The 105008-nt window shown below is 40.9% G+C and overlaps 3 protein-coding genes, 2 long non-coding RNA genes and 1 pseudogene across 8 annotated transcripts; 3 read left to right on the top strand and 3 right to left on the bottom strand.

Annotated features, from left to right (window-relative positions):
• Window positions 1–1070: 1070 nt before the first annotated feature.
• Window positions 1071–24404, top strand: tex2l (testis expressed 2, like). Its single transcript, XM_085284002.1, has 12 exons — window positions 1071–1199; window positions 9365–10797; window positions 13837–14037; window positions 14217–14544; window positions 16285–16520; window positions 16598–16747; window positions 16848–16947; window positions 17509–17644; window positions 21464–21601; window positions 21947–22156; window positions 23682–23802; window positions 23887–24404. Exons 2-12 carry the CDS (start codon window positions 9406–9408, stop codon window positions 24043–24045), a joined length of 3171 nt encoding a protein of 1056 aa, XP_085140128.1. The 5' UTR covers window positions 1071–1199; window positions 9365–9405; the 3' UTR covers window positions 24046–24404.
• A 2277-nt stretch (window positions 24405–26681) lies between these two features.
• LOC146568155 (uncharacterized) lies at window positions 26682–32071 on the bottom strand (annotated as a pseudogene). The gene is made up of 3 exons (XR_014893580.1): window positions 31897–32071; window positions 28797–29376; window positions 26682–27984 (listed from the first exon to the last, which is right to left on the bottom strand). The product of XR_014893580.1 is annotated as an uncharacterized LOC146568155 (transcript).
• LOC146568156 (uncharacterized) lies at window positions 30825–46202 on the top strand. The gene is made up of 3 exons (XR_014893581.1): window positions 30825–30886; window positions 44986–45138; window positions 45298–46202. It is a non-coding gene; the product is annotated as an uncharacterized LOC146568156 (long non-coding RNA).
• Window positions 46203–46854: 652 nt separating this feature from the next.
• Window positions 46855–50384, top strand: LOC146568157 (uncharacterized). 3 transcript variants are annotated; one of them, XM_085283365.1, is made up of 3 exons: window positions 46866–46988; window positions 47210–47290; window positions 48409–50384. In XM_085283365.1, the coding sequence occupies exon 3, from the start codon at window positions 48433–48435 to the stop codon at window positions 50182–50184; it is 1752 nt and encodes a 583-aa protein (XP_085139491.1). In that variant the 5' UTR covers window positions 46866–46988; window positions 47210–47290; window positions 48409–48432; the 3' UTR covers window positions 50185–50384. The 3 variants fall into 3 exon arrangements, with proteins under 3 accessions (XP_085139490.1, XP_085139491.1, XP_085139492.1); XM_085283364.1 differs by lacking the exon at window positions 47210–47290 and having other exon boundaries at window positions 46855–46988; XM_085283366.1 differs by lacking the exons at window positions 46866–46988; window positions 47210–47290 and adding an exon at window positions 47080–47172.
• A 1144-nt stretch (window positions 50385–51528) lies between these two features.
• On the bottom strand, window positions 51529–56081 carry LOC146568158 (uncharacterized). The gene is made up of 3 exons (XR_014893510.1): window positions 55948–56081; window positions 53518–54527; window positions 51529–52842 (listed from the first exon to the last, which is right to left on the bottom strand). It is a non-coding gene; the product is annotated as an uncharacterized LOC146568158 (long non-coding RNA).
• Window positions 56082–72169: 16088 nt separating this feature from the next.
• Window positions 72170–75642, bottom strand: noxo1b (NADPH oxidase organizer 1b). Its single transcript, XM_085284006.1, has 8 exons — window positions 75491–75642; window positions 75307–75387; window positions 75074–75146; window positions 74622–74805; window positions 74323–74537; window positions 74116–74226; window positions 73708–73825; window positions 72170–73560 (listed from the first exon to the last, which is right to left on the bottom strand). The coding sequence occupies exons 1-8, from the start codon at window positions 75563–75565 to the stop codon at window positions 72882–72884; spliced, it is 1536 nt and encodes a 511-aa protein (XP_085140132.1). The 5' UTR covers window positions 75566–75642; the 3' UTR covers window positions 72170–72881.
• Window positions 75643–105008: the final 29366 nt, after the last annotated feature.

Genomic DNA, 105008 nt, shown 5'->3' on the forward strand with positions numbered 1-105008 from the left:
GAGCATTTAAACTAATGAGAATAAAATACGTCACTTGGGTTACCGTGGCGGCGAGCTCATCGTGGCCTGTGCAACCAAATGTTATGAAAAGCACGTTTATATATTCTTGTGTTGCTCGGCAGAGATATATGCTATGAGATACGACTTTTCTTTACTTTTTCCTGTGAATACTGCCTACATGAACTATTTCCATTATGCAGCTGCTGTGGTGGAGATTGCATAACTCCACCACAGCGATTGTCTTTTTAAGGGACTCAGTTCTTTATCTGAGATTCAATATCTGAAGGTTAATATGATAATGTGATGAAAAGAAGCTCTGCACCAGAAAGCTTAAAAGAGTGTTCTTCCAACAAGTTAAACAAAACGTGTAACGCCATAATACCAACAGAGCAGAGTTAAAGTAAAACAGAACCATGAAAATGACCAAACTGTACACAGGCTGTAGCTCTTCACTGAGTCTCCTCCTCCAGGCAGTGATGGATGGGGGTTACTGTCTCTTACCCCAGCTGCAGCCTGCAGGCCAGTCTGCCCCATTCCTCACGTTGTCATTTCTAGGGCTCATATTGTGTTTTATGTAGGCCAAACTGCACAGAAGAAGGGAGCCGTATTTATTCTTTCCTTTTTAGCATCGCATAAAAGTCTTCTCTGGCATTTCACTCAAGCTAAACATACTCTTTTTAAAAATCGCACATTCCAGTATCAGTGTGTTCTGCTGATTATGGTACTTTTGATCGATAAGACGAGTAACGGAATTTAATGCAGTAGGCTGTGTAACGGTATTCAACCCTCAGGGTGTACTTCAGCTGTCACCCTGTGGTGTGTAGGATACAATTAGACGATTACTAGACACACACTGTGCCAGCGTGCGTGTGTGCGTGGGTGAGTTTGTGCGAGTGTCTGTTAGGACCGCAGAACTCTGTGGTTAATCTGGATTACCATGCCGCGCGGCCACGCTTTTCATAATCAGGCTGTTGAGCTGTGATTCTCAGCAGCGCGTGACACATCTGGAAACGGGCGGAGGGAAGGTGTGCGCGCGTGCGAAGACGGGAGAAAGAGAATTGGGGGGGGCAGGCAGACGAACAGAAGAGCGACACTTTCGCATTTCGCAGTCCTCTCGCGCACAAATGGAGAGGAACCCGGAGGAAGACAAAACTAACGAACCGGTTTAACTATTTTCCGCACACATACAATTTCCCGGGGTAAGTAAACGCCCCCTAAACACATTTTTATCTTCCTTTTATTTTATTTTATTTTATTTTCCAAACATCATAAGCGGAGGAGACGTGTCTGCTCTTTTAGCTAATTGTGCGCACTCGCCATCGTCTCTTTAACTTCCACCTCTCCCGCCGTGATTTCCTTTCACGCTCGTCTTGTGCATGCAGGGAGGGATGCAAAAGTGAAGATTTTACTGCTACACGGTCTGTATGCGCTGTTCCAAAGCTGCACTCTGTGCTTTAATAGTTTATATGAGACAACTGTTCTTGGATTTGGCTGTAAAGTCAGCCAATAATATTTTATATTTTCTTTCATACCTATCACATATGTTGGTGCAAAAAGGATTGTTCTTATTATTGATTGAATGATTGATGTATCGTTTATTACATTTATTGTTTGAACGTCGTGGGAGGAGCCCTGAGTGTCATTTTCAAACTCATAACTTTATTATTAGTGAGGTTGAAGTTGCTTTTAAACTGCTGCAAGAAGTCAGTTGTTACTTGTAATATTTAATCTAACAGGGACTGACATTCTTCGACTTTTCATGTGAAAAGAAAAAAAATCGCAGGGTATCTTTATATTGTTTGTGGTCTCCACCGGCCTCCATCTCAGGTTCATGTAAGAGCAGAATCTCCCATAAGTCCTCAGTCTGGATATGATTCCTGCAATTTTTTATTTGTCAATCATCTGGCTTTCACTTTAAGCCCAGGAAGATGACTCATAGCTAAGGGACTCTAAAGTATTGCACTGGTACTAATAACTACAATCAACATTGGGTCAGCTGAGATGAGCTAGCTTGGAAACACACTCCAGCAAATGTTGGTCTAGCCCATAATCCGGCTCTGTGATTTGTCAGATTTCACAGTAAAGCCCTGCATTAATGTTAATCTGAGATTGTTACTGTTTGTGTCTGATTGGCGCGCCACACAAACACACAAACCTCTACACTCACATACAGAGAAAGTGAGTGAAAGACACCCTGTCATTTGAATGCTTGGATTGCATGTTAAGATCTGTTATGGCCTAATTGTTTGACAAGTGAGCTTGTGGTTGAGCTTTTCATGTTGCCGGTTAAGAAACTGAAATGAGTTTCTGGAATTACAAATACAAATGAAAGGCTTTAGGAGTAGTAATGTTGAGACACCAAATTATTACTTTTTTCTTGCCCTTGTTTCACACAGTTTTCAATGCCCAACGGGGCTGCCACTGTCAGGGTTTCTGGGTTGTTGACCAGTATTTTCAGTTCATGTTCACTGTTTATCCTCTGTACGTTCCACTTCCTGTTTTGTGTTACGTTACTCTGTGTGCATTATGTTCTAGTTCTCTGTCAGTGCGCCCCAGGGTGGCTGTGGCTACAATGTAGCTTACCATCACCAGTGTGTGAATGTGTGTGTGAATGGGTGGATGACTGGTTGTGTAAAGCGCTTTGGGGTCCTTAGGGACTAGTAAAGCGCTATATAAATACAGGCCATTTACCATCACCTATCAGTCATTGTTCAGCCGGTGTATTTAAGTCCTCAGTTCTCTCCTGGTCGGCGTCGCGTCATTAATGTTGTCACTGCTGTCTATGCCCCATGTTTGCCTTCCAAGTTCAGATCAGTCAGCCGTTCATTCAGTTATTCAGTCAGTCAGCCATCTCCTGTTTTCGTCATTCGTCCCTCACAATAAACACCCTGCATCTTCACCGTGAGTCCTGCGTTTGAGTCCTTTTCTCCACATCCACTCAGCAACCCCTGACAGCCGCAGATGAATACTCCAAATGCACAGTTAACTAAGTGGACAAAAAGGACAAAGTCAGGGGAATCCCCAGAGATCACACAAACACATCATATAGGGATCTTGATATTTGTGTAAATGTTTCTGAAACATTAGACTTTGTGTCTAATTTTCTTCTCAAAAACACATCAGGGATCAAGTTCTGAGCCACACTTGTTATTTATCAGTTGGTCTGCATTTTGGTACAGAAGGAATAACCTCAGAAACTGTTTTTTTGCAAGTTAGCATGTAAACATACAGTAAGATAGTAGTGTAAGTTAAACAAACATGTAGTTAGTTGTACATGTGGATCATAAGCCATATAAAACATGGACATAGGTACTGTGATGTCGCCCATTGGTTTCTGAAGCCCTGTTTTAAAGTCGCAGTCATGCCCAGCACACTGGTGACAGTGAGCACGCATGCAGATGGGTCAAGGATTTCTTAACAAATGGACCACAGAGTTGGGAGTTCCCCACTCTGACACTCTTCCGGGGCTGTGTGCTAAGCCCACTTTGCTACTCCCTGTACACCTACTACTGCACATCCACCCCAGCACCAACTTAGTCATCAAGACTGGACATGGTACCAATGTCATTGGATTAATATATAATGATAACAATTCTGCCAACAGGAATGAACTCTGCAAACTATCAGAGTGGGGCTTCATCAATAACCTGGCATTCAATACCTCCAAAGCAAAAGAACTGATCACTAGCTTCAGGTGACAGAAATAGGAACCTATACAGAACTATTTCTGTATAGACAATCATTCTGTACAATACAATAATTATAGTTCTGTTCTGGTCTGTTTACAACTGTTTATTAATACTTACAATTGTATATCTACAATCTGTATAGTCTCATATTTTTAACCATATTTATATCCTGTTCATAGCCTGTACATAGCTTGTACACTGACTGCAGCCTATAGATACTTATAGTTATAGCATATTCATAACATAGCTTCACACCACGTACATTGTAACATACCTATAATAGATCCATATCTTGTAATATACCTATATTATTACTAAAGCGCTTTCTGGATGGATGCAAACTGCATTTCATTGCCTTGTACTTATGACATGTGCAATGACAATAAAGTTGAATTCTATTCTGTTCTATTCTAGGAACCTGTTCCATTAAACATAGGTGGAGAAACTGTTTGGAGACTATTCAACTTTAATTTTTTTAGCACACATGTTCCAGAACCTCACATGAATTATAAACACAACCAGTCTGGTGAAGAAGGCGCAGAAGTGGCACTAATTGAGACACTGAGGAAAGCTAATCTGTCAAAACAGTTGTTAGCATCAGCGCAGCAGGCATACAAACAAAAAGGCTTTTGAGAGAGTTAATAAATCTATGATCATAATATCTATGAAGTGCCTTGAGGCGACTTTTGTTGTGATTTGGCATTATATAAATAAAATTGAATTGAATTGAAATTGAATAAATCAGCACAGATGGCCATCAACACTCAGCTATTTTCAGTTGAGCATATGTACATTAGGTCAAAGACATCATCAACGATGCTTCTCATTTTCTTACATGGTTGCCCTCTGGAAGGCATTACACATCCTCCCTCTAGACTGAAGAAAAGCTTTTATCCAAACGCCCAAATATATCTTTTATACAAATGTCATAAAAAGACATTTGGCTCATTTTGGCTCTAAATTTTGTTATACGGGGCTCTAGAGTGCAACCAATTTGGTCGCAAATGTGACCAAATTTTTCAATGATGCGACTAAAAAACAATCTTAGGTCGCACCGGTGCGACCAACTGTTCGAGTAACAAAAAAAAAGTCTCTGCAATTCTGAAAGTCTCTGTGTGGTCAACAGCAGACACACATTATGCCCCTATCGTGGTCTAAACCAATCAGAGATAGTCAGGGGCGGGACCTCTCTGATTGGCCGTGGTCCAGTTGAAAGTGCAGGTGGATTTAGAGAGGTGAGCTTGAATAAAGCGATATCGATTCATTAAATCCTGAATCGACTTTTAAATATAAATGTATTTTGCCAGGAACCCCAGAATCTCAGGTTAAAGCTCACAAAACTATTTCAACAACCACCAAACAGTAAATGAGAGCAGGTACACGGATTCCGCACAAAGACACACAGAGCGGACCCGACGCATCAAAATCAGCTTTCTCTTTCTCAGCTTTCTCACCTGACGGCACGTAGACTGACACGCCGTTGGGGCTGAAAGCCGACAGCTCACTGATTCTGATGCGTCGGGTCTGCGCTGTCTTTACGCCTTTTTTGCGCTAGATTCTGAGCTGCAGGTTTTGTGTCTCTCCAACCGAAATTCACTGCCTGAAAAGAAACTATTGATTCTATTGAAAAGAACGATTGATAACTTTTTTGTTAAGTTAAGGCCTGATCTGTCTGAAATTCATAGGCAGTGCTCTGACACAGAGCCATCAATCTTTGAATGCTGAAAAAGCACAGTGTATCCAGAAAACACATTATATGTCGTGGTAAATGCGCTGCCCAAGTGTCCCCTCTCCCCACGGCCTTTCAGCAGCAGGTAGCAGCAAACAGGTCGTCAGGAGAGGCCGATGTGATGATTAAATTTAACATTGTCTAAAATATTGCCAAAGAGTGCCAAAGCACTTTAAGCACAAGCACAAGATTGTTAGTTAATCATTTACACCTAACATTTGTGCTGGTGCGCCTAAGAAAAAAAGTTAGGTGCACCAGTGCAACCGTGGCAAAAAGTTAGTCTAGAGCCCAGTTATATATCAATACAGTGACAAATTGGAGCATGTAACTTCTTCCAAAATGAGTTACTGAAAAAAATGACTGACCAACTGAATGTCTTTAGAGGTCAAGACAGAAAGTTGTTTTCTATAAATAGCCCTGGAAGTCTTTTTGCAACCACAGCTAGGGCTGTGCGATATGACCAAAATCTCATATCCCGATATAAAACATCTATCGTCCCGATAACGATATAAATCACAAAAAATTTTATATTTTCTGTAAATTCTGTGAATCTCGGGTAATTGAAGTGTTTCCAGCTGGGCGTCGTGTACCTGGAGTCGAGTGTTTTAACCGATGTATGAAACTATACATCTTTAGACATAAGTTGTAACGGCCGCTGTTTTCTTTGAGTATTTATTACACGCCGTGCTGCGGGGAAAAGCCTGTTCTAACGTTTGAGTCTTAAGGTTTATTTTTTAGCACCTGGCGGCTCTTTTTTTGCTTCTCATCCATCAATACGCTGCATCCTCTTTCAAGTGATTCCGTTTATTTTGAAAAGTCTCAACAGGATCTTGAGCTTTATTGTGAAAGGTTTATGTGGAAAATAAACAAGCGGACATGCGATGGTTTTACTGTCGTTGTTGCTAACGACAACCCATTAAAAACAGGCGCTTGTCCGCCCGTAGTGTGGTTATATTAAATATAAGAGAAAGAGAGAACTTTAAGAAATTAATATAGCCGCTACAGTGACCATCAAAACGATGAAAAAATATTGCCGTAAACAGTTTATTTTGCGACACCATGAAACAAACGATAGCGCAAAATGAAATGACGTTTTTATATCGTCATCCGATATATATCGTTATATCGAACAGCCTTAACCACAGCTATCGCCATCTGGGGTCCTTCATTTAGAATCCTTTTTTTACGACACTGGCTTCATTTTTCTGACTTGAAAGCTATATCAATTTTTTTTTTTTTTTTTTTTTTTTTTTTTATTAATATTTTTGGATGGACAGAAACATTAATAAATAAATATACAACTGCAATAATCATACTGTCAGTTCTCTGTCCATTTCTAAACAAACAAACAAACTAAGACAAGCAAACAAACAACACACTAACAAACAAAAAAAAAAAAAAAAAAAAAAAAAAAAAAAAAAATTACATAAATAAATAAATAAATAAAATAAATAAAACCCAGGAGAAACAAAATAATACACCGCCTCCTGGAAAACATCAGCAAAAACAAAAACGAATAAGGGTAAAACCCCCTGGTGCAAAAAAAAAAAAAAAAAAAAAAAAAAAAAAAAAAAAGACAACAACCAAAATACCAATGACACATGAAATATCCCTCTAAGAGACCATTTATCATAATGTCTAAGAGACATTGTCAATGTACCGCAAAAAGGGACCCCAGACCTGCTCAAAAATATCTTCTCTTCCCTTCATTCTATACATAACCCGTTCATATGATGCCATCCTAGACATTTGTTCGGTCCATTCCTTGAAAGAACAGGGGCTGGATGACTTCCAATGCCTAAGAATTACCCTGCAACCAGTTATAAAAGCCAGACGCATCCACAATCTCTGTTTTTTTGAGAGAATGTTATCGTCAGGTAGTAGGCCCAGGACGCATATAGCTGGAGATTTAGAAAGATTAAGTTTAAAAATATCATTCACCAAGTTGATGATCCCATCCCACAAATAATCATTTTTCCAACATGTATACAACATGTATACAACAAAAAAGCTATATCAATTTTTAACCTGTCCATGCTTGTGCTGAAAGCTGAGAGAAATTTAACTTCTGAAGCACCAGCACTGACATCAGCCAGTCAAGTCACATTCATTTCATTCGCTAACTGTCATGCTCCAGCATGGCAGTCAGCGAATGAAATCACGTTATGCAAACGTCCTTAGAGAACGGCGTGGACATTGTGTAAGATGTACTTCAAAATGTAGGAAACTGATCACTCTGTGAATAAGCAGCCTGTTGTATATGCACCAAGTTAGCAATAGCCAGCTCGCTAATGGGCTAATGCTCGGCTAATGCTACCTTCCAAGCGAAGCTTGGTTATCTTGGCTTGTAATGACTGGTTCTAGTTCTTATGAGGTTCCCACCAGCAGACATGTCCCCCCAAGTGACAGGAACAACTATAGACAATCACTGAAGCAACACTTCCACATGAATCCTGTATAATTAAGGTGTTTAACAGCAATTTCTGTACAGTTTTATTTTCTCTCTGTCTTATTTGAGACATATAGAAGACCTGCACATGTTTTAGCCTAAAGCCCTCTCCACTGTGGATTTTGTGTTATGCTATTTGACCAATACAATAATCTTATATGCGTTTATGCATAAAGCCGACTTATAGCTGCCGTGATTGTTATAAAAACATCTGGATTAGAACTACAGCAGCATCTGGAGTCCACAGCAGTTTCCTAACTCACATGATGATAAGACAACAGTCAGCTTGGACAAAACATTATTAGCTTAACAGTTGTTTAATGTGTGAGTGCATTTAGCACCTTGCAGCTTCTGGTCCCTCTTTCCATCCCGTTAAAGGTTGTGAGGAAGGAGTAAAGCCGCCTCAACACATCTGTGTGTGTTAGTTTATCTCCCCTCCGTCCATTTTGGGCAAGAGCAGATTAGTCAGAATCCACCAGCTGCTGGGGAAGTGGGTGAAACTGTGCCACACAGTGCCCTAATACAGTTACGTAAATCTGAACAGTAAGAGGTAGGGTTCAACTTGCAGGGCACTTGACCTCAAGAGACTGCAAATAAAAGGGCTCCCACTGGGCCTTTATGCTGGTTTCCAACTTGTGTTTTGGGACACAGAACTGCTTTTTTCATTCACTAAATCAGAGCTGATCTAATGCGTCTCTCCAATGTTGGTTTTTACTTGTATCATTTTACAAGTTTGTTGGTGGTGGCCGTGTTATGTGAAAAAGCGCAATGCTGTTGCGACACACAAAGGCCATATGCGGGGATGGAGGTGGGGGGTGAACGACAGAAAACATCCCCCCTCACTATTCATCTCAGGGTTGCATAAGTAACTTTCAAAGCAGCTTGAGAAGACATCACAGGGAGCGTTGTGGCTCAGTTTCAGTGGCTGACAGTAGGCTCTTTGGAGGGTGACGCTGGAGAGAGATTACATTCTGAATACTGCTTCACAGAATGAGTGGAGCTTTTTTATGTTTGTTTCTGCTTTAAAGGGATCTTACCATATTTAAATTACCCCTTTTTTTACTATCATGCACAGATTTTTCTGTTTCCATAAATGCATTCATATCAGGGCCAAAAAGCATATAGATCCAAGCCTGAGTTGCCCTAGTTTGTGCAACATTTGGGGAAGAAAGTCTGTCTTGTCTATTTTTGCATGCTTCTAAAAAACCTTCAGTATGTGGAGCGACAGCTATGGGAGACATGCTTACTTGGCTGTGATTCAGGCTCACTGGTCTTCAGATTAATGTAGGTTTCCACAGCTCTTCAGAGCTCAACTAAGCGGCATTCACACATTAATGCGCAGTTGGCATCAGTAAGCAGTTTCTTTGGAAATTACGCACTAGCACAGAAAAGATGCCCTTCCTCATTCTCTACAGCTCAGACCCTGACTGCTTTCATTTGTTCTGCCCTTGAGGCTTAGTGATGTAGCTGACCGTGTCTTTTTTTATTCTTTTTCAGTGACACATAAGTGCCTCGGCCTGGAAATGTAAAGTCAAGAAATGGCAGAAGGTGGTAAAAATGGAGAGAGAGGAAGCGAGGACAAAGGTGGAGCAGGTGGCAGATCTCCCGAGGAACCCCACGGTCTCTCCTCAGTGGGTGCCACCTCCCTCGGGACAAAGAGGCATCTCCCCCGAGGGATTGTGATCCAGCTAACAGGGACTGAAGGAGAGTGGGACAGCCTGGATGAGAGTGAGTTCATCTTCTCCCTTGAGCATGATGAGGACTACCCTGCTATATCGCTCTCAAAGGAGAAACATTTTTCTGTCGAGGATGACAGAGGGGTGAAGTCCGAAGAGTTCCATGTCCCTCTGTCTCCCTCAACGCCAGGTTCCCTGGGGAACTGTTCTGGTTCTCTGGGCCCAAGCTTCCTCTTGCCTGGCCCGCCCTCACCCACCCACCGACCCTTAGCGAGCCTGGGCAAGTCTCTGTCCACAGAGCTGGATCTGAAAGAGAGCTCCACCCTCAAACCCAGACCTTTTCTCAGCCTCGTCAAGTCAATCTCCACAGAGCTTTCCCGCTCAGAGCCCGAGGTGTCGCAGTCCAAATCAGACTCCCGACTTAACCTCCACCTGTGGAAGCAGCTGACACAACCGAAAACCCGCAGCAATGGGGACTCTCGGACTGCTCCCCCATCTCCTAGTTCGCTTTCCCCAAGCGGAGACAGCCTGAAAGGTGGTTTCTTCAAAATGGAACTGGAGGACACCAAGAGGAAGCTCACTGAGGTTGTGCACGAACCTTTGAGCAGCATGTTCAGTAAGATCAGGAGGGAAGAAAGCTCAGGCAGCCCCAAACACCAGTGTAAGAACCAGGGAACTCACCAGATCAGCTCCAGAGGTTTGGGGCGGGAAAGTAGCACAGACACTGTTCTGTCCGAGTCTCCTGTGAGAAGCGCCAGGAAAACAGATGCTGATGTTTTTTCTGTCTTTGAGTGGCCTTCTGTAAGACATCTCGGGAGAACTCAGCACTGCCCCTGCCCGGTGCATCACCACGTGCAGCAACACAGGGATGAGGAGCTGGAAATATGTACAGATGGTGATATGATGCAAGTGTTTGCCATCGAAACTCATAAGCAGGCGAGGAGGTTGCCTGGTTCTCAGGCTCTAACAGCACCCACGACATCTCCCGTTCCACAGCCCCCTCACCCTCTGCCACGAATGAATTTATTTTGTGTGGCAGTGCTTTCATACGGCTACTTTATCCTACCTCTCAGTCCATACTTCTCTGGCCTGGCTCTGGGATTAGCACTGGGCTTCTTGCTAGGGCTTTGGCTCATTCGGATGGGTTCCTCCAGGTCTAGCAACTCAGTCCATACCTATAGACTGCCACAGACGCTGTTGGGAGAAGGGATTCTGACAGGTGGCATTGTAAGCACTGAGCCTGACACACTCAAGGTAAATGGATGAGTCATCAACGATGAAAATGTCACTTTTATTTTCAGACACCTCTGTTCAGCTCCAGTACTCACACATTTTTAGTTTGTCATAAAAATGCCTGGGAATCAAGTGCGTTATGGCACTTGAAGGTGCCATAACGCACTTGAAGGTGCCATAATGCTCAACAGATACAGAATTGAATTTCTTTGTTTTCCTCATTCTCCAACTCACAGGGAACGGGGTTAAAAATGAGACTAGACCCGACAGCCAGTTGAAGTGTTAGAAAAAGGCTGGCAAAAGGGAGAACTAAGTAGTCCTGGATGAAAATTTTGAGGATTTATTTTACATTTTTGTTCATCAATCAGTGATCTTTACATATACCCCACATTGCACCTGTTTATAGTCTTTATACTATGAGCTCAACTGGCTCTATTTTGATTCAGAGGCTGTTAAGCTGAACAATTTTCCACCAAATGTTTGAAAACTGGCAAAAGCAAATGTATATATACTGTACATTGGCTTTTCCATTTTCTGCACTTATTAGCAAGAAAGTTCTTGGATTGAAGCTCTTAGTCATCTGCGGCCTTTCTGTCTGTCCCACCTTCCCTGGTATGGGTTATTTTTCAGGCTCAGATATGCATGTTACATCGACTGGAGATTTTAACTCTCTGAATTATAAGTTACTGTAGGTAATAACTCTAGTTCTGACTCTCAACTTAACCTAACTCTGTTTTTGAGATAGTCAAACGTTTTTTTTAAAAGGGAAGTAGTTTTTAATTTGTGTCAGGATGGTCATTTTCTTTGTTTGTTCCTTAACTGTCAAGACACAGATTTTTTTTAAAAGCAACCCAAAAACTATTCTAATTACATAGGTAGAGTTAAGGTTAGGGTTCGGTACTGCTGCTGAAAACTTTGATCTCAGAGGTTTAAATTGGCCATAGGTGTGAATGTGAGAGTTTGTGGGGCTACGTCTATACTAGCCCGGATAAATTTGAAAACGGCGTATACGTCTAAAAACGCTCTGCGTCCACACTATCGTTTTCATTCATTTTCACAGAGTTGTGTGTCCACATTGAAACGGCCGAAAACGCTTACGTTCCAGTACTGCGCATGCGTGAAATGCCAGACGATTCGACCTGCGTCATTTCTGTCTGCCATTTATTTACTTTTTGGCTCTTTGAAACTTTGCGGCAAAATGTCGAGGAAAAGTTTTTTAAATGGACTCACAATGAGGTGGAGTTGTTGCTGCGAGTAACCAAAGTACAAAGTTGCAAAAGTGAGTGAGAATTAAAGAATTTGAAGAAAAGCTATGTGGAGCATGTTCAGACTGATATTAATCTTTAATAGGGCTGTCAAAATTGAGAGCAAACAAAACAACTGCTGTCTAATGCCCTCCGCTATCTTAGTTTAATTGGTCACATGACTGCATCACATGACTAAAATGTCTAATTTACGAAAAGACTCCGAGTTCGCTGTCCACACTGCGACGCAAAAACTGAGTTTTCAAATGGATCCGCTTTGGAGAGTGTTTTCAAAATACTCTGTTTTCCTTGACCAAAAACGCCGTCTCAGGCCAAAACGGAGAGAAAAAGATGCGGTTTAAAACGAAAATGTATTAGTGTGGACGTGAGTCTCTGTGTGTCAACACTGTGATGGAGTGGCAATCTCTCTTGGGTGTAAAGTCATTTCTATCCAGCTTTGACAGGTTTTGTCTGCCTGTGACCTTGAATTTGATAAGTGTTCAAAAGAATGAATTGAACAAATACTGTTGTATAAATATTATGTGGAGATGGGATCAAGAGTTACTGCAAAATAGGGCATTAATAGTCTCAGAACAAATTCTGATTTTTGACCCCCCTGTGCACAGAGAGCTGAAACAGGTTCATATTGTAGTGCACAAAGTTTTTTCATGTTGGCATGTTCCTACTCTGTAAACAAACTTCAGTTTTGTCTAAAATGTTCACATGAAGCAGATGGATGGAAACATGTACCTCAGTATGGTCACAGTGGGATTATGGCTATTTCAAAATGTTTACCTCTTATACGAATGAAAATTTACTAATTTCTGAATTCACTTTAAAAAGCTTGTTAAAAAGTTCCTCCAAGTAAACTTCAGCACCCAGAGTATGCCAAGTAGTTGTTATTAGTCTTCACTGCTGCTCACTTGGTCCAAAATAACAATGTCATGCTGGCGAGTCGCTTCAGCAGGTCTGACTGTTTTGTTCTCAGATTAAAGCTTCTGAATGTGACGTGCTACTACCGTACACGAGGATCCTGGAACACAATTAAAACCGTCAATAATGAAAAGTGCTGGAGCCGCAGTGATAATTGCTGTTCTGCTCCTGGCTTAGCTTGACACGGGGCAACCAGGGAGGACTACACCACCCAGACACTGTCAGCTCCAGAGGCAATTAGTGGGAAATACAGACTGGAATAAGCTGTAATTTGTCAGGAAGCTCGGCAGACTAGGGATGGAGAAGAGTGGAAAACAATGTTTGCTGTCTCGCTATTGAGCTACTTCCCTTTTTTGGCCATTAGCAGTTGGGTATCAGTTTGAAAGCAATTAAAACGTGAAAGCTGGGGAGGTTTGTGAGGCAGTCTCAGAGGTCATAGGGTGACTCTGCTTTAAATTATTAAATTACTGTGTGTAATGTACCAGTTAGTTGACTGGAACTTTAAAGTGGAGTGCACAAACAGTTAATGAGGTACTTTTGTTTGTTGCCTTAAATTGAATCTGTAAGTCTGCACTTCAATCGCACATTGAGTATTTGTAAAGGTGAAATAAGATAAAGCATATCTTTAAAAATCAAGAGAGTTGAATATAATTTGCCTAGTTTGGTCCCGAGACATCAGCTCTCACTGAAACCTTCACTGACAAATAAAGCGTTTAAAATGCACCTTTACTTTTCGCTCTCCACATCACATCTCAGTCTGATTACAAAGATCAGGATTTTCACGGCTGGAACAATTTGAGATGAAGTGTTTACTTCTCACTTGAATGTGCATAAAAACCCCTAGTGTTGATTTTAAATCACCTCTTACTTTCTTTCTTTTCAGGGCTGGATGAATGAGATATTTGATTACGACCCAGAAACCAGCCATCTAGGTCTGACTCACTCTGTGTTTGCCACCCTGGAGGGATCGTGTCTCCGTCTGGAAACGCCACGATCGAACATCAGCCGCAGGGCCACGTATGACGAGAGATTCCACGAGCCCACCTTTGTCAAGTCACGCTGCTATCAGCTGGCAAATAGCAAAGTATGAGAACTCGCTAAGTAATAGTGTTAAGTGAAAGGTTTTACTGTATCTGAGGCCCCACTGGCTGAAATGAAATATTTGATTTTGAAATTAACTCTCAAGATTAAAATAAACTGTTTACGTTCCCCGTTTAACAGTTTTGCTTCAACGCCATTGAACTCTGCTTGCTTTTCCCAAAGGTATTCCTGCTGCCATCTGTGTTGGCGCAGAAGAGGATGTGGAACCCAAAGTATCCCATCTGCATCCAGCTAACCAGGGGGGCAAAATCTCAGGAGGATGAGGGGGGAAGGCGGGAGGAGAGGCGAGGATCGGAGTCCGGAGCCGAATCAGCCAGTCCAAAACCAAGATCCTCCAAATATGACCATGAGCTTCCCACCGTTCTTTACCTCTTCGGCCGTACGGGAAGAGAGAAAGAAGAGTGGTTCCATCATTTCCTGTTTGCATCCATGGACACAGAAAGGGAAAAGGAGAGAAACAGACAGAGCAAATATGTCTCCTGCACAAAGGGTATGACACATTGTTAATGCATTAGGAATCTGTAATATATGAGTGGAATATGGATTACGTGCTCTGGCAATCCATTTCAAGCGAACATGCAATAAAAAACAGAGACCAGCCTTGTTTTGGGGAAACTTGAAACGGTTTTACTACAAATATTCTTAAATCAAATCTGTTATTTCATCATGCTTCTGTTACACTTCCCTCTTCCACTGGCAGCTTTATTCATCCGAAATCCGCGGCACTAAAAGTATCTGTCATGCTGCGCTCTTGGGAAAGGCTGGTTTTTAATCTAAACGGTCATTTTAGTAAATTCAAATAGAGTAATAGTTGAAATAATTATGCATGATTATTCCTGTGTCTGAGGAGCTGAGAATACTATTAGCGCTGTCTCTCCTGTACTGTTCTAGTAAAAACCTGAAGCTAGGAGATGACTAGCATAGCTTAGCATAAATGCACTGTCGTACAGGGGCAACACTGCCCCTAGCTTTGTCGTAGTGGTCTCACCTACTATATACTCGGGAATCACAGAATACAAGAACATATCGGAAAAGTGTTCATCAATACTCCCACACCACAGGATGATTCAGGGTTCAAACCACAGACTGTATATCAAAGATGGACAGACACTATTTTTTGTGAACTCCAGTTTTGAAAGCGCAACTTGAGTAGTTTGGCTATTTTTTTGGTTTAGGGGGGAAGGGTGGACCCGACTAAGAAATTGTTGATACTACACCCAAAATGATGTTTTATTCTAAATGAGAACATTATTGATATACTGACTTCAAACTAGTGATTGAAGTCATGGATAAAGCAGTAGCGCTGCTGTCTTATATGTACAGTCGCCCCCTTTTGGTCATTAAAAAGATTGTAGGTATGAGGTATTTCCACTTTAGCTTCACTTTCACATCCTGAAAACTATGTCTGTCCGTTACATACTGTAGATATGATTAGAAACTAATGGTCAGCCAGGTTCCAGTGGAGTTTACATGGTCAACAGATTGTTCCTCAAAAACTGAAGATATATGCTTGCAAAGAATTTTCTTTCAGATACCATCATCTACAAGTCTGTCCATCAAAAACAGACTTCCAGCTGCCCTGTTCATGTGGAAAATATATTAGAGGATTAATGAGGAACTGCAACATAAGCGATGATATGATCACTATAAAAAAAAGCTTTCAGAAATTAAAACCCATAGTACAATATTTCTCACTCAAGATTTCCAAGGTGGATGTTGTGAAACTAGCCAAAGTAGCTTGCAAGTTATCCCTTGCTGAAAATGAGACAACTTGCAAGTTGCAAATAGCCCTTCTCCGCTAGTACCTAATCAGCTCGACATAACTTGGTTCTGGTCATTTTCCATTATAATCCAGAACCAGAACTTAATGTGCATGGGGTTGTTATAGCAACACGGCCGAGAGTATCACACGTATGTATAGTTGCATATATATGTACATATATTTAGTTTGTGATATTACTCTGCTCTTTTTTTGAAGTTTGTGTCCCAGTGACAGGTCGGCCACGCATTGACTGGGTAGAATTAGCCATTTAAATCCGTGTCTGTGTTGTTTATGTTTTTTGAATACAGTTTTCAAGAAATAAATCACTTTATTTTATATTTTAATTAGAGAGAAGATTTATGATTGGGCATGAGATTTTCTGGTTTTAAAGTGGGTCGCTTTGCTCTGAAAAATTATCAGAGTTACTTTTTGTCAGAACTATGATTAAATGATCCTGTGTTCTCCCAGGTGACCAAACACAGCGCACCAGTGTACAGGTTAATGTCCCGAGCAGCAGAGGCTCCAGCAGAGTGGGCAGCAGTGACGAGGACGCCCCATCCACACCCCCATTCCCCATTATCTCCGGAGCGCCCTCCAGTAGCACCAGGGGCCTTTCTGTGCTCGACTACCCCAGTTATATGGCCCGTCTCCTGGTTACAGAGGAGCTGACCCCACTCTGTAGTCCTGGAGCCAGCAGCACAGATGTAAGCTTTACCATTACAAACTATACAGCCTTTAATTTGATCTAAACTTGTGTTTTCCTTGTCTTTATTTTTTTAAGTGTACCTGTGATCTAGCAGAGTACCCAGGGAAAAGCCAAACTGCCTGGGCTAACGCTCTACTCGGTCGGATCTTCTGGGATTTCCTGCGAGAGAAGCGCTGGGCCGACGCCGTCTCCCACAAGATTCAGAAGAAACTCAGCAAAATTAGAGTGAGAGCAGTAGTGAAAGCTGCCGAGTCAGAAAGGTTAACCATAATTACACCACAGTTTTGCCCCCGTGTGATTTTAAATCATGCAATATTCTCTACAGCTGCCTTACTTTATGAATGAACTGACTCTGACTGAGCTGGATATGGGCAGCTCAATGCCGCAAATCACCGCTACCTCCAGACCAGAGGTTAACCCCAGAGGTGAGTGCAGAGAGGAGATTAAACACCGCAAAACATAAGGGCAACACAAAATGCAAAGAGATTTACACAAATACACAAACACAGCAAGCGATGACCTCAGCATCAGATCAGACACGGTTATCCTGTCGTAATCTTGTGGGGCAGGGCAACCATTACTCTGCAATTTGGGGCATATTTGCATGTGTGTGTGTGTTTTGAAATCAGGCCGTTTGGCTGCTCCTAACGATGAGGGAAATTTAAGCTTATCAGCATGAATGTAGCTGTGTGACATCATGACTTTCCCCTTTTTCGATTTCTCCGCCTCCTTCGCCGTTACGCAACCGTGTGTCAACAACTTTTGCTGTTTTCTGTCCTCCCCCACTTTTCCCCCCCACTCACCTCCTAAAGAGAATTAATAGTCTCTCGTAATTTACTATGAATTTAATTCCAAGCCTCGATAATCTCAATGAAAGCTGTTTAATCTGCCTACTAAGCAGCGTGTGTCCAGATTAGGCTGTCTCTAGCAGCATTTGTCTTAATTTTGGAGGTCTAGTTTTGACCTGTTTGGGGTGCCCTCTGCAGGCCTGTGGGTGGAGCTTCAGCTGGTTTACACTGGTAACCTGCAGATGACCCTGCAGACCAAGTTCAACCTGTCCAAGCTGGGTAAAGATGGCGGTCAGGAGACAGTGCACTGTATGACGGAAACCGGTAGCCCACGGTCAGTGCTGCACACATGTCCATTCGCACAGTGACACGTGACGCATCCCTGTAATCTTATAGAGTTACCTATCTATAGATATATTCTTACATATCACACACTTTCTTAAACAAGATGCTGTTTAAAATGTAATAGCCAGTGATGTCTGTGGATAATCTCCTTAATTAGCTACCTTACTGACTTTGTTTTCATATTCCAGTAACCCCCACAGAGCAGTGTATTAATTGCATCCTCATCTCTAATGCACTAATCACCGCGGGGGTGAAATTCACAAAGACAGATACATCCTGACTTACCTACTGAGCTGCCTCCTATTTTTAAATTCTGTCATGTATTATTATTTTAAAAAAAGCTAATAGTGTTTTTATCATCTGTAATGCATATTTCATCATGTTGCCTTGCCCAAGTAGCACGAGCAATGTAAAAAATAACAGTAAACATGGGTTTTTCATTCTAATCCTTTCTATTGCACGCACGCACACACCTACACATCTCTCTCCCTTGATCCCTTCTGCTTTCTGATCTACAGAGCCGCACATTATAATGATTAGACCTTCTTGTCATAAACCCACAGGGATTAAAGTCCAGGCAAAGCTTCACATTAGCCGTCTTTGTGCTGCATCTAAAGCTAAAAGTCAAGATAGCAAAGCTGCAGATATGTTCACTAATAGCAGATGCAAAATTGGCTCCTGCACATGTATGTCCCCAGTTCTGGAAAAGTTGGAACGCTGTGTGAAGTGTACATAGAAACAGAATGATTCGCAAATCTCAGAAAGCGACATTTTAATCAGAATAGAACAGGATATTTTAAGAAACATATTTGCTCTTTTTTCATTTGTTGGCATGAACACACCTCACAAACAGGGGTGGGGGCAACGAAACGAAGTGGTACTAAAAAGAAATAGCTGGAGGAACATTTTGCAACAAATTAGAGTAACTGGCAACAGGTCAGTAACACGATTAGATAGAAAACGAACATCTTAAAGATGCACAGATCCTCAAAAGTAAAGATAGGCAGAGGTTCGCCAGTCTGGAAAAAAATGTGTGTACAAATTATCAAAACAATGTTCCTCAACACAAAATTGCAAGGACTGACTATCGCATCCTGTACAGTACATAATATCATGAAAGGATTCAGTTTGCATGTATTGGATGCTGTGATCTTTGTCCCTCAGGCAGCATTGCATTAAAAACAGTCACGATTCACTTCATGGGATCAGAAACACTCCCAGAAATCACTGTTTGTGAACACAGTTCACCATATCAACCACAAATGTAGGTTAAAGCTCTGTCGTGCAGTAAATATGTCATATATGAACATGATCCAGAAACATTGCTATATAGTCTGGACCAAAGTCATTTTAACACTTACATCACCACGGACTGCCATTTGGCTTTTTCTACCTTTAAAACCCGGAGAGCAGCCAAATGGCTTTTAGCTAAGCTTTAGCTTCAGCCAAGTGGAAGCTAAATTGGCTAGTCATTCATATGTATATTAGGTTGTTAGCTGGGAATTCTGGAGGGAGGGGAGTGGGGGTGTGTGGATGAGGGGGTGGGGGAGCTGCTAAAAGCTGTGAACTTCCTTTTGTGTTTCATCTTGATGCATTCTCAATCATCCAGGGAAATAAATCTCCAAAAGTCACCAACTTGGAGTGTTTCAGTTTGCCGTCTTAGGGAGAAATCAACACACATGGGTGTAGGTCCTTTGTTGCTGAGATTTATTGATAAAAACAGTACAAAAAACCAACCATTTGTACACATATTTACAAATAATAATAAAAAGTGAGTGAGTACATTTCAACATTATACCAGTGGTCTGATTGATGCCACAATGGAGCAAATCGAGCAAAGACTGATAAGTTCGCTGCAATTTCCAGTGTGTGGGGATCATTGGTCACCAACTGCATCACGTGCTACAACCCTGGTCTACATATCACCGTTGATGAACAGCTTTTCCCATCAAAGACTCGGTGCTGTTTCCTGCAGTATATTGCAAGTAAACCTGACAAGTTTGGGATCAAGTTTTGGGTGGCTTGCGACCTAAAATCCAAGTACATTTGCAATGTCTTCCCATATCTTGGCAAGGACCCCAATCGTCCCACTGGGGAGAGACTTTCTGAAAATGTAGTAATGAGGCTGATGGAACCATTCCTAGACAAGGGCAGAAATGTTACCACGGACAATTTTTTCACATCGCTTTCACTTGCGCAAAAACTTCTTAGACTGAAAACCACCATCCTCGGCACAGTCAACAAGATTCGCAGGGAAATTCCTCAATCCACTAGTGGATTGGCTAGTCATTCATATGTAAATGTGGTGGAGCTTGCAAGAGAGTTGGCTCACTCTCATGTAGCTGAGAAGAAGGCAAGAAAAGAACAGTTGCTTCACACCTAGTCCTGGAAAAAGAGCCATGTGTCAGGTCAAACACAAATGCAAGAACAATCATGCCACTGTGCGATGTGTTCACTGCTACAGATACACATGTGGTAAATGCAGACTACAGATACCATGGCAGTGCCAGGATTGTGAGTGATTGCTGAAAATGTTGAAATGTACTCACTCACTTTTTATTATTATTTGTAAATATGTGTACAAATGGTTGGTTTTTTGTACTGTTTTTATCAATAAATCTCAGCAACAAAGGACCTACACCCATGTGTGTTGATTTCTCCCTAAGATGGCAAACTGAAACACTCCAAGTTGGTGACTTTTGGAGATTTATTTCCCTGGATGATTGAGAATGCATCAAGATGAAACACAAAAGGAAGTTCACAGCTTTTAGCAGCTCCCCCACCCCCTCATCCACACACCCCCACTCCCCTCCCTCCAGAATTCCCAGCTAACAACCTAATTTACATATGAATGACTAGCCAATTTAGCTTCCACTTGGCTGAAGCTAAAGCCTAGCTAAAAGCCTACCAGCCATTTGGCTGGTGGTGGGTTTTAAAGGTAGAAAGGTAGAAGCTCCTAGTTTAATTGGATCGAGGCAAACTGAAAAACTGTTCTGTGGTCAGATTAATCAACATTTTAAATTATTTTAATAACAATAATGGATTGCATTTATATATCGCTTTCTAGGCACCCAAAGCGTTTTACAATTCCACTATTCATTCACTCACACACTGGTGCAGGCAAACCACAGTTGTAGTCACAGCTGCCCTGGACACAACGACCAGGACAGAGAGAGCTGGGGGATCGAACCTTCCGGGTACAGATGAGCTTCCCAACCCCCTGAACTATGGTCACCCTATGTTTTGTTGGGAAACATGGATGTCACATAGTCTGGACTAAAGAGGAGAGGGAGGATCCAGCTTGATATCCGTGCTCTGTTCAAAAGCCTGCATCCTTGCATATTTCATATTTCTGCAAGACAAATGCTAAACCGCATATTGCATGGCTTCATGGTAGAATAAAAACCTCCTCATTTCCCAGATGTTTATGGGCTGTTGTTAAAAAAAAAGAAAGCGGTGATGCTACATAGTGGTAAACATGGTCTTTTTTCTCATTTTTTGAGATGTTTTACTGCCATCAAATTCAAAATGAGCCAATAAAATGCGATGTTTTCTCAGTTCAAAAAGTTTGTTCTCTGTTTTGCTTTGATTAAATTCAGGTCTATGAGATCACATCATTTAATTCTATCGTCCCATTGTCCCAAGCATTTAATTCTAAATCTAATGTCTCAATGTTTTAACACTTGAGATTGTATCCATGGTGATATAAGTGAGTGTTTCAAGCACTGAATTGCCTCAGAAATGTTTTTTGAATACTTGTATTATGCCTGTGTCAGTACCTAACTTGCCTGCCTGTTTATCCTCCCAGCTGCAGGCCGATCCTCAGTGTGTTGGCCGACAGTGATGAGGAGTCCTCCAGCGCTGGTTCATCTGACGAGGAGGAGCCGCTTCTCTCTGAGCCTCAGGGTCCGGTGGGGGAGAAGGGATGCCCACCAGCTACAGAAGGGTACATTTTGAATGATTCATGTCATCCATTCATGGAAAATATATCCTACTTTTGCATCATGCTTAGTAAGAGCTAAAAAAAAAGTTGCAGCAATGACATTATATTACTTTTGTGGAATGATCAGCAATAACGGCTTCTAAAAGGAACGTTTCAGTAAGAAGTGTGAAAGAAAGTGTTACTTCCACCCTGCTATCTTGCAAATGCTCTTTTTTTAAACCGTGCTGACATCACACCCCAGATGGCTGCTGCTCTCATTAACATTTCGAGGCTCTCGTCTCCTCAAAATTCTGACTCGGAGGATCACACAAACGCTGTCGTTTCGTCTCCTCTAATCCTCTCTAACAGGACAGGGGGTGGCAAGACTGGAAGGAAGATTTTGAGATTTGTGGACAAAATCGCCAAATCCAAGTACTTCCAGAAGGCAACAGAAAACGAGTTCATTAAGAAGAAGTTCGAGGAGATGTCCAACACGCCCCTGCTGCTCACTGTCGAGGTTCAAGAATTGTCAGGGACTCTGGTTGTCAACATCCCGCCGCCCCCTACAGACAGGATATGGTACGAAAAGACACGCCGCTGCCTTAGAGCTGGAACGAGGCACAAGCAGCCCTTCAGTGTTGATCCAGATTATTTCTTTCTGCATATAAACATGTAGACTAATTCAGAAGCCCTTCAAAACCATGTTGGATCAAAGTGTTCAGGCCCAGTAAGAAGATCAGTCGCTATAGCTTATTCAATAACCACATTAAAGATTAAAGAGGATTGAGCAATTCAGATAAACATGTATGTGCTGATAGGGCTTTGGAGGCTTTGGACCATTATGAGTGCACGTGTTTAAATAGCGAAAAACATACAATTGCGTATGCATGTGTTGTGATTAATAGTTTGAAAACAGTTTAAAGCATCCAAATATTAACAATGAATCAAGCGAACATGAAACGGCATCAAAGGCGTAATTACACTCACTGGTCACTTCATTTATTATACCTTGATCTTCACACCAGCTCACCAAAATTGGACAACAGAAAACTGGAAAACACAGCCAGGTGTGATGTGTCCTGATTTCTGCTGCAACATTTAGACGGTAGAGTGAAAACTTTGTGTAAACAGCATCATAGCATGGATCCATCCTGCCTTATATCAACAGTTCAGGTGCTGCTGCTGGTGTAATACTGAGGCAGAGATTATTTGGCACACTTTGGGCTCCTTAGTATCAAGTGAGCATTGTTTAAATGACAAAACATTGTTGCTGTTCATGTCCATCGCTTTGTGACCACAGTGTAGTCGTCTTCTGGCGATTGCGTCCATGTCACAAAGCAACTTTGGCAAATCTGCATTAACTATGTGATGCTATCGTGTCAAAATGGATACAAATCTCAGAGAAACATTTCCAACACCTTGCTGAATCTGTGTGTCATGAAGAAGCAAGGCAGTTTAAGGTGTAATAAAATGACCAGTGACTGTTAACCCTTTTTTGATATAAAAAAAAATAAAGCTAATGGAAGTGCCACCAATCGCTACTTGGGTTTGTCTTTAAAAAAAAATGGTGACACCTTCTAGAGTAAGATTTTCTATATTTTGCATCTTTAAAAATTGACAGAATGAAGAGGTGACAAACAAGTTGAGCTTAAGATTGATAAGCTTTAGATTGGAACTAATGCAAAAGTTAAGAAAAACATAAAATGCGGAGAAAAAAAATATGGAGAACATGAACAAAACATCTGATTTTACTTCAGGACGTCCTGATTAATTGATTTTCTTAAGATATAACACAGTATAAGTTTACATATATTCAAGGAAAAAAACACTGTGAGATTTAAAAGACGTGGTTATGCTGCATGCCATAAGTGCACTTAACAAATTCTCAAAAACAAATCAGCTGTGTGATCTGTTTCTGACTCTCTGTGGAGTGACTCACTTTTCACTGCTTGCCAAAGGAACATTTGTTTATTCGCCCGATAAATCTGTTCGAGCACTGAGGCTGTTTTGAAGCGCTCCAACAACGTGAGATCGAAATAGACCTGAAACATTCTCATACTTGTTATCATCTTGATGCATTTGAATATTTGAATGTCATCCGCAGGTACAGTTTCTGTGTACCACCAAAGCTGGATCTGCATGTCCGTCCTAAACTGGGGGAAAGGGAGGTGACTTTCTGCCATGTGACTGAGTGGATTGAAAGGAAACTGCAGGACGAGTTCCAGGTAGTCAAAAATCATTCGAATTCTGTGCTGCCATCAAATGTTTCTGATGCGTTTTCCTAGCTCACTCCTGCTTTTCTTCTTCAGAAAGTTTTAGTACTGCCAAACATGGATGACATCTACTTACCGCTGATGCAGTCCGGCGTGGACAGCACTCAAGCCTCAGAGTCCCAACAATCCCAAAGCTCCTCCACAGAATCCATAGAAAGGATCCCACCTGAGATCGCCGGGGCAGAATCAGACTAGTGCCACAGTGATAATAAAATAATGGAAAGCCGACCCTGTGAAGTGGATACATAACATGAAGCTAGTAGCTCTTAGGCAGACTCACTAACCTTAGTGTTTATGTCTGAACCAGGAGTTTCTATAAATTGCGTTTCACACTGTACGTGTTAAGATAACCGACCATGACTTAGAGATCTGCTTGTATCATCTAAAGGAGAATAACTGTCACAATGAATGCTATGGAGCAACTTGCAACTGTTTACATGTGAATGATCCATAGAAGATATATTTATTTATTTATTTAATTATCTGATGTTTACAATGTCCCTTTGGATAATAAGATGATGGTCATTATTAAATAAAGTTGGAAAATACTGAAAGCATCTCATCTTACTACAATACACAAAATGTGTGTGTGTGTGTGTAATGAACCATAGGAACATCAACAGTCCCTAGCATTAGGGGTGGTTAGTTATAAATAATAGAAATGTGTTAATTTATAACCAACCATTTTTTGTTGAATTCAGTCGTTTGCTGCTTAAAGGAAGCTGACATTTTTTCTAGTGATATATGATTTAACAGACGGTCCTTCTCCTGTACAGCGAAACGTCGCTCTGCACTGAAAAAAAGGGATTGGCCAACTCTTGGATTTACGTAAGCATCTTGCGTGTATTTAACATAAGTGCCTCATGCTTTAAAGTTAAGTGTAACTATATAGTGTAGAAACTACATGATATGCAGAGAGGCTAGATTAAATTGTTCATATCATGTTCGAGTGAAGTAAGTCAATAATTTACTGCGACACCGCACGGGATTTCAGTCTCGCACGCTTTGGATCGTGGTTTCAGGAAGGCATCCATCTCAGTCAAATCGAGCAACCGCCTCTAAGTAAATTGGGTGGTTATTGCATTAAAAAAGTCTAACTTGTAATTTAAACACAATAATTTCATGTTTCTATGAATGTAATTAAATCATGAAGAATCTGTACGAAATTCAACAACTTAATTTGTTCTTGTTGAGATGACATGATACAATCTAGTAAGAGTGGTTAGTTGCTGAACTCATGAAATTCACAAGATCGCACGAGATGTCAAACTGCAGGAAAATCACTGGAGTTATAAGAGGCAGACAACTACACACACACGACATGTATGCTATTGCTATTTATTGTGGTTTAACCTGTCAAGGGCAAAAATGTACAAAAGAATTCTGCATCAAGCCTTGAAATCATAGCTTTCGTTAAGTCTGGATTGGTGGCATGGTAAGAAGGTCCTGGGTTCAAATCCACAATCTGGCTAGTTTGCACTGGGTTCTCTCTGGGTATTCTGGTTTCTTCCCACAGTTAAAAGTCAAGCAGTTGTTAGAGTTAGGTTAATTGGTGATTCTAAATTACCTGTGAATGTAAGTGCAAATGGTGGTTTGTGATAGACTTGTGAGTTGTCCTGCCTTGTAACCTATCACTTCAGGGTTATTTCCCTGCACCAGAATAAGGTTAGGAGGATGGTAGCTATTGTAGATCCATTCAATTGTTATGGTAACCAGACTCTAGACTTTGAACATTATGTAGTATTTAAGTGACCAAGTAGTGCTGGGGTAAAAGTTATTGAATAGTGTTGAAATAAAATGACAAAATTGTGAAGGTGTTTCGAAAAAATGCGTCTCAACTGTTCCGATACTCCTGACACATATGGGATCACTACAGGTTTTCGCTTGGGCAGCGGTTGTCCTTCTCTCCTGGATCGGCTGGAGCTTTCTTTAGGTGCCTTTCCATGCATCAAGACATGTGGATAATACAAGTAAGGTCAGGCATCTACCTACTGACTTATTTCTATTTATCCATCTGAGGCGACACGAGCGCTCACAATTGATTCTGTCTGTCTGTCCTGGTCGTTGTGTCCTTGGGCAAGACATTTTACCCTACCGCCTACTGGTGTTGGCCAGAGGGGCCGATGGCGCGATATGGCAGCCGCGCTTCTGTCAGTCTGCCCCAGGGCAGCTGTGGCTACAACCGTAGCTGCCTCCACCAGTGTGTGAATGCGAGAGTGAATGAATAGTGGCATTGTAAAGCGCTTTGGGTGCCTTGAAAAGCGCTATATAAATCCAATCCATTATTATTATTATTATTAGACAATCCCCACACTCTTATTTTGAAAGTACTAACCAGCACTTAGTACTTTCAGGTTTCCTGACCAGGTGTGTTAGCTGGCTCGGTTGCTACCGTAGCAGTCTTTGACGACAGCTTTGACAATGCATTTCTCTTAAAATCTGCTCTCATGCATGAAATGGAGAAAAAGTGGGCGTTGCATCCGTATGCTTGTTATGCTCTTCCATGTCTGTGAGTCTGAATATTTTTTGAAGTCTTTTGTGACACAAAAACCATCTCCAGCATGTCTAACATGTGTCCATTCTCTGGTGACTCACTTCTCTATATCAAATAAGTACGAAACGTCATCCTTGCACAGTTTCTGTAACCATCATCTCAGACTGAGGCTTCCACAAAATTTACTTAAAAACCAAACAAACTTTAAATGTTCCTAAAAGCTTTCCGTGTTTGGAACGATTAGCAGAGGAAGAGCTTGACGTACCCAGGAGGTAAACTGGACCTGAGATCTCCCAGTTCGTTCTCCTTCCACAGTTATCTTCTGTTGTCCCCTTTTGTGGACAACAGAAGATTGAAAATGTTGCCTGATCTGATGGGTCTCAATCTCTGTAACATTCAGATTTTAGCTTCAGAATTTGTCTTAAAAAACACAAAAGCATGGATCCATCCTGCCTTGTATCAGGAAACGCTGATAAACTCTGAGCAAATGAAACCACAACTATAAAAGATTATTTTCCCTAAAAAAAAAATAAAAATAAAAAAATCAGAAGTTTTAACACCTACAGCAAGTTTGATAAAAAGAAATACAAGATTTTAAAGATCTTATTTTTCTTAAATTTAAGATCAGAGTTTGTAATAAGCTGCAGGAACCCTGCTCAGTGTGAGGGAAGGAAAGCCAAGTGTCCTCCGATAAACCTCCATCTGGGTCACTGAAAACAGTTAATCTGACTCTGACTGTAAACATGTTTCCATTCATCCCTCGAGTCTTTACTCTGAAATACAGGAAATGACATCATGGCTCAAGCTGTCATTAAACCATTTCTTTATTTAACATTTTCATTTTTTATTTAACCGTTGCAAAGTTTCATAACACAGACAGCCTGAACAAAGAACACCTACAGAACACATGGATCAAAATGCATTCAATAAAAACTTGATTACATAACAAGCTTTCTTCTTCCAACAAAAAAAAAAAAGCTAACCACTCGATAAGAGCACTAAAGTAGAAGAGTTTAGAAAGCTTAAGATGTAACTGCAGGAACATTTATATTTACAGCAGCCTCATCAGTTCTTTACGTGAGGTTCCAGCTGAACTCTGTGGAGCCTGATCTCAACACTTTTAAGTCTGACCCTGACACCAGATTCACCGTGATCACGCTGATGTTTGCACAGAACAGATAGTGAAGTGAACGTTTTTGCACATTTGTAGCAGTGAAACAGTTTATCTGCAGTGTGGGATCGTTTGTGTTCGGAGTATGAACTGAGATTCCTGAAAGTCTTGTCACACCGGTCACAGCTGTGTGAGTGTGACCGTGTGTGCACTTGTATGGTTTCTCTCCTGTGTGGACTCGTTTGTGTTTTAAGCTCACCTGCAGTGGTGAACGATGACCCACACTGATCACAGAGGTGCTTTTTAACCCCACTGTGAATGACTTCATGGTGTTTTAACTCATGTGATCTGGGGAAGCTTCTCCTACATTCTTTGCAGTATTTCAGTTTGTCTCCAGTGTGTCTACGTTGATGTATTTTTAGGCTCTTTGCATGACTGAAAGATTTTCCACAAAGGTCACAACAAAAGTTTTCCCACCACCACAGCGATGACAGGGTTGAGAACTGGACCCATCTGCACCGCTCTGCTTCTAAACAAAGACACAAAGACAGTGGAAGTCAGTCCTTCAACATTTGTATCGTGAACGTCGCCTGAAATAAAAAGCATCTCTGCCAACATCCAATTACTTTTTACTCCAATTACTTTCTCAGTTCACAGGGATACGATAACTACAATACTACCACCATAATACTACAGTAATATTTATTTAATGTTACACCATGCTAATATTTTCAGGGTACCAACACAGTGCTAAACTACTAATGTAACACTCCAATAATATTAATTTAATACTGCATTAGAAACACTGCAACTGTGCAGTTACAGTACTCAGCTGATTGGGACACAAGAAAAAACACTACTACCCCCATGACACTGCAATGATAATATTAAATGAGTATTTTAACACTGATGTCTAAAAGTACTTGAGCTACAAGGAAGCAGTGATACTACAGCTAAAGTACTACAACGCCAATATGTAACGATACAACTTTGTTAACATAAGAGAAGATTACTGAATGGTTTGGTTTTGTACTTATTTTGTGTTTTATTGTATTCCACGTACACCTGACAGAGGAATGAGCCGCTGTAAACCAAAGGTCATTTATGCTGAAATAACAACAAAACCATGATATACCACGAAACTCCCTGAGGATTACATTACAGCAATTTTAGTTTTTCATGACTGTGTAAGCAAAAACCATAAATGAAATTAAAATCTGAATAATCACTCAGAGCTGCTTTTCCGTCCAGTAGAATTTCCAACATGTTAACACAATTTAATGAGCTGAGTTTTCCCAAACAGTCAGGCTAAAATTATAAGATAAAAATAAACATACATACGTCACAGTAACTGCACTTGTAGAGTCTCTTTCTGGTGTGGATCTGTTGGTGTCGTCTCAGGTAACGTGGAGCTTTAAAAGTCCTCTCACACAGGTCACATTTATAAGGTTTCTCCTCAGCATGGGTAAACATGTGGCTTTGTAACTGTACATCTGTTATAAACTGTTTGCCACACTGATCACACCAGTACACAACATGTCTGGTGTGAATGCGTAGGTGTCTATTTCGGCTGTCTCGCCAAGTTTTTCCACAAATGTCACAGCTATATGTCTTAGTTCCAGAGTTGCCTCTGTAAGCTGCAACTGCGATCAAAAGCTCTGTCACACTGATCACAGCTGTACGCTTTCACTCCACTGTGGACGAGTTGGTGTTTTCTTAGGCAACTATCCCAGGGAAAAGACTTTCCACACAAGTCACAGCTGAACGGTCTCTCTCCAGTGTGGATGACTTGATGCATTGTTAGTGAAGCTTTGTGAGAAAAATCCTTCCCACACTCGTCACAGCTGTAGTTTTTCTCTCTCTTTCTTCTGTGAGGTTTGTCGGCCTCCTGAGAGCGCTGACTTCTCGGTCCATGTTGGTCCTGCAGCGACAGAGATACAAACACAGGAAATGAGTGAAATGCAGTCGCTGAACAAACTGAACCTTCAAAGTCCCTCCATTAACACTAATTTTAAACCTGAAGGTGGAGTGTGGCACCAAACACCTAAAGGTCTCTTATCACCACCTACTGGTAACAGTAACACATTACATCCAACCTGGTGTTAAAAATAATGAATGACTGTTCAAACACACTAAAATCATGCCCATCCACCCTGCTTTACACAAATATTAATGCTAGCATGCTAACACACTCAGAATAGTAATACATGTTTACCAGGTCTATACTTTCTTATATTTCTTTCCCCTGTTTCATATCATATATTTCTATAATTTGCTAGTTTATTCAATGATAATAAATCCAGTGTAATAGTTGCAAGCTTGGTTCAGTGAAGAGTCTGTTTGTAAACTAAGGTTGTTGTTTTTTAACATTTACTCCCTACATTAAAAATAATAATCTGTACTTTATACTCCTTACATTTCCAAACAGATGTGTTACTTTTGGTTTAAGGCCTTTGAGAGGAGTTAGTTCATCACAGCTTAAACAGTAACACATGAACGGCAATCCAGATGGTGTATTAATCACCAGAGTGTGACACATGAAAATGAAAGAAAGAAAACTGTGGGCCATAGTCAGGGGTCAAAGTGGGCCAGTGTTTTTTATTTTGGCACAACACTGGAATGACTGCAGCGCTCATACGTTGCTGTCACAGTACTTCAGCATCTAGCCACACACAAGATGAGCGAGCATAAATGGAGTAATAGTTTTTAAGTGGCAGCTAATTTCAAATGCAGCATTTTTATCAGCTCAACAAAAATTTGAAACGCACCAAATGTTTGCATGCAGTTTGTCTAACAGTGTTTTGCTAGCTAAAGGTCCAGCTGCTGTATTTCACAGGGAGAAAAGGTAGCTTCAAACAAAAGGACCAGTCAAAACAAATCGAGGACCTTATTCCTAAACGAGGGGTTTACAGATTTTATTGATATCAGTGATGGCCAAATGAAGCTTTCTAAAACACTGAAGCTTGTATTATAAGCAATGTAAGCCCAACAAGGGACAATGGTTGGAAATTAGCAACAGCTATAAACTCATGTGCAGTACATCAGTTTTATGTTTCATACTTGGACTGTGTTAAACTGCACTGTTCCTTTTAAATAAAGAATTATTATTATTATTATTATTATTATTGTCGCGCTGACCTAGTAGGTGTGGCTGTTACTCTTCTCTTCCTCCTCCTGCCCACTACCTGCTCTGTGCTGCTGCTTGCACGTGGCCGCTGATTAGACCTTGTGCAATCTACAGCTAAGCGCGGCCTGGTGCGCGCCGCTCCGCCAGGTGAGCTGAATTAGAGCAATCAAGGGCGGGCGTGCCTAGTAGACCTTAAAATGCATGCAGCAGTCATTTGACCTGGGTGTGACATACTGAGAGGACAGCAAACGAAGCACAATCCACTTTCCACTGTGAGGAAGGCTTTGAGCTAGACGGGCTATCGGTAAGCTCTTGGACTCATATTTGCTGCTTATATGTTGGGGAACTATGGAAGCTCAATTGTGGAAATGTATTTATGCTTTGGGAAATAGTTACTGCATTTAAGTTTAAAAAAAATTATATTGATATTAAAATGAATGTTTAAGTTTGAATAAATTGTTTATGTAGGTAGTGTTTCCCACATTTATGTTAATTAATACTAAAAATAGTTACCCCCCAAATCCTTGGTTAAATCTTAAAACTTGTGTAAATATGTTTGGTTTAATTTAAGGAAAATAATTCTTTGTAAAAGAAAATCCTTGGTTAAAGTCTCTATTTAAAATATTTGCAAACTCTAAAATGTATACTTTAAAAATGTAATTGTTATAAAAGTGTAAAAAATGCAAGGTAGACACATTTTGTATACTTTGTGTACTTAAGAACCACAGTTTATTTCATCTTCATTTTTTTGTAATTACTCAGCTCTGTGATTTAAAAACCAATGAATGTAAAACTAACTTAAACTGGGTTAAATGATAGTTTAGACAAAAGTATTTAGCTTTAGCTATGTTAAGTGGCTTTACTGAAGTGTATATATTTTTGTTATTTCATTTGTCTTCTGTATAATGCATTTAATTTATCTGAATGATTAATGAAATGTTCTTTATTTTTTGTGTTGAAAGGTTTTTCACTTATCTACATATCTATCCATCTACCTATCAGCTATCTAACTAGCTGGTCAAAATGAATTGAGCAAAATTCAAAGTCTGGTCTTTTTCAAGTGTGGGCACCTCAGAGACAGAACACTTGACAATTATTCCATCCATCCATTTTCATCCGCTTTGTCCGGGGCCGGGTCGCGGGGGCAGCAGCCTAAGCAAAGAGGCCCAGACCTTGACCTCTAACTTGACAATTATTGTTATTGAAAAAGGGTTCATTACTCAAAGCCTTTCAACACAGTCGTATGTGGGTGTATGTGTACATGTATGTATTAATTGAAATCCATTTGGTGAAACGGTAGCATGTTTTCCTCACCTTCTGTGTTGAGCTCATCGTTTTCTCTGTAGTAGCTGAGCTGAGTGCAAACGGCTGAAAATGTTCCTCTGCTGCTCCGTCAGACTTCTCTCCTCCTGCTGATCAGCTGGGACACAAAACAGATTTTTGTTAGGCTCCACACTGCACTGAACAGTCAAAGTGTCTCATATGTTCTTCTGACCTACTGCTGCACACTCTGGTTTAACTGCTGTACTGTGGAGGACATAGGAAACTGTAGTGGGTGGTGAGGGTGCCAGAGCGGGCAATTGGCACTTCACTAACCCCCCCCCCCCCCGAGACATTTATACTGGCAGACTTCAGCGGAAAGCCAGTATCATCAAGGACCCCTCACACCCTGGACACTCACATTTCCCCCTCCCTCTGGTCCACCAGGTCAAAGATAATCAGACTCAATAGGAGCTGCTACCCACAGGCTGTCAAACATGCCCTACCTCCACCCTGAATGAAGGTTAGCTGTGCTGTTAACACTCATGGACACTTGCACTGTACTTATAAACTGTACTCATTACAGTATCAAATCAAAATTTATTTATAAGCACATTTAAAAACAACACAGGTTGAGCCAAAGTGCTGCACATAGTAGAGATAAAATGGTAAACATGCATAGTAATTATTATAACAGACTAGTCTGTCGTGATGCGGATGCTGCACCGGTCCATCATGGTGAAGAGGGAGCTGAGTGTAAAAGCGAAGCTCTCAATTTATTGGTCGATCTACGTCCCTACCCTCCCCTATGGCCACGAGCTGTGGGTAGTGACCGAAAGAACGAGATCGCGGATACAAGCGGCAGAAATGAGCTTCCTCCGAAAGGTGGCTGGCCTCTCCCTTAAAGATAGGGCGAGAAGCTCAGCCATCCGGGAAGGGCTCAGAGTAGAGCCGCTGCTCCTCTACATCGAAAGGAGCCAGCTGAGGTGGTTTGGGCATCTGACAAGGATGCCTCCTGGGTGAGGTGTTCTGGGACTGTCCCACCGGGAGGAGACCCCAGGACACGCTGGAGAGATTATATCTCTCGGCTGGCCTGGGAACGCCTTGGTATTCCCCCGGATAAGCTGGAGGAGGTGGCTGGGGAGAGGGAGGTCTGGGCTTCTCTGCATAGGCTGCTGCCCCCGCGACCCGGACCTGGGTAAAGTGGAAGAAGATGGATGGACTAGTCTAGAGAGTGCAAATGTGTTTTCAAGCAGGTTTTAAAAATGTCAATTGTTGGCGAAGACCTAATGTGAAGGGGCAGAGTGTTCCAGAGTTTGGGTGCAGCGATCACAAAAGCTCGGTCACCTCTGTTTTCCCATCTAGTTCTGGGGATAGTCAGAAGAAACTAATCTGCAGATCTAAGGGCTCTAGTTGGATTTTTTTTTTTTTTTTTTTTTTTTGTCAATAGAGCTGGGCGATATAACGATATGTATCGTGATATAACTTTTACTCGATAGAGAAATTAAGCTATTGCGATAGACCTCGCTGCTCTTGTCCTCTGGGGGGGGGGGGGGGGGAAAAAAAAAAAAAAAAAAAAAAAAGGTCAGCCAATCCAAACTAAGTAGCGCAGAGCCGAACCAATCACAGCCGCAGCGTCACGTCGCGTGACTTGTTACGTACAGCACAAGTGCCAAGTCGCACGTGTTTGTTTGGGAAGCAGCCAGCGGGTAATGGAGGAAATGAGTGTGCCGACTAGAAAAATCAACCGAGCGTGACCGAAGAGAAAACAGATGATGGTTCCAATGCCGGAGAGATTGTTGAACGGAAGAGCCATAGAAGTTCCGTAGTGTGAAGGTATTTCGGCTATTTCAAGTCTGACAAAAAACAGAGCAGCGTGCACTGTAAATTGTGCCGAAAGCAAGTCTGGAAATACAATAAACTGGTGCATGCGTCACACTGTGCGCCACGTTATTGTTTCAGTGAAATGAATTTCTACAATACTGTTAATTGTACTCTCTGCGGTGTTTAAATGCTTACATATACACACAGTTACTGTCCGTCCACACATACGACTCTGTTCTGCTTCTATGCCCCAGCTTTGTTTACTTTTTCCCACCGAGGCTTCTAGACTTCTGATTGGCCAACATTTCTGCACGGTTAGGAATCTAGCGCCACCTGCTGCTTTGGCATGTTCATAGCAGCGTTTTCCTTCATTTCTGCCTTTATGTGTGGACGGGATTATTTTTTTTTAAAAACGAAAACGGAAAATCTCAGTTTTCAAAAATACCAGTGTACGTGTGGACGTAGCCTCAGTCTCTGACTGGAAGCGCTAATTCGTCATTCGGCTTTTGTCAGACTAAAGTAACTGTTACAACTGTTTGAAAAGCTCAGCTATACAACAAGGAGAGATTGAGAATTTCCTTTTAGTTCTCAGTTTATTTGATATTGACAAAAGTTAGTCAGTTTTGTCTGTTCTTCTGTAAAACAAACTAAGATTTATTTTTAGAATTAATATTTTGTTTCCAAGTGGAATTGACAATTTAGTCTGTTTCGTTTGTTCTATTTTGAAACTTAAACGCTTTAGTGGCTGCCTTTTGTGTAGTTTGCAATATTTGCCTTTATTTATCTGAAAAAGTCTCATGTTCCTTAAGTACATCTACCCTGTTGAACTTATTATGGGAAATAAATATTTAAATAAAAACAAGCTGCTGATTATTTCACATTTTACTTGTGAGCAACAGCACATTTAAATCTTACAAATATAGTTATTTGGCTTATGGTTTTTTTTCATTTCAGGCGATAACGATATATCGTGATATGAACAAATCTCATATCGCCCAGCTCTATTTGTCAAACAGTCTGCAGGCTCAAGCACACAATGAATTCAAACAGAAGTAAAAAAAAAAACAAAAAAACAAAACTGGACACTGAAAAATGTAACAAAGTGATGTGGGAGGGGACAAAGGGAAGCATCAATGAAAGAGCAGAGATTGCAAAATAAATCAGGAAAGGACTTCAGGCTTACTGAGACTAAGGCCTCTGTTACAAATCGGTCTCATACAAAAACATGTTGTACAGGTACAGTATGGTAAGCGCTCTTAGTAATTCATAAGCCAGCTCTACCTGAACCCCTTCAATATTTAAAAGTTTGTGGGTTTTTTTTTTTTTTTTTTTTTTTTTATTGCAGTCAAAGCACATACAGAATGTAAACTGAGCGTGGAGACCTTTTGTTAGTAACAAATGAGGCCAAAAGAAAAGTAGAGACGAGTTTATCCACTGATCCACATCACTTTACCCGGATGTTTTCTTTCAAGCTGGATGATGACTCCTCTCTCCCTCACTCCAGTTCCAGCTTCGCAGACCAGTTGCCCTCTGAGGTCACAGTGATCATCGGAGGCAGGAGACGGGAAATTCAGATCGGTTTCTTCCATCTTTTATCTCCATGTTTAGAAAAAACATTCCTAAAATACCCAAGCAAATAAATATTATTAAAGATTTACACACTTTCTGTAGGTAGGATTTCATTTTCAGCCAGCACCCCTGTTAAATTTGACTGGCGTCTGTCTCATTTATATCCAAGAAGCAACACTTTGAAGCACTCAGATCATGTTTTCTTTGATCACTTGTAGCTCAATGGAGAAACATTTTTGCATTTATGATCAGGTTCCCCAGTTTGATATTATACCATTCACAGCAGAGGTGTGGACTCGAGTCACATGACTTGGACTCGAGTCGGACTCGAGTCATAAATTTTATGACTTTAGACTTGACTTGAAAAAATGTTCTAAGACTTGTGACTTGACTTGGACTTTTACACCAATGACTTGGGACTTGAATTGGACTTGAACCGGTTTACTTGAAAAGACTTGATATTTCACCCCAAATATAAAATTTAACATACATATTATATAGAGATTGAAAATGTGACGTCATTCAGGGGTAAAACCGCAAAGGATTCTGGGAACTCGTGGCAAGAGGTACTAGCGCACGCAGGCTTTCAATTGAAATCAGTTACACAGCGATAAAAAGACACACAAAAACGCCAAGAAGCTGTTGTATTATTAACTGCAATAGCCGGTCGCATGACAGCCACGGGAAGCCGACGGGTAAAGAGATCGGTTGTTATCGGATTACGTCGTTGAAGAGAAATTGTTCGAGCCATGTTTCCGAAGTAACAAAGACGCGAGGGATGGCCTGGATTGCAGCCATTCAAAGACCAAATATAACGTCCCAGAACACTCCAGCTCACAGGTTAGTCTGCTCCAAGCATTTTCACAAAGGTCAGTCTTCTGTTGTAGTTAATGCGTCATTTTCATAACATAATTGGTGATATAGGTTACAAGCAAGTCTGGCGCTGAACAGAAATGGTCGCGCTATGCTCCTTTGTTTATTGTGCATAAATAGTGAATTGTCCTGACACAATATTGCGTTTCGCTTCTGTTATTATGGTACATTGACAAAAACATATACCGTATTTCCCGGACTACAAAGCGCACCTGAATATTAGCCGCACAAGCTAAAATCAGGGGAAAATCCTGTTTTGTACATACATTAGCCGCACATGACCAAAAGCCGCAGGTGTTTCAATATTGACTTATATGTAAGAGAATATGCACAAAGCAAATTGTCAGGAAAGAGATGGCTGTTTGGAGACACACCCCTTTTATTAATATTTTGAAAAACAAGTTATGAGTACATATTTGCATAACCTTTTAGGTATATGTACAAGTAGCAGTAATTACAAGTAGGAAACGTGCTGTGCTGTGGGGCACCACAGGGGACTGTCCTCTCCCCCTTCCTCTTCACCCTCTACACCACAGACTTCAGCCACTGCACAGAGACCTGCCATCTTCAGAAGTTTTCTGATGACTCTGCGGTGGTTGGATGCATCAGCAGGGATGATGAGACAGAGTACCGGGCTGTGGTCGACTCCTTTGTCACGTGGTGTGAGCAGAATCATCTGCAGCTCAACGTGGCAAAGACCAAGGAACTGATCGTGGACTTCAGGAAGACCAGGAAACACTTGACCCCTGTTTCAATCCAGGGGGTCAGTGTTGACATTGTGGAGGACTATAAATACCTTGGAGTACACATTGACAATAAACTGGACTGGGCTAAAAACACCACAGCACTTTACAGGAAGGGCCAGAGTCGTCTCTATTTTTTGAGGCGACTGAGGTCCTTCAACATCTGCCAGAAAATGCTGAGGATTTTCTATGAGTCTGTTGTGGCCAGTGCGATCCTCTATGCTGTTGCATGCTGGGGGAGCAGGCTGAGGGTCGCAGATGCCAACAGACTTAATAAACTAATCCGTAAGGCCAGCAATGTTGTGGGGATGGAGCTGGACTCCCTCAAGGTGGTGTCGGAGAGGCGGATGCTGTCCAAGATAAAGACAATGTTGGATAACACCTCCCACCCACTCCATGACATGCTGGTCAGTCACAGGAGCACGTTCAGTGAGAGACTGAGATTACCGAAAAGCACCACTGAACGACACAGGAAATCATTCCTGCCTGTGGCCATCTCCCTGTACAACGCATCCACTTAACACACTGTTTGCTGCTACAACTACACATGTTTCTTTTCCAACTATTTATTTATGAGTGACTTATGTATGTATGTATGTTTATATATGTATATATTGTACTATTCTTAGTTAGTGTATTGTCTGTCTTGTCTTAATGTTGGTTTAAAATGGAGCACTGTAACAAAAAATAATTTCCCCCAGGGATCAATAAAGTATTCTGATTCTGAAATGAGTAACAAATGTAGTACATAACAATAACCTACAGCACACCAGAAAAATAGATTCAGACTACCTTTTAGGCTCAGGTGCAGTGACACGGCTTTAACAAGAAGAAAAGTCAGTCATTCACCACCATCTTCCTGCCCACTAAAACCACCAAAGTCCTCTTCTCCAGTGTTGGATACGAACAGGCTCAGGGTGGCTTCATCATCCACTCTCAGCTTCTTTCCTTCGTTGTCACTTTCAAAACCAAAGAAATCCTCGTTGTCAGTGTCAGAGTCAAACACCCTCAGAAGGGCCGTGGCAGTGTCCTCTCCATCATGCAGCATTCAGCCCTTCGAAATCCGTTGGTGATCATTGATGTTTTCACACTTTTCCACGCTGTCAGATTCCACCGGTGGAGTTGAGCATAACTTGCTTTTCGCAAGTTTATCGCCGCACATCATCCACGACTCCCGCTGAACGTGTAGCGCTACTTTGAAGTTTGTTTTTCGCGCTACTTGTACGGCACTATGTTGTCTGGCGGATGGACACGTGACCAACACACCACTCTTGAACCCCGATACTGTGTGTCTGATCACATGCCCTTCCGCCAGGCAACGTAGTGCCGTACAACAGCGGAACAAACAAAACAAATCGTCTTACGATATGACAAAAATCATGGATAATCCATAGAAAAGCTGCACCTGACTAAAAGCCGCAGGGTTCAAAGCTTGTGGAAAAAGTAGCGGCTTATAGCCCGACAATTACGGTACTTTTATTCACAGGATAAAACAGGGTTTTTTTTTGTATCACTAATTGCCCAGTACGATTACAGCATACAATATTATTGTCACTGCTACATTTCTGTAACGCGTACCAGAAATTATTTCCACTACTAATTAATTACCCTTAAGCTCAAAGGTCCTATTAATAAACTGTTAACGAATGTGTATTTATGAAGACGATTTGTGAGACTGGAAAACTTATGATAGGTACGATGGTCTTTACTTTCTACACGGTGCATTTCAAGGTCCTGCACCCATCCGGCGGTAAACTGTACCTGGGCTTGTTGCAGTGACCTGAAGTTACTAAACTTCATGAGTGTATGCACTCACTCCAAGAACCGTATGATTATAAATATGCATATAAATATGCTACGATGAGATAGCTGACTTCATCTAACTAGCAAATGTTGTCCAGGCTACGTTGTTGATGCAGTTTTTTTAATATGTATGATATTTTTGTCATGCGATTTTAAAGCCGGTCCTACAACCGCATCCAAGAATAACATGCAGCTTATCTCAGAACTGTCGGTGAAAATTATTCTTGGAGCTAGGTTTAATTGAGCTGCATTTTAAAGAGGTGCAATTTCACAATTTGTGTATATTTTCTAAGTTCACTATTTTGTCATGTGTTGAGAAAAACACAGATTTAAAAATTACATGGTCTAATATTTACATTTAGCATATAACTGCAACATGCTTTTTTCGTGGTTGGTGTTTTTTTTTTTTTTTTGTTTTTTTTTTTTTTTTTTTTGTTTTTTTATAAAAAGACTCGAAAGGACTTGAAATTCAAAATTTCCGACTTGTGACTTTACTTGGACTTTTACACCAATGACTTGAGACTCGACTCTGACTTGCCTGACATTACTTGAGAATAAAGACTTGAGACTTGAGAATAAAGACTTGAGACTTGAGAATAAAGACTTGAGACTTGCAAAACAATGACTTGGTCCCACCTCTGGTTCACGGTAATACCGGTATAATGTTAGGCAACGATAGGAAAACGAAATATTGTGATAGAATATGAGTAAAACGCGCATGCGCAGTGCCTTTGTTTTCATACGCACATGGCCGATTGTTGAGTGAAACAGATGAACCATGATTGGTTTGTAAAAATGGTGCAACTTCAGTGATGTGGAACTGGTTTGGTGTTTGTCCGTCAGATACACGACAAAGCGCTTTTTTTTTTTTTTTTTTTTTTTTTTTTTTTTTTGCAGAACATGCAAGCAGCCGTCGTTATTGTTGGATTTGTCGGATTAAGATGCTCTTAAATCTGGGAGTAATCTGGGTCCTAAACTCCGTAATCTTCAGGTCAAACGAACACTGCAGCATCACTGAGAGTTAAACTGTCTAAATTCTTTCATCTTTAATAAAATGATCAGCATTGCTGCTTTACCAGGTGTAACTGTGAAGTTTAACTTCCAGGCATCCATGAAAACAAAATTTATTACATTTAACGGAGTTAGAAGTTAGCAGGAAGCTAGCGGAAGTTAGCTCGCTAGTTTTGCTAGTTACCTAAGCATGATATTGCATGTTCTGACTGAGAGATTTCTGAAAAAATTAAAACGTACAGCTCTGCTATCACTTCCAACATAAATGAAGACAGGAAACTAAACAGCAGTGACGTTTGTAGGGTTACTAACGTTGGGCTAGCTGGTATATAATGATGTGCTACGTGATCGCTAGCGACTCAGCTATGTTAGCATAACATAAACAGTGAAGCTGGAGGACGAACACTAACACTTTTCCACTTATAAAAGTTAACGTTAAGGTTCCTGATAGTTAGAGACAAATGCAATCGCATGGCAGGATGCTGTAAATGGACCAAACTTCAGTCAGGAGAACAACTGAGATAATCCATCCACAATACAAGGTTAGTCATTAATACAACATGGGAATAGAGCAGCTGCCAGAGAATTCAACATTAATGCATCAATGCTACAGAAGTGGAGGAAGCAAGAAGAATGAGTTTAATAAAGTTTGATTTATCTCAAATCAAATCACTTTTATTGTCGCATCACATGTGCAGGTACATTGGTACAGTACTTGTGAGTGAAATTCTTGTGTGCGAGCTTCACAAGCAACAGAGTTGTGCAAAATACAAGAATGGCTACATCTGAAACTAATAAATATATGTACAATATATAATAGTATATGCATTTCTGGATGTGTATATTAAATATTTTTCTGTGTGTGTGTGTGTGTGTGTGTGTGTGTGTGTGTGTGTATACACATATTTTACAAATTAGAGTAAACAATAAATATATAAAAATATACAGAGTTGAGACATGTGCAAAACAGTGGCATTACTGTACAGTATGGAGTGCATAATGTTAAAGTTCCAGTAGTGAAGCTGAGGTGTCTATGACGTGTTCAGCAGTCTGATGGCCTGGTGGAAGAAGCTGTCTCTCAGTCTGCTGGTACGGGACCGGATGCTGCAGAACCTCCTTCCTGATGGAAGCAGTCTGAGCAGTTTATGGCTGGGGTGACTGGAGTCCTTGATGATCCTCCCCGCTTTCCTCAGGCACCGCTTCCTGTAGATGTCTTGGAGGGAGGGAAGCTCACCTCCAATTATCCGTTCAGAGCACCGCACTACTCGCTGGAGAGCTTTGCAGTTGTAGGCGGTGCTGTTGCCATACCAGGTGGTGATGCATCCAGTGAGGATGCTCTCAATGGCACAGTGATAGAAGGTCCTGAGGATGCGGGGGCTCATGCCGAATCTTTTCAGTCTCCTGAGAAAGAAGAGGCGCTGCTGCGCCTTCTTCACTGTTTTGTTTGTGTGTACTGACCACGTAAGATCCTCAGCCAGATGTACACCAAGGAATCGGAAGCTGCTCACTCTCTCCACAGCAGCGCCGTTGATGGTGATGGGGGTGTGTACTTCTCTGCACCTCCGGAAGTCCACAATCAACTCCTTTGTCTTTGTGACGTTGAGGGTGAGATGGTTGTCTTGACACCAGTGGGTCAGGGCGCTGACCTCCTCCCTGTAGGCCGTCTCATCACCATTGGTGATAAGACCCACCACTGTAGTGTCGTCCGCAAACTTCACAATGATGTTGGAGTTGTTAGTGGCTGTGCAGTCGTAGGTGTCGAGTGAGTACAGGAGAGGGCTCAGTACACACCCCTGTGGAGCACCAGTGTTCAGTGTGATGGGGGATGAGGTGATGCTGCCCAGTCTGACCACTTGGCGTCTGTCAGACAGGAAGCTAAGGATCCAGCTGCAGAGGGAGCTGCTCAGTCCTAGATCCTGCAGTTTCCTGTCCAGCTTCGAGGGAACGATGGTATTGAATGCTGAGCTGTAATCTACAAACAGCATTCTTACATACGTGTCTCTCTTCTCCAGGTGTGACAGGGCAGTATGTAGTGTCAGGGCTATGGCATCATCAGTTATTATCTGACTGCTTTGTTTCGCTTAATGTGCCTTATAATCCCGTGCACCTTATGGTCCGAAAAATGCGTACTGCACACTGCAGTTTAATGTTGCAAAGCACCTCTTTTTAACTTCAGTGGATATTATACATGGTTATGCTCAGGATATGTCAGCCCATTTCTACTGGAAATGCCTTTTGGTTAAACTTTCAGCAAGGAATTTGCATTTGCACTGTTACATTTTTTTGTGAGGGAGCTGCTGGTGAAGATCTCTGTTAAAAACCCAAAGGACAGCATTACATTTTTTAATATTAAAAGTAACTCTGGACTTCTGTGGAGTGTGCAGCTGATCTCATTACTGTCTAAAAATGGAGAACAAAACCTAAGAAGTGCTGAATTATTCAAACAATGCAGAGTATTAGAGTAACAGGTGTGTAGCATGCTAACTAGCTAGCAGCAAGCCTCTAACACAGTGTGTATGCTAGCAGCTAATCTAGCAAACAAATTAACAGTGATTTTAGGTGTTGTAGAAGATAAGATGATAAGCTGTGTGTCTTTTTTTTTTTTTTTTTTCTATAATGATGTGGTTGTATTAACCTTAACTGACCGAGTAGTCAGTCGAGGTAAACCCATTAACAGATAAACTGGATCAGTCTGCCTACCTAAAAAGTGTACCGGTGTTGTGCCAAAAAGTGATTTCCGGCATTTGCCAAAAACTGATTGCTCGTATTTAAACTGCTATAAGTAACTTGTTGGGCTATAATATGTGAAACATATGTCAAATGCATCCCTCATGGATGACACAAAGTCCTATTGAGCCACAAACAACATTCGTGTAACAAGGTAGAAGCCGCAATCAGTTTTTGGCAGCGACTTTCATAGAACCTTTATTTATGCAGTTAAAAAAAATCTCATTAAGATTAAAAATGTCTTTTGTAAGAGTAAGTTGGCCAAGAGGACAGCAGAAATGGCAGCAAATATTACAATAGTTCTGTAAAAATATTTTAAGTGGGGATAAAGGACTGGATTGGTTATAATGTAAGTACAATAACACAGAGTTATAAAGATACTTGGAAAAACAAATTTTTTTTTAATTCTATATATAACCCCTTTGTAAATTCTGTTCACTGAAGTGTATTTACCAACATGCGTAAAGATATTACACATGAAAAATACACAGAAACACTGGAAATCAGTTTTTGGCAGGCAATCACTTTCTGGCACAACACCGGAGCCTGAAGTCAAGGCTCCAAAAGTGCAACGTGCAGCTCCCACAAGCGGGATATTTTGGCTTCATTTTTGCACAATGGGAAGAAGTGCTGTTGTGTCTTTCATCTATTATACACTCATTGCTCCACACAAGCACATTAACATTACTGAAACTCGCTGGCACTCTATAAATAGTGGGGGTCTGACCTGCAAGCTCTGGTATATCCACCAAAAAAGAAAGGATGTAAAGTAGTGACTGCCGTGTAGCTGCAAATGGTCTGCTGAAAAGAGGCAAAAAAGCTGAGATGTCTGCTCAAAACATACTGTTGCTGGGAGGTTTTGAACCAGGACCGCTAACGCCTTCTCTACTCTCTGAGCTAAACGTGGGCTACCGCCAGCTCTATGAACAAAACTTACATTTGTAGAGTACAATGAGAAGTTAAAACCGCCATTTCTTCCTGTTAAAAACCTTGTAACTCGAAAACTATCAACTAAAGAAAACTAACTAATGGCAATGAGGAATATAGGTATGTTTTGATGTCTAAATTGTGTGGATGGAGGGGAAATTGAGTGAGTTAGGAGCCTTTGTTAGGACATGAAGAACAGATTGAAAAGTTAAGGAGGGATTTGAAGAAAAGGGTAAAAAGGCAGAATGAGTCTGGAGCTCTACAGACTACAGATTAGGCTGGCTGAAGGTGTACTGAGAAGAGTACAGAGCGTAAGCAGATGGGAAGCATGGGATTCAAACCATTGCCGCTGGGGTTCAAACTTAGTGATGGGTCGGTCTCGAACGAAATGGCTCTTAGAGCCGGTACTTTGACGTGAACGAGGCGAGCCGGCTCCTTATGGCGAGCCGTTTTTTTTTTTTTTTTCTTTTTTTTTCTTTCTCTCACCCTCTCTCTCGCACTTTTTTTCCGCTTCACTCAGCACGCGAACCTTGTGCTTTACGCTGGGAAGAGGGGGGGTAGTTACACTCGCAGTAGCACAGGAACAGAGCAGGAGGGAGAGACAGAGAAAGAGAGCCAGGGACAACAACGTCACATTAGAAAGCTATAGTAATCATCCACAACTATTTTCAGTTGCAGATAATAAAGGATTCAGAAAGTTTATTCATGCAGGTCCATATGACAGAGAATATGCATCTTCTTTTTGTTTTCATATTATAATTTATATTTAATTGTGTTGTGGTTTGCAGTGTTTTGTGTTGTTTCACTTTAAATTTGTAAAAGGAAAAAGCTGAAAATTTAAATAGTTAAAAGATGAAATGTGAATAGTTGATTTTTTGTATTATATGATTTATTTATTACATTTTATGTGGAGTGAATAAATAAAAGTATATTTACGGTGGCCCCTAGAGACAAAGCACATACAAACTTCAAATCACGTACAAACCCTGAAGCACGTACTAACTCCAAAGCACGTACAAACTCCAAAACACGTAAAAACACGTACAAACTCCGAAGCACATAAAAACTCAAAACACGTACAAAAGACAACAGAAGTGCTCCAGGATGCTAGGGGCAGTGTTGAACTTTTGTTACCTAGTGGCTACACAAGCCAGCAAGTACCAGCGACTGGATTTGGTGTGTGGTAATAACAGGTAAATGAACTTTGCTTTTTAATTATTTGACTATATAATCTATATATGAATGCTTGTGTATAAATACACAAACAATACACATATGCTTTCAATTGTGTAATTTAAGTGATCTAGGTAGCTCTGCTTTGGAAGTTCAGTTCATGCTAAAAATGTGTCTTGGAGTTTGTACGTGCTTTTTGGAGTTTGTACGTGTTTTGTCTCTAGGCGCCACCGCATATATTTATATATAAACATATATAAATATATGATTTTTTTTTTTTTTTTTTTTTTTTTTTACATTAGTAATTCCTTTTGTGCATAATTTTATATTATCGTTAATAATAAATTAAATAAAGCAACAAAACAACCCAAAGAGCCGGTTCAGAGCTGAAAGAGCCGGCTCTTTTTAGTGAGCCGAACCGAAAGAGCTGGTTCTCTAAAAAGAGCCGGAAATCCCATCACTATTGCATGTGTGTTTTCAAACTGCTCCTCAGATGGGCAGGATATCAGTACTGGACTGTCCAACCTGCCAGCTTCAAGAAAGGACAGAGACAAGAACAGAGCAGCATTCAGGGACCACCACACATGAGCCTGTTCCTGCAACATTCAGCATCTGATCCTTGTTCGTCTGTGTGCTTCTGTGTTTGGTAAGTATAGTTACCTAACTACACAAATTATAATGCAGTCCCTCTAAACACATGCTGCCATCCATTTCTAACTACCTGGTTACTTCCTGTCAGTTATTTTACAAACCATGTGGTCACCTGACCTAAGTCTGCTTCTTCTTGTTCCCTTTAATGTTAAAGTGTCAAATGTCAAACAGCTGGAAAGGAAACTACACGAGTGCACTGGGATGTTTCCCCAACTCGTGCCAGACGCTGTTCCTGCCTGTGAAGGTAACATCACCAGAGACAGCCCGCCTACCTCAGGACCTCGCCAAGTCACGTATTAATCACGGTGATTATGAAGATGACAGCAAGCGGAAGACTGTAAAAATCCACCACCAGAATGTTTAGATGCTTTCTAATTATTAATGAATATCGTGTTTGTGTGGTTTGGGTTTTGTTTTTTTGGCCTCATTTTTTACTAACAAAGGTCTCCAAGCTCAGTTTACATTCTGTATGTGTTTTCATCTTTAGCAGCCACACTCTGACTGCAATTAAAAAAACACAAACTTAGAAATATTGAAGGGGTTCAGGTAGAGCCGGCTTATGAATTACTATGAGCACTTACCATACTGTACCTGTACAACATGTTTTTGTATGAGACAGATTTGTAGCAGAGGCCTTAGTCTCAGTAAGCCTGAAGTCCTTTCCTGAATAATTTTGCAATCTCTGCTCTTTCATTGACGATAATTCAGTGCTGCTTCCCTTTGTCCCCTCCCACATCACCTTGTTACATTTTTCAGTGTCCAGTTTTTTTTTTTGGTTTTTTTTTTTTTACTTCTGTTTGAATTCATTGTGTGCTTGAGCCTGCAGACTGTTTGATGGGCTCCTTGTCTTGTAACCGCTGCCTGTTTTTGACTAAAGATTTGGACTTTTGACTTTAATACAGCCTCTGCATGTCCTCCCTTTGTGTCCTCTGTGAATGTGTTCCACGTGTCACAGATGTTTTCATTTTAATAACACAGCTTTCCCACAGTGGGTTGCAGCAGCATTTATTCGCAGCACATTCGAGAAAGTTGATTCAGATGACTACAGTGATATTAAAGATTTATGAATTATTATCTTTCACCAGGTCAATTTTTAAACTTCAGCATTTCAAAGCAGGAGCTTTGAAGAATCATATTGGCATTAGGACTGTGACAATATGAGATTTTTACAAAGTCTCCTTTTTCTAATTGGGTTCAAAAACTGGAAGAAACGTATGCAATCAATAATACTGTTAGAACTTTGAGTGTTTTTTTGCATATGAATTATACTCAAATAGTTTGCTTCTTACGGAAGAGGATTAGGGCCACTGGAAAAAAAAAAAAAGAATTCTGACTTTAATCTCAGAATTCTGACTTTATTCTCAGAATTCTGACTTTTTTCTCAGAATTCTGACTTTTTTCTCAGAATTCTGAGATTAAAGTCAGAATTCTGAGAAAAAAGTCAGAATTCTGAGAATAAAGTCAGAATTCTGAGAATAAAGTCAGAATTCTGACTTTAATCTCAGAATTCTGACTTTTTTCTCAGAATTCTGACTTTAATCTTAGAATTCTGACTTTTTTCTCAGAATTCTGACTTTTTTCTCAGAATTCTGACTTTAATCTCAGAATTCTGACTTTAATCTCAGAATTCTGACTTTATTCTCAGAATTCTGAGATTAAAGTCAGAATTCTGACTTTAATCTCAGAATTTTGAGGTGGGCACCTGCAGGCTTCCAGCTTCGGTGACAGCGATGTGTCCAGTTTGGCAGGTGGAGAACTAATTCACTAAATATGGTGGATATAAGTGACTTTTTGCGTGGCCGAGGGGTCCCCGAAGATGCTATTTTATTAATGGAAGAGCAGAAGGTGAGTAACAAAAAAGAGAAATAGTTTGGTGTCTCCTATTTTTACAGGAAAACAGTTACGGTTAGCTGTTAGCATGCTTGTTAGCTTATAATGTTATATAGGAATGAACGTGTTTCACGATGTTACAGTATACTAGGTGAATTGACGTTTTAACTGTTGTTGATCGCAGGATCATCCCAGATGGGTTCGTTGCATTTTATTTTATTGTTCTACTATTTCAGAGTTTTTCAAGGCAGTTAAGCGGAGCTGTGTTACAGATGCTAGCCGCCTGCCAATATCACTGATATATTTGATGTGTACAAGTAAGTTACACTTAGTACAGCGGAGGAGAGAAGCTGTAATGAATGTTTATGCGGATATTTCACTCAGAAAAATGGGTGGCGTTCATACACAGCCACCGACACAGCCCCGGTTGTTGTTCTGACGGTGGCCGACTGACGATCCCCTCACAACATGTTAGCTAACACAAACTAATGTAGTGCATGTAACTGTGTATACGTTAGTGGTACAGTGTCGGAAGAAATGAGCAAACTGTTTATAATGTCAGAATGACATCATCTTTCTCCTATATATAAAAGTGCTGGCTGAGGAGCGCTGCCGGGTTGAACTTTGACCTCGGAGTGACGTGACGTTTGTTCGCACAACCAATAGAAGTGCAGAAAGTCGCAAATCAGGCATATTGTTCGCATAAACACAAAAATAAATAACGAAATAATCCCGATATTGTGCCAAAGACTGATTTACAATGTTACTTTGTGTTCTATGTGTAATACCTTTGCTTAAATGACTAAATGGACTGTGTATTTATGACTCTGCGTTATAGTCTTACATACATAAGTAACATTCATATGTACAGATAAAAATGTACAGAGCTATGTACACAAGCGTGTACACAAAAGTCTACTGCTGATCGAGCTGCTCAGTGGTCGTACAGTCTCATGCAGAGAGCGTGGAGGTGTTGTCCATGGTGGATGTTAGCTTAGACAACATCCTCTCCTCCCCAGTCTGCTCAGTGGACTTTAGCAGACCGCTAAAGCTGGCCCTCCCGACCAGTTTGTTAAGTTTCCCCCTGTCCCTCTCTGCCATTCCACCACTCCAGCAGACCACAACATAAAAGACAGCAGACGCCACCACAGTGTCGTAGAACATCCTTAGAAGACGTACTACCTACATCATAACCAATCAAGTCCCGCTTTTTTTTTAAATACAGAAGAGGATTTATTATTTACTGAAAGGCTATGCCTTAGTTTGCTTCTTTCATTATTGTGTTTCGCCCTGCATAAAATAGATAGCTTTTCTGATAACTACAGTCAATACTCTCCTACTGGCATTAACGAGGCCTAAGAGGCTTAACTGTAATATTGCTTTGCAGCGTAAATGTTGCAGAAAATGACTGTCTTTTCTTTCTTCCTGTGTGCAGATTGACTGTGACGTCATAGCGCTGATGGATGACGCAACTTTGGCAAACTACATTCCCTCGTACGGAGACCGAATTGCCGTCTTCAATTTCTGCAAAAGCAAGCAACCACTGTCAAAAAGAAAACTAGGACTTCTGCAAAAACTTCGTGAGAAAATGAAAACCAGAAAAGAAAGTCCAAAGGAGAACACTTCACATACAGATGCAGGAATAAGACAGACAAAGAAGCAAAAAGCAACACGCAATGTTGAGATAGGATGGATACATTGTGATGGAAAAATAGCCAAACAGGTGAGAGCGAAGCAGGGAGGTGGCACTAGAAAAATTCAAATGGCCACTGATGCTGGATTAAAAGATATTCTTCAGGAAGGAAAGAAACTTTTTTTTCCTAATGGCATATCTCCTAAGGGATGTGAAACAGATTTTGAGTTTGAGGTTTGGGACTTTAAACAGAACCACCTTACTGATGATACCTGCCAGTCTATTGGCAATATGTATGAGGCAGCGAGACTGACAATGTTACGCTTCTACATTGCAACAAAACCAAAAGATCCTGAAGAAGATGCCAGCGAGACATCTGAAGTGGTGTTTGTCTCAGAAAGCAGTGGCAGTGATATTAATCCATTGCAAGTGGGGGAAGTCAGGGGTAATTTTGATGAAGTCATCGCCGGTTCAGAAATTTTAGATGATCCAGAAATTACTTTTGGTCCAATTTTTGATGCTGAAGAAGATACAGAAGACACATTAGTCTATGAGGGTTTTCTTGTACCCCTCAGTCCACCTAATTCAGAGAACATAATAACAATCACCATACGTCATACTGACACTTTACATGACATGATTACTGCTTTCTCTGATGAGGAGATTTTGACCAAAACACTGAATGTGAAGCGCATACTTCCAGACAACACAGAAGAACCAGGCACTGGATCAGGAATACTAAGAGATGTACTCACATGCTTCTGGCATAAATTTTATGAGCGATGCACCCTAGGTGCAACCATTAAAGTGCCATTCATTCGCCATGATTTTCCTGCTGAAAAATGGAAGGCAGTTGGGCGAATACTCCTGAAAGGTTACCAAGAATGTCAGTATTTTCCAAATAAACTTGCAATCCCTTTTATGGAACAAGTGCTTTTCAGTGGTGTTTACAGTGATCTTAAAGCACACTTTCTACAGTTTGTCAGCAGCCAAGAATGTGATGTTTTGATGGAAGCAGTAAAAGATTTCTCTGCAGTTGACTTGGATGATCTTGTGGAAATTCTTGACAGTTATGGCTGTAGAAAAAGAATCACTGCTGAGACTCTTCCTACAATCCTTGATGAAATAGCACACAAAGAGCTAGTCCAAAAACCAATGTTTGTTATTGACTGCTGGCGGGAGATCATCGACCCCCATATCTCCCTCAGTCCGGAGGGACTGACCAAGTTATTCTCTGAACTGCAACCAACTTCAAAAAAAGTGTGCCAGCTGCTGAAATTTGCTGTGGATTTGACTCCACAACAAAAAGAAGTGAAAAATCATCTCAAAAGATTCATCAGAGAGCTGGATAACATTAAACTTCAGAAATTTATGCGTTTCTGCACCGGATCTGACCTTATAGTAACAAACAGTATTTATGTGCAATTTCAAGATATGACAGAGTTTACAAGAAGACCAGTCGGACGCACGTGTGGGAATGTTCTGCAGCTAGCTAACAGCTATGAAAACTTCCCAGATTTTCGTTCTGAATTTAATGCAGTTCTTGAAAGTAATGTCTGGGTGATGGACATTGTTTAGACTCTCACAGCAATGCGCTACATTTGAACTGCTCATGCACACTAGAGCATAACTGTAAAGAGATGTTAGGAATATGTATTTTTATGTATTTTGAACTTATACAGTATACTTTTTTTAATTAGAGAGAAGTTTCTCATCTCTGTTAGAAGTCTAGTTTTGGCTAATATTTCATTTTCTTTTATCATTTTGAGTTTTACATAATACAGTCACAAAACAAAATGAACAGGTACACTGTTTACTACCATATCCAGAGCTGTCTTCACCAAATCCAAGCTTTCCAGCTGTAAGACAGAAACCTTCAGCAAAAGCATGAAGAAAGATTACTTAAGATCTATAAACTATAATTAAACTGCTCTTAAACGTTCTTTAAAGCACCATGTGTGGTGTGAGAGCTCAGCACAGTCAAATACTTTTGTAAGTAATTAGTAGTAAGACTAATTCATTCAGATGGTATTTTCTTATTAGGTCAGGGCTAAAACTGAACATAGTTATAACGTAAAAGTAATGCTGTTATGCAACACTGTATTGTAAAAGGAATAAGTACAATTTTATACTTTAGCATTTGTCATGTCTGAAAACATTTTGCTTTACAGTATATGCAATTTTTAGTTAAGGTAGGTTAAGGTATCAAAGTTTGGCATTTGTTGTTGATTACAAAGGTTCCATATAAAGTTGGTGAAAATATTTTTTTAAATTCCAGTATTTTCTTAATGTCATATTGTTTCTAAGCATACCTGTTATTCATCCATCAAATTGATTCAAGCTGCTTAAAGGATTCAGTCTGTTTTGAAGATGGTTATTGATTACTGAGATCATAAATAAACACTGTACACTTCAGTGCAGTGGTCAAGTACTGTGATTATTCAGGCATCCTTTTGTAATGCCAAATTGTCATGTTCTCAGATATAGTATTAATCTTAACACCTGAAAAAATGTCTTGTTACTGCCAGAAATTATGCATTTTTATTTGTATGCATGTATGTTCTCAGTCATTCACACTTGTTTTTATTTCTATACCATAGATGACACTGAAGGAATATGTGATACCACAATAGCCAGTGTTCATGGTCTTTACAGTAAGTCACTGATGTATACTGATGCATAACAAGACTATATGAGATCTATAAGTTTGTTTTAAAAGTTGAGTCATTCTTGTTACAGGGCAGCTTATACGGTTATGAGTTTTAGCCATGTTATTGGCATTGGAAAGAACAGGTTTCTTGTAAACTTTTTCCAATAAAATGTTACTGTACACAGTACATTTGTATTGTTGTTTTGAATATGTTCATCAAACTCCATATCTATTTGAACATGCCAGAATTCAAGAGACTGCCACACATGAGCTCAGTAACATGGAAGAATACCATTTATTTTTAATTTCAAATATTTCATAAAGATACACAAATATAAATGTAAAACATGTTGCACTTAATGGGACAATAACTTGGTTCCACTTGCAGGAACTGTTTTGTTGCATTGTTGCTGGGATACTACAAATAAAAGTCAAAATATTTTTGGTATGTTTCTTATAATTTTAGGATTCATATCATGAAGGAGCCTTGTATACAACAGCTAACACTGAATCAGTATAGCAATGATTCGTGGTCATTTTACATGAAAAACCAGCTAAAATATCTTACAACTAACAGAAGTGAAATACATTAATAATTAAGTGATGGATCTTCATATGGGTAAATGATTATAATAGCTTTGCTTTAATATAATTGCACTAAAAGCTCCCCAAAAGGCATAACGACTTTAAATATTAACAATGATACGTTTATAGAAACATGCTGTTGTCAAGACCTAGAATTGTTAATGCTACTATGGTTTGCTGAAACATACCACAGATAACCCGGGCACTTAGCATATCATATGCTGGTGCCTGGGTTTCCAGCCATGAATATTAAGAGTAAAGGTTGATACAGAAAACAATGAGCAGGGAGCTGGTCAGTTTATATTTTATATACTATGCACATGTCTGGCAACAAAACACAGAAATTTATATTGCAATTTACTGGTAGGCAGGTTTACACCACTTATGATTCAATCAAAAATATAACATTTGTAAATGCAGTTTAATGTATGGCCTTTTAAAAGGATTGACATGTGTTTCATAACTGATTGATAATATCACAATATTCAGCTTTTTCAAGTAATATATAAACATTTCTGTTTAATGGTAGTGTGAATGTAGAAAAACATTTTTCATTTAATGCAGTGCAGAAATACCTGCATAAAAGGTACCTGTAAGACATGGCACCTACTATCAAATCACGTTATCAAGATAAAGAGAAATATTTTGTATTTATTTGTACATTTACACACTGAAGTTCCTTAAATACTTTGCAGTATTTCTTCTCTTAACCTAATGTACAGATCCGCAGCACCAAGTGGATCTCCTGGGGCATCCCATTCATTTTCTACCATAAGCAGACAACACAGTTCAAAGACTGTTTCATCACAGGGGTGTTGACCTTTTGGGCTACACTCTTCCATACACAAAGTGATATCCTCCATAGAAATAGGCTTCAGTCTATCCTCAGCACTGTGCAGCTCTGGAAATGAGTACATTACTACTGGTCGACCCGATGCTGCACTACCACTTGGCCGGATTTTGTGCGAGTTCCATGTGTTCACAACTTCATCAAGTTCATCCTACATGAAAAACAACACAATATAAGTACTGGTATATGAAACAGACCATGTACCAGTAGATTTAGCCAAAGTTGAGGCTTATTAACTCATTAATCAACAGACATAGAAACTGACCTCTAATTAATGTAAAACCAAGCAGCAACAACAAAAGAGCACTTTCACTAAACAGCACATGGACACAGAATGGTGCTGCATGATTCTGCTGTTGAATAGATAGCCCAACACTTTATACTCAGTGTGCAATGATTCTACAATAAATTTTCAATAGAGAATTAACCAAATGATAGGATTGCTTTCTGAAACCGTGCCCAAAGGACCACTAGGTAACAGACTCCATAGTAATTTAAACCATGTGGCAATAAATAAAAAAAAATGCTCCATGCACCTGTGCTGAGAAAGGTGCAGTTACTTCCACTGATAACATGAATACAATTCCATCAAAGTATTAAAATGGAATCCCAAAAAGTTGATTCTGTTCATCTGGATGTAGCGTTTTCAGTGTGAGAAATGTTCTGTCAAAAAACATTCCTTACCTGGCTGATTGAGCATGCATCAAGACATATTAAAATGGAAATAAAATTCATATTTAATTTAAAGAAAAAAAATGTTCTAACCATATTTATATTTTCTATTTATGCAGCTAAGACATTACATAGCATGAGCACATGCTTTTACCTGAATAAGATTGAGAAAGCAGAATTGGATAAGACTTTTGTCCAAAAAATCCCCTGTGAAGTGGCCATCATCCTGAAAAGTTTGAAATAAGTTCATCCAAAATTGTGCACTCTGTTTGCGTAGGGTAGCCCACCATCCTTCTATACGTTGGTTGGCCGTACTTCTTCCGTAAAGGAAACTTTTCTCACCTGCAAAACTGTCTGTGTGGTTTCTCCGTAAAAACATCTGCATTTGTTCGACACAACCATTTTCGGTACCTCGGTCAGCACGTAACCTTTCTGGACATCCGCTGATGCATGAAACTGTTTTCAGAAAATAACTTGCAATCAATTTAGGGTCACTGTTTGTAGTATAAGCCTCCATCCATAAAACATAGCGGCTAAAACCATCTATGCAGCCACTGATAGCAATACCATATGGTTTCAACTTGTCATAGCCATCCATGTGCCAGAGAGCATTTGGCCCTCTGCAGCTGTACTGTCGTCTTCTCAACCGTCGAGCTCGTCTCAGTTCCACACCTTGAGGGTCAAGCAATTTGATTATGCATCTTACAGTATCTTGTGACACCACAAATCCATGTTGAATTGCACGTAGATGTAGCCAACGATAACCTTGCATCTGTCCATTTGTCATGATCTCTTGTTGGACAAAGGCTAGCACTTCCTCCAAGTTTGATTGATTCTTCCTTCTAAAAAGCCCAAGTCTTTTACAAATTCTCTTTAGAGTTCGAACACTTATAATTGTCTGATGACTATGTGCTAAAATTGAAAGTATTTCTTTGTTACTGAAAGAAAGTCTGAAATACAGTCTTATTAAGTCATCCAAATCTGACATGTCAGCCACTGTTTCTCTCACTTTGAGAGGTGAACTTTTTGCAGAAGTCCTAGTTTTCTTTTTGACAGTGGTTGCTTGCTTTTGCAGAAATTGAAGACGGCAATTCGGTCTCCGTACGAGGGAATGTAGTTTGCCAAAGTTGCGTCATCCATCAGCGCTATGACGTCACAGTCAATCTGCACACAGGAAGAAAGAAAAGACAGTCATTTTCTGCAACATTTACACTGCAAAGCAATATTAAAGTTAAGCCTCTTAGGTCACCGCTAATGCCAGTAGGAGAGTATTGACTGTAGTTATCAGAAAAGCTATCTATTTTATGCAGGGCGAAACACAATAATGAAAGAAGCAAACTAAGGCATAGCCTTTCAGTAAATAATAAATCCTCTTCTGTATTTAAAAAAAAGCGGGACTTGATTGGTTATGATGTAGGTAGTACGTCTTCTAAGGATGTTCTACGACACTGTGGTGGCGTCTGCTGTCTTTTATGTTGTGGTCTGCTGGAGTGGTGGAATGGCAGAGAGGGACAGGGGGAAACTTAACAAACTGGTCGGGAGGGCCAGCTTTAGCGGTCTGCTAAAGTCCACTGAGCAGACTGGGGAGGAGAGGATGTTGTCTAAGCTAACATCCACCATGGACAACACCTCCACGCTCTCTGCATGAGACTGTACGACCACTGAGCAGCTCGATCAGCAGTAGACTTTTGTGTACACGCTTGTGTACATAGCTCTGTACATTTTTATCTGTACATATGAATGTTACTTATGTATGTAAGACTATAACGCAGAGTCATAAATACACAGTCCATTTAGTCATTTAAGCAAAGGTATTACACATAGAACACAAAGTAACATTGTAAATCAGTCTTTGGCACAATATCGGGATTATTTCGTTATTTATTTTTGTGTTTATGCGAACAATATGCCTGATTTGCGACTTTCTGCACTTCTATTGGTTGTGCGAACAAACGTCACGTCACTCCGAGGTCAAAGTTCAACCCGGCAGCGCTCCTCAGCCAGCACTTTTATATATAGGAGAAAGATGATGTCATTCTGACATTATAAACAGTTTGCTCATTTCTTCCGACACTGTACCACTAACGTATACACAGTTACATGCACTACATTAGTTTGTGTTAGCTAACATGTTGTGAGGGGATCGTCAGTCGGCCACCGTCAGAACAACAACCGGGGCTGTGTCGGTGGCTGTGTATGAACGCCACCCATTTTTCTGAGTGAAATATCCGCATAAACATTCATTACAGCTTCTCTCCTCCGCTGTACTAAGTGTAACTTACTTGTACACATCAAATATATCAGTGATATTGGCAGGCGGCTAGCATCTGTAACACAGCTCCGCTTAACTGCCTTGAAAAACTCTGAAATAGTAGAACAATAAAATAAAATGCAACGAACCCATCTGGGATGATCCTGCGATCAACAACAGTTAAAACGTCAATTCACCTAGTATACTGTAACATCGTGAAACACGTTCATTCCTATATAACATTATAAGCTAACAAGCATGCTAACAGCTAACCGTAACTGTTTTCCTGTAAAAATAGGAGACACCAAACTATTTCTCTTTTTTGTTACTCACCTTCTGCTCTTCCATTAATAAAATAGCATCTTCGGGGACCCCTCGGCCACGCAAAAAGTCACTTATATCCACCATATTTAGTGAATTAGTTCTCCACCTGCCAAACTGGACACATCGCTGTCACCGAAGCTGGAAGCCTGCAGGTGCCCACCTCAAAATTCTGAGATTAAAGTCAGAATTCTGACTTTAATCTCAGAATTCTGACTTTAATCTCAGAATTCTGAGAATAAAGTCAGAATTCTGAGAAAAAAGTCAGAATTCTGAGAAAAAAGTCAGAATTCTGACTTTTTTCTCAGAATTCTGACTTTAATCTCAGAATTCTGAGAAAAAAGTCAGAATTCTGAGAAAAAAGTCAGAATTCTGAGAATAAAGTCAGAATTCTGAGATTAAAGTCAGAATTCTTTTTTTTTTTTTTCCAGTGGCCCTAATCCTCTTCCGTAGCTTCTGTACTGTTATGGTCACAAACTCTAAGCCACTGACAAACATACATTATTGGCTCTGAGTTATTCACAGCACGGCTCATTAGACAGACCCCGGGTCTCTGTGTGAAACTGCTGTAAGGTGCAAGAGAGTTGTCCCGTTTCAGTTCATTGAAAGCACGAGGCAGGTTGTTGGAATTTGATCCAGTTTAATTAATAGGTTGTGCAATCGTCTCTGTAAGAGAACAGAGTTGAATTTTTGTCATATTAAACTGTGAGTATCGGCACCACGTAGCATCACCTGTGAAGACAATAGAGGGCAGCATTTGTTCATCATTTAGCATCATTTAAAACATGAAACTTAATAGACTGTACAGTGTAAAAATGTCTCAGTGGCCATTATAGATGAGAGAGACAACCACAATGCATGTATTGTGTATACTAGCAAGAGATTATTGTATTAAAAGAACTTGAAAAACTGGAACTGAGCCAGTTGTGTAACATGAGTGTGACACAGTGTGTCTATGTTTGTACAGATATGCTGTACTGTACTTTATAATACTGCACTGTTGTTTTCTCAGAATAAAACAGATTACATTTCATTTTCCAGTCACCATCAAATCCTGACAGCAAACACTACCCATCGGTCATAGCTCTACAAACCAGTAAGTTTGCAGAGCTACTATTAGAAGAACGACTAGCAGGAAGAATCTTTGTGAATGAAATTACCTTTAAGAAACATTACAAACCACATGAGTTAATAAATGAGACAATAAATGATCAACTGTTGTTGTTCGTTTTTTGTACAGGGTCCTTGCAGCTTTCTGCATGAGTGTTTTATAACATGGATATAGGGAGAGTCCTCGGGCATGTCTGTTAGCTGCTAACTCATACATCTGCTCCATCAGAGACACTGAAAGAAAAGTAGGTAAAAGGTTATTGCTGAACTGGCTCATTTTATTTATGAGGTTTGACAGGATACTTTTCATTACAGCACTTATAATCGACTTGTTTACTGTCAGTTATGCGTTGTGCTCCTTTCATACTTGCGGTTTCATGTGGGTTGGGCATCCCATCACTGTTACATAAAATAGGAAACAGCATAACCAGTTTAACTATATTTGTTATATAAATCTGCTATTCTGGTAAGTAAAAACATTTCCTTAAAAAATTCCCTCAAACAATGATCTAGTTTGGTGTGGCGCTGAGTCGTATGCCCAATAGGAGGACAATGCTCCTGATTATGATGCCCAGACAAGTAACAGTGACACACTGCAGTGACCTAACAAGAAGATGAGACAGACTGTAGCACAAATGAAAACATCTGAACCTATCACAGACTGAGTCAGAATCGTGGCATACTTTTTGACTCATTATATAATGATATGTTTCTCATATGACGTGTCAGTTGAAATACCGGCCATTGTTTTATCAAGAATGTCAGATAGAGATGCTTAGATAAACTGCTGTGAGTAAACTACCTGTAAATACAAGGTTAGCATTTTGTTTCTCTGACATGCGAATAGAATTTAAAGGTGGTTTCTGCTGGCGTTTGTTGTCAGTTACTCCAAACCCAGAAGATTAAAAACTAAAAAAGCTACTCCCAAGTCTGACAGTAACACTAAACATTCTTGAGTTTCTGGGTAAACTCTGTTAAAACCTCCCAATTCTTTTGATCTTTGGGCTGAAGGAAGGACAATACTCGGTGTATAAATGCTCAATCAACAATCTTTTATTCCATACAATTCAACACTTTATGCGCATAAACCATCCGGAGGGGAGATGAGTGCGGGTGGGTGTCCGCCTGATCTCGAAGTGTCTGAGCATTCCTCACATTCTTATAGCTTCAGCCCCTCCACTTTGTCATAAAACTCACTTAAGTCACTTAACCTCATCTTGTATCCAAACTCAGAGCTTTGACTTTGACGTGCCAGAACAAGAGATCATTTTATCAATTCCCTGATAACAAAGAGCTTGTATGAAAAAGCATGAAGTCAGGAACACTAATGAAAATGCTCTGTAGCAGATGCTCAATGCAGAAAAGACAAATATCTAAATGAAGAAATGCATATGAATAACAAAAAAGCATCCACAAAAACAATGCATGAAATGAAAGAATCACAGTGAGAAAGCAATGTGATAAATCTGAGAGACTGTGTGTGCAGCTGCTGAATTATTCGCAGCACGGCTCATTAGACAGACCCCGGGTCTCTGTGTGAAACTGCTATAAGGTGCAAATTCATTTCTGCAGTGAATAAAATTATTATTCTGCAGTGAAATTATATAAAATTGTATAAAAGACAACTCTAATGTCCTTTGTTGAGTTGTCCTGTTTCAGTTCTCCATTGAAAGCACGAGGCAGGTTGTTGGAATTTGATCCAGTTTAATTAATAGGTTGTGTAATCGTCTCTGTAAGAGAACAGAGTTGAATTTTTGTCATATTAAACTGTGAGTATCGGCACCACATCTGTGAAGACAATAGAGGGCAGCATTTGTTCATCATCTAACAGCGAGCACAGAAGCCAGGCACTTTTTTTTACCATGTCTTATCATCTCACGATTAAAAGATAAGCTCTGATTTTGTTATCTTAATACAGGTCAATTAAAAGTATTACAGATTGTTTAATGGTGTACAATTGTGTATCAACACAAAAGCAAACCAAAAAAACCCCATTTGATTGAATAATATGTTAACGAATTATTATAATTTAGCTGAAGCTCACATGGTTTTTGAGTTTGTTTTCATTTATCTAACAAAGCATGGCTTTGTTTGTTTCTTTGTATTTCTATTTTAAGTTTTAGTTTGACTAATAGAGAAACAAAGTTCTGTTCTTGGTTTCACTTTTGTTTCTGTTTCAGTCTTTCACCCAAAAATCCAAGAAACAAAAAGAAAAAACAAACAAAACCTAATCAATCAATAAATCTTCCTAAAATTATGACTTTAACTAAATATATATATAAATGTAAAATGAAATGTACTTGACTGATATAAATTGAGTTTATCCAAAGCACATTGTAATTAATGATAATTTAACTGAGTAATAAATTGATTTAATGAATTTAAGTTGCATTTTACTCTGAATTATTGCTTCATGTTTATTGAGGCTTAAAAACCTTTTGTTTTGTTTAGGGTGGAGACTGTGTGTGCTCATGTGTTCTTTAATGTTTAATGTTTAATGTTCATGTGTTCATGCCTTGTGTTTAGTGTCTTGTTTAGTCTCTGTGTTTGTCTTTGGGTCTTTTTGTGTCTCCCGATTGTCTCTCCTCCTGTTTTGTTTTAAAAGTGTTGTTCTCTGCGTTGAGTTTTACTTCCCCGTCTCTTTGGTTGAGTGCCTTCAGCTGTGTTTCTCACCTGTTCCTACTTCCCTCAGTACATTTTCTGTACATGGTCTCAGTCTCCTCTCGCCCTTTGTTGAGTTGTCCCGTTTAGGTGTGCGCTCCCTTGCTCTGTAGTCTAATGAGTTCTTCGACTTGTCTGCCTTTTGAAATCCTTTTGAATTGTTTTGGATGATGTGCTTTGGTGAGCAATCAGCATTAAAGCTGCATTGTTGACTTTACATCTTGCTTTCTCAATCCTGCGTTTGGGTCCACAATCCTGCCACACATCAGTTTTGTGACACACACAGACAAATCATCTTCAAAGTTCTGATCTTTTATAACATCTTCATTCTGGACCTTCTGCCACAGATGAGCAAGTCTTAGACTACAGTAATTCATTCTGTATTTGTCACTCAGGAAATGTAGACATGCTTTTCTAATTACTGTGCGTTCACATTGAATAAGCTGTCCTAACATGGTCATCTGAAGTAAAGTAGACTCAGTCAAAGACAACAATTTTGCATGTTCCTTTAAAACATGAAACTTAATAGACTGTACAGTGTAAAAATGTCTCAGTGGCCATTATAGATGAGAGAGACAACCACAATGCATGTATTGTGTATACTAGCAAGAGATTATTGTATTAAAAGAACTTGAAAAACTGGAACCGAGCCAGTTGTTTGACATGAGTGTGACACAGTGTGTCTATGTTTGTACAGATATGCTGTACTGTACTTTATTATACTGCACTGTACTCGCATTTTTAAATTATTATTGAGTTTAATTGTTTTTAATCGTATAAACTGTGTGAACTTGTTGTTGTTGTTTTCTCAGAATAAAACAGATTACATTTCATTTTACAGTCACCATCAAATCCTGACAGCACACACTATCCATCGGTCATAGCTCTACAAACCAGTAAGTTTGCAGAGCTACTATTAGAAGAACGACTAGCAGGAAGAATCTTTGTGCATAAAATTACCTTTAAGAAACATTACAAACCACATGAGTTAATAAATGAGACAATAAATGATCGACTGTTGTTGTTCGTTTTTTGTACAGGGTCCTTGCAGCTTTCTGCATGAGTGTTTTACAACATGGATATAGGGAGAGTCCTCGGGCATGTCTGTTAGCTGCTAACTCATACATCTGCTCCATCAGAGACACTGAAAGAAAAGTAGGTAAAAGGTTATTGCTGAACTGGCTCATTTTATTTATGAGGTTTGACAGGATACTTTTCATTACAGCACTTATAATCAACTTGTTTACTGTCAATTATGTGTTGTGCAAAGATGGGCAGTAACGTGTTACTTGTAATGCGTTACTGTAATCCGATTACTTTTTTCAAGTAACGAGTAAAGTAAGGGATTACCAGAGGTGGGACCAAGTCATTGTTTTGCAAGTCTCAAGTAAGTCTCAAGTCTTTATCCTCAAGTCTCAAGTCAAGTCTCAAGTAATGTCAGGCAAGTCAGAGTCGAGTCTCAAGTCACTGGTGTAAAAGTCCGAGTCAAGTCACAAGTCTGAAACTTTGAATTTCAAGTCCTTTCGAGTCTTTAAAAAAAAACAACGAAAAAAGCATGTTGCAGTTATGCTAAATGTAAATATTAGACCATGTAATTTTAAAATCTGTGTTTTTCTCAACACATGACAAAATAGTGAACTTAGAAAATATACACAAATTGTGAAATTGCACCTCTTTAAAATGCAGCTCAATTAAACCTAGCTCCAAGAATAATTTTCAGCGACAGTTCTGAGATAAGCTGCATGTTATTCTTGGATGCGGTTGTAGGACCAGCTTTAAAATCGCATGACAAAAATATCATACATATTAAAAAAACTGCATCACCAACGTAGCCTGGACAACATTTGCTAGTTAGATGAAGTCAGCTATCTCATCGTAGCATATTTATATGCATATTTATAATCATACGGTTCTTGGAGTGAGTGCACACACTCGTGAAGTTTAGTAACTTCAGGTCACTGCAACAAGCCCAGGTACAGTTTACCGACGGATGGGTGCAGGACCTTGAAATGCACCGTGTAGAACGAAAGACCATCGTACCTATCATAAGTTTACCAGTCTCACAAATTGTCGTCATAAATACACATTCCTTAACCGTTTATTAATAGGACCTTTGAGCTCAACGGTAATTAATTAGTAGTGGAAATTATTTCTGGTAGCATCACAGAAATGTAGCAGTGACAATAATACTGTATGCTGTAATCGTACTGGGCAATTAGTGATACAAAAAAACCTGTTTTATCCTGTGAATAAAAGTATATGTTTTTGTCAATGTACCATAATAACAGAAGCGAAACGCAATATTGTGTCAGGACAATTTACTATTTATGCACAATAAATAAAGGAGCATAGCGCGACAATTTCTGTTCAGCGCCAGACTTGCTTGTAACCTATATCACCAATTATGTTATGAAAAATGACGCATTAACTACAACAGCAGACTGACCTTTGTGTAAATGCTTGGAGCAGACTAACCTGTGAGCTGGAGGGTTCTGGGACGTTATATTTGATCTTTGAATGGCTGCAATCCAGGCCATCCGTCTTGTCTTTGTTACTTCGGAAACATGGCTCGAACAATTTCTCTTCAACGACGTAATCCGATAACAACCGATCTCTTTACCCGTCGGCTTCCCGTGGCTGTCATGCGACCGGCTATTGCAGTTAATAATACAACAGCTTCTTGACATTTTTGTGTTTCTTTTTATCGCTGTATAACTGATTTTAATTGAAAGCCTGCGTGCGCTAGTACCGCTTGCCACGAGTTCCCAGAATCCTTTGCGGTTCTACCCGTGAATGACGTCACATTTTCAATCTCTATATAATATGCATGTTAAATTTTATATTTGGGGTAAAATATCAAGTCTTTTCAAGTAAACCGGTTCAAGTCCAATTCAAGTCCCAAGTCATTGGTGTAAAAGTCCAAGTCAAGTCACAAGTCTTAGAACATTTTTTCAAGTCAAGTCTAAAGTCATAAAATTAATGACTCGAGTCTGACTCGAGTCCAAGTCATGTGACTCGAGTCCACACCTCTGGGGATTACTATTGCAAAAACAGTAATTAGATTACCGTTACTTTCCTGTAGGAATGCTGCGTTACTGCGTTACTAAAACCGTGTTTTTTTTGCGAGAATGTCTCATGACAGTGACGTAAGCAAGTGCTACGTTTGTGACAACAGCTGTGTGCAGATCAACAATGGATAATTTATCGAGTGCAGGAGAGAGTATGAGCGTGCAGCGTTTAAAGCGTGGAAGTACTGACCTTACTTTAAGTTTGATTCCATAAAAAGTGACAAAAACATTAGCGTCCGCTGTTCATTGCGTGGGAAGAAAACTTCTTTTTACAGCAAAAAAACCCCTAAACTTCCGAGCAAGCACCGAGTGCGCTGCGACGTAATGGGAAACTCACAGAGAAACTGCCATATCCTTCCACTGACCGCTGCGGCACACCTGACCCAGGGCAAACCTCCACCTACCCCACTCCTGGTTTACAGGTGAAAATAGAGCAACAGGACCACTAGTCTTTGACTTTATTAATTACTTTTGAAAATAAGTAATCAGTAAAGTAACGGGATTACTTTTTTGGGGAAGTAATCAGTAATTAGTTACTGATTACTTTTTTCAAGTAACTTGACCAAAACTGGTGTTGTGTTCCTTTCATACTTGCGGTTTCATGTGGGTTGGGCATCCCATCACTGTTACATAAAATAGGAAACAGCATAACCAGTTTAACTATATTTGTTATATAAATCTGCTATTCTGGTAAGTAAAAACATTTCCTTAAAAAATTCCCTCAAACAATGATCTAGTTTGGTGTGGCGCTGAGTAGCGTATGCTCAATAGGAGGACAATGCTCCTGATTATGATGCCCAGACAAGTAACAGCGACACACTGCAGTGACCTAACAAGAAGATGAGACAGACTGCAGCACAAATGAAAACATCTGAACCTATCACAGACTGAGTCAGAATTAATGCATCTTACACAAGTGTTATAATAATATAACATAACCCTGGCAACAGTGGGAAGTAGGAACTCCTTTTTCTCAGGAACTAACCTGGTAGAATTGGGTCCAGGGAGGAGACATCATCTGCCACAGCAGACAAGCAGGCGAAGGACGAACAACAAAGGTGGCAAGACAGAAACTATAGGAGGCAGATAACGTATGACATACAATAATGGCACGCAAATACACGAGGCATAAAAAGGGGTGTGTGTGAGAAATGCTCAGCCGTCAGAACAAATCTTTTCACCTAAGCAAAATGAATTTTCTTAATAAACTTCAAGTATTTATTAAAAAAAATATTAAAGTAAAGCTAATCAAATTTTAATTTAGTCGTCATAATAGAAGGTTTAAATTACACCTGACTCTCTTGGTGCTCGTAGCTGAGATTATGTTGCACCTTGCACACGCAAGATTTATGATGAGGAAGAAGAGGGAATGTTATTTCCCATCCTGGGGAACAAAGAAAAAAACATATAAATCTTTCTGCACTTAGTTGACTCCAAGAACAACAAGATCCATGTAGCTGTAAGGAAGGAAACCCGATCAACTTAATAAGTTCTCATGGTGAAATTTCAGTGTAAAATAAAACCTGTAAAATACATATTTGCACCATTCTGCGGTTTCATGCGAGGCATACCGTATACTAGAGATTGAAACGCTTGAAGTTAATGATTACCGCTTAACAGTCACCACATCAAAAGCCAACAATACAGCTCAGAAATCAAAGACTCTTTCCGAGATGTTTGGATCTGGCTTGTGAAATGAAAACGTTGCGTCGGTCACGTTTGACCAGAATTAGAAAATATATTAAAACTTCACCCTTCTGTCTGTGTCTGTTGTTCACCTCTTTATTTGAGTTGTTTCCTCTGTCTGGTCTGTTGTACGATTTTTTGTTGCAAGGGGTTGATTAGGCAGTAGACTCTGATCCTTGGCCACCAGTCTAATTTTACACTGCGTGTCTGGAGGAAAGAGACAACACTGCACTACCTTCCCTGCAAACGTCATATTATTTCTACAGATTAAAGCCAATGCACATGTCAGATTTGTGCATATCAGAAAAGTCACAAAAGCTGTGAAAGCATCCCTGCAAGGATTGGATCACATTTATATATGCATCAAAATATCCATTTGAAAACCTGCACAGACGCAGTACGTGCACCAGATAATGTATTACTAAATGTAGTTCTGAGTCATAAAGCACATTGAAATTATAGTATTTAATGTAGGCTAGCATGTTATGAGGACACAATAAAAAGAAGGGATTGTATTTTTAAAATGCAATGTGAGCTTATGATATCCTCTAACCAGCAAACTTACTTAATTTACTTTGCAAAGTGTCAATGAAAAAACTAATCTACCATAATTAAGTGCTAGAAGTGTGTCTTTTAACAACAGTCCTGAGAATTGATTAAAGCAGCTCAACACGGATAATCGTCGTGGCATACTTTTTGACTCATTATATAATCCCGTTCTGTTTCTCATATGACGTGTCAGTTGAAATACCGGCCATTGTTTTATCAAGAATGTCAGATAGAGATGCTTAGATAAACTGCTGTGAGTAAACTACCTGTAAATACAAGGTTAGCATTTTGTTTCTCTGACGTGAATAGAATTTAAAGGTGGTTTCTGCTAGCGTTTGTTGTCAGTTACTCCAAACCCAGAAGATTAAAAACATCCCGTCGGAGCTACTCCCAAGTGTGACAGTAACACTAAACATTCTTGAGTTTCTGGGTAAACTCCGAGCCTTGAGACTCATCCTCGTAACATTTTACTGGTCATGGTTCGAAGAGCGTGAAACTGGGATGGTCTTCAATTATCAGTGCTGATAAACTGTGATGATGTCCTGTAAATTACCTCTGCAAAGCTGCAGTAATGCTGGCATCAAAACTGCAATAGGAAGACAGGCCTGTAGCTGATCGTTGTTGTGATCAGTTAAGTTGTTTCAAATACTTATGTTTATATAATTGAATGAAGTCAATAAGTAATAGTGCCCCCAACTGCTGCCTAAGCAAAAACCTGTAGTGTTCCCGTACGTGTCAGGAGTATCGGAACAGCTGAGACGCATTTTTTCTGATGACCACGTCTCGGTGGCTTTTAAACGCTCGGCCAAAAATTAGTCCACCACGAGGATAGGGTCCTCCGACACAAACAGAGTAATATAGTGTATGTTGTTAAGTTCCAGGAGGATTGCCTGATTGATGATGTATACCAAACAACCTCTGGCTAAGCGGACAACACACAAGAGCTACTTCGTCAGGCCAGTCTATTTACACCTACAGGCCAGTGGACCCTCCTTCAGTGATGAGGATGTACACATCCTGGATGGGGAGGAGCGGGGTGTGAGCGCGGAGTCAAGGAGGCCATTTACGTGAAAAGAGAAAGACCATCTCTGAATCGAGGAGGGGGCCTAAGGGTACATCTTTAGCCATGTTACAATGCTGTGATTGCAGCCGTTCCCCAACTCTCTGTGAATGGGACTCATGGCCATTGATCAGTGGTTGTTGATCAATGGTCATAGAATTTGCATATTAATCATCAAGAACTGACCTCACAGCCCATTTTTCATTCAGGGGGCTTGTTTCAGTTATTGTGCAAATGCACTGTTTATGAGGTTGGAGAAACCTGCAGTCAGCTGAGACTGAAGAAGTCACTTGGATGAGTGATGAAACGTTTCTCTCACTGAAAATGTCCAGATGAACAGAATCAACTGTTGGGATTTATTTACCTGGATGATTGAACGTGCATCAAGACAGCAAGTCATAGTGGTCCACATTCATTTATTCTTTTTTTTCTTGATGTACAGCAGTGCCTGCTGCCTCAGCTTCATTACCCAGACAAGCACTGTGTTTGTGTAGGTGTGTGTGTGTTAGAGAGAGAGAGAGAGAAAGCGAGAGATCCTAGAAGTTTTATTTGTAATGAGTACAGATCAAGTTTTACAGGTGTAACAGGTCCGACAGGTGACTACTAAGTTGAGGTTTTCCATCTGTAACGCCCCCATAAGAGCTTTCTTTATACTATCTGTCAACATTGCCATTAAATCTGAAGTGATCACATTGCCAGACGGTGTGAGGCTTTGTCTTCTACGCTGAAACTTGATTATGTTGGACGTGCTGCAGTATATTCTCAGGTTACAGGGTAATGATCAGGAAATGGAGCTCTGTAGCTGGGAAAATGCTGTTGTTTGTTATTTGTCAATCACACATAATATTCACACCCATTGTCTCACTGCCAAAGCTGATGGGATGCTTTGTGCATTTGTAAAGTTGGTGCATTGTTGTCAAGTACCAGTCTTTTACGCATTTTACAGGGTTGCTGGCAGCATATCCTTGTGGGAAATAATAATTTGGATACATTTACTACTTTGAATCACAATAAAAAGACACTAAATGAGACTTTGATTTTATAGGAGTCTGCAGGGTTTTACTGTGTTTCTCACAACAAAGCACAAACTGAAAATGAGCATGAATATAAATGAAGATTTATGATTTTGAAAGCACAAATAAAACCCGGAGAATTTACGTTTACCGAAAAGTTGTATAATATTTAATTGAAAAACATGAGTATGTTTTCAATAAATGTAATGCAATACACTTCAAATTTCTCTACCGATTTGTTTTCTATCTCATATTTCTGCAAATTATGGAAAGATTGCTTTACGTGCAAAAAGATCCCCCAGTTTAAGACCAGGAGGACAGCACAAACGGAACCTGTGAAGGTAAAATCTGTATCAAAATGCTGATCCGTCTGCTGTGGTGACCCACTGGGAACGGTGGAAAGTACCAAGCATTTCAAAATGTGGAAATTCTTTTTTTTTTTGCATCACCTTTATCAACACTGTAAGCATTTGGAAAGTGCTCAGAGCATTTACTGGAGCCTTAAAAAGTGAAATATTTTTCATTCATTTTTAATGTAGGTATAGATTTGAGAAGCTCACCAGCTTAAGGCTTCTTATCATTTGTTTCAGTTGCTTGATAATTCTGGACTGCAATTGGGCCAGTTAAGCCAGTTTAGACTTCAGTTAAGCCAGTTTAGACTGACTACAGATCTGTGCTGGTGCATGCTCAGAATGTGGCTGGATCTCTTTTGTTGCCTTCCTAGAAAATGAAATCATCTGCATGCCAGCACATGTTGCCCCGTGTGCCACACATCATCACAGATGCTGGTTTTTGAGCCGTGCCCTGCTTGTCGCTCACATACAGAATTCATTCTTTTGTCCAACTATCGAAGCTTTTCATTTGAGTATTACCTGTTAGCAGGAAAACCAAATTACCTGGGAGATCGATACTTTTATCAAATGTGTGGAGGAAATAATTCGCACAACATCACAGCTGAAACATGCCCCGGGTCACTGCTCAAATAAACACGTGAATCCAGTGCCAGCAGCATTCACGTGTTAAGTTGCATTCGCCAAAGAGGAAGGTTATTCAGTTACAAATCGAACACATTGCTCTGGGGTTTCCAAGCTTTCATAAATGATACGCTGTTCTTAAGCAAATGCACCCACATCCCAAAAATGCATCACGTTCACAAGTGGTCACGTAGACTTGTTGTGCAAACTGAACAGTGCAAAATAAATCCTCAAGGGTTACAATTATTATTTCTTGAGACTTCCTTTTACTGCGGCTTCGTGATATTTGCCCCATAAAACGAATGCCATAAAAACACAGCGTCGATGCTGTTTTTCATGTAGTGCACTCAAAAGGAAATAGAGCCTCCTGCTGTGTCTACCTTAGAGTCACTTATCAACCAAGGATTAAATGTTTACTGACATGGGCAAGGAAACCTGGGGTGAATAATTAGCCAGAAGTGGGCTGCTGATGGCAAGATGTGCCACGTGGTTGACACACTTTTATCGAAAAGATTTTCAGTTTGCTTCTGTCATTGAGGCAGCTTCATGACCAAAATGGCAGTGTGTGTGTGTGTGTGTGTGTGTGTGTGTGTGTGTGTGTGTGTGTGTGTGTGTGTGTGTGTGTGTGTGTGTGTGTGTGTGTGTGTGTTTGTTTTGTCTTTACAGGAACCTTAAGGAAGTAACAGCAGTTTTTGTTGAGTTTTCTTCTTATGATTGCTCACTTATGTTGAAAATGGTGCAATAGATACCCTATTACACAAAAATCAGATTCCCATTGTGGTAATTATCTTTAGCCTATGGGAGTGTCTGTCTTAGCTGGGGTAAGACTCCCAACACGTATGTGGTTCACATTTGAGTATACTTCCTAGTTCTTGAAATGACTGATAAGTAAAACTTTATCTGTGGCTACAAACCTGAAGGAACTGAAAAAAGAAAAAAAAAGTCAACAAAAGGAGTCAAAAGAGTGAGTCATAAACGAATTCTTCCTTAAGGGAAACCTGTTCACATTTATTAACTTCCTGTTAATAATAGGGATAACTATACTTCCAAGAATCAAAGGTGGAAAAGCTGCAGTCTGGGAATGCAACTGATATTGGGGAGAGGTGCAGCTTCACTTTTGTTCTTAAATAAAGAGTCATGTGAGAAGAACTATTTCACTAAGTTAATAAAAAAGAGTGAATAAAAGTAAACAATATTAATTAGATTACGATTAGATAAATACAGTACTTTGCAAAAATCTTGAGCTATTCCTCCTTTCTTTATATTTTCCTAATAAAACATCAAATAGGAGAAGCAATTTTTGTAAATACAGATTTTAAGGGGAAAACGGAGTTATGTAATTGTAAGAGCTCTTCTTTGGATGTTGGTTGTTCCTTTTGGTTCCTGTTAAAATGATCCCACATTGCTTTAATAATGCTGAGGCTTCAGCCTTTTCTTATCGTTGTCCTTCTTTAAGAATGGCTTCCTGACAGCCAGCCTTCCACTGAGACATTCCCGATGAGTCTTTAGTGAACAGTGGATGGATCAACTGAAGGGCCAGATCTCAAGTCTCGTGTCAGGTCTTTTCTTCTGTCTGCTGTAGATCATTTTTTGTTTATTAGTTTGTTTGTTTTGCCATTTCTGTTGTGCCAGGTCTTTGGCTAATACCTCTTTGGGAATCAACTTGTTGGCACCAAAATATATTTTTATGTCTGTTGAATGGTTTTACATTTAGTATTTTTCACAGATTCAGCTTAAGAAATAGGGCCAAATTGTATGTTTTGATCAAAGGCTGCTTAAAATTGGCCATCAGCTAAATTAGCCACTGAACACAACCCTGGTTCATCTCTTGAGTTAAGACCCTTTTTATGCTTGAATGATTCAAATGTCAGTGTTAAGTGGTTCAATAGGCAAAAAAACACACCTCTGAAAATGGTTGGTTATGAGGACTGGATTGAAAACAAGCGTACCTTCAGAAACCCCGGAGAACATCTACTCAAGAGCACTTGTAAAAAAAATATAGAATAATTTTTTTGACTTTTTTGAAGCAAAATATAAAGGCATGAGGGTTTGTTTGTTTTTTTAAACTTTTGCACACGTCTGACTTTAAATTGGATTTTAATCGTTGACTTGCAAGTTTATAGATGGCCTAGATCTTTTTTTTATTTAGTTTCCCTTTAACCTCTTCTGTACCTGTTTTCTGCAGAAAATCTTGCAGTCAGGGAATCATGATTCCTTACATTATTACACAGACAAAATAGCTAGATGACAAAAGAAAAAGAAAACAATGTGTTCCTCATAAATCAAACAAGCAGATGCACTGAGTAATTATCCAAAGTTAATCTTATGAAAAAAGAGACAATACTAGATAAAATGCTGTGATTCAATCCACGTGAGAAAGGTGAAGCTTGGCTCTAATAATGCCCACATCGTCTCAGACCTATCAGAAGAGCCACAGACCATAAAATGTTAGTTTGTCATGTCTGGGACATTGCATCATCTCTCTCAACCACTTGCATCCACTCCATTCATTTGCTGTCTGAAACGAGGCATTTTAGCTCCGGCTGCCCCTCACACATTTTGGTTTGAACAGCACGTGGTACATAGTCAGAGCTGTGTGCCAGAGACGACTATATGAGGGACTTCTGCTCTTACTGTAATCATACATGGAGTTCCACAGGGCTCAAAGCAATTCTGTTTACATTATACATGCTTCCCTTACGCAGTATCATTAGAAGGCCTGGGATACAATTTCACTGCTATGCAGATGATACCAAGCTTTATTTGTGAATGAAGCCACATAACATACGCCGATCTAGGTGACCTGTAGGAATGTCTTAAAGAGATAAAGACCTGGATGACCTCTAATTTCCTAATTCCAAATTTGGATCAAACTGAGGTTATTTTACGTTGTCCTAAAAATCTTGGTACATGGTATCCAACCCAATGCTTACTCTAGATGGTATTACCATTGCCTCCTGTGAGGAGTCTTTGAGTCATTTTTGACAAGGATATGTCCTTCACTCCATATAAAACAAATATGCAGGACTGTTTTTTTTTTTCATTTGCACAATATTTCTAAAACTAGGAATGATGCTGAAATACTACTTGTGAAATGATCAGGACCCGCACAGCGTTTGAGTCTCAGTCGTAGCACCTTTATTTTAAAACAGTGTTTTCCACTGCTTTGACACCTTATGCTCAAACGGGAAGCCAGCTTTCCAGCTCCTTCCACACTAAAAAGGGTGAGAGTTCATTAGTTGCAGTCCCTCTCACCTGTCCTCCGACCTCCCGGCACCACCCTGTGAGCTTACTGTACCACCCTTCCACTGCAGCAGAGCTAGGGACCGCATCCCCGTCACACAACTTTATAAATGTAAATGGCCTGCATTTGTACTTTATAAATGTTTATAAATGTATTATTTCTAGGCTGGACCATTGCAGTGCATTATTATCAGGCTGTCCTAAAACTCCCTGAAAAGCTTTCAGCTGATCCAAAATGTTGCAGCGTGACTGGTGACAGAGAATAAAATGAGAGAGCAAATTTCTCTTGAGTTTCCTTCATTGAATCCCTGTTAAATCCAGAATTGAATTTGAAATCCTTCTCCTCACATACAAGGTCTTGAATAATAAAGCCCCAGCTTATCTTAAAGACCTCATAGTACTATATTACCCCAATAGAGAACTTTACTCAGACTGCTGGTATTTAAAAGTAGAATGTGAGATCCCTCTTCAGGGGAACCAGCTCCCAGTTTGGACACCCCTCTCTACTTATAACCCATAAGAGCCCAGAGACATTTTTATTGTCAGGGAAACTAAGTCAATGTTGAAACTTTAACAGGAACTTTCTTCAATATGTAAAGGGGCACCTATTTCACCGTGGGTTCTTAGAAGTTAATATTAAGCTTCAAACTTTAGTTAGGACTGGGTCAGGCAACCCTGAATCCTCCCTTAGATATGCTGCAATAGGTCAAGGCAGCTGGGGGCTTCCCATGATGCACTGTATATTTAATCAGTCATTAAAAGAGACTGTGATCTGAGAAGTACAAGCCCATATGGTTGCCCTTTTTGTTTTTTTGCACTCAGAATCTTTTGACACCCAAATTTGTCAAACACACGAGAAACGAACAAACATCGGTGCACATTCAATTTTATTGACCTATTTCATGCAGGATATAAGGTACATAGTGAAGCAGCAGCACATTCATACAAGAGGCTACTTCAAAAACAAACAAAAATGAAAAAAAAAACCCTACAAAAACAACACATCATGGCAGGAGACCCACAAGCCACCCCTCCCTGTTTCCCCGACAGCTTGTTTACCACGCCCATGACGTTTCAGTGCAGTCATTCAAAAGGCCTTTGCGTCAGCATTCAGTCTGTTCACTGATGCGTGCCTTGCTGCTCCTTTTTTTTTTGCAAAAGCTGCTTCACATGTATTAGTTTTTCAAATCTGTCAAGCACAAGCACTGCAGTGAATAAAGAGGAAATAATCATTTAACCATATTCACAATCTATTACAATATTTTTGAACCTACATGTTAAAACAGCCATAAAGCCCCTGTACATTTACAACCGCTTCAAGGCCACCGAAATTTCCCCAAAACACTCTTCAAAGCTAGAAAACAAACAAAGGTCACATACGTAGACTTACTTACTGCTCCTCATAATGCTTCACTGAAGCTACATTAGTCTTATACTTACACTGAAATATTCAATGAACAAGTTACATTTGCTTCTTATAAACACATAATGAGTCTAAAAGGTTTGCAGAAACAAGTGAGTATCATTAAGAATACAACTTATTGTAGGATTTGTAATGTATAGCACTGGTGCCGTGGTTTCCTTAACGGCTGTGAATGGACTTGGGCTGAATCTGGAGCCGAGCCTTGGTGGCCAGGGCTGCCTTGCGCGTCATGGTGGTGCAGCGGGTCAGGATCTCCTCTGTTTTGGGTCGGGGAGGTACCCTGGGGACGACTGAGGCGTTGCTGCTGCCTTTGGACTTGACAGACCCAGAACTCTCTGAGCCGCTGTTGAAGCTGACGCCGTCTAAGAGGCTGGGATCGGGGCTGCTGCGCGAGCTGTCGGGCTGTTGCGTGGCTGCAGGGTGGTCTGTGTGGCTCTGCGCCTCCTCCCTCAGACTGGAGGACGAGTCACTGCTTGAGGAGAACTCAGAGAGAATGGAATCAGAGCTGATTTGGCTCATGATGCTCGGGTGACTGTTTGAGGCTGGGGCTTCCCTCTCCTCCTCTCCCTGAGGCCAGGGATCGGAGAGGACATCAAGAGATCGAGCCTTGTGGAGACGTGCTGGCTCAAACATTTGTCTGGAGGGGCCAGCAGAATTCTGGTGTAGGTCATCTTCTTCGTGGATACTGGGAGGGTAGGGAGCCTGGCGATCCCTGCTGGCTGTTGCCAGATTCAGAGAGGAGCTATGCAGCCTGTTGTGCAGCCCATAAAGGCCTGCCCTAGGGTTGTTGTATGGCTTCAGGTACATGGTTGGGATGTAGCCTACTCTGCCATTGAATCTGTAGAGAACAAAACATGATGTAATTCAAACCTGTTAAAAATAATTAAATTGTCTACAAACTGCTATACTATTAAATGTGGACTTTCTAGTTTTCTAAGTAGAAGATGATAAGTTTATCATTTGCAAACAGACAAGACCGACATACCTAATGAGCCACCAGCCGTTGTCAGACTTCCTCAGCACCTCAACCACAGAGCCAATGGGCACGGAGATCTCATCAACCTTCTTAGACGTGTAACTTCTCACAGCACAGTACAGAGCACCTAAAAGTCACAGGCAAGAGAAAAAAAGCTTGAGCAACAAAGCAGAGCTGAAAAGTGGTCAAATAAGTCGCCTAAAATGCAAAAACAGCATCTAGATTTTTATTAAAAGGAAACATGCACTGATGAAAATGGCTGAAGACAGCTCTCTAGTGTTGGCTATTTGTAACAACAAGGCAAAGCTTCATCAGCACATATGTGGAACCTGCTCACAGGCATGTTCATTTATGTTGTAAATGTGTATCCAGTGCACTCTTTGAAGTCAAACTTTCCAGCGCAACGCAAGTACACACCTCTCAGTTGAAGCTCATCTTCATCGTCATCGTCGTCGCCTTCCGACAGCTCCAGATACGGAGCGGGAAACCAAGCCAGGCGCTTATCTTCATTCTCCACAAGCCACCAGCCTGGAGATGAATTAAAAAAATTAGCATGAGACTCTCTTGTTTAGTAGAAAGATAAGAGTCTCTTCAATAAAAATGCATAAATTTGAAAGCACTGACCTGCAGGGTCTTTGATCAGGACGTCCAGCTTCTCGTCCTTGGCCACCTTGAACGGGCGGTTCTTGGTGTCCTTTGTCTCATAGGCAGCCACGCAGTGGTATGTCTGGGTCACAAAAGGGTTAGTGATGCTGCCTCCATGGTGAAAGTGGTGGGCAGATCTGCCTCCTCCTCCACCTGACTCGTCATTCTGATCATCAGAAAGCAGCATCATGACACTGTATAGAAGAAAATTTATGTTACCAAAAATGGTCAAAGCTCTTATCTGCCCCTCACAGTTTCCCACTGGGCTGGGAGCATACCTGTTCTTGGTGTAGTCTGGCTGCAGGTCATGGTCTTTGGGGGTGAAGAAGCGGGTGACCTCGATGCTCCGGGTCACGCTTTGGTCGCACTTCAGCAGTTTTTCGAGGTAGCTTTCCAAGAACTTCATCCGTCGGACTGACTTCTTGGAGCCTTTCCTTTGCACGCTGCTCTTCCTGGCCTTCCCTGGAAAGAAGATGAGACAAAAACAAAAAAAACCTATCAAGACATGATTCGCAGAAGAGCAAAGTTAAAAAAAAAAAAAAAAAAGAGCTAAATGACAGCTCCACTAGTGTTTTACTCAAATTCTGAGAGACTGAGCTGCTAAATTAACCCAGGTTTGGAGACATGCTTAACTAACTTTACTCAAACTTTCCTCTAGTTGGAAGAGGGCTTCTGAATTTCATCCGATTAACTCAACACACATCAACAACAGCAGGTGAATCAGTCTCACCTGTGAACTTTGGGATCATTCTGTCGTCTTTCCGGAAAGGGTTCAGATTAGGAAATCTCCTTTTTAGTTGTTTCTGTTGAAAATTTAAAAAAAAATTAATTAAATACACATTTAGCCTCAATTATTTTAAAAGATCCGATACAAAGCAGCCAAGATCAGTCCCAATAGTAATAAATATAATAATAATAAGAAGAAGAAGAACAGATGAGCTTATATATTTTTTTGTTCCTTACATGAAATTCCTTGAAATCCTGGAATGATCTGTAGATAATAATTTCATTCTGGTCAGACCAGAGCACAGACAGCATGAACATCTGTGAAGGGGGATTAAAAAATCAAAATCAGCCCAAACTGTCAATTTTTACCCGTTTATTCATTTTATTGTATTTTTAAAGCTAATGTCTGGTCTTAGCTCACCTTGAGTTTCGGTGCGTCCCTGTGAACACCTCCAATGATGCGGGCGCTGAAAACAAAGCGATGTTCGTCAGCCATCGTTTGGCACTTCGTGTCTCAGCTCAAAGGATGAGTAGCTGCTACTTTTCTGACCTCAAGTATGCCGGTAAACCTCCCTCCGCTATTCTGTCTGCAAGGAGAGCCAACTGCTGCTTAATATACAGTCAAGGGGCGGGGGCGGGGCGGGGCGGGGGCGTGGTCTGAGAGGAAGGATGCCAGCATCCCAGCGCGTGAACAGAAACAGCTGTAAGAATCACAAACGGAGTAGGAGAATGCAGTGGAACCGGAAGCCCAAATGGAGTACGTGGTGCATGAAATGGGAATGAAAAGAAAGTCAAAACAGCCACTAAAAAAAGCCACTATTATGTGTTTATTTTTATTTTATTAAAAAAAAAAACGAGATAAGTGAAGAGTGGGTGCATATACCGTAAAGGCATGATACAAATAGCTCACATATTTGACCCTTGAAGCAGGTTTATTGACAATATTATGATTATTATTACATTTCCAGCTGCTCCGCTCCCGTCTTCCTTAGTCTTCCTGGAATCCTTTACATCCTCAGCTCTCATAATTACAACATTTTTGCACGTGCAGCCGCTTCACGTTTATCACCTGGCAGTAATATCCCCTTATCAGTAACAAGTGCAGAGAGCTGCAGGGCTAGGTGTGTGTGTGTGTCTGTTGAGGCTGACTGAACAGGTAAAGGTGTGTGTGTGTGTGTGTGTGTTGTGGGGAACAGGTGTTTCTTCAAAGTGAAGATAGCATGAAAGGGCCAGAGTCAGAGGGGGTTACCCCGACCAGTCTTGAGACAGTGCAGTACTGGTATGAAGCAATGCCAATCCTTTGTCTCAAACACACACACACACACACACACACACACACACACACACACACACACACACACACACACACACACACACACACACACACACACACGCACTGCTTTATGATCTGAAAGGTCAGGACTGTCCAGCTTTGTGAGTGACCTGTGAGGATGTCAGCACCTGAGGGTAAAGCCACATTGGGATTTTCAACAATAAGTGTAAACAACCGTGACTCGGATTTTTTCTTGTCTTTCTTTTTTTTTCTTTCATTTTTTTTGGACTACTCAACCAAGTGCAGGCAATCGGATCCAGGAATTGAGACACGTGTGCAAATGTGTACAAATGAAGGATGTTTGCACAGGAAATCAAGCACACATGCTCGCACCCAAAAACACACATTAATGCACACTATCACCTAACTGCACCCACAAATCACGTGCACATTGGTTCTTCTCACCTGTCAGTCGAATAGGCAGCACTTTTTTTTATCTATTTATATTAAAGGCCTGTTTGCTTTCTTAAAGGTTTCTCAGGTATTTCACTTGATTTGAATGCCAAAAAAAGCACCAGTGAAGCCATGTGTGTGTGAGCTGTGCGCTTTAATACGGTTTTTGTAGTGTTTGCATAGCTGTGCTGAATGCAGTGGAGCAGGTTAGTGTGTTGCCCTGTGTGACAGCTTTAAAACATGAATGTAATAATCAAAACAGAAAGAAAGAAAAAGGAATGCACATTTGAGCTCCGTTCAGCTTTTGAGCATCACGCCCTGCTACTGGGTGCTGTGACCATTTGCTATGTTCTATTTTTCTTTATGCACTCTCTGTTTTTATGTTGGCCTTTCTAAAGCTATATAATCTGTTAAACAATATGCTAAACAGTAGACAGAAGAAAGCTAAGAGAGAGAAGAAAGCTAAAGGCAATGACCTCCAAAGGCTGGTCGCAGAATTGCAAAAACAAGAGACTGCATGAAAAAGAGAAAGCTAGGCTCATGTTTGCTTTCTTATTCACATAAATGAGGCATTATGAGCAACAGCAGGACTTCCCTAAAGTGGAATGCAGCACCATTATTGCGGTGAACAAGGAAAAATGTTTGTGTAAGAAAACGGCCTATGATTGAACAATAGCTCTTTGACTGAGGATGACATAAAGCGATCACCTATTTTCTTTGGAAGCTCCCACTTATCTGGAGGCTTCTAGAAAAACTTCCCACTTTTAATGCATTCCTCAGGACAGAGGCAGAGGTTAGTCATCACCTAATAATACCCATCGGCTTACAGGTGAGGAGTATTTCATAGTCAGTTCATAGTTCAGCAGTGCCATCATCGTCATTATCAGCAATTATCGGTGTGCCGGGATTTTGAAAATGAGACGAACAGCCCATTCTCAGGAAAAGTGCTTCTTTTTTTAGCCAGAATTTTCCACACAGTGTCACACATCAGCATTTCCTATGAATTCGATTGGCGTCACAATCCTCTTTTTGTTTGGTTTTACTCTAAAACAGAGAATTGAAAGGAGAGAGCAAATAACCAGGTGCACGGCGCATACCTTTTGCTTTCCCCTAAGTTACTGGAAGACGTTTATCACCATGGTTTTTATGTGTGTGTGTTTTTAACCTGAGACATTCTTTCAATTTCAAACCTGTCAAATGTATCTTCACTTTAGTTTCAGATAGTTTCCAGAGCGAAACATCTTATTTCAGTTTAGTTTTTATTGTTTGAAAATTATTTGTTTTGGTTTAGCTTTTATTAGTTTTTTAGGTTTGATATGTCAGATGCAAGATTTAAGAAAATTGATACAGGTATTACAGTATAAAAACAAAGAACTTTTCTGTAGAAGTTTCATAAAATCTCAAGAAACATGTCCATCAAGGCGAGTTAAAATGAAAATTCCCCCCAAAACTAACAAACACTGAATTAAGCACATTACCTCTTTATTTTTATTTCCTTTTAGTTCACAAAATCATTTCAGTTGGTTTAAATTTTCCTCAAAAGTCCATTTTTTTATTTTTATTTTTATGTTGTTTTTGTTCACCTCTCGTTTCAGCTTAGTTTCCATTAACTACAGTACTGTAATAAAATGCAGCACAAACTGAAATGCATGAAGAAATGCATCACCTGTCACACAGACAGGAAACAAAGTGTGGACGTGCCAGTTGTCATGCTTTTATGACTTGCAGCACAACCCATAACAAACACTGCCAAATTCTTCAAGCAGAATAAACATGTCAGCAGAGCGAGGCATAAGAATGCAAACGCAACCTCAGGAAACAGCTCGACCTAGACATGCAACTTAATGTGAAAGCTGCTTAATGAAGAGCCTGAAACATGTTCGTGATGTGCAGCAGATGCTTTGTCGCTTACATTCAACATAAGAAGGCAGAGTTGGTTCATAAAAGCTTTTGGAAGTTCCTTACAATTGTTAATAGAGGAAGCTGCGCTGGAAGGAAACCCGTTACTGTAATTATATAGCCACTGCCGAGAAGTCACAGGTACGCCCACATAAGGCATTGTACGTAACATATGCTCTTAGGATAATGACTCCTCAAATGTGAGGCAATGCTGGCACTACCCTTGTAACTCACAGCTCCCGTATTATATCTGTCTGCATCTGTCTCCAGGCAGAGTCATTTGTGAACGCAAATTCCTCTGTTACAGCAACACATTAATCAACAGCCCCACCTTGTTTTTGTTTGACAGGCCGAAGGCTAAAACCTTCTTGTCTCAGGAGGAGTTATTTTAAACCACTTTTATCTCCATCGTTGTAGGCGTTTGGTTTAAGCTGAGAGTGCAGATGCTCTATTTATGGTGCATTTATGTCCCTCTGCTAAAAGGAGATCATGCTTACTTGCAAAGCTGCTGCTCTGAATGCAAAAGAGTAACACAGAAATCCATGATATATTAATACATCATGCAGTTTGCCTACAGACATTTCATTTGAACATTTCATTTGTAAACTTTTAACCATTGTGAGCTCATAAAGGTGACAGGCAATAAAAAAAAAGTCCTTCTTTAGTTATTGTTAAAGACACCTCCGCTAATCTGGATTGTCAGTGCAAGTAGAGACATTATAACATAATCGGGCTTGTGTCACTTGTGGTTGTGCAAAGCAAAAATCATCACTTGTCGTTTTATGAGGATGGCAACATTGCCTCGTATTGTTGACCCAGATGCTGATAATCACAGATGATTGAGCGCTTGGGTGTGGCTGTTGGTTTGAATGAAAAAAGAAGAAAAAGTCCAGTTACTTAGACAAAGTTTGGGTTCAAAGCCACAGATTGGAACTTTTGTGGATTAGTATGAAACTGTCCAGACGATGCTCACATTCCTGCCCTAAGACAGTTTTTTAAAATGCCAGGTAGGTCCAATCAGAGATGTCCTGGACTCTTAACTATACAGAGGAGTGACACTTTTCATAATCATCGTTATCTTCTCTTGCTGCCAACTTTAAGGCAGACTTTATGTCTGAGTGAGTGGGAAAAATCTAAGAATAATAAGCCAGTGTCACTGGCTCACATCCACCTACAGCATTTTTTGTTCCTGTCTTTGTAGGCGCTTCTTTTCCTAGAGTCACAACCACAATTGCGCAATACCAAGTCATTCAATATTTAGTTTAACAATACGCACAATCCTAAAGCCACTTCTTATCTCTGCATACATCACCTTTAACTTTTTACCCATTCAGTGTTTGCTTTTTCCTCACATTTTTAATGGTCTTTTTTTAAGATTTTCTGAGAAAAGAGACTTAACCCTACTGCTTTAAACCAGTGAGGCCTTCCAGAAACAATAAAATCTGAACCTGTTGCTCCCCATGACAATGTCAGCTGCTAATAAACAACCAGCTACACTTTAAATCATGTCACTATGTACAAAAGGTGGCAAAAATGTGTAATGTGCAACCCGATTTGCAGAATTTTATTACTGAAAAACTTATGAACATATGGATATGGGATGTTTGGCTTCTTTGGCCCCCCCCCGGAAGTCACTGCATTGGATGAAACATATGGGAACATGAACCTGAAACACTAAATCACCAACCCTGAGTCCTCCTGACTATCTGCGATACTGTGGGGGAGCATACACGTTTTGGAGCAGCATTTCAAATCAAATCAAATCACTTTTATTGTCACATCACATGTGCGAGCTTCACAAGCAACAGAGGTGTGCAAAAAATACAATAACATAAAACAAGCAAAATATAAGAATGGCTAAATCTGAGAGTAATAAATATATGTACAATATAAGAGTGTATGCATTACTGGATGTGTATACTAAAAATGTTTTTCTACGTGTGTGTGTGTGTGTGTGTGTGTGTGTGTGTGTGTGTGTGTGTGTGTGTGTGTGTGTGTATACATGTTTTACAAATTAAATAGAGTAAACAATAAATAAAATATATAAAATATACAGCTACCTTTCAAATGCTGCTTTCTTATCAGAGAAGGCCTTGATTCATTTATCCAGCAAAGACAATACCAGGCTATAATTTTGCATTTAGTGCAGCATAATAGAAAACTGTGGGCGTTAAAAAGAATGCCTTGGATGATGACCAACTGCGAAACATTCAGCCAATTACGAAATAGTTAATATAACACAGGAGGCTTGTTGTAACATGTCTCAAAAACAAAACCGCATTGTTAATTGATTTAAATTAGAGAGAATATGCTGCAAAATAGAACGACTATGGAAGAAAACCAAACTTGACGCACACAGGCTCCATCTTCGAGATCTCATGCTCTCCTTAAATGACACGGTGAAAACTGTTAGATCAGAATATTTTTCTAGAGTCATAACAAAAAACAAGAGAAATCCCAAGTTTCTTTTTGACAAAATTAGTGCTATTGTCTCCCCAGATGTGGTACCTTTAGATGTACACTCTAAAGTAGATAGTAACAAACTCCTCTGATTTTTTGTTGATAAGATTAAAAACATCAGTGCTAAAATCTCCCCAAAGCTTTCTTGTTCTCCGAGTCAGGCACTAACTTTGTACTCCTGGTCGACTTTTACAACTGTAACATATGATGAAATAGCAGCCCTGGTGGACAAAATGAAGCCATCCTCAAGCCCCTCAGACATTATCCCCACTAAGCTTTTTATTAATGCCTTTGACACCAATGGTCCTTGGGTTGTGAACCTTTTTAATGTTTCTCTTCAGACTGGGGTGTTCCCCAGCTTTTTTAAACATGCCACTGTGGAACCAAGGCTCAAAAAACCCAACCTGGACCCAACATGACTTCAAAATTTAAGACCTATGTCCAAACTCCCATTTATGTCAAAAATCCTTGAGAAGGCAGTAGCTGTCCACCTTACGGCATACTTGGAGAAATATAACATCCATGACCGTTTTCAATCTGGGTTCCGTAAATTGCACTCCACTGAGACAGCACTACTGAAAGTTACTAATGATATTATGATGTCAGCAGACTCCGGAGAATACAGTCCTAGTCTTGTTAGCTTTACCTCAGCCTTTGATACAGTCAACCATACCATCCTGATAAACAGACAGAGACCTGGTTGGGATGTCTGGCTCTGTTCTAGACTGGTTTTCATCTTATATATCTGAAAGGAGTTTTAGCGTGTCTGCAAACCAGATCAGGTCGGAATCTACAGAGTTGTTGTGTGGAGCTCCTCAGGGCTCTGTGCTGGGACCTATTCTGTTTTTAATATACATTCTTCCTTTAAGCCAGATAATACAGCAGTTTCCTGAAGTATCGTATCATCTTTTTGCTGACGATATTCAGCTATATTATTCTTTTAAGCCTGCTGAAGCTCATAAGCTCTCCAATCTGATTGACTGTTTAACCAACATTAAACAATGGTTGAACAGTAATTGCTTACAGCTAAACCCAGCCAAAACAGAAACTTTGATTATTGCACCAGGCAGTGCAATACCTGATATTAAACAGCAACTGGGTGACTGAGGTTCCTCACAGAAACATAACCTTAGAAACCTGGGAGTTATTTTTGATGAAGCTTTTTCTTTGGAGGGACATTTAAATCAGACAGTAAGAACCTGCTTTTTTCACTTGAGGAACATTTCTAAACATAGATCCATCGTGTCAACAAGTGAACTCGAGATGATAATACACGCTTTTATCTCTACAAGACTCGACTACTGTAACAGCCTGTTTACTTGTCTAAACATGAAAGGGCTAGCCTGCCTACAGGTTGTTCAAAACTCTGCAGCGAGGCTACTGACCCGCTCGAACAAGGGTGCTCATATGACCCATCCATCCATCCATCTTCATCCGCTTTATCCGGGGCTGGGTCGCGGGGGCAGCAGCCTAAGCAAAGAGGCCCAGACCTCCCTCTCCCCAGCCACCTCCTCCAGCTTATCCGGGGGAATACCAAGGCGTTCCCAGGCCAGCCGAGAGATATAATCTCTCCAGCGTGTCCTGGGTCTGCCCCGGGGCCTCCTCCCGGTGGGACATGCCTGGAACACCTCACCCAGGAGGCGCCCAGGGGGCATCCTTATCAGATGCCCGAACCACCTCAGCTGGCTCCTTTCGATGTGGAGCAGCAGCTGCTCTACTCAGAGCCCCTCCCGGATGGCCGAACTTCTCACCCTATCTCTAAGGGAGAGGCCAGCCACCCTTCGGAGGGAGCTCATTTCTGCCGCTTGTATCTGCGATCTCGTTCTTTCGGTCACTACCCACAGCTCGTGGCCATAGGTGAGGGTAGGGACGTAGATCGACCGGTAAATTGAGAGCTTCGCTTTTACACTCAGCTCCCTCTTCACCACGACGGACCGGTGCAGCGTCCGCATTACTGCAGCTGCAGCCCCAATCCGTCTGTCGATCTCCGGCTCCCTTCTCCCATCACTCGCGAACAAGACCCCGAGATACTTGAACTCCTCCACTTGGGGCAGGAACTCATCCCCGACCCGGAGTGGGCACTCCACCCTTTTCCGGCTGAGAACCATGGCCTCAGATTTGGAGGTGCTGATCCTCATTCCCGCTGCTTCACACTCGGCTGCGAACCGTTCCAGTGCGAGCTGAAGGCCCTCACCCGATGAAGCCAACAGAACCACATCATCTGCAAAAATCAGAGATGAGATTCTGAGGCCACCAAAGCGAAAGCCCTCCGCCACTTGGCTGTGCCTAGAAATCCTGTCCATAAAAATTATGAACAGAACCGGAGACAAAGGGCAGCCCTGGCGGAGCCCATCACCCACCGGGAACGAGTCCGACTTATTGCTGGCAATGCGAACCAAGCTCTTGCAACGGTTGTATAGGGATCGAATGGCCCGTAGCAATGGGCCAGACACCCCATATTCCCGCAACACCTCCCACAGGACACCCCGAGGGACACGGTCGAATGCCTTCTCCAAGTCCACAAAACACATGTAGATTGGTTGGGCAAACTCCCATGCACCCTCAAGTATCCTACTGCGGTAAAGTGAGCCGTCATTTGTGAGCCGCGGTCAAGCCAGCCGCCTCCTATCCGCCGCATAAATTTCCTTGCGCTTTTACACCAGTCTTTACGGTAGCGCCTTTTCGCTTTATATCCTGATTGAAAGCCTAGACTGGCGCACACACGCACGCGCGTGAACAGTCACACGCACGCGCGTGAACAGTCACACGCACGCGCGCACACAAATTACAATGGAACAGCTCAATACAGCCATCGTGACAGTCTGGTTGCATATTCAAAAATTCATTAAAAATCATTCTTAAAAGTTGATGCCAAGCTTTCAACACAATCCTCTTCTCGGACACCTACTTTACCTCTGGGCCAGTTTTTACCCAGATTTACTGTAATATTACTCAGAAATCACAGTAAACTCATATTCAGTGCAATACAGTCAATGCACTACAATTATGTTTATTTCAAAAATTCATTAAAAGTCATCCTGAATAGTTGAGGTCCAACTTTCAACACATCCCTCCTCTGGGACACCTCCTGTACCTGTGTGCCAAGTTTCAGCCAGATTTACTGTAGAATTCCTCAGAAATTAATGGAAACATTTACTCAATCTAATACAGTCAGTACAATAGAATTATGTCAATATTCAGAAATTCATTAAAAATCATCCTGAGTAGTTGATGTCCAACTTTCAACACATCCCTCCTCTGGGACACCTACTGTACCTGTGTGCCAAGTTTCAGCCAGATTTACTGTAGAATTCCTCAGAAATTAATGGAAACATTTATTCAATCTAATACAGCCAATACACTACAATTGTGTCAATTTTCAAAAATTCATTAAAAATCATCCTGAGTAGTTGATGTCCAACTTTCAACACATCCCTCCTCTAGGACACCTACTGTACCTGTGTGCCAAGTTTCAGCCAGATTTACTGTAGAATTCCTCAGAAATTAAAGGGTACTTGTATTCAATGCAGTCGGCCAATACACTACAATTATGTCAATTTTCAAAAATTCATTAAAAATCATCCTGAGTAGTTGATGTACAACTTTCAACACATCCCCCCTCTGGGACACCTACTGTACCTGTGTGCCAAGTTTCATCCAGATTTACTGTAGAATTCCTCAGAAATAAAAGGGTACTTGTATCCAATGCAGTCAGCCAATACAATTTAATTATGTCAATTTTCAAAAATTCATTAAAAATCATCCTGAGTAGTTGATGTCCAACTTTCAACACATCCCCCCTCAGGGACACCTACTGTACCTGTGTGCCAAGTTTCATCCAGATTTACTGTAGAATTCCTCAGAAATTAATGGAAACATTTATTCAATCTAATACAGTCAGTACAATAGAATTATGTCAATTTTCAAAAATTCATTAAAAATCATCCTGATTAGTTGATGTCCAACTTTCAACACATCCCTTCTCTGGGACACCTACTGTACCTGTGTGCCAATTTTCATCCAGATTTACTGTAGAATTCCTCAGAAATTAAAGGAAACTTATATTCAATTCAATACAGTCAATACAATAGAATTATGTCAATTTTCAAAAATTCATTAAAAGTCATCCTGAATAGTTGAGGTCCAACTTTCAACACATCCCTCCTCTGGGACACCTACTGTACCTGTGTGCCAATTTTCATCCAGATTTACTGTAGAATTCCTCAGAAATTAATGGAAACATTTATTCAATCTAATACAGCCAATGCACTACAATTGTGTCAATTTTCAAAAATTCATTAAAAATCATCCTGAGTAGTTGATGTCCAACTTTCAACACATCCCTCCTCTAGGACACCTACTGTACCTGTGTGCCAAGTTTCAGCCAGATTTACTGTAGAATTCCTCAGAAATTAAAGGGTACTTGTATCCAATGCAGTCAGCCAATACAATTTAATTATGTCAATTTTCAAAAATTCATTAAAGATCATCCTGAGTAGTTGATGTCCAACTTTCAACACATCCCCCCTCAGGGACACCTACTATACCTGTGTGCCAAGTTTCATCCAGATTTACTGTAGAATTCCTCAGAAATTAATGGAAACATTTATTCAATCTAATACAGTCAGTACAATAGAATTATGTCAATTTTCAAAAATTCATTAAAAATCATCCTGATTAGTTGATGTCCAACTTTCAACACATCCCTTCTCTGGGACACCTACTGTACCTGTGTGCCAAGTTTCATCCAGATTTACTGTAGAATTCCTCAGAAATTAAAGGAAACTTATATTCAATTCAATACAGTCAATACAATAGAATTATGTCAATTTTCAAAAATTCATTAAAAGTCATCCTGAATAGTTGAGGTCCAACTTTCAACACATCCCTCCTCTGGGACACCTACTGTACCTGTGTGCCAATTTTCATCCAGATTTACTGTAGAATTCCTCAGAAATTAATGGAAACATTTATTCAATCTAATACAGCCAATACACTACAATTGTGTCAATTTTCAAAAATTCATTAAAAATCATCCTGAGTAGTTGATGTCCAACTTTCAACACATCCCTCCTCTAGGACACCTACTGTACCTGTGTGCCAGGTTTCATCCAGATTTACTGTAGAATTCCTCAGAAATTAATGGAAACATTTATTCAATCTAATACAGCCAATACACTACAATTGTGTCAATTTTCAAAAATTCATTAAAAATCATCCTGAGTAGTTGATGTCCAACTTTCAACACATCCCTCCTCTAGGACACCTACTGTACCTGTGTGCCAAGTTTCAGCCAGATTTACTGTAGAATTCCTCAGAAATTAAAGGGTACTTGTATCCAATGCAGTCAGCCAATACAATTTAATTATGTCAATTTTCAAAAATTCATTAAAGATCATCCTGAGTAGTTGATGTCCAACTTTCAACACATCCCCCCTCAGGGACACCTACTATACCTGTGTGCCAAGTTTCATCCAGATTTACTGTAGAATTCCTCAGAAATTAATGGAAACATTTATTCAATCTAATACAGTCAGTACAATAGAATTATGTCAATTTTCAAAAATTCATTAAAAATCATCCTGATTAGTTGATGTCCAACTTTCAACACATCCCTTCTCTGGGACACCTACTGTACCTGTGTGCCAAGTTTCATCCAGATTTACTGTAGAATTCCTCAGAAATTAAAGGAAACTTATATTCAATTCAATACAGTCAATACAATAGAATTATGTCAATTTTCAAAAATTCATTAAAAGTCATCCTGAATAGTTGAGGTCCAACTTTCAACACATCCCTCCTCTGGGACACCTACTGTACCTGTGTGCCAAGTTTCATCCAGATTTACTGTAGAATTCCTCAGAAATTAAAGGAAACTTATATTCAATTCAATACAGTCAATACAATACAATTATGGAAATTTCAAAAATTCATTAAAAATCATCCTGAGTAGTTGATGTCCAACTTTCAACACATCCCTCCTCTAGGACACCTACTGTACCTGTGTGCCAAGTTTCATCCAGATTTACTGTAGAATTCCTCAGAAATTAATGGAAACATTTATTCAATCTAATACAGCCAATGCACTACAATTGTGTCAATTTTCAAAAATTCATTAAAAATCATCCTGAGTAGTTGATGTCCAACTTTCAACAAATCCCCCCTCTGGGACACCTACTGTACCTGTGTGCCAAGTTTCAGCCAGATTTACTGTAGAATTCCTCAGAAATTAATGGAAACATTTATTCAATCTAACACAGCCAATGCACTACAATTGTGTCAATTTTCAAAAATTCATTAAAAATCATCCTGAGTAGTTGATGTCCAACTTTCAACACATCCCCCCTCTGGGACACCTACTGTACCTGTGTGCCAAGTTTCATCCAGATTTACTGTAGAATTCCTCAGAAATAAAAGGGTACTTGTATCCAATGCAGTCAGCCAATACAATTTAATTATGTCAATTTTCAAAAATTCATTAAAAATCATCCTGAGTAGTTGATGTCCAACTTTCAACACATCCCCCCTCTGGGACACCTACTGTACCTGTGTGCCAAGTTTCATCCAGATTTACTGTAGAATTCCTCAGAAATTAATGGAAACATTTATTCAATCTAATACAGTCAGTACAATAGAATTATGTCAATTTTCAAAAATTCATTAAAAATCATCCTGATTAGTTGATGTCCAACTTTCAACACATCCCTTCTCTGGGACACCTACTGTACCTGTGTGCCAATTTTCATCCAGATTTACTGTAGAATTCCTCAGAAATTAATGGAAACATTTATTCAATCTAATACAGCCAATGCACTAAAAATGTGTCAATTTTCAGAAATTAATTAAAAATCATCCTGAGTAGTTGATGTCCAACTTTCAACACATCCCCCCTCTGGGACACCTACTGTACCTGTGTGCCAAGTTTCATCCAGATTTACTGTAGAATTCCTCAGAAATAAAAGGGTACTTGTATCCAATGCAGTCAGCCAATACAATTTAATTATGTCAATTTTCAAAAATTCATTAAAAATCATCCTGAGTAGTTGATGTCCAACTTTCAACACATTCCTCCTCAGGGACACCTACTGTACCTGTGTGCCAAGTTTCAGCCAGATTTACTGTAGAATTCCTCAGAAATTAAAGGGTACTTTATTCAATTCAATACAGTCAATACAATAGAATTATGTCAATTTTCAAAAATTCATTAAAAATCATCCTGAGTAGTTGATGTCCAACTTTCAACACATCCCCCCTCTGGGACACCTACTGTACCTGTGTGCCAAATTTCATCCAGATTCACTGTAAAATTCCTCAGAAATTAAAGGACATTTATATGCAATTCAATACAGCCAATACACTACAATTATGGAAATTTCAAAAATTCATTAAAAATCATCCATAATAGTTGAGGTCCAACTTTCAACACTTTCTTACTCTGGGCGTCCTACCGTACCTCTGGGCCAAGTTACATCTCAATTCACTGTAATCTTTATCAAAAATTGAAAGAACAATTATATGTCAATGCTGGATGTGTGTCCTTTCAAAGTGACACTAAAGAACAGAACTCAGGCACATCAGGGAATAATCCAAAAGGCGGATTTATTAAACAAAAACAACATACAAAATATCTCTAACCCATACTACATAACCTAAAAAGAAACAAAGGGACACTTAGAAGCACAAGGAAACAATACTGAAAGGGCAAGAGACACAGTCCAAACATAATCCACAACTAAAATGCCAAAAGAACAAGTCATCCCACATAGCAGACGGGTCTTGCCTGGATCTGGTGTCAAGCCGGCACTGCTGGCTGACTTCTGGCATGGTAAGATGGCACTGTTTATGTGATGGCATGCCACATTTGGCCTGATTGGGTGAATGTGACATGTTGTATAGAGCACTTTGAGTAATATGGGTGAGTAAAAAAGTGCTGTATAAGAATCAGTCCATTCACTGTCTGAACAGAGTTTCGTCATGTTACTTTTGCACTATTATGTTCCAGCACATGTTGTTATTACATGGCTTACATGGCTAAGGTACACATTAGGCTGACATCTGGGGCCAGAGCTGAAACTGTTCTGGGCCAGCACAGGGCCAGCAGTGTGTCTGCAACTGGCCTTGTGCTGGCTCATGTGTGGGCCACCTCTGGTAAACCAGATCTGGGCCACCATAGGGCCGTCATTCTTTGCGGTACGCAGGCCATGTGTAAGCACATTGTGTGGGACAGATCCAGGCCATACCAATTTTGCTATGTGGGAGGAATTATGTAAAAATAGAAACATCATAAAAATGAAAATGAACATAAAGTAAAATGTACTGAAAAGAACATCAGTATGGCCATCATTATTTGCTTGGAAAGTCTAAAGTTCCATGGCTTTGAACAGCCAGAGAACGCAATGCCCAGCTTACAATGACTAAAAGTAACTTCTTTTAACATTCTGTCATTCTGCTTCTATATCAAAAATCCACTAAAAATAGTCATTTGAAAAAAAATATTCGCCACTTTTCATCAGTTTGGGTTCCTCTGTTTATAGCAATTTTTAGAAAAGAACCCAATACCTTTGTCACTATACAGTTGTACAGTGAGATACAGAGCATCTCCTACTCATTGCAAACATGCTGGGAGGGTGGCTCTATCCGCCTTAGTGCAGCTGCTGTACCATACTGTGATGCAGTAAGTTAGTAGGCTCTCAATGGGCGAGTGGTGGAAGGGTGAGCTGTAGTCCACAAAGAGCATTCTGGCGTAGCTCTGCCGCTGTTCTAGGTGACTCAGCACCGAGTGGAGGGTGATGGCATCTTCTGTGAATCTGTTTGCACGGTATGCAAACTGGTGGGTGTCGAATTCTGGGGGGAGGTAATCCTTGGTGTGCTGAAGGACTAGTCTCTCAAAGCATTTCATGATTACCGGTGTGAGGGCCACAGGGCAATAATAGTTCAGGCTGGTGATGGGAGACTTCTTTGGTACTGGGATGATTGTGGCTGATTTTAGACAGGATGGGATGGCTGCTTCATCCAGTGAGAGGTTGAAGATTCTGGTGGAGATGAGGGTGAGCTGGTGGGCACATGGTCTTAGCACTTTACCACTTATTCCGTCTGGACGCCTTCCTGGGGTTCACTGCTAGGAACACTCATCTGACATCGTGCTCCGTTACAGTGAATGGAGCGGTGCAGGAACCAGGTGAGGATGAGGATGGGAGCAGGGCTGAGGCAGATGAATGCTGCTGTTGTGGTGTTTCAAAGCGGGCAAAGAAGCTGTTTATGTCCTCTGCTAGCTGCACACTCAGGTTTTCTGTTTTCACAGTTCTGCCTCTGTGGTTTATGATGTCTATTATTCCATGCCATGTGTTGTTGCTGGACAGGTGGGACCCCTTTTCAGGTCAGCTCGAGCAGACCTGTACAGAGCTCTGTCAACAGACCTAGAGGGAGTGCAGAATTATTAGGCAAGTGTAGCACTTGGTAAAGTGTAAAGCTAAAATATGTCCAAAACATTGCATAAATCTGTTGGTATTTGTGTTATTCAACTATATGTTTGGATTTTTGGCTGCTACATGTTTTTCCACCAGTAGGGGGCAGTCACGAAAAAAGAAAAACTATGTTCGAAAAAGGAAAAGAAGAAGAGTGTATTTTTGGGCTCTGTACGTGAAAGCCACGGTTCTGAAGTACCCAAATAAACTCGGTTCTGCTGTTTACACCAAGTTGTCCTGGAGTGGTGTAACATTTTGGAGGTCCCACCGAGATAGTTTTTGGGACTACTTCACACAGAGGAACACAGTAAAGGAGCGTGACAGAGCAAAGGAGCTAATGCTAACGGATTGCGACAGTCTAGCTAATGCCACGGAAACTGTGTTTTCTCCGGTCGGATACACTGAGAGAGTTTTACTCGTCTTAGTTATCTTTCAAGCATGTCTGTGAACCGTGAAGATTTTTTGTTGGAATTGGAGCAGAAGTTATGTGGACTTTCTTTGGAAGAACTGCTCAGAGTATGTGAACTATGTAATATTACAGAAAAGGGCAGCAAAGAAATACAAAGCAAATCTCGCAGAGCTCTCGTTAAGCTTATTAGCCAGTTTTGTGAACGAGAAGAGCTTTTACAGCGAGAGGATGAAGGCATGCCGGTGCTTCTGGAGCTAAATGATGTGCTGGTTTTGCTGGTGGAGGCGCGGTCAGCGGCTGTCGGCGCAGGAGCGGTGGTCCGGTCTTCATCTTCAGACAGCGGAGATGACGGTGGAGGCTGTGCACGAGGAGCAACTGGCAGCGGCGCGGGCACCTCCGGAGCAGCGGACAGGGCCGATGACATCGCTAGAGCATCAGGCGGCTCAAGGGACATCAGCGGAGCAGCAGGTGGCCATGAGGACGTCGCTGGACGGCGAAACACAGCGCAAGGGGAGAGACTGTATTGGCAACAGCTGCTGTAATGTTTCATCAGGTGGATTCAGAAAAGACTTCAGGATAAGTGGACATGTGGGTGAGTCTACAGCTAAAGACACGCTGAGTTTCAGTAGCTTAGAGCACCAGATGGAAAGCGGCTTAAAAACGGGCTACTCTGAAGCTGAGATTGTGGAGGCTGTCATACGTGCCATCAGTCCTGGGTTAAAACTAAGGAGCTATTTGGAAGGGAAAGAAGATCTCACATTGACCAGCCTGAGACAAGTTCTAAAAGCCCATTATGCAGAAACGGATGCAACAGTACTGTACCAGCAATTAACCAAAGCTACACAGGGGGCAAATGAAACACCACTTGAGTTCCTGATTAGAGTGCTGGATTTGCGTCAAAAAATCCTTTTCGCATCTGAGCGCACCCAGTCTAGCCTAAAGTATAACAAAGAACTTGTTCAAAGTCAATGTTTTCAGTCCATTAGAACGGGTCTTCTAAATGACAATGTCAGAGCAGAAATGAGAGCATATTTGCAAACTGTAGCGATGAACTCTTATTAATGAAAATGCAAACAGCCCAGTACAATGAAAGCGAGAGAGCGTTAAAGGCAAAAGCCCACAGGTCATTTAGAACAGGACTAAATGTAGTTGAGCAGAATGTAGCGCTTACTGATCCCCGTACAAGCCAGCCTGACACAAAACCGGCTAAAACCCTCAAAGATAACTCCTTATTTGCAAAAATTGAGGAAAGTAACTCAGCAATTAGGGAACTCACAGGACAGGTAGCTTCACTAGTGCAAACTGTCCAACGAGATAGAAGTGGTGATGGTGGTAGACAAGTCAGGGCGTACAGAAAGGCAGCTCAGAGACCAAAAAGGCGATGCTCTGCATGTCAACAAGAAAACAGGGACTGTGACCATTGTTTCAAATGTGGCAGTGACTCTCACTGGGCAAAGGGATGTAAAGTAAGGGGAGCTCAGAAGCAGGAAAACTGGGCGGGGCTGTGACTGCGGGACAAGCCACAGCTTTACCACCAATGTCCCAATGTGATAACATTCCCAAGGCCCAAAGCTTATCCCTAGCATCACCAACTGACTCAGGAAATCCTAAAATTAGGAACCAACCCCCAAACGTGTTAAATTTAAGTACCAAAAAAAGAAAAGTAGCACAGCTCGTGGGCAGAAAGTGTCTAGTATGGTGTAGAATGAATAACTGCAAAACACAGGCACTGTGGGACACGGGAGCCCAAGTTTCAATAATGAGTGCATACTGGAAATCAGACAATTTACCTCACTTAGAAGTTCACCCCATCAGCGATTTACTAAGTAAGGATGAACTTTTAGACTTGAGAGCTGTAAATGGATCTGAAGTCCCTTTCCAGGGTTGGGTAGAAGTTAGCCTTAGCCTTTGTGATTCGAGAGGAAAAGCTGTAGCTCAGAATGAGGTTCGGGTTCCAATCCTAGTAAGTCAGGATGTGATGCAAAAACCAATAATAGGGTTTAATGCTATTGAGGAACTGATAAAAAAAGACACTACTCAATCCAGTGAAAGCTTGTCTTTACTCAGAAACTCTCTAAGAGTAGGATCAAGCAAAGCAGAAGCACTGTTGAACCTTATCCACACCACCAGTAGCGAGATAGTTACTTATCCTATCAGATCAGGACGCAAAGCTATCCGGTTGTTCAGTGATGACGCGACGAATCGTACTTCTGGGTCTAAAGTAGTCTGCGTTTAATATGGCATTTGTGTTGTTAACATGTTTAATGTTATGTATTTTCTTCTATTTGATCTCAAAAAGCTCCTAAAACAGTCAGTGATCACTGTTGACCTCCCTCGGCTTTTATTACCGCTAATCATTTATTTAAGCTCAGTTTTTACCTTAGGCTGTAACTACAGCCCAGCCCATACAGCAGTATATGAATGACTAACCTCGTATTGTGGATGGATTATCTCAGTTGTTCTCCTGGCTGAAGTTTGGTCCTTTTACAGCATCCTGCCGTGCGATTACATTTGTTCCTGACCACCGAGAACACTCACGGTAACTTTTATCGAGTGGGAAAAAAGTTAGCTTGTTATTATTATGCTAACATAGCTGTGTCGCTAGCGATCACGTAGCACATCATTATATACCAGCTAGCCCAACTTCAGTAACCCTACAAACGTCACTGCTGTTTAGTTTTCTGTCTTCATTTATGCTGGAAGTGATAAGAGTTGTACGTTTTAATTTGTTTCCAAAACCCCGCAGTCAGGACATGCTATATTGTATTTAGATAGAAGCTAGCGAGCTAACTCCCTGCTAACTTCTAATTCTGTTAAATGTCATAAATTCTGTTTTCATGGATGCCTGGATGTTAAACTCAATTGTTACACCTGGTAGAGCAGAACGCTGATCATTTTAATAAAGATGAAAGACTTTAGACAGTTTTTCAACTCTCAGTAATGCCATAGTGATCGTTTGATATATGGACCTGCAGCGGAGTTTAGACCCAGACACGGCTAGTGACGTCAGACTGAACAACCGGATTGTCGTACCGAGTGGACAAATATACGGCGTTAGTTGTTCCATCAAAACAGACCTAAAGGTAAAAAGTGAAATGCTTTTTGAGCCAGATGAAAACTTGTCTTTAGATGAGGGTCTGAAATCTAACTGCCAGTTGCTGTCTATATCAGGCAGTACCCGCAAAGTCAATATCTATGTTACTAATGCTACCAAACATGACATTGTGCTGCCACCTAAAACCCTTCTAGGTAACATAGAGAGGGTAACACATAGTTATCCTGTAAATCTCAAAGAAGCTCAGATAGGCTCGATTGTAGAAAAAGACAATCAGAACCCACCTAGCTCAGCAGAAGAGCCTTGGGAACCACCTGTCAATTTGGGCCACCTTAACACAGAACAACAGGCAGTTGTCTTGGAAATGTTAAGGGAGGAGTCAGGCGCATTTGCTAAACACAAAGAGGAAGTTGGTTACATAAAAAATTTAAAAATGGATATCAAACTCACTGATCAGATTCCTGTAGCCAAATCCTATAATGCGGTCCCACGTGCTCTCTATGATGAAGTAAAAAGTCACATTCAGGACTTGTTAAAAAAAGACTTTATTCACAAATCAACCTCACCATATGCCTCTCCAATAGTGTGTGTGAGGAGGCGGGATGGAGGCCTGAGACTGTGTGTTGATTATAGGGGCCTCAATAAAAAGACCATTCCAGACAGACACCCTATTCCACGAATACAGGAAATCCTTGATGGACTTGGCGGCAATAGGTGGTTTAGTGTGCTTGACCAAGGCAAAGCGTACTATCAAGGTGAAATCAGCGAAGACTCAAAAAAATATACCGCCTTCACAACACCCTGGGGGCTGTATGAATGGAATAGAATCCCATTTGGACTCACCAATGCACCTGCAGCTTTCCAGCGGAGCATGGAGGAAAGTTTGGAAGGCTTGAGGGACAAAATATGCACTCCATATTTAGATGATGTTTTGGTGTACAGTCAAACATTTGAACAGCATATTGAAGATTTGAGATCAGTTCTCAAACGTCAGCGGGCTTGGGGAGTAAAACTAAGACCTGATAAATGTGACTTGTTTAAAAATGAGGTCCGCTATGTGGGCAAAATCATTTCAGCAGACGGCTACAAAATGGATGACAAAGAGGTACAAGCAGTACGAGCTTTGAAGGACAACCCACCAACAAACATTAAAGAGCTGAGAAAGCTTTTAGGATTTTTAGGATACTACCGAAGCTATGTACAAGATTTTTCAAGACATGCAAAGTGCCTATATGATTTACTCTCAGTTGACCACACCCAAACACCAGCGCGGTCAGCCAAGGCGGGGCATGCTGCACCCACCCAAAAAATCATATGGAGTGACAGCCACCAAAAAGCACTAGACTATTTGGTGGATGTTTTGACTAATCCACCTGTGATGGCTTATCCTAAGTTTGAGGAACCCTTCATTCTGCACATCGATGCTTCAGAAGAAGGCCTTGGTGCAGTTTTGTATCAGAGGCAGGACAGTAAATTAAGAGTCATTGGATATGGGTCAAGAACATTAACACAAGCTGAGAGGAACTACAGGTGGCACTCAGGGAAACTTGAGTTTTTGGCACTAAAATGGGCTGTGACTGAGCGCTTTAGAGACTATTTGTTCTATGCTCCCTCAGTGACAGTGTACAGTGATAACAACCCTTTAACCTATGTTTTAGGCACAGCTAAACTGAATGCAACAGGGCACAGATGGGTTTCCGAGCTGGCTGATTTTAACATAACACTGAAATACCGACCCGGAAAAAGTAACGTTGATGCAGACTTTTTGTCCAGAACACCTTCTAGTATGGATTCATACATGTCAGAATGTACTGAGCTGTGTTCGCCTGAAGTGTTAAGCGCAGTACTGAATGCCATTGAAACACAGGAAGACAAACAACTGGATTGGATATCAGCCATAACATGCAATCCAGAAGTAAACAAAATACTTACAGAAAATCTGCCAGATGTGAGGATCACAACGCAGGAGCTATTGCAAGCTCAAAAGCAGGACCCTGCCATAGCTTATGTTCTTAACTTAAAGAGTACTGGTGCGAGTCTTGACAAGACATCAGCGCTCAAAACCCCTACAGGAAAACAGCTACTACACGAGTGGAAAAAGCTGTTTATCTCAGATGACGGGTTGCTGATACGAAAGACTGTGACTTACACTCAGATTGTGATTCCGGAATCGCACAAAGAACTGGTGTACAAACACCTTCACTGCGAAATGGGTCACTTGGGGGTGGACCGTGTGATGAATTTGGCAAGGAGTAGGTTTTATTGGCCGAATATGTACAAAGATATTGAGTTTTTCATCACACAGGTGTGCAAATGTAATATTCAGAAAAAACCTACAGTTCAGTGTAGGGCCCCCATGTGTCACATGCCGGCTACTGCACCCTTTGAAATGGTTTCAATAGACTATGTCCATCTCGAAAAGAGCAGGGGAGGGTATGAGTATATTTTAGTGTTACAGGACAACTTCACCAAGTTTGCTCAAGCCTACCCTACACGCAACAAATCTGGCAAAACAGCAGCAGACAAAATTTTTAATGACTTTTCCTTGAAATTTGGTTTTCCTGGTAAATTACATCACGATCAAGGCAGAGAATTTGAAAACCATTTATTCAAACAGCTGCAGAAGTACACAGGAATAGCCAATTCAAAGACCACACCCTACCATCCACAGGGGAACCCAGTGGAAAGGTTTAATCGCACCTTGCTGTCAATGCTCCGGACCCTGGATGAGGAAAAGAAAGGAAACTGGAGTGACTATGTAAACAAAGTTGTGCATGCCTATAATTGCACAACTAGTGACTCGACAGGGTACTCGCCCTTTTATTTACTCTTTGGTAGACATCCACGTCTCCCTATTGATGTAATTTTTGGACTGAGTGAGACGAACAAATGCAAATCATATGAGGATTATGCTCACAAATGGCAACAACAAATGAAAGAAGCATATGACATTGCATCCAGAAACATTAAAAAGACTCTGGCAAGAGGGAAATCACATTATGACCTGAAGAGACAAAGTGCTGTACTCTCACCTGGGGACAGGGTACTTGTCAGGAACATGTCAGAGAGGGGAGGCCCGGGAAAGTTACGCTCCTATTGGGAGGATCAAGTTCACATAGTGATCTCTCAAAAGGGGGAAAACAGCCCTGTTTATGAGGTTAAGCCGGAGCGTGGTGCTGGGCGAGGCCGTATCCTCCACCGCAACATGTTAATGCCCTGTAATGCATTACCGCTTCCCACAATAACAAGAACTGAACGAAGCCACACTACACAGACACAAAAACAAAGAGACCTACAAGACGCATCGAACCATATAGAGAGCTCAGATGATGAAGAACAGTATTGGTCTCAGAGAGTGAGGCACCACCACTGTCAGCCTCAAGGGGATTTAATGGTGTCTGCACCTGCTACTGAACTGGACCAGGACCTTCAGCGAAAGAGCACGGAGCTTAGAGTGGATGCTGAAGAGTTTCAAGTAGAAATGGTGAATGGACAAGGTAACGCTGAACATGACACCTCAGCATCATCAGACACTGTTGCTTCGCCAGGTCAGCCCAGTGAAATGAACCCAGAACTGTCGGAACCGCAGCCGAGAAGATCTCAGAGGGAGAGATGTCCATGGAAAATATTGACTTATGATGCGTTTGGCCAACCAGTTCAAAGAGCAATTGGTCACAGTGTTAACCCATTGTATGCCAGTGCAGCAGCACTGCCATTCTATGACCAGTTTGGAGTACCTTGGGCAGCTCTACAGATGCCTTACTATGCAGCTTATGTGCCAGTTAGTTATTATTGAACTGTGAAAGAGTTTTTTTGAATTTAAATGATGTTACTTTTCAAAAATGTATGGGGACTTACAAGGCCTTACCAATATGGTGACACAAGTATTTGATACTTTTGGGATGGTAGCGTAAGACATTGGATCGTTATGTTTGATGAGGTTAATTGTGATTAAATGGTTACTATCTAAGTTGATAAGCTCCGGAGCACGTGATAAAGTGATAGTAATGTCTTAGAGGGTAATAATTGTATGTGGACTGCTGGAAACAACTCAGCATTGTTATAAGCCGATGCTTATCTGGTAAGAGAGTAACATGTGATTCTGTCACCTGAGGTCCAATAGTGCATCATGAAAGTGATCTTAAAGCACTGCTAAATCCTATTCCGACTTACGCCATCTCTACGTTGTCACAAGGAAAAGAGAAGTATAGTTGTTTATTTTTGTTTCTTATTGTCATGTTTCCTCAATGTTGGGACAACATTTATTTAGCAGGGGAGGAATGTAGCACTTGGTAAAGTGTAAAGCTAAAATATGTCCAAAACATTGCATAAATCTGTTGGTATTTGTGTTATTCAACTATATGTTTGGATTTTTGGCTGCTACATGTTTTTCCACCAGTAGGGGGCAGTCACGAAAAAAGAAAAACTATGTTCGAAAAAGGAAAAGAAGAAGAGTGTATTTTTGGGCTCTGTATGTGAAAGCCACGGTTCTGAAGTACCCAAATAAACTCGGTTCTGCTGTTTACACCAAGTTGTCCTGGAGTGGTGTAACACAAGTTGTATTTTTGAGGAATAATTTTATTATTGAACAACAACCATGTTCTCAATGAACCCAAAAAACTCATTAATATCAAAGCTGAATGTTTTTGGAAGTAGTTTTTAGTTTGTTTTTAGTTTTAGTTATTTTAGAGGGATATCTGTGTGTGCAGGTGACTATTACTGTGCATAATTATTAGGCAACTTAACAAAAAACAAATATATATACCCATTTCAATTATTTATTTTTACCAGTGAAACCAATATAACATCTCCACATTCACAAATATACATCTCAGAATCAGAATCGTGTTTATTGGCCAAGTATATGTGCAGACACATACAGGGAATTTGGTTCTGGTAGATGGTGGCTCTCAAGCACAGCAATGTAAATCTCTCTCACACACACACACACACACACACACACACACACACACAAGTGTCTATATATACACATACATACACAAAGCTATGTAAACCAACTATAAATAACGAATCTAAACTTATATACATAAAATACAGAAATGAATGAGGTGGAATGAATACTACAAAATGTACATAAGGTGCAGTTGCAGTCTGGCAGTGGGAGCAGTGTGACAGGTCAACTGTTAAGAAGGGAGATGGCGAGGGGAAAGAAACTGTTCCTGTGTCGGGTGGTCCTGGTCTGCAGGCTTCTGTACCGTCTGCCAGAGGGCAGCAGATCAAAAAGTCTGTGTGCAGGGTGTGAGGGGTCTGCGATGATTTTCCCTGCCCGTTTCCTGGTTCTTGAGAGGTACAGATCCTGGATGGAGGGCAGGGGGGCGCTGATGATCCTTTCTGCTGCCCGTACAGTCCGCTGCAGTCTGCTCCTGTCCTGTTTAGTGGCTGCTCCATACCAGACTGTGATGGAGGAGCACAGGACAGACTCAATGACCGCAGTGTAGAACTGGATCAGCAGCTCCTGTGGAAGACTGTACTTCCCCAGTTGTCTCAGGAAGTACATCCTCTGCTGGGTCTTTTTGAGGATGGAGTTGATGTTGGTCTCCCACTTCAGGTCCTGGGAGATGGTTGTACCCAGGAACTTGAAGATCTTCACAGTCGACACAGGGCTGTCTGATATGGTGAGGGGGAGCAGAGTTGAGGGATGTCTCCTGAAGTCCACTGTCATCTCTACAGTCTTAAGAGTGTTCAGCTCCAGATTGTGCTGACTGCACCAGAGTACCAGCCACTCAACTTCCTGCCGGTATGCAGACTCATCACCATCTTGAATGAGGCCAATGACAGTGGTGTCATCTGCAAACTTTAGGAGTTTGACAGCAGAGTTATTGGAGGTGCAGTCGTTAGTGTAGAGGGAGAACAGTAGTGGTGAGAGGACACATCCTTGAGGGGCACCAATACTGAGGGACCGGGTTTCAGAGGTGATCTCCCCCAGCCTCACTTGTTGCTTTCTGTCTGTCAGGAAGCTGGTGATCCACTGACGGGTAGCTGGTGACACGCTGAGCTGGGAGAGTTTGGAGGAAAGAAGTTCAGGCACAATGGTGTTAAAAGCCGAACTAAAGTCCACAAACAGGACCCTGGCATAAGTTCCCGGGCGGTCAAGGTGTTGCAGGATGTAATGCAGCCCCATGTTCACTGCATCATCCACTGACCTGTTTGCCCGGTAGGCAAACTGCAGAGGGTCCAGCTGGTGGCCTGTAATGTCTTTCAGATGGGCTAACACCAGTCGTTCGAAGGATTTCATGACCACAGACGTCAAGGCGACAGGTCTGTAGTCATCCAGTCCTGTGATGGTGGGTTTCTTGGGAACAGGGATGATGGTGGAGGGTTTGAAGCAGGAGGGAACTTCACACAGCTCCAGGGATCTGTTGAAGATGCGAGTAAAGATGGGAGCCAGCTGTTCAGCACAGGTTTTGAGGCAGGAGGGTGAGACGCCATCTGGTCCGGGGGCTTTCCTGGGCTTCTGTTTCTGGAATAGTCGGCTCACATCCTGAGTGTGTATTCTTAGTTTCAGGGAGGAGGAAAGGGGGGTGAGAGGTGTGGTGGAGGTCGTTGAGTCTGGGATGGAGAGGGTGGTGGTGGTCGTTGAGTCTGGATTGGGGAGGGTGGGGGTGGTCGTTGAGTCTTGATTGGGGAGGGGCAGGGTGAAGGGGGGAGAGGTGGAAGGTGTGTTGGGGGTCAATGTCTGAAGCAATGTCCCTGGGGAGGGGAGGGTGGGGCGTGGGAGTCTGTCCGTCTCAAACCTGCAATAGAAAGTGTTTAACTCGTTGGCCAGGTCTTTGTTTGCTTCAATAGTGGGTGGGGGGCGTCTGTAGCTGGTGATTTCCTGCAGGCCCCTCCACACTGATGCAGGGTCGTTGGCTGAGAGCCGTTCTTCCAGCTTCTGGGAGTAGATCCTTTTAGCTGCTTTGATCTCCTTGGTCAGTGTGTTCCTGGCTTGCTTGTACAGGACCCTGTCACCACTTCTGTAGGCGTCCTCCTTGGCCTTGCGAAGATGTTGGAGTTTAGGAGTGAACCATGGTTTATTGTTGTTGTATGTGCAAAAGGTCTTTGTTGGCACACACACGTCTTCACAGAAACTGATGTATGATGTCACAGTGTCCGTGAGCTCATCTAGGTTCTCAGATGCAGCTTCAAAAACAGTCCAATCAGTGCAGTCGAAACAGTCCTGCAGTTCCTGCTTTGCTGTGTTAGTCCACTTCTTCACAGTTTTGACTACAGGCTTGGCACGTTTGAGTTTTTGCCTATAAACTGGAATAAGATGGACCATGCAGTGATCAGAATGTCCCAAAGCTGCCCGGGGCACAGAGCGATAGGCATCTTTTAGAGTGGTGTAGCAGTGATCCAGTATGATGTTGTCCCTGGTGGGGCAGACTATATGCTGTCTGTATTTAGGGAGTTCGTGGTTTAGGTTTGCTCTGTTAAAATCCCCAAGAATAATTGTAAAGGAATCCGGGAATTTCCTCTCCAGGGTAGTAATCTGGTCAGCCAGCTCGCACAGTGCGTTGTTCGCGTTGGCCTGTGGAGGGATGTAAACTCCGACCAGCATGAAGGAAGAAAACTCCCGCGGTGAATAAAAAGGTTTACAGTTGATGAGAAAACTTTCCAAGTGTGGGCTGCAGTGTTTCTGTAACACTGTGACATCAGTACACCAACCTTCATTAATGTAGAAGCAGACTCCACCACCCTTTGTTTTCCCTGAGAGCTCTGTTTCGCGGTCCGCCCGGTGAAGTTGGAAGCCCGGCAGATTTAAGACAGCGTCTGGGACTCGCTCACTGAGCCAGGTTTCAGTGAAGCAGAGGGCAGCAGAGCGTGCAAAGTCCTTGTTAGTCCGGTTTAAGAGCAGTAATTCGTCGACTTTGTTTGGAAGAGAGCGGAGATTCGCGAGGTGAATGGAGGGGAGTGCCGTGCGGAATCCTCGCCGACATTCAAAAAAACAACAACAACAAATCAGTGACCAATATAGCCACCTTTCTTTGCAAGGACACTCAAAAGCCTGCCATCCATGGATTCTGTCAGTGTTTTGATCTGTTCACCATCAACATTGCGTGCAGCAGCAACCACAGCCTCCCAGACACTGTTCAGAGAGGTGTACTGTTTTACCTCCTTGTAAATCTCACATTTGATGATGGACCACAGGTTCTCAATGGGGTTCAGATCAGGTGAACAAGGAGGCCATGTCATTAGTTTTTCTTCTTTTATACCCTTTCTTGCCAGCCACGCTGTGGAGTACTTGGACGCGTGTGATGGAGCATTGTCCTGCATGAAAATCATGTTTTTCTTGAAGGATGCAGACTTCTTCCTGTACCACTGCTTGAAGAAGGTGTCTTCGAGAAACTGGCAGTAGGACTGGGAGTTGAGCTTGACTCCATCCTCAACCCGAAAAGGCCCCACAAGCTCATCTTTAATGATACCAGCCCAAACCAGTACTCCACCTCCACCTTGCTGGCGTCTGAGTCAGACTGGAGCTATTTGCCCTTTACCAATCCAGCCACGGGCCCATCCATCTGGCCCATCAAGACTCACTCTCATTTCATCAGTCCATAAAACCTTAGAAAAACCAGTCTTGAGATATTTCTTGGCCCAGTCTTGACGTTTCAGTCTTGTGTGTCTTGTTCAGTGGTGGTCGTCTTTCAGCCTTTCTTGCACTGAACATAAGTTCCCTGCAATTTCTGAAGAATATTACAGTAAATCTGGCTGAAACTTGGCCCAGACGTACAGCAGGTTTCCCGGAGGAGGGATGTCTTGAAAGTTGGACCTCAACTACTCAGGATGATTTTTAATGAATTTCTGAAATTTCCATAATTGTAGTGTATTGGCTGTATTGAATTGCATATAAATGTCCATTAATTTCTGAGTAATTTTACAGTGAATCTGGCTGAAACTTGGCACACAGGTACAGTAGGTGTCCCAGAGAAGGAATCTGTTGAAAGTTGGACATCAACTACTCAGGATGATTTTTAATGAATTTTTGAAAAATGACATTCTATTGTACTGACTGTATTAGATTGAATAAATGTCTCCATTAATTTCTGAGGAATTCTACAGTAAATCTGGATGAAACTTGGCACACAGGTACAGTAGGTGTCCTAGAGGAGGGATGTGTTGAAAGTTGGACATCAACTACTCAGGATGATTTTTAATGAATTTTTGAAAATTTACACAATTGTAGTGTATTGGCTGTATTGCATTGAATACAAGTACCCTTTCTGAGGAATTCTACAGTAAATCTGGCTGAAACCTGGCACACAGGTACAGTAGGTGTCCCAGAGAAGGAATCTGTTGAAAGTTGGACATCAACTACTCAGGATGATTTTTAATGAATTTTTGAAAATTGACACAATTGTAGTGCATTGGCTGTATTAGATTGAATAAATGTTTCCATTAATTTCTGAGGAATTCTACAGTAAATCTGGATGAAACTTGGCACACAGGTACAGTAGGTGTCCCAGAGGGGGGATGTGTTGAAAGTTGGACATCAACTACTCAGGATGATTTTTAATGAATTTTTGAAAATTGACACAATTGTAGTGCATTGGCTGTATTGCATTGAATACAAGTACCCTTTAATTTCTGAGGAATTCTACAGTAAATCTGGGTGAAACCTGGCACACAGGTACAGTAGGTGTCCCAGAGGGGGGATGTGTTGAAAGTTGTACATCAACTACTCAGGATGATTTTTAATGAATTTCTGACATTTCCATAATTGTATTGACTGTATCGGGCTGCTACATTGTAATTTGTGCGCGCGCGGGTATAGTCTTTCAATCGGCACATAAAGCGAAAAGGCGCTACCGTAAAGACTGGTGTAAAAGCGCAAGGAAATTTATGCGGCGGATAGGAGGCGGCTGGCTTGACCGCGGCTCACAAATGACGGCTCACTTTACCGCGGTAGTATCCTGGAGAGGATAAAGAGCTGGTCCAGTGTTCCGCGACCAGGACGAAAACCGCATTGTTCCTCCTGTATCCGAGGTTCGACTAACGGACGAACTCTCCTTTCCAGCACCCTGGCATAGACTTTCCCAGGGAGGCTGAGGAGTGTGATCCCCCTGTAGTTGGAACACACCCTCCGGTCCCCCTTCTTAAAGATGGGGACCACCACCCCGGTCTGCCAGTCCACAGGTACTGCCCCTGATCTCCACGCAACATTGCAGAGGCGTGTCAACCAGGACAGCCCTACAACGTCCAGAGCCTTCAGGAACTCGGGGCGGACCTCATCAACACCAGGGGCTCTGCCACCAAGGAGTTGTTTAACTGCCTCATATGACCCCTGGTTTAAAGTTGCTCCACTGCCTACCAATCAGATTCAGGTGCGATTTTAAAATTTTAATTAGACCAGGGTTTTTATGATGTATTTTATGATTGTATTATGTGTTTACCTTGTAAAGCACTTTGTGACATATGTCTGTGAAAGGTGCTATATAAATAAACTTTACTTACTTACTTAAATATATTCTGCATATTCTGATAAGTTGCATTAAAAAAAAGCTTCTGGGAAGCCAGAAATGTAGCTTTCACAATGCTAAGTGGCCTGTTGGACAAACCAAAATACTCTGCTCGATGAAATGAGTAGAGAAAGTGTGAAAGGAATAAAAAATGTGAAAGTGACCCAGCTCCACTCCTTCAGGGAAAGAATTCTGCACAACACATGCCATAAAACAAATACTTTGATCGCATATTGCAAAACTAGAATGGGAATGTTATTTGGTAACAAATCCCTGCCACTATTCTCGGAATTCTCAGGCACGCAAACCGCCCACATAGGTCAGGGTTCCCAGCCCTGTCCACCCTCAGACGGTATGCAGTCTTGGTACCAGACAAAGGATCTACAGAGCAGACCAAGATCGTAAGTCACAATTATTCCAGCTAGCAACAGGGATAAAGAAGTTTTTTGGGTTTTTTTTGCTTCCAAAC

This window comes from Mchenga conophoros, linkage group LG8, assembly GCF_057382185.1.
Source record: "Mchenga conophoros isolate Kocher_MC1m ecotype Shallow Benthic linkage group LG8, M_conophoros_male_GT1.1, whole genome shotgun sequence".
NCBI lineage: Eukaryota > Metazoa > Chordata > Actinopteri > Cichliformes > Cichlidae > Mchenga > Mchenga conophoros.

Excerpts from the sequence above, each read along its gene's own strand:
- tex2l (XM_085284002.1), top strand. The coding sequence starts at position 9,406 with ATGGCAGAAGGTGGTAAAAATGGAGAGAGAGGAAGCGAGGACAAAGGT. Across the intron at positions 16,948-17,508 it reads ACCAGAGGTTAACCCCAGAG|GCCTGTGGGTGGAGCTTCAG; the intron begins GTGAGTGCAGAG and ends TGCCCTCTGCAG. Across the intron at positions 23,803-23,886 it reads AACTGCAGGACGAGTTCCAG|AAAGTTTTAGTACTGCCAAA; the intron begins GTAGTCAAAAAT and ends TTTCTTCTTCAG.
- LOC146568157 (XM_085283364.1), top strand. The coding sequence starts at position 46,914 with ATGGTGGATATAAGTGACTTTTTGCGTGGCCGAGGGGTCCCCGAAGAT. Across the intron at positions 46,989-48,408 it reads TATTAATGGAAGAGCAGAAG|ATTGACTGTGACGTCATAGC; the intron begins GTGAGTAACAAA and ends TCCTGTGTGCAG.
- noxo1b (XM_085284006.1), bottom strand. The coding sequence starts at position 75,565 with ATGGCTGACGAACATCGCTTTGTTTTCAGCGCCCGCATCATTGGAGGT. Across the intron at positions 75,388-75,490 it reads GGGACGCACCGAAACTCAAG|ATGTTCATGCTGTCTGTGCT; the intron begins GTGAGCTAAGAC and ends CCCCCTTCACAG. Across the intron at positions 73,561-73,707 it reads AACGGCTGGTGGCTCATTAG|ATTCAATGGCAGAGTAGGCT; the intron begins GTATGTCGGTCT and ends TGTTCTCTACAG.